We start from the raw sequence: 137,351 nt of genomic DNA, 5'->3' as shown, positions 1-137,351 counted from the left end.
GTTAGGCATGCTTCCACCAATTAAATATCCCAACTAGCCTGGAGTACAGACAGGAAGGCACACACATTTGCCCTAAGCCATTCAACCCAACAGCAAGGCTATGCTCACCATGCTTTTAAGCACCTGCTTTTCAAAGCAGCACCTCATCACCTGTACCCAGCTGCCACACAGCAATTTGCTCCAGGCCTGTGCCAGGGTTCCAGCCCCAGCATAATTAGCCAGGTGGGAAAACAGCTGCTTTTATTCATTCCCACATCCCAGCTCCACTCAGTTTTAAACACTTTGACTCACTGGAAGCAGGAGCTGGAAGCACTAGGGGCTACACCGCCTCATAAGCACTATCCTGTCCACACTAGACATATTCCACCAAGAAGCACAAAAGTCTCAAACTAAGTGCCTATTTGCCCCTTCCTTTAAGGCTCATAGTTTTTAACAAAGATGCCACAGGAAGGGTAAGAGAACATCCTCACCTGGCCCCAATAAACAAATCCTCTGTAAGGAAAGCAAGAGCCACCTCACACTGATTCTGTTGAGACTTTGAACCTGCCTCCTCACCTTTCAGCACCCTTGGGTGAAGGCAGAGAAGCAATAATTTACATTGCTCAGGTTACACCAAAACTGAACCTCAGCCAGACACACAGCTGGCCTGGGACCCTTTATTGGGAAAGCTACAAAAAAAATGTAAATGAAGCTCCCACAGAACTAAAACTGTGTGTGATTAAACCAGACAAGTACCCCCGAGATAACTAGAGCATACTCTACTCCCACCTCCACAGACGGTATCTCACTCCTCCCAAGGCCACTGCTGCTCCTATCTTACCCCTGCAGAAACCTGCCTCCTCCTCAGCCTGCTGGCACCACAGGCCAAACCCCAACACAAGACAAAGATGCCAAGACTCTGCTGAAGTGTGGGCCAGAGGCCTCACAGATCAACAGCTGGTGAGCAGGGAATGCCCCCCCTCTTTTTCAAGCACCTCAACTTCTGTGCCTGTAACAATTAGTGATTTGCAGATCAAGGCAACATCCCTGCGCAGGCCCAATCATGGTGCCAGCAGCAACAAGAAGCCCCCTCCCCTAGCTGGAGCTCTGTGAAGGTGTTTGTGTTCCTGTATTCAATCCAGACTGCCACAAGGTCAGGCAGGTAGAAAGCGCAAGGAACCTGTTACTGTTGCATCTCAGCAAGAACCAGAGAAGCAATGGCCATTTGCTCCAGGTCTGTCAAACAGATGCATTTCCTAAGGAGGGACACAGCAGCAACAGAAATTACAAATGCTCAGGTAAGTCTCAAGCCCAGAGATGCACCTACTTCATCATAAGCCCAGGACAGGGCAGGGCCATTCTGACAGTTCACACCCCAAGCACAAGGCAAGTACAGAAAAGCACAAAAACCTGTAACTTGAATGAATTCTAGTTAATCTGCTCCTGAACAGAGCTCATACCACAGTCAGGCTGTGCTGGAAAACCTGGTGCTTATACCCCCACCCCACAATGTTCCTACTACCTGGGTTCAGATTTGAGCTTCAGTCTAACACCAGCACTCTTCCATCCTCCTACCTTAATCTTGAAGTCCTACTAAAACTGAAGACAGACTCGAGTATCTGCATCTGACAAAATCTTGATTAGCACATATTCCATTCTGTTGCATTTTTATTAATTTTGGTATCTTCCAGACATAGAAGCCTCTGCGCAATCACAAAGGATGAAGGTCCACTCCACTACGGTGACATTTCTTGAGCTTTGCCTTATTCCCTCAGCCTGCTCTTGTACTCCAGTGCCACCAGCAGAAACTGTGCAAGGTCTGTCTGGAGAAAGTCAGTTGTCGTGCACTAGGATCAAGCTGTACTACTGACACTACAAAAACCTGGGACAAACATCTTGCTGCAACCTCTCCTGCAAGTCACCCTAAGAAACACACTGGATCAAAAGGCATCACCTAGAATGGGTTCAAATGAGTTTTATTTTAGACAATCTACATGACAGATGGTTGGATTTTTTTTTTTTAAAACAATGCCTCCACTCCAAATCAGGGTCAAAATAAGTGAATAAAGCTCAAGATGACATCAGTCCAGTTGTTAGACATTGCCAATTCCTGGTGTTGTGCCAATGAAGAAGAAACAGCAGCCAGCTATGAAGACAGGTGATCCAAAATCATACTGTTTGTTACTGAAACAAGAGTAACAAGTGTTAGTTCAAGGTCATAACAGTCAGGGTAAGTTTCTGCAATCTATTTGTGTATTCCCTAATTCAATCTGAGCTGCCACAGTCAGGCAGGCAGAAAGCGCAAGGAAGTTATTTTTGCATCTTAGTGCAAACCAGAGAGCAACAGGACAAGTGCTCATGGTCTATCAGAGGATGCTGAGCATTTCTACAATCAGAGCAATAGGCAACAGCTGCTGAGCAAGCCAGAGAAGCCACTCATTCACATCCTTTCTGACTGACACACCAAGTTTCAGATGTCCTCTCAAATAAGAGTATGACCTAAGCAAGTACTAAAACTTAAAAGGTACATGCTGTCTCTTAGAGGAGCTGTGCCAAGAAGCTCAAAGTTTTCTTACTCAGTGGAACACCTTGCTATTCTTTTACCCCATCTCTAAGAAGGTGGGGTTATCTACATTACACACCCAAAAGTTTGCCCCAAGTAGGGGAGATGCACACCAGCTTCTGCTCAGAAGTACCTTCCAGATCTCTTCTAGGGTCCAAGACAGACATCGCCCTCCCATCAAGCTGCAGGAGGTGGTGTGTCTGGGCCAATAAGAGTTCTTCTAGCTGGGCTGCTGCTCCACATTAGAAGCTGTTGCATCTTTACATGACTTACATACCAGAAAGCATGTAAAAGGCTCTACAGATAAATTTAGCTGGCTATAAATACGCTTCCTAGTCTAAAATGACTGAGCAAAGCAATTGGTGATCCCACACTACTAGTCTGCAGTAAATTCCACAGCACTGAGAACAAGCCAAAAAATGCAAGTGTTGGGATCCAAAGACTGTTTTGTTGCAGCCACATTTCAACTCAGCCTAAGTACCAAGAAAGCAGATCACAGCAGCTGCCTGAGCTCAGGCAGTTGGGAGATTCCAGCCAGAACAAGGTTAAGTACTCAGTCAAGTATTACCATGTTCCCAAATTTAGGGCAATACAACAGATGATTCTTGCATAACAAAATAAGGGCATCAGATTAAGTGAAAGATGGAACATGACCATGTAAGGTACTTCACAATTAACCCCCACAAGAGGGATGCAAAATAGAAATGCTCCATTGCAGAGGACAATCTTTAATCTCTTAGTTTAAAACCATTACCAATTATACACATCTGACCAAGGCAATTCCTACTGCATTTCTTAGCCATTAAGTCACCAATGAGTCATTGCAGTGAAGCTACGCCCCCTTTGAGTATGATTCAATAGTACACAAAGGAAGTTTCACGCACTTTATATAATACAAAGCAGCAATCAGGCTATACTTAAATGAATTTCAAGTTTTTAAACTGGCAGTTACTGCTCAACTTCAACAGGGAGATGACAGAACAAGCAATGCACTTAAAGAGCTGATCATGCAAGTTAAATGTGTTCATCCTATTCAGGTCAATACTTACACATTTCTCAATTTCTAAGCCGTCCTTAAAGAAAATCATATATGGGGTCACACCATCCTCACGGAAATCCAGGAGAGCCACCATACCATCTGGATTCATGTTCTCTCCTACAAAGAACTTCAGAGAAACATGTTTGAGACATTTAATGAGCTACAACAATAGGAAAGTGCTTTTTATACAAGCAAGCTATAACCTCTACTAGTTCAGTTTAAAGGTCCCCATGACCAGCTGCAAGGATTTTGCTTTGTGCATCTTCTCTATTTTAGTGCCCCATAATTTTACCACACTGCTACAAACAGCAGAGCAAGACACAGCAGGGGCCAAAATCATCCACCTTTCAGGTTTTTAACTCCACGGTTTCTAAGCGGCAGTAACTGCAAATGTAGTTAACAACAAATGTTGTAAGCTGAAATGACATCCCCAAACGTTTACGAGTCTCTTTGTTTCTCCTCCCTGACTTTCAAAGCCCCTAATACTCTCTGAGAAGGATAACTTAAATGTCCTCACAACAGGAGCCTCCAAAACTCTAAACAGGCTAGTCCAGCAGATGAACCAACTGCAGTTTGTATCACTGCAATACTGCTATATGAATACTTAAGTTTCCTTACCTGGTAGTTTTTGAAGTTGGCAAGGATGTGTTTGATTTGTTCTGCAGCCCCTGTCATGAAAGGCTTTACTCTCTCTGGCTTGTGTTCCTCAAGTCTGGCTTTAATTCTGGAAGGAAAAAAAAAGCTCTGAAAACACATTCTAGCCTAATAACTTTACCATGAAGCACCAAATCACAGCAGAAAGAGTTACAGGCAAACTGACTTTGCTGCTTTTCCCTCTCTCCCACGTGAAGACCCCAAATTTTAACCTTATTTTGCTAGCGAGTTAGCAGAATAGTGTCTGCCATTCATATCAAATTCATTTTACTCTTAGGCAAGCCACTTCCACAGCACCAAGAGCATCAGCACTTTAAAACTGATTTTTTCATCTTTAATGCCAACCCACTAAGCACCGAGCAACACAAATTATACCTTGAATTGACAGAAAGCTACACTCACACACATTATATTTGGACATTTAAACTATCACATCAGAAAAGCTTCCTGAAGCTTTCTTCACCACCCCACCCCCTTCCCCATAATGTCTGGCATACAGGAATACAAAAGAAAACAACAAGGTTACAAATATCCAAAGCACGTGATCAGGTCCTCTACCACAGCCAAGATAAACTTAGATACTCCAACATCAATTCTCTAGAGCTCCAGGTCTGCCAAGTATTAAGATGGTACTGAAGTTCACCACCAGTTTGGCACCTGTATCAGAACTAACACCTACTAGGAATAAAGTTCAACATTGTTTTTAAAATCTCAACGACCTAACAATCCTCCCATCTCATTTAAAGAAAAAGCCAACCAACACTTACGCTTTCATGTAGTCCTTGATGTACTTCTTGTAGGATTCTTTTGTAAAGCTGGTTTCCTGAAGATGGTGGTTTATTACTATATCAACACCAGTTATGACCGTGGCTTCTGTTCCATCTCCCTCAGGACCTTCAGCAGAGGCATTGCCACCAATTAGAGAGTCATCAATTTGACCCTCTGTCCTGGTGACCATCTAGATTTAGAGACATCAAAAATCTTAACTGTTCTGCAAAAATTTAATCGCTACTGCTCTCACACATCTATGACCTGACAGGAGGGCATGATTTCAGAGCCACAGTTCAGTGCAACGAATCAGACTGCAGCCCAAGCACAGATTTAAGCCAGGCTTTTCTCCCAACAGCTGACCAAAGCTTCATGACAGCAGCACCGCGTCCCGGCTTGGCTACCCCAGGCCCTCTCACACACCACCTGCAGCATCACCCGGCCCTGCCCCGGCCACAGGCACCAGACCATGGTGGGTGCCCCCTCCTCCAGGACCCCCCGCAGGGCAGCCAACCCCCTCTCCCCAAACCCTGCCCCCGCCAGCGGCCCGGCCCTGCGTTACCGCGGCAAGGCCCGCCTGCCTCCCCCCACCCTCCCCGGGGCAGGCAGGCCACTCACCTTCCCCTCCACTTCCAGGCACAGGCCGTTCGCCACCTCCCGGATCTTGTAGATGTCCGAGAACATCTCGTCCTCTGCAGGGGAACAGACACGCACAGGCGGGCACCGCCGCCTCAGCCTCCGCCTTCCGCCTCCCCGCGCCCGGCCCGCAGCCACCCTTCCCCGGCCGCCCTTGCGGGCCGCGCTCCGCTCCGGGTTCCCATCGCCGCCACCCTCGGGCCCGGCGCTCCGGCCCAGTCCCCGCAGCCTCTGCCCGGGCGGACCATGCCCCCCCCGCCCGCACTGCGCATGCGCGGCGCCTCCAGGCCCCGCGCCCGGGCCCAGGCCGCACCAGCTGCTTCCTTCGACCCAGCAACCGGCTCCCCGCGTCCCTCCTCTCCCCTCCCCTCCGCTCCGCTCCCCGCGCCGCACGCCCTTACGGCTGATGCAGTCCCGGTAGATGATCATGGCGGCGGCGGGGGGCGCGCGGCGGCGGCGCGGGTCTCTGCGCAGCGACCCGAGAGCGGGCGGGAGCGAGGCGGAAAGGGCCGAGTCAGCGCCGGCCCGAGCTCATATAGCGGGCACGTCCCGGCGCGTCATCGCGCACGCGCGCCCTCCTCCCCCCGCCCACCACGCCCCGCGTGGCGCCCCCGCGCGGCCATCGGGCAGGAGGCGGTTGGTGGCCGGGGGGGCGACACTTCCGAGGCCGTTGTGGCGGCGTTTGTGAGGTGGAGGAGGATTCTGCAGCGAAACCGGCTCCCCGCAGACGCCAGAAGGGTTCTGTTGGCAGGAGAGTGACGTGCTGACGAGGCCGGAGACGCTGCGGTCTAAGGCCAGTCCTCCCTCAGCCGGGCGTTAGGAAGGTCTGCCACTGTGGTGAGCCTCACTGTCTTTTAGAGTGGCAGATCGACTGACAGGCCCCAAACCTGAAGCCTTTCAGTACTCAAGAAGAGACTGGACAGCGCCCTCGGACACATGGTGTGAACTGTGGGGTTGTCTTATGCAGGGACAGGAGTTGGACTCGATGATCCTTGTGGGTCCCTTCCAATTCAGGACATTCTATGATTCTATAGTTCTATATAAAGTATGAAAAAAATGCTCCCCCAACCCTGAACTGGATAAAATACTTTTATTTATAAATCTGCCCAGCAGCTGGAGCCTTCTTCCTCTTGCTGTTTGGGTTTTTTTGGTTGTTGTTTTTTGTTTGTTTGCTTTTCACTGACCTGGGCATGAATCTCACGCCTCAGCTCTGGCACAAGCTCAGTTTTCAAGGAGAAATGCTCCCAAGCTTTCCCAAGCATGTCTAGGAAGTGCTGCTGCTCGTCTCACACCACGGTTGGGGGTGCCACCGTGTCATCTGCTGCGCTCACACTATTAACTGCCTGATAACGTGTGTATGGGCTGTCCTGACTGCTTCCAGCTGCTGCCTTCTCACCTGCAGGGTGTCTCGCTATGATCTCCATCATCTGTAATGACTGCTGCAATACTGGCTGTGCTTACCGCTGAGGAGCTCCTGACACCTTGTCAGGGCCCTGACATGTGTTGAACTGTACTCAGTGCTGTGCTTTCTCCAAATAAGTCATATTTTTTTTTAAATGGGCAAACAATTAAGAAGCTGACAGACTCTTCCTGTTATTACTGCCTCAGATAAATTGAGTTGGGTATGCTCACAAACACCACTTCTGTGCATGCAGAAGGACTGACTGAAGCAGGTACATGTTTTTCATTTTTTCAGGTATATTTTTCCACAGTTAAGTGAGATAAAGCCCAGCAGTCAGGGTCAAGATGAAAAGCAGAAGGACAGTGAGAACAGTAACATGTAGGCCTCTTTTTTTCCCCCTGGCACATAACATTTCTGTAGCAGCCTGTCACAGTTGAAATAAATGTAGACCTCCCATGAACCCTGATTCTTAGGGGGCACTGGCAAAATAGCTTCAAAAGACATCATGGGACCTAAAAAGCTTAATGCTGTTAATGATCCCGGACTTCACAGAGACACTAGGGCACAGGATACAATTCGCTGTCCCTCACCCTCCCCAGGCAGTAAATTACTCGTTGCTTTCTTTGTGTGTGCTAGAGGAGGTCACATTCTATCTCCTCCTCTGCTATCCCATCCTTTGCTCCAGTTATCAGTGCTCCCTTTTAATTTTTTTTTCAGATTGTCTAGCCGCTTATGTAATCTAATTAAATGTATAAGTTGTTTTCTGCTGGTTTTCTCTTTCAAGAGTACTGCTGGTATTTCAGGCCTGAAAAAGGGGCTCCCAAAAAGGGAGCTTATCTGTTTTTTCTCAGTGGCATCTGGCCTGATAAAAGATACCCCCTCCTTTTACAGACCACAGTGGAAAAAGAGCAACTTACATCTTTAGCAGTGAGTTGAGTGACAGGGGAACATTTGGCTCCTTCTCCGTAGTGTAATACGCAGCTAAAAACATCGGGGTAGTAGGTGTGCTTCAATTTGTTTTTATTTTGAAGAGATTGTTCTAGAAAAAGGAATATTTCTGTAGTAGTATTGAAACCTCTTAGAAATTCAATGGTTGCCTTAATTTACTGGAATCAGGGTAGAAACCCTTAGGCACAACTGCTGAGGGAGATGGACCTTCAGGTAGTATTGCCATAGAATGGCAGCTGTGAAATGGGAAATATTATTTTAAAATGTGTTGGTTAAATAGGTCAAGGCTCCTGTGTGAACACCAATTTGATGTAGAGTTAAGCTAAATCAAGAACAAGTTTTAAAAGCTTTAAATGAGTCTAGGAATGTTGGCATGACAAGATTTTGCATCCTTTTATCATCCTTAGTTGCTTTTAAGACTAATTTAAACTCAGAAAACCCTGAATAAGCCCCAGGATTAAGTTAGTGATGTTTTAGTTGGTGTAGGCTTTGCAAGAAGCACTTCACCAAGGTACCAGTGCTGAAAATTTCCTGTGATGCCATATAAATATTTTATTATGTCATGTGCTGATACTATGTGATGAACTAGATCACAAAATGCCTTTTTTTTTTAAGAAAACAGCATAGTTGAAAGAAAACCTTGGTGGTCCTCACTTGCTTTCCATGCAGGCAGCCCCTTCAAGCATTTCTCACATCCAGCCGGGGTTAATACATTCCAGAGTGGTAGGTTACAAAGGTGGCCCCTCCACAGCAGGGTCTTTTTAGGTGCTGACTGACATCTAAAATGATGTGACATGTTTTTCTGACAATGCACCTCATCTTTGAAGATATGTAAATCTCCAAGGACTGATGGAAATCCTGTATTTTTATAGATGATGCTTTTAATGTAATTTGATATGACTGTGGTCAACTAATTGTGTCTTGGATTAAAATGGCAGATACTTTGCTATTCTTTTTCTAAGTAAACAGTACATTTTCAGCCCATTGTGGCAACTCCCATTGAGCTGCTTGAAAAGGGAGGAGATCCTGCCCCCAGCAAAGTCTCCTGCCAAATGCAGTCAGTGGAAATAAAGGAGAGGTGGGGCTGAAGGAAGAGAGGTGAGGTGAGGTTGGGCTGTGAAGTAAGGGATGGGACCAGTGTGTTCTCCTAACCTTTAAGGAGGCTGTGAAAGTCACATAGTGATGATGTTTTACATAATTTACTGGATGTGGTGGAGAGAGTCCTAACTATATACTTCTCTCCTGGTAAAGAGAAACTGAAAAACTGAAGATTAAATGACTGAGCAAGACCTGACACCAGAAGCTTAGCAAGGCTGTCGGTGCCCTGTGCCCCCTTCCCCAGCACATCTCCTGGCATGGAGGCTGCTGCATTGGGAGAGAGGATGCGTGACAAGCATGTGATCTGCTTGTGTCTTCATAAACCTGCCTGGAATTTAGGACTGAAATGGGAGGTGTGACTTCGTAGCCCCTCATGCCGCCTACCCAGATGGAAACTGTACCTCTAACTGGTTTTGTTCAAGCTCCTTTTCCAGGGAGTTTCAGGACTGTAAAGATTTGATCTCTAGATGTTAAACCTTTTTACTCTTTAGGAAGTGACCTCAGGAAACCAGGCCATCAATTTGACTCTTTCAGGTGTTTAGGTTATGCAAAACATGCCAGCCTTTCAGTCCCTGGCAATCCTTGGAGACTTCTGCATCTCAAGCCAAAATTTGTCATTTAGATATCTACATTGGCAGTATACTAAGCCAATATCTCAGATCCCAAGATTGGCACTTGAAAGAGTCAAGCTTTGATCATCAGTGTAGCTGTTCAGATGTGATCTACTCACAAATAATAGAAGACGTTAGACTGGATTAAATAGATGAGGGTATCAGAGACACAGGAATCACTTTTGAGACTGCAAGAAAGTTCTTCAGTTTAGCAACAACCCCTGCTGCACTCAGAAGAAACATAGGTGTTGTTACCCAGGCATTTACAGTATTTAAAATTCTTCCCGTTGTGGTTGGGTCCCTGAAAATCCTCTGCTTCCTTGGCTGTACACCCACAGCTCTTTTGCTTGACGTCTGGCTGCACTTCTTCAAACAGACAGAGAACTCGCTGCACAGCAACAAAGAGCCTTTTTATCTGTGACTTCACATGCACTAGTTCAGCTCACCTAAAACCCCACTACTGCGGATGTGTGAGGGTGTCAGGCTGCAATGCAACTAGTGTGTTTTCAGGTGAAAAGAGAACTGGAATTGCCAAGATGAGAACTTTGAAGCAAGGTGCTGCCGAAAACTGCAGCCCTATTTTAGATTTAGTGACCCATTTGACTAAAAGAACTACAGTAGAAAGGCCTGCTCCTGTCTTGGGTCTGCTACTGTTCAGTGTTTCACTGACTGAGAGGGGTCAAGGACAGCAAAAAGAACTTTTTCAAATACATAGCAGATAAAACTAATACTAGAGGCAATGTAGACCCACTGATGAATGGGGTGGGTGCCCTTGTGGCAGAAGATACAGGGAAGGCAGAATTACTGAATGCCTTCTTTGTCTCTGTCTACTCTGCCGGAGGCTGTCCTGGGGAGCCCTGTACCCCTGAGACCCCGGATGAAGCCAGGTCAATGGAGGAGTTTGCTTTAGTTGATGAGGACTGGGTTAGGGAGCAATTAAATGGTCTGGACATCCATAAATCCATGGGTCCAGATGGGATGCATCCGCGGGTGCGGAGGGAGCTGGCTGAAGTCATTGCTGAACTGTGCTCCATCATCTTTGCCAAGTCTTGGGAAACGGGGGAGGTGCCCGAGGATTGGAGGAAAGCAAATGTCACTCCAGTCTTCAAAAAGGGCAAGAAGGAGGACCCGGGTAATTATAGACTGGTCAGCCTCACCTCTGCCCCTGGGAAAGTAATGGAACAGCTTATCCTTGGTGCCATCTCAAGGCATATCAAGGATAAGAGGGTTATTAGGGGCAGTCAGCATGGCTTTACCAAGGGTAAGTCATGCTTGACCAACCTCATAGCCTTTTATGAGAATGTAACAAGGTGGATGGATGATGGCAGAGCAGTGGATGTGGTCTACCTTGACTTCAGTAAAGCCTTTGACACAGTCTCCCACAGCATCCTCACAGCTAAGTTGAGGAGGTATGGTCTGGACAATAGAGTAGTGAGGTGGGTTGCAAACTGGCTTAAGGAGAGAAGCCAGAGAGTGGTAGTCAATGGTGCGGAGTCTAGTTGGAGGCCAGTATCTAGTGGAGTGCCTCAGGGCTCAGTACTGGGGCCAATATTATTCAATATATTCATTAACGATTTAGACGAGGGAATAGAGTGTACTATCTGCAGGTTTGCTGATGACACTAAGCTGGGAGGTGTGGCTGACACGCCAGAAGGCTGTGCTGCCATCCAGCGGGACCTGGACAGGCTGGAGAGTTGGGCGGGGAATAACCTGATGAAATTTAACAAGGGCAAGTGTAGAGTCCTGCATCTGGGCAGGAACAACCCCAGGTTCCAGTATAGGTTGGGAAATTACATATTAGAGAGCAGTGTAGGGGAAAGGGACCTGGGGGTCCTGGTGGACAACAGGATGACCATGAGCCAGCACTGTGCCCTTGTGGCCAGGAAGGCCAATGGCATCCTGGGGTGTATTACAAGGGGGGTGGTTAGTAGATTGAGAGAGGTTCTCCTTCCCCTCTACTCCGCCCTGGTGAGACCACATCTGGAATATTGTGTCCAGTTCTGGGCCCCTCAGTTCCAGAAGGACAGGGAACTGCTGGAGAGGGTCCAGCGTAGGGCAACAAAGATGATTAAGGGAGTGGAGCATCTCCCTTATGAAGAAAGGCTGAGGGAGCTGGGTCTCTTTAGTTTGGAGAAGAGGAGACTGAGGGGTGACCTTATTGATGTTTATAAATATATAAAGGGTGAGTGCCACGAGGATGGAGCCAGGCTCTTCTCGGTGGCAAACAATGATAGGACAAGGGGTAATGGGATCAAGCTGGAACACAAGAGGTTCCACTTAAATTTGAGAAAAATCTTCTTCTCAGTAAGGGTGCCAGAGCACTGGAACAGGCTGCCCAGGGAGGTTGTGGAGTCTCCTTCTCTGGAGACATTCAAAACCCGACTGGACATGTTCCTGTGCAACCTCACCTAGGCATTCCTGCTCCAGCAGCGGGATTGGACTAGATGATCTTTTGAGGTCCCTTCCAATCCCAGACATACTGTGTGATACTGTGCTACTGTGACGTGCTGAATGCTGGAGTTGAGGATGCATTCACTACAGCTGCAAACAAAAATTTAGTTGGGAAGGACCACAAATGTATTGGAGATTGAATTTAGAATTTAAAAATGATCTTGACATTTTGGACAAACTTAGGATTAAAAAATTATCTTGACACATTGGACAAACAGCCTGAATCATCAGAAGGCACTTGGATAAGGCCAGTGGGTCAATGAGCAGCCAAACAAATTTACTAAAGGAAAATCCATCCAGGGCTTTTAAAAACAAAGATGCAACACAAGGCTCAGGCAAGCTCTGAGCCACACAATGCTGGAAGCTGAGAGGGTATGTGCAGGAAGTGCTGCCTTCCACTGGCCCTCGTCCTCTGTTCTTCCTGAGGCTTCTGCTGCTGGCAAATGCCAGGGGACGCTGAGCTGATGCTGCACTCCATATGGCTGCTCTGATGTCGTGCTCTTGAGCGCAAAGCAAAAAAGGTCAGACTCAGGACAGAGAACTGGGCAGCAGTTCTACGGAAAAAGATCTGAGATACTGGTGGATCCAAAGCTGAACCAAAATCCTCTGTCTTTCTTGTTTTAGGAAAAGCCCACACCATTCTGGAATATATAAGTAGTGATGTTATATGTAAGAAAATCCTACTGTCTTTAAAATGTGAGGGGTTAATCTCTGCTCATTGCTGCTGATACTTCTCCTGGAGCACCAACTCCAGCTTTAGCAGCGCATTTTGAAAAGATATGGACTAATCAGCAAGGGTTCAGAAGAGCAGTGGGAATAAGGAGGGGTCTGAAAAACACAGCCTCTGAGTAGAAACAGAAATAATGATTTTGTTCCACCCAGAAGTAATATGTCACCAGAGATTTTAATTTCTTTCAGAGGAGAGGAGTAGTCTGTCCACCATGGTCAATTTATGCTAGGAGGAATACGAGTAGTTTATTTTGCTGCAAGGGTGTTTTAGATTAGGCATTGGAAATGCTTTCCAGTACTGTCAATAGAGAAGCAAGGAATAGGCTGTCTACCTAGTTCTCAGTCCCTGCAAGTTTTTGACAATAGGCTAGAAACCTGCTCAGGTGAGATCAGAAAGCATGTTGGATCTAACATGAATGATACAGATAGATAATAGCTGATGCTGCCCCACAACAGAGGGACAGAGTGCCTCTAGGTCCTTTCTAGCTCTATTCTCTGTCACCCAGTGATGCTTAGATGAACTATGTGCTGTCATTCATACCTGTTTAGACTGGTTACACAATTGGCTTAAAAACAGCATCCTTATATCCCTATGCAGAATGGACAAGAGGGCTTGGAAAAGGGATGTTGTTCAGAGAAGAATGTGTTTGTTGCCCTGCATGTCAAGATGAGTCCATGTGGAAATCACATGTGCACAGAAGGAGAAGCATTCAGATTCTGCAGTGCCTGGAGCTTTAGTTCTGGTAGGAGTCCCTACTTTAGTCCTATTGAAATACAAAGTTCTATAGTCCTTTGACTCAGAGAAAGGGCAGAAAGGGCAGAAAGGGCTCCTTCCATTCCAAACTTAAGGAAAAGGGGAGCAGAGATTTAACTACTTGTGCTCGCAATGATTGGACTCTGCTTAATCTGTGGACAGTGAGCCTGGATCTCTCTGGTTCCTCTTACAGCAGAGTGGAAGATTTATAAATTCATCCACAAAAACTAAACCAATGCACGTGTGACTGGTTCAATTGCTTTTCAGAGGATGAGGGTGGAATTCGTCCTGTTTAACCTCCACAGTAGAGCTGGCTCACCACTAGATCACGTTGTTAAGTGAGCTGAATCTGACTTCTTGTGGTGGAGCAGGACCTGCTACAAAAGGGAGGGGGAGCTGGGAAGGTGGGTGGTGATGAACAAGGCAGGGGTAGTGACCTTCCCGTCAAGGGAACAGTCCCCCCCCCACAGTGCCCCAGTGAAGCCATTGGAGTTGAACTAAGGTTCAAAGTCAAGCCAGGGCTACGACCAGAAAGATGCAGGGCCAGGCTCAGCATAGCTGCAGTCTGTAACGCAGGCAGGGAGCGAGGGAAGGGCCTGAGTGTAGATGCAGCTGCTGAGCCATGGGGGCAGAGGGTGTCAGCGAGGCCTCTCATGGCTCTGTCCCACACCGCAGCTGTTTTTCCTGCATCTTAAGCCAGGGTTACAACTTGCATATACAGACACTCCTCTCAAGTTGAACAGCTTTATTTTGAGGCCACCTCATCCCTCTGCTTACTTTTCTCCCGAAGACACTGAGCTGTGTCTTCAGTTAACTTAGTGAGCCCTATAAAGAAGACTCTAACAAGGCTTTCCCCCCACTGGATCTCTGTCTTTGCCCTTCAGATGCAAGAGTTTCTAGAATTCTTATTCGGGTGCCCATGACATACAGCGACACCCCACTAGATGGCGGGGCAGGAGCCCGTGAATGGCAGGGAAGGTTCTGTTCACCATAATAGCAGGCCAGAGCTTTCGCCACTGCTGTGGGTGTCACTCCCATGTCACCTGGAATGCCCCAGGGCCAGTGCATGAAGAATTTGATCATGGGCCTGTAACTGATACAACCTTTCTGGGCTCCTGGCCATTTGCATGCTGCACACAAATAACATTTTCTCCAGATAATTAGCAACTCCATGTGATGAGCTTGAGTCTGCTGAGTTTTTAACCATTAGAGGGGCTAATCCTGCTGTGCTAAACTCACTTGGTTGGCATTTTTCGAAATAGCATTTGCTTGGCAAATGTTTTGAAGCCTGAAATTGAGTTCTGCCATTTTAATTCATCGCTGCATGCTTTTTAGTTCACTGTTATGCAGTGCGAGCTCTCAGTTTTGTCAATAGAGAAATAATCAACAGAGCACGCAGCATGTTAATGGTGTTATTCCTGAAATTCTGGCACTGGATTTGCCAGCAGGTGATAAATAAATAACATAATCAGCCACATTGTAAAGCAAGCCTTGCTGCAGATGCTGCAGGGCAATGGCAGGAATAAAGGTGGCATTATAGAGAAATGGGTAGATCAAACTTTTGGTTTTAAAATACTGCAGAGGAAAGCAGGCAGCAGGGATAAATGCCTGCATTTTGGAAAACAGCTCCTAAATGGCAATCCAGTCACTTGAGTTCGTAACACTGTTCAGCTACAAATACAAACCTGCTATTATTTTCAAAGATCCCAAGATAGATTTGTTATTACTTTCTGATAAGAATTTTGTGTCTACTCTATTCCCTCCTGTAAAAATCAAAAAGGGACCTGAGCAACAAAGAGTATGTCAGAGGGCTAGCAGGTATCACCTAGCTTCTCTTCGGGTTCATATTGGTTTAGAAAGGTATAGTAGTACTGCACAAACCATTATGAAATGGGGAATTTTAATGGAAGAATGGTAGAGGAAGCTCTTTGCAAATTGTCACCCCCAAATGTGCTCAGACAAAATAAGGTCTGATCTGTTTACCTATCTGTGAAATGGCTCATAATCTTAGATACTTTAAGATTAGGGAAGGAAAGGACCTTGAGAGGTCCATCAGCCAGTCTCCTTGCATCAGAAGGATTAGTTAGATGTGCATTACTCTGGGGAGGTGTTTGTCTACCTTGTTTTTCAGATCTGATGATGGAGATTTCCAGCCTTCTCTACAGAACAAATATTTACTGGAAAGGGGGTCTGAGGGCTGGGTCCTTCCATTTTGCTGTGAGTGTTGCAAACATAGGATGGATCACAGCCTGCGTTAAGGTGGATTTAGGGATCTGTCTGCTGCTCAGGTCCTTATGGAGCTCAGCGTGACTCATTCTACATCGACATCTGGCTGCACATTTTCCATATTTATCTGAAAAATTGCTGTATTAGTTGTCAGTACTTTCACACTGGATAAACCAGGATGTCCCTCACTGTTTGGTTCCTTTGCTGAGCCAGTGGGCACATGGAAGTCTATCTGCAGGGCTGTGATACTGTAGGTAGAGAGGAGATATGGGAGAACCAGCCCATGTATTTCTACCAGGAAGCTTTACATATAAAAAGCAGTTTAGCTAATGAATACAATTCAGGGCAGAGTTGCCTGAAGTGATAATAAATACTTCTGTGAAAACATAAGAGCAGTTCTGAGTGCTGATAAGAAAACTAAACTGCTAACAAAATTTTAAGAAAGAAATAGAGACTAAAACCAGAAACATCTCTGCCGTATATAGGTCTGTACGCACACACCCACACACATATCTACGTATATATACATACACATTTTGTATATAACTATTGTATGCCCAAATGTCAAAAGCCATGTGCAGCTCTGGTCTCTCCATGTCAAAAGGGTATGATGAAAGTAGTAATGGTACTAAGAAGAGAGGCAAGGAGTGAAATAAGAAAATGGAATAGGACACATCACCTTTAAAACCAGATATCTGGGGTGGTGAGTATGAAGAGGGTCTTTGAAATTAGCAGGGGCACTGAGAAAGTTGAAAAGGTCAAGTATTTGCTGTCAGTCAGTGAATGTGGGAACATCAAGACAATGATGAGGTGACAGGTTCACAAGAGACAAAACAAGGTGGCTTTTAACATCCTGTGCATAGTTCTATTGTGGAACTTATTGCTGCAGGATGCTGTGGATGCCAAAAGTTTAGATTATTGTAAAAACAATTAGAAAGAGTCATGGAAAAAAATGCAGAAAGGTCTGTTAAGCACTTCTGGCTCAGGAAGAAGCCCTTCAGCCAAGAACTGCTGGAGGCCAGGAAGCGTAACATTGAAATGTTACCTTCCTCTGCATAGATTTGTAGGTTTTGCAGGACAAAGGGTTTGAAAGAAATGTCCTGTATTCTTTAATCCCCTTTATTAACTTATCAATCATGTGCAGCCTCAGGGAGGGACATTTCTAGAAAGGAAGAGCAAGCGATATGGCCACGTGGAGGATAGGGAATAATCTCTGGCGGTTTCTCCGTCCTGAAATAACCCTTGGTGAGTGGTGGGGCCGTGCTGAGGTGAGGCAGGACCGCTGCCCGCTCTGCCTCACTAGCTCCCAGCTATGCTAATTGCATTAGCTGCTACCCTGAGGATTCTTCCTGGTTTAATTTTGCTGCCTCATAGTTCTGACCTGATTTTGACATTTGAAAGAGCAAGTAAAACCCTCACATGTGTCAAGTGGTTTAGCTGCCATCATCTTCCTTACTGTTTAATGACTGTGCCCAAGTGCCCAGCCAAGGTGGTGTTGGATATCCCTGCGTAAGCAAAAGATTACGGAGGTGCTGTGAGGTCAGGCTGCTTTGTTTCAGCCGTGCCAAGAGATCACGTCCACCCGCCACAGTCTTGGGAGCAGCCGCAGGCTCCCTCTGTCTTATTTCTGAGTTGTTCTGCAATGTGGTCTAGACCTACATTCCTCTACGTGTGGCTCACCAGACATTAAATGATAGCAAATTTCCTATCTTGGACATCCTAACATATATGCACACCTCAATCCATGAGCATTTACATGTATACAAGCAAGAAACGTGTATCGGGAGATAGGAAGAACACATACGCACAGCCAAAATTGAGCATACGTATTTTTGTGTTGTAAATGAAAACCACTGTGGCCATAATCTGCACAGTGCCTGTTAGATTTGGTTTTGTTGTGTTTTTTCCTAAGAGGTTATGCTGTCCTTTACTCTTGAAAAGCTCAACAGCGTGGGCAGGAGCGTAGTCTGCACCTGGGAGGCAACAAAGAAAATCCTGTGTGCCAAAAGTGGTGTTTACAGCCACTCTTCGCTGTGGCAGCAGTGAGTGTATAACCCTCCTGTCTCAGATTCTCTAGGCGTGAAATTATGCTAGTTATGTTTATCTGCCTACTGTGAGGGCTGATAGAACAAATCATTATTTCTCTATGGGGATAGAAAACGAGGAAGAAATCCCATTGAAATAATTAATATATACAGGAGCAAGTGAATGCAGAGAAAAGAAGGCAGCTCGGGGGTGTATGCTCTTATAGCACAAAGCAAATGATTCTCCACTGAGAACAGCATGAATATGGAAACCATGCAACAGATGCACTATGCTGAACAACAAAAATATGTAAATTATTTTAGTTGTCTTTTTGCTGCATTTCCTCACCATTCTCCAATGGTTTGGTGCTGAACAGAAGTGAGAGAAGCTGTGGAGTTGACTTGTGTTATGGTTGTTGCAGACACATGCAGGGTGCGGTGACATGGTCAGCCCTTAAGGAGCGGGAGAGACGCTGGCTTCTGCTTTCAAACCCTTCTGTGGCAAAGCAAAAGCGGCAAGCCCCAGCCAGACACTTAAGAGCAACACCATGGAAATCGGGACAGTTTTTCTCTCTTTCTGTTGTTCTGAGTTTATTATCTACTGCTTTGGATTTCTGCGGGCAACCAGTGCTATTTAAAGACTTGGCTTTTATCCAAAGCCTGCACTCACATGCTTCATATAAGAAATAGAGACAGGAAAAAAAAAGGAAATTCTCCACTAGTTCATTTAACAGTTCTGCTGCTGCTGAACACAGAAGGCACCATTTCAGTTTCTCCATGCAGTTCTACCTTATAAGCAAGCTGCTTCTGGGAGTCAGCTGGCCAGAGGAGCAACCTGACCACTTGTAGGTGCAACATGTCTGTACTAATTGGAGTTTCCTCTGGGCAGACAGTGGCTCAGGGCAGTGATTTTTACTTGCAACTCTTTTTTTGAGGACTTCACGAGAAAAACAGAACCACAAAGACTGGATCTTCTGATTGTTGTGGGCCACTGAAAGGGCCAGAAAAATTCTTCTTATTAATTTCCTTGGTTTCTACTGATATTCTCCATTCCTGAAAACAGCCATGATGGCTGGTAGCTGTACTGACCAAATGTGTTTATTCATTAATCGCTTCTGTTTTGATTTAATGCAGTTGTGACATATTATTATGTATTTCTATATGCAGGGAAACAAAACTATAGAGACCATGGATATTCAAGAAGGATAGTAAGAACCTGAGATACTGACACAATAAAATATTTCAGTGGTGCTGCTGCAGGAGTTTGGTCTTCAGAGAGCTGCAGAGTTTGTTTTCACAGAGTGGCATTTGGTCTTAGACAATGTTAATGTGGAAAGAGAAATACAAAAAAGGGATGAGTTTTGGAGTGACAGATGGAAAATCCCATGTCCCAGCCCTGCTCTAGTGGTGCTGCTTTCTAGGGTGTTCAAGGATAAGCTTGTAAGTCTGTATTTAGGAATCAAAGTAATTTTCTTCTGATTCTCAGGGGAGGTAGCAGCTTCCTGTTGATGTTCCGGTCTTACTCTTGGCACTCGACTTGGGCTTCCACCTTTTGATTTCAGTCTCTTTGATCATAAAATGTGCATATGCACAGTAACTGAACCCACAAAAGTACCCCAAAGACTCATTACTATCAGCTCAGAAGTGCAGTGTATTGGATTTTTAAAGCCTTGAGGAATACGGGTGTGTATTACAAATCATGTAAAAATTGCACCCCTTTGCCTGTTTTCACTATCAGTGTTATTTCAGTTGTATTCAGAATTTGTTTGGCCTCTATTTGCCCTTTTATACCATTAATATGAAAGACCTACAAACTTAAAAACTGTACTAGAAATAGCTATGGGTTTCTCAGAAGGCACAAAGAAGAGAAAGACAGACATGCTATTCTCCCAATATTTCAACAATGCTGTTGTCATTCATATATCTACCTCAATGAATTAGAAGTTGTATTAATATACATGTGATGTTAACTGCTGTTAGCTCATATTTTTTTAAATATGAAAACTAGGAAAGCTACAGACTGCATACACTGCACACATGGACTTGTATATATAACTCATTGAGAATGTACAGGTGATCAGATAATTTAGTCTTTTAATGCAAATGTCCAGTAGAAATCTGAGAGGTAAAGACTGTTGAATATATGTGTGTTCAGGTTTTGTGTGGTGTGTGATACAGTAGTAATAATAAGATGACTGTAGTTGTTACGGTTTTTAATCATGTAGTTTTCAAGGCAAGAGCTGTGATTTACAATGCAATGTTTTATTTTCCATGCTCTGTCAAGTGACACCATGGCTTTATTTCAACTTAATTCAAACACAAATTCTTATGTTAATAGTGTATAGTAAGAGCAAATTAAGCCAAACAAAATGAGGATTTGCAAAATTTTAGGTACAATTCTTTTATGGTTTCCCACTTGTTTTTCGGTGCTTGCTCTGCAAAGAAGTGCATTTGAGCATGTTTAAACTAAGAAAGAGGATGGTCTGAATTATTACTGTGTATGGATACAGTTGGCATAATATTTTAGCTGATGCATCATCATTATTGTCACTGTTATTAATGAACATGTTTAATGTCTTGAACGTATGAAGGCATAGTAATTTGTATTCTGTAGACAAGGCTTATGTTAACAAATGCTTGTGATTAATTTACTGTTGACATAAAATATAGCACTATATTACCAAAAGACATGATGCATTTGCTACAGGATCTTATGCATTCTTTACAAATATATAAACAGCTTCCATGTGCACTACTCTTCCTAGTTTTCTCATGATCACACATTTATTTTGTAAGTACTGTATTTTTTCTCTTTGTATTGCTTGCAGTAACTCAGACATTAATCCATTAGTGCAACTACAGAAGCATAAAGCAGAAAGCAAGGGACTTATTTTTAACACACCAGTGCAGAGCGACCCCACAGTAAGGTCACACTGCTTGCACTGGCTCCTGTCTGGTCAGGAGAGGTCTCTTGGAGCTGGATTTGGAACCTGGCACAAACTCACTGTGTCATGTGTTACATAGGGAAAAGTTCAGATATTCAAATCTGGTCTCAAAACACAGGCAGAGCTGAGCTGCAGTTCTGAGAAAGGAGATTTATTAAATATTTTTACCTGTCCCACAGAGCTCCTGACTGCTCTGTTCACTGTACCTTTTAAAGTTCATGTTTGCAAGCACCTCTTCAAGTACGAAGTAAGGTTAGGTGGGGGTGGTGAGTGTCTGTATCTGGGTGCATGGTGTTCATTGATGGCAAACATTTCTAGTCTACACTTGAAAGGATTTTAAAATTGAGACATGTTGGAGCAAAGATGGACCAGCATGGTGCTATGAATAAAACCAGCCAGTCTCTGTCATCAAAATTTCAAAGTGACTGCTATTGCACCTTGCCACCTTTGACTCCTCACCCCAACAGCCACAATCAACTAGAATCAACAGAGCAAAGCCTGTATGAGCTCAGAGCAATGTTTGAATATACATCTCTGTATTTGCAGTGCAATACTTAACAACATGTCTTTAGGCTTAATGTACACTAAAGAGGATCATCTGCTCTATAAATTCAGCTGCACCTTTTGCAACATCACCTTAAGCACTAGTGAAACATTTTAACATCCGCATTTCTAGACTAATATTTGAAGATGTGAGGTTAGACCTTTGGTTTAGGATGAGCAGTTGTCAGCATCCTGACAAAAATCCAGGGGGCATATTTTGGTCAATTTTCATTCAAGACTTTTTTTTCCCTGTTTTTGCCTCCAAAACATATGCCCTGAGAACTTTGCAAAATAATAATCAGTCCTCCCACCACTGCTCTCCGATATAATCAAAGCTCTGTCTTTCCAAGCATTTTCACAGGACACTCCTCACAAGGTTAAGAGCAATCAGCTAAAACCTGGAGGCAAACCTAGGTCCATTTAATGAGCCTATAATTCATTAACATTTACATTTCCAGTTGTTCCAGTGCATTTTAAGTAAATAGAATGGGGAAAGTAAAGGAGAAGGAAGCAAATGTCAATGAGAAGCCTGATCCCATCGCCACTGGTCAGCAAACAGCAAATACTCCAAACGTGGCAAATGTACTCTGGAGTTGCTGAAACCATTGGGAGTGAGAGCACTGGATGAGAGGAAGAATGTTGTGACCTGTCTGGACAATTGTTTTCCAGAGAACTGATGTATTTTGTATTGGATTTAGAAGAACTAAGAAGAAAAAGAAAAAAAAAAATCTGTTCAGCTGAGCTTTCTGGGTAAGCTGATTTTGACTAAGAATGTTATTTATGAAAATGCAAAAATGCTCTCATTGTTTCTTATGTGAAACAGAAAAGTAAAAATTCTGTGGCACAGAGAGAACAGCTATGATTGTAAGAGTCCAAGTTCTGGTTTCTTCTGCTATAAGAAGTGCTGCACTTGTGATAACATGCCAGGTATTCCATTCCTAATGCTGTCTTCCTGCAACATGTAAAGGAAGTTTTGAAGGTCTCACTGCTGCTGCAGCTCTGTCTCCTGTTGCCATTGGTCGGGGACCACAGCACAGAGCAGAGCTGCTGCAGAGGCTATGTGGGCTGAAGTAAATTCTTGGAACCATTTCACTGGCAGAAGCCAGTGTCAGGCTAAGCTTAGAGGGCTTTTCAGACACAACTAATCTGATACTTGACATCCTTCAATTTAGGGGTGTAACATTTATATTGAAAAGACTCACGCACAGCTATGTGTTAGCATGGTCAGGTGAGAGGGCAGCTCACTTTGGGAGCTGTGTCATTCTGTAGTGGTGATGCAGGCAGTGGTTAAACTAAGATTTTTTTTTTGGCTGATTAGTGACTTGTTGAGCTAATTGTATGAGCTCTGTTCAGATAAGCTAGATGGAGCTGCAGGTGTCTGCACACCACTGTGATTTTTCCCCCCTAGGCTTTAACCACCATTTAAATGCCTGGACGATATGCCAGACAGTATGGAGAGAATAAGATCATCTATACTGTACACTTCATTGGTCACTCTTTGCACCTCTCCCACTTCTTTCTATTAATCAAAAGCCATCTTCTGGGGTTCCCATACTTCTGGAACTGCTTCTGCTCTCCAAGGTTTTAGAAATACAAAGCATCTTGTTTATAATCTCCAAAATTCAGTCTTACAATGGACTCTGCAGTGACAATCAACATCAGAAAAAGTGCTGTCCTTTCCATGTTGCTGAGAAGCATTTGAAAAAACGTTGTGTAGCCTCTGTAGTTACCGTGTTTTCATACACATACAATTGCATCCGTCATAGAAGCCTTTCAGTAGGGACTGTAGTTTAATATATAAAAATAATAAAAGCAGTGGATGTATGACTTTCGGAACCGTATAAAATGCAGGATGTGTCAGAACTACAAGAGCTGGGCTAGTTCCCATAAAATTTACAAATACTACTACCCCCCAATGTTTAACACCATCCAGGTGGAAGTATATAATCTATTGCTATGTCCTGCTCTCCAAGCAGCCTGAAGAATGGTCATGCTGGGTCTCCTGAGGTGTGACTGCATGGTGCTGTGGCCTTCCAAGGTCCCTCAAGACCGCCTCCAAGAAATTCAGCTCAACCTCCAGCCACTTTCTTTGGATCATTTTGGCTCTCAGACCGCTGAAGGTGTCAAGAGAAGTAACTTTCACCAGTAGCACTTTCCTCCAGAACAAACTACCTAAATGCCTTAATCCTCACGTCAGCTGTTACAGAACTGGCAGCTTATCTGTTTTCAAAAGATCCATTATTGTTTTCCCTTAGAAACCCCTTCTTCTTGTTTCAAACAGTCTAGCACTAGTAGAAGCTTCTTCACAATTTATACATGCCTGTTCTCCTCATGTCTCTTGTCTCAGCCTTCACTTGCACTATCTTCTCTTGTTCATCTATGTCACTCTTAATTGCTTTTTTGTTTCTCTTTTCCCTGTCTTCTTGGTGTCTTTGCATTTGAAAGGAAAAGCAATTAAATATGTAAGCTTGTTCTTTAATTCTGCAGGACTGGATTCCCCATGGTCTTAGAGCTGAAACAAAGCCAGCCCATGTCCTGCATGAATTACCTAGACTCTGGCTGCATTTTTAGCTGTACTTAGGAACCCATCTGAAGTCCTTAGATGAACTTTTATCTACGGTCCAGCTGGCAGCCTGCAGGCTGCAATACGGCTGTTCCTTGTTTGCAGTCTATGCTCTCTAACCTTGAAGAAGGTCAGAAAAAGTTGTTAGCGTGCTGTGTGATGTCTGGTGGTTAATGCCACCTCCTGCTCACACTGCAAGTCAGACAGGAGGTCAAAGGCATTAGGAGGTAGTGTCAAAGGCATTAGGAGGTGGCTTTAAAGGCAGGATGCATACTGCAACCCCTCAAACATTTTTGCTGTGCCAGGTACTTGTGGCTGGGTCCTGTGAGATGTTGAGCCATTCTAATAGTTTGATGCTTCCAAAAAGCTGAACCCGCTGCAAATCATGCACTCCTGCCACTTCTGTTACATTGGCACTGGTGCCGACGTGAAACCAGTTCAGTTCCATCAGCTGGCAAAAGACTGCTTTTGGATGGTACTTTCTGTAAACTTAGTGAGTTGAACCTGCTAGTGTGTCAGACAAGCACTGTCAACAGCATGAGCGAAGGGCCAGAACTGTGTCTGGGAAAGGGAGGGGGGTGCAGGAAAGTAAAGGAGCATCCTCTTTGTTGGCAGTGAGCTGCTACGTCAGTGCTGCCATGTTGCCAGCATCCACAGAACCCTGTGTAGGGGAGGACAATTATGGAAAATAGAGGAAGGTGTATGAACATCCAGAAGCCCAACATGTCTATCACTGCAGCCTGTGCCCGTTCAGCCCCTGGAAGACTACCACTTTCCCACTCTATCAGGCTTTGTTATTGGAAGAAAGTAGAGATGTGAGTTCCTACCTGTGGCTGCTGCTTTGCAGCATCGGCAAGGAATCCCACTGCATACTGGAGAACCTGAGTGATTTGCCCAAGATGTGTTTTTTGTGACAGATGACTACTGTAAGGACAAAATCCTACAGCTATTTTCCCCTTTCTGTGCAGAGTAACCTGTCTTGCTCAAGGTTAACAGCAATCAACTCATCTTGGCCAAACATGGTGTTAATTCTGGGACCCTGATGTTGTCGTGCTGTGAAGTCAGCAGGCCCGTGAAGCAAGAAATTACTTCTTCAGAAAGCATCCTGTCTTTTTAAAACCTTTTAATTTTAAAAAAAGTCTGATGTTACTTAAATGCTTAATTTTTCAAATTTTTTAAAGTACATTTTTAAATTTAAAAAGAAGGAAATGGTATTCAAACACTGATAGGAAAAGCTGGATTACCCAAAACTAGACTGTGGTAAACAGAATAAAAGCGGGATTAATTGGGTAATGATTTAATGCAAAGGCACTGTGGAAAAATAATCAAAACTTGGGAACTGGGAGAGAGAATAGTGAGGATCCTTTAAAAAGTAACAACAATGAAACTTTGAAATTTTCCTACACAGGTATTTCTGTGTTTTGATCAAACTAAATCCTGTGCTGTGAAGGACACAGCTCGGGGTCACTGCCACCACATCTCGCTGTCCTTTGTCTTGTGTGAGTCACATTTCTGTTTCTGTAGAACTACTTCAACTGCAACTCTGCTTTCACAGGATAGTCAAGTGCAAATATTTATTTTCCCCAGCAGATGCTTTCTACTCTCCCTGGATATTGTGTACTGCCAAAGTAAGGGGTGTACTGGAAGCGGTAGAAGACATACTGTATGTACCATGTTCTTTGGTGTCACACTGACCTGTCTGTCCTTCATTCAACACATTAAATCATGTCCTCTTGTGGAAAAGGTTAGGCCATATCTTACACCATGTGCTACCTGGTTTTTAGATGGGCATAGAGACATGCTTGCTTTTCTTTGTGTTGCATCTACTAGCATTCCAATTGGCATAATTTCTTCCAGATGTTACTTGTTTAGCTGCAGTGCCATGTTGGACAAATGCCTCTGTGAAGCAATTGTGACTTATCTCTATTTGGCAAGTGGTCAGAGGACAACAGCCTGCTTCGCAGATTGTCTGTTGAGGTTAGAAAGTATTGTATAGTAGTGAAAAGCCTTCTGTAGTGCCTTTCTATTTGAGAATCTTTAACAGCTTTTTATTTGCTCATTCAAATAACATCAAATCCAACACTGTGACACACATAGGAATTATTATCTCTGTAGGGAGTCTCAGAAATGAAGAAAAATCAATTTTCCAGGACCTGCTGGAAGATTGCAACACTTTCAGAAAATTTTGACTGGATTACAGGTTTACATTTACTAGAATTGCCTTGCTGGGAACTCATGCTGTATGACTCTCTTGTCCACTCAAAGCTCGGAACTGCCCTGTATTCCTTTACCCTTTATGCCTTGAAACCAAATACCACAGTCTTTTTATATGCACAAAACTAGGATATGATAAAGACCTTTGGCTCTTGCCAATGCCAGAGCCCAAATCAGGTTATAAAAAAAGTTTATTAACAAAAAGGCTACAAAATAACATTTACTGTTATTTCTGCTTTCACTTTCCTTTAGCTTCTTGTACTCTGCACAGCAGAGTCTGTTGCTAAGTTGGAAACTGTAAGATGTGTTGTCATTGTATGCCTAGATGACATCTACTAGATGCTGGAGCAGGAAATGTCATGGAATACTTACCAAAAAAGGGTCTGGAAAGATCCTTGGGAGTCCATCCTGGTGCTTGGGCTGGGTCATCCAGACTGAAACTACTCCTGAGAAACAGTTGCTTAACAGTTTTTAAAAGCTGGTGATGCCAAAGGCACTGCAAGCTCCTCAGTCAGTTTCATCTAGCACTGTCCATATCACTAGAAAGTCTGTTCTAATGGCTAATACAAGTGGTGGAGGAAAGATAATTCCTTTCCTCTGTACAGCCACTCTTCAGTCTTGAAGATTATGTTATCCTCAGTCTCTTCTTGAATAAACAAGTCTACTTCTTTCAATCTTTCCCTGCAGATTGTGTTTTGTAACCCTAGCCTTATTGTCCCAACTCCTCTCTATAGCCCTCTTGAAGTGCATCACACATACCTGGACGTGGTGCTTCAGCTGAGGCTTTGTCCCTGGCAAACACAATGGGACAACTATTTAATGTTTTATATTTTACACATATCAATAGCATGGTGAGTGTTTCTTTTTTCTTACGGTCATCCACTGTATGACTGAGGGTCAGATTAACTCCTCAGACAGAATGTGCAAACACTGAGGATGAGAGGTGGCTGTCCCAGGGCAGCCTTGCTTTCACCATGCAGCCAATAGGACTTGAACAAAGCTAATTATGTGTCTAACAATTACAAAAGTTTCCAAGGAACAAAGGAAACTCTCCAGTGGTTATAACTAGCAACAAAACAAGAAGGCAGTTTGAATAATGCCCATAACCATCTGAGTCATTTCACTAATCATTCATCCAAGCAGTAGGACACTAGGCAAAACTGTCTTCACCACTGCAGAGAATAGAAGAGAAACTATTTTCCACAGTAAGTAGCAGTAGAAACGTCAAAATAAGAATCAATGCACAAAAAGCAGAGTTCTCTGGTAGAATTGTTTGAGAGTGGCCCTCTTTTGTTTAAAAAAGAAACATAAAAAATGTGTGAGGAAACTCAGGAGCAGTAAGGTTCAGGGTCTGGGAACTAATTAATTAAACCTCAGCCCTACATAGGCCAGCAGGAAAGAACTGGCTTTTGGACAAAACTGTCATAAGACTGTGTGGCAGAATGCAACCCCCCTCCCTCCTTCAGTATGGCACATCTCCCCCTTTCTCTGCTACTTGAGGCTAACAGCTTCTTTTGTTTGGCCCAGAGCACCCTGGCTCCTGGGACATTAGAAGAAGGGAGTGCCAAGGCACACTGAGCCACGCCCAGTGTGGGGGATGTTTGGAGGCTTCAGGGGCACCCACAGCCAGTGTGGGGGGTGCAGAGAAGCTTCTAGAGTGCCTACAGTCAGATCTGATCAGATAACAAAAACGGGACTCTCGTCGAGACTCCGCCCATTGCCGCGGGTCTCTCGGAGCACGAGCAAGATGCTGCCGCCGAGAGCCCCCTCCCCGGGATGGGGACTCCGCTTGCCTTGCCACCACAGGTGTAAGTAAAACTTCTCGCAGGACTGCGAGTATATTTATACTTTTCGTGCACATATGCACATATAACTTTCCGTGCTCCATATGAGCGCGTGTAAAATTAATCCTCGCAGAATTGCGGGTGTATTTTCTTTCCGTGCACATCTGCACAAGTACTTTATTTCCTCGCACAATCGCGAGTGGCCGCCGAGAGCCCCTCGCACAATCGCGAGTATATTTTCCTCCCGTGCTTCCACGTAAACACGTGTAGGATTCCGTGCACATTTGCACGTGTAAGTAAAATAACTCTCGCAGGACTGCGAGCGTATTATAAATTTACTGTCGCGGAATCGCGAGTGCACACTTTCCGTACTCACTACGAGTACGTGTATCTCTTTAAAAATAATCCCGCACCGTGTTTAGGCAAGTGTGTACTCCTCCGGGACTCGGGGATGGCTCCGGCATTGTTTTGGTGAAGCCACGTGCATGCACTCTGTGGACCGCCTTTTGTATTAGTTGCTGTCTCAATAATTATCCTCAACTGATATCCGAACCTGTATTTAAGTCACTGTTGGAGTGCTAAAACCCTGTTTTTCACCGGTTCAATAAAAGTTGTTTTTGGACCTTGTTGTCCCTTAAATTGACCTGTGGGTTGCCTCCGTGACAGACTGTAACCGGTAGCATACCAATAGCACATGGATCATTCAGAGACATGTGAAAAGATGCTGAGCACCAAAGTCTACTGCTGATATGGTACTGATGTCAGGCTCAAGGCAGCTCGCCAAAAATAGTGTGCTGGCTGTTGATAAAAGCATTACTTATCATATGAATCAGGTTGAAAATGCAAGAAAAGAGGTTATTCAGAGGAGCCATCCAAAAGTCACTACAAGTAACAAAAGTTAGCCTAAATTCCTCTTTATTCAGAAGTCCACTGTTAAGTACTAACAGGCACTTAAGAAATTAGGTCAGGTGCAAGCTGTAATGTGTGAGCAGGAACTGGTTTGCATCAGATAATAAAAACCGGCTGCCTGCAGGAGGAGCTGGCCAAACTCCAGGAATAACTCAAGGTTAAACTGGAACTAAAGTCCTCCTTGAAAGGAGACAAATTTGGAAAGTCAGAAAACAGAAGTGCGTGTCCTGCAAAATGGCTCAGCATTTGAATAGGTCCAAATGATCTCTGTGCAAAAACAAAGGAATGAGCCATTCAAAGTTTACCTCAAATAAGATCCTCCTTCTCACTGTAGATATAAAACCTGGAAAGTATTAGACAAGTTACTAGGAGTTTCAGGAGGGAGTCTGAACATGAGTGCTAATTCTAAGGTGTGAGTTTGTACCTACCTTCCAAGAGACCCAAAGACAACTTTGCAACACTGTGACTGAACATGAACTCTGTGGGCTGCCCGAGCCATAACAACTGAAATGTAAAATTTGTGGGAGGTCTGCAGTGGACTTGGATGGTTGTAGAGAACTGTTTTCACTGTATGAAGCATTTATAGCACACTGGGACCCAAATTTTGAATTTGTTATATTTTATTGACAGATTCATGTAAGGCTATAGCCAGCTTCTTAATGGGAACTGAATGGGCATTACCCCCTTCCCCTACTACCTGGTAAGCTTAAATGGAGTTTCTCAGCTGCCAGCCTTGCCCTGAGATTAGTGAAGGAGGCAGCGCCGCAGGACATTTTGACCTTTCAGGGGTAAGGCATGCTGTCCATTTGCAAGGCACTGGAGTGACAGCGGCAGCAGGGCTGTACCACCGGGGCAGATCCTACAAGCACATGTGGGCAGGTCCTAAAGGCACGTCTGGTGGCTCTTCAGACAGGAAGTGCTGAGTTGTCAGAACAGGCTGCCTTTGGGCTAATTTCAGCGATTTTACATGGTGTCCTGGGCACTGAACCAAGAGAATGGACTTGTCATTCTTGTCTGGTCTTCGAGGGCTGGTCAGTGCCACCTGTACAGTGGATACATGGATACAGAGGAACATGGATAGTCCCAGTGTTTCTCCTCCGGCCAGGCAGCCTTGTGGTGGCCACAGCTGATGTCCTGTGCAGCACCCTGGAGGGGCTTGGGATACACATTTGCAAAGCAATGTAAAGCTTACATACTGAGTGTATCATTTCAGCATTGCTAATGCAAATAAACACAGAATTGTGCAAAACTGTGTAGTAATAATAATAATAAATCACTTGTGGAACTATTTAGTCAAAAATATTCAGCGGGGTATTTTAAAGTGCAACATAGCTTTTTGAACCCATCCTGCCACTTTCTGTTCCCCCACAGAGCAGATATCTAAGGTTCCTGTACCGATTTAAGGAAGCTTAACCCAGATGCTGCTGTTGCGTCTCTGGCAGCACAGGCTGTGTTCAACTGTAAACCGAGGGAGCAAATCAATGTGTCTATAGTTAATGATGAGGAGAAACCCCGAGGGGTGAGTGACCTGTTCATTAACCGAGGAGCACTGAAATACCTGACATACCGGTTCCAGTCTCCTGGGGCAGGACTGCTAATGGAAAATACCGCCCAAATCTCCCAAGGCCAGTGGGGAAGGGAGGCTTCTGACTGGAAGGACACGGCGGTTAATTTTTTTCCTTGTTTATTACAGGCCGGCTCGGCGACCCCCTCAAATCAAACCCCCCCTCACGGCCACGGCTCCCCGAGGCCCTTTCAATCCCCGCCCCCGCCACACACCGGCCTCCTCAGACGAGCCCGGCCAACGGGCGAAGCGAGGCGGGGCCCAACAACCACCCCGACGGCGGGGAGCGGGGCAGGCCTTTATAAGCGGCGGGGCGGAGGCGGGCTGCCCGCGGTCTGCAGGGAGGACGCGGGAACAGAAGAGGCCTTGGGGGTGAGTGGGAAGGTGGCGGGTGTTGGGTTCTCAGATTGCGGGAGATGTCATCACACACCCGGCCGGTGAGGTCCAAAAGGGCCGGCCCCTCGGCCCCCTCGCCGGTCGGGTGTTTTCCTGCTTTAATACCAAGTCTGAGCTGTTTGTCTTCAGTGTAATCCATGCAGTTAGAAATTACTGCTTAGAGAGCTATCTTATGCATGCTTCTATCACAGGTAATAACTATTTAGGACTAATAACTCAGTTAACACAAGCCTTCTGTAACATTTAAGAGTCAAATCCATTTTAACTAGTTAAGACTGCTGTAGCTAGAGTATACTGTGTACTTAGTATTCTAACAATATTGTTAACTCTTAAATAATTTGATATACGACTACTCAAGTCTGTTCTCGAACAGCGAAATATCTAAATATTTAAGTGATGCATTCTTTTATAGAACCTGGGCTTTTGTTTTTAGTTTAATCACACTGCCAATTAAAAGCAATCAAACCTGCTTCTGAGTATTTTTGCTGAGAGTGTGTGGATGAATTGCTGTATTAATGTAACTCAGTGTCCTTTAGGAGGGACAGTATCATTTCTGTCATCTTACTGATGTTCAGGGAACAAAATGTGTATTTGAGAATTATTTCTTTCTAGTAAGATTACAGACCTCAATTTATTCTACAATGAAGAATAAACTGTTTTTAAGTAGTTTGACTGTTGAATACTTCTAAGGAGATGCTTACTAATAAAAATAGTAAGTGTAGGGAGGAATTTTGGAGTAAAAAGCAAAACAAGAATTCAGAAAATGAGACAGCTGAGGGGAAAGGGCAAAGTTGCTTGCTGGTGTGGTTTTGTTTGTGTTTCTTTTTTATTTATTTATTTTTTTTTTAAGATAAGCTCTGGCATTCTACTTTAATTTTGTTCTGTAAGTGTGTAAAGCTAGAAGGAAGAGATGCAATGTAGAAACATGTGAAAAGATTCAGATGGTTAGTTTGGCCTAAATAGCAGGAAAGGAGACTTGTTAGCCTTTCAGAGGTACAAACTTTGATAGCGCTATGTAAGGCCTTCACCTTGGGCTGTGACAAAGGAACACTGTGCTATAAAATTTCTGCTTTATGGTATTCTATACATGTATCAAAACTTCAGCTAATATTACTAAATCTGTGTACAAAGTGAAAACTTTATTTGGCTGAGCTTGCATACTTCTACATTGTGTCAGTGCCCCAGAATTACACAGAAAAACTGAGTAGCCTTCATTGCCTCAGCAGACTGAAATACAAACCAAACAAAAGTCCAGATATATTTTAGTTTTATTGGTGTTGTATTATTTCTGATAGATGAAAACTTGGTTTAATGTGTTGAGGGGGAGAAAGTTTACTGTATTTTCAATTTTGACAAGTTTCTCAAAATGAAGATCATGTGTGTGGCTGATAGTGGGGAAACTGAGCTTGGCTTTCTCTCTATTAATTGAAAGATAGACCATTAATCATGGCAGGACAGGAATATGAGGAACTTGGAGATGGAAGTGACCTTCCTCTGGCACAGCGCCATAACCATGTGGCTTTGCTGCTTTTATATTGAAAAGCTGCCATAGTCTGCCTGTGGCTCCTGGTCTCTTCATGGCACAGTTTTTTGCAATATACTGGGTGGCCTTGCTTGCCTCTTCTTTGTGTGTAGTGTGTGGTTGGTTTGTTGGTTTTTTTGGTGTTGTTTTTTTGTTTTTTTTTTCCTTACATCAGTGATGTTCTATGCAGTGGCCTAAAGAGTAACATGGATTTCTGTGCACTTGGTTGTTGAGTATTTGAAATTATATGCTTTTTATTGTATTGAGTGTCAGGTAACCTAGGTATCTCTTCATGAAGTAAAGATGATAAAACGAAAACTAGGGCTGTGGTAACTATTCAGGCAAGCTCAGTGCCTGCAACTTCTGTTAACTTCATTTGGACACAGGATTATTGGCACTTCTAGAGGAAGTGACCAAAGAAGGCTCATCTTTACAAAAGGTGGTGCTAAGTAAATGGTGTATTTGCGATATTTTTTACAGTGGGGCAGTACAGGTGAACAAACAAGGTAATGAGGGATGGAAGTGTGAAAGGAAATAGTTTCAAGTACAATTATTCTGCGAAGTTAATTGGCAAAAGATAACTGTAGAATCCAATGTTGAGGAAGATACTGTAGAAAATGGGAAATGTATTATAGTATGAAAGTACATAATAATAATATATGATAATATATTATGGGGAAAGTATTTATATTATGAGGAAGGGGGAAAAAAAGCTGTGGAGACAGCTACTTGGTTTTGAGATGGGCAATCTTGTATCAGCTGGACTAGTCTGGTTTTGCAGTTCTTACAACTTGCCTAAAATAGGCAGGCATATGCCAATTATGATTTGCAGTCACTTTGTCAAGTTCACTTAACTGACCTCTAAGTATACCTTATGCACCTGATTACACTAGTTTCATAAAACCTTCACAGGAATATTGTGGCCACTGATGGTGGAAATAGGCCTTAATGGAAGCAAAATGTTGTATGCATCCCTGTTTTCTTTTCAAGTGTACCAGCTCATGTTAATGTTGATAGCAGGAGAAATGGAACAGAAGTTTAGTAATGATTGTCTTAAAGTTCTATTTGATTGCAGACTGTAATCCAGCTAATTCAGCTTGGTAAGAATCATTGGAAGTTATTCATTGCAGTGTTCCTAAAGATCATGCCTGGGAGACAAACTACTTTAGCCTTTTATGGTGAGGATAGTGGTGGCCCAAATATACAGCAGAGACATTGATTTGAACCCCAATGCCTTTGTGAAGTATTACTGACTTCTCATTATCAAAGGCATGAAATGTTTTTACCCTTAGCATATTTGGAAGGTCCATCTTAAATGGAAAAGCACAAAGTTTTATTAAATGTTAGCCTATATACTTACATAATGTATATTTACAGAAGCATTAAATCATTATCTTCTTTCACAGAAAGAAGCAATAATGTCAGCACTAAACTGGAAGCCCTTTATCTATGGAGGCTTAGCATCCATCACTGCAGAATGTGGTAAGCTGCTCCTTCAACTGTTTACATTATTTCCTTTACTCAGATAGTTCCTTTTAAAACAAGCTTGGTTACATGTTATCAGTGACACAGTAATACATGGTAGGTCTACAGCACAGGTGTTTTTTTTCTTAAATGCTACCTGAACGCTGTTACAATGTCAGAACACTTCTGTCTGTAAAGTTGTGTTCCCTGTGAGTCTTGTTTTTGTACAAACTTTACGTTTGCATTCTATTATTTGGTGTTTGATCTGTTCCTGGACAGCAGTCATAAGTATACACAGCTTTTGTTTTGCTAAAGTAGCTGCCAGCCTAGTGCTAAGTGTCTAAATAGCCAAACAGTTGTTTGCTCACCTTACCTTCTCTTAAGGGAAGCAGGGGAAAGAGAAGGACTGAGTCACAGGTTGAAACAGATTTAATAAAATAATAGTAGAAGGAAAATTATACAAAGCAAATACTTAGCCACTAGAACACATGCTCCCAGCAATAAACACCAGAAGGTGGATGCTGTGAGCACAGCAAGGTCAGTGAAGGTGTGGAGAGCAAGAGCAGGGCACAGGGAAGATGCTGGAACCGGGCCCCAGGACTCCCTCAGGGATGGCAGCCATTTGAAGGAAAAAAAAAGCCATTCCCAGCAACTTCTCACTTAAATATGGAACATGATGTTCATGGTATAGAATAGCTCTGTTGTCCAACTTAAGTCAGTGGTCCTAGATCTGCTCCTCCCCACATATACCTGCTCACTTGCAAAACATGAGAAACTAAGGGATGACCTTGGCTTCCTTACCAATAATTATCAACATCAGTGCATTCTTTCATGCTAAGTCCCAGACACTGGAGGGTTACTGGAGGAAAACATTAATTCTGTCCGAAGGTGTTATCTTGATGTTCTCAAACTACATACGAAACAAAGGACTATGCTAACTATCAACAAGGAAGTTAACTAACCTCATGGAGAATTAGCTTGGCTCAGCCAAACCAGCACAAGTTAAGCTATTAACTTGGAAAATTTTTCTCTTAGCTTTTCTGAGTACCCATGTTGCAGTTTACATTCCCTTTTCTTGAATGTGAGTGGCTGGTTAGATTTGAACACTTAAATTTGGTTAGTGTGCAACAGAATAACTGCTATAGTGAGGCAGTGCATCTTATATTTTAGTGTCAACTCTAAGGACAAACCTACAACATTAACATCCTTTTAAAGTCTTATCTGAAATGCATGTACGTGAAAATAAACAAAATACAGCTTTTCATAGTAGCAGAATAAAGTCTGACATATGGTGGGCTTGCATGTGAAGTTTAATTAAGGAGCTGTAATATAAAATTATAGTTCAACTACTATTTTTATTTTCCTTTTCCACCTTCTCTTATGAATCTTGTTCAAACTTGAGTTTGAAACCTCTCTTAGTTGACTTGACTGTGGCAAATAATGCCAAAAGCTTCATGAGTAAGACAAGCAGTTCATAAAAGCCTTGCTTGTCTGGTCAACTTTGTTAGAACAGATATAGTTAATTCCAACTCCTTTTAGTGTTTAGGTGAGTATTGAATGCTGGGGGATCCTTTTCCTAAAGATAATCTCTGGAGGAGTGTGTTTTCTAAATCCTTTCATAATGGGAGTATGGAAAATATGCACTTGACATAGCAGTAGGCCACAGGAAGGCAATAACAGAAATAGGTGCTGCTGCTATTGCTTTTTTGGATTCTAGGCTAGAATCTCTATAGCTTTTTGTGTGGAATTAATTTCTTTGCCTTTGGTGAAATGATCTTCCAAGATGTTGGTAAATAAGCATGCAAACTCTACTTGGTAGTGACAGCAAAGTTTGCCTGGTTTACAACCAGGCAAAACCATGTTGCCTGAAAACATAGTGAATGCAATACATAGACATAGGAAGTACGTAGGGCCTCTGACAAGCTTTTAAAAGCAACAAGGTGACATAAAATGAACTGCTTGTATAAAATAAAGTCTTGGTAAAAGAGACTTTTTCTCACTGGGAGTATTTTTGCACATTTTAATATATAACAAAGGCTGCTTTGTCTTACATAATGTTCTTTGTCTTTGGTTAGTAACTACTTGATTAATTTTCTCTGATTTTTTTTCTTTAAGGTACTTTCCCAATTGATCTTACCAAAACACGTCTGCAGGTTCAAGGTCAAGTTAATGATGCCAAATATAAAGAGATTCGTTACCGTGGAATGGTGCATGCACTAGTCAGAATATGCAGAGAAGAAGGATTGAAAGCCTTATACTCTGGGTAAAATTAACTGACTTATAGTAATGGTTTATGAACAGTATAGTAATGGTTTATGAAAGTGTAAGGCTGTAGTGTGCAAGTTCTTGGGTTTCAGACTTATTTGGTTAGCCTCAATTCATCTGGAATTTGAAAGCTTAAGCTTAGATTGCTTCAGTCTTTGCTCTCTGCAATAGTACTTCATTTTTAAAAAACCCAAACAAACCTACTTGAAAAAAAAAAAAAGCAAAGCATGAAGTTATTCTATGCAATGCTGCTATGGTTGTTGCATCTCTCAGAAGAAAAATTTAATTAACCTCTGTATATAAATGGTCATGCTTTTCTTCAAAACATGCAAGATGGTGGGGAAAAGACATAATCTGCAGATTGAATTTCAGACAAGCTTGCCAGCTATTTTATAGATCACAAGTTGAGGCATGCTCTGATAGTAGCCCTTCAACAGTTCATTCATGTTCTTTCAGGCTTTATTTGGGGGGTGGGGGAAGGAGAGACAAACACACCCCCCCTCCCCAAACAAACAAACAACAACAACAACAGCAACAAAAAAACCAAACCAACAAACAAAAAACCCCACAACATCACAAACAACAACAAAAAAAAACCCAAAGCCCCAACAAACCCAAACAAACAAAAAACCCAATAACTTTTCGATAGCAATTTTAACTTGTTGATTTGAATGAACAAACCTTTCTGTGGTAGATGTCTTGTGTTCAGTCTTTCCTGCTCTTAAAAGTATTTGCTAATCAGTCTTTTGCAATTTTGAGCATGAATATCATCACTGCATGTTTTTACAGGATTGCACCTGCAATGCTACGCCAAGCTTCATATGGAACTATAAAAATAGGCACTTACCAGAGCTTAAAAAGAATGTTTGTCGAGCATCCAGAAGGTGAGTGGGTTTTTTTTCCAATTTAATTGACGACTATTTTGCTTGAAGCTGGTTGTTTCCATTTGGTATCTTACTGTAGTGGTTTGAACTAGTCTACTAAGACATTCCCTGTACCAATTGCAATGAAGTGAGTCAGCAAGGAGAACTTGTCAGAGCAGTTTAAGCCTTCTGTAACTGGCATTCTCTCTGGTTACAGGAGGGGTGGCATCACCCTGCCCTGATGCATCTTAAGATTTGTAAATCTGCAGCTAAACTCTTTTTGTTTATGAAATAGATGAAACCCTGATGATAAATGTTCTCTGTGGCATTCTGTCGGGAGTAATTTCATCATCTATTGCCAACCCTACAGATGTCTTAAAGGTAATTATGTGTTATGTAGAGTTTGTCCTTAGTGTTTGTCCTCTCTTTGAGGAAATGCAGAATCTCCTGATGAATATGGTAATTTCTTGTTTTGTAATTCTATTTATTCTCATCTCTTAACCTTAAAAAAAAAAAAATCAGTAACATCCTGAATTCTTGAAACCACCTTCTGGTCCATAACAATTATTTGGACATATGGAGTGGGAAACTGATGGCTGGGGAGGTAATTGCATCCATGTAACTTTTTCTGGGAGTAAGGAGAGAATAATTTAAGAAATATTTTTGCTACAGTGTTTGTGTGGAAGGCACACTGTATTTCATCTAGACTTCTTGGTAACACTGTTATATTAGGATGTTTCTAGAGCTCAGAATAGATGAAGATCTATTGAGAAGCAAGAGTTGAGCAAGTGCTACTTGTACTGATTCTTTAATACTGTAGAAAGGCTTTGTAATCCAGTGTTCCATGGAAATAATGTTTCAGGATCAGTCATTTAAAGTGAACTGGTGAAACCATCACCTCTTTAAGAATCTGTTAGCTTAATTATAGTCAATGATCTCTCTTCCAGTTACTTAAGAGTTGATGTTATTTAACTTACAAAACTGTAGCATGTGACTTACATGGCTGCCTCTAACAAAAAATAAAAAATACTTTCTGTTCTTCTAAAACTACTAAAAACTTAATCCTTTGTAGGACTAGTGTGGTTGTATTTCAAATAGCTTCTATTTCAAGTGTTGCTTCAGTTAGTTGTTTCCCAAAATTATGTTCATGTACCAACTTGCTTGTCAGCAGACTTAGATTTGGTAGTTATCAGGGCAGGTTCCCAAGGATAGTCGCAGAAATCCATGAAGACGTTGGTTCTTGCTAGCTGAAACCTTAATCTTTTTAACCTTTCATTTTAACATGTTCCTGTGAGAACTCAAAGGACATCCTGCAGAACCCATCTGTCAGTCTAATCTAAATGAAGTAGTGTACAAGTACAGAAATAGAAGTGACTTAATGCAGTTAAAAACTATACCACATACTTGTTCAAAATTAGCAGCTGCATTTGGAGAGTTAAGGCATTCTATCATGTTTATGATAGTGTCAGCTGTTAATTTATATTCAAAGAGAAATTGACTTTACTATTTAAAATATTGTAATGTAAAATGTTGTTAAAACAATATTAAAGTTTTATCTGTTGTATGTTTGAAAAGTATGTATTTTCTAATTTTGTCTTCAAATGAACCTCAGATCAGAATGCAAGCCCAAGGTAGTGTGATTCAAGGAGGAATGATGGGCAACTTCATACAGATCTACCAAAAGGAAGGCACTAAAGGATTATGGAAGGCAAGTTTTTTGAATTATATCCTACACTTGAAGTACACTTTCTTGATTAACTGAATTTAATGTACTTGTAGAGCATTCTTAGCCAAAATATGGAGAAATCAGTAGCTAATATGTATGTAGTTTGTCATGACTATTTCACTGCTGGTGTCCTGGGACATTTTGACAAAGGGTTACTGCTGGTATTGTTCAAGAATTAGCCACCTCTTGAAAAAGGGGAGAGAGATGGTGGCTTAAATTAGGATGACTGGCTCTAGGACTAACTCAACAACCCTTGGCAAGAGACCCCTGTCTGTATGCTCTGTTCTTTTTAGAGCATATGCTAATGAACATTTGTAAGTAAATGTACTAATGAACATCTCCTCTAGCTCAGGAATTCTTGTACTAAGTATTGCTGATTGTCTTTTATGCCAATTAGTGACTGGATGACAACCAAGAATGGACAGTTGCTTTAAAACAGCTGTAAAATATAATGTTTTTCTGTTAGTGTGCTTTTCTCTGCAAAGCTTATTCATTCTCCATTTTTCTGTTCATCTTCTTTACTTAGTCAGTTTTTCAGCTAGCAGCAAGGGGAGCCGGTATCACATTGTTGAGAGTTTAGCTGACTGTTGATGTAAGGATTCTTAGCTTAAGCAGAGGTGGAGTAGCATAAAGGAACTGGAATTGCTGTTTAATGTAGAAAAGTGGTTTATCTGTTAACTTGAATATGCATTTTTGGAGCGCATACATCGAAAACTTGTATTGATTAGTAGCCTCATTTGAATTAACAATGTTCTTAATGCATTTATGGTGTATTCGTTTGTATTATAAAAGTGAGGATTTTCTAATGGTGCACAAAAGTTAATTTTAAACTTCAACTGTATCCATTCTTTTTCCAGGGAGTATCACTGACAGCACAGAGAGCTGCTATTGTTGTTGGTGTGGAGCTGCCAGTGTATGATCTTACCAAGAAGCATATAATTATGTCTGGGTTTATGGGAGACACAGTATATACTCACTTTCTGTAAGTATGTATAACTGCTTGCATAGCTCATCATTGGTTAGTTCTTGTTATGGGGATGAATCTTTTTTCCTGTCATCAGTCTGTATGTAAATATACTTCTGATGTGCTTATACTTTTTAATGCAATAGCATCCAAAATGGTAGCATGTAGCGTGGGACCTAATTTTATTTAGGATTTGGATTCAGTTTTCTTCTGAACATGGAATTTTGGTTTGTGTATTATCTGAATCATTCAGCTTTGCAAACTGAGAGGAGAGCTCCAAACAAACATTTGCTCTTCTCAGAGGCACAAATATCTGTATGTAAGGGCTGTATATCAAATACTGAAAATGATGCTTTAAAGTAAATGAAAATTATTTTTTAACATCTATTAACTGATGTAATTTTAACTAAAAGCATTGAGTACTCATTACTGCATGTTTTCTGGGAAGGGGAGATTCTTGTGCATCTTGAAATGTGGTAGGTCAGTTTTCATTAAACCTTTATTTTATCAGCTCAAGTTTTACTTGTGGGTTAGCTGGAGCCCTTGCATCCAACCCAATTGATGTTGTGAGAACACGCATGATGAATCAGAGAGGCCAACAACATGGGGGACACTCAAACTACAAGGGTACTTTGGATTGCTTGTTACAAGTAAGTAGTTGATGTATCAACATTAGTAGAAACTGGTGCCATCCAGCAACAATTTTGGTGTAGAACTCAAAATTTTTCTAAATTTCTCCAGAAATGAATTCAAGTAACTTCAATGTGCTTTTTGACCTAATGCTCAAGAGGGCTATACTACCAATAATGCACCTGATGTTAAAAGTGTCTGCTATTTTGACAGAAAGGCAGGCAGGAAGTTAGTATGCACCGCAGGCACCTAGTTCCTTTTGGTGCTTGGATGAGGAGATGAAGTCTCTTGGCATCTGTGTCTTATTGATAGGAAATGATCATTTCATAGGCCAGTACTTGAAGAACAACATCTTCGGTGGCAGATGGTTTTCTCTGTTGCTTACTGTGTGATAGAAAGCCTAGTACAGCCAAAGGCAATGTCAGTCTTTGATTTTTGATTATTTTGACCTGATTTCTTAAATCCTTAAATTGGATTATGAGGTATGAGCATAATGGCATTTACAGAGTGGACAGGAAACTACTGGTGCCCAAACAGTTGACTGAACAGTCCGGTTTGTGTAACAGTCCAAGTTACACTGTCCAGTGCAATTTTGAAGTCCATAAAGCAAACTGAAAAATTCCAAGGTGGTGCTTAATGTGAGCTGCAGGTTTACATGCAGCACTCTGCAAGGTTTTTTTGGGGGGAAAAAATAAGTCCAGGAATGCAATTTGGATGAAACTGGGATGGGTACTGAATGACTGCATCTTTACCTGTCAGGTAATGCTGCAGTCATTACTAATCTTGGTGTTGTCTAGTGAAATGTTTCCTTGTCCCATGATAAATCATGTTTAAGTCAAGCTTACAGCACTAAGCCATCCCCTTGTCTGGTACAGAATCCTGTTAGATTAGATGCTGTCTAGATTTTTCAGTAATAAATGCCCGCTGCCACACACACCACACAGCAAGAACACACTTAGATATTTAATTTTGTTTGTTTTTTTTTTCTACAGACATGGAAGAATGAAGGCTTTTTTGCTCTATATAAAGGGTTTTGGCCAAACTGGTTAAGACTTGGTCCTTGGAATATCATTGTATCCTTTTCAAAGGTGTGCAGATCTGCTAAGGTAGCCATACAATAGCAAGTATTGACAGTTTCACAGAATGCTCAGTGTGGAAAGTGGCATGTCAGCACAAATATTCCCGTTTTATGAATGGAAAGTTATGCAGTTGACCATTTTCTTAGTCAATCACTGCTGGTCAGATTGAATTATTGATTCACACAGAGTGAATATTAGAATGTGATCTTGCAAAATATTTTTCAGTTCCTCCAACTTCATACCTATCAATTTCTGTAGTTTGGAGCCTTGTTTTAATTAAATTTGACCAGATGGGTTAGGATTGGGAGCTATTTCCAGAACTGGGGAAACTATAGGCAGTTAGCCATGAAATCTTTGTTTATCTTAGTCTCACATGATTTTGGTTTTGTTTCAAGAGCCGGCTGATCAGAGCCCTGGGAAGTGGGTTGGTAGTGTTTTTTACTGTGAGCAAATGCTACTTTAGCCCGTCAAAGCTAAGTGAGTAAAGGTGCTAAGGGATTTCACAGTATTCTCCTGTCTCCTCAGTCTTGTGTTTAAGATTCTGAGGAATAGCAATGGGAATGTAATTGGCATAACCAGCTTAAAGCAAGTTTAATTGTTCTGCCTAGTACTGCACAACAAAAATGGCTAACCAGCAGCATGACACAGGAGGGAACAAACAGTGGAACAAAGTTTCACACAGATACAGCTGTACTTCATTGTGAGGTGAGAATTCTGCACATGAACAGGAAACAGTTTTCCTTAATCAGCTGCTCCAGTTCTTTCTGACATATGAACAGCTGAAGAAATTAGACTTATGACATGCTGAATTGTGTACTGAACTCTGTTAACATACTGTTTGAGTTTAGAGCAACTTGTAAGTTGTCTTGAGTATTTGCTCTTTATTGTCTGAGATATGCTGGCCAAAGGAAGAGGTCACTACAAGACTGTGAATGAGAACAACCTGGAAGTGACTTCATGGCAAACTGGCTCCTGTAACAATGGCTCGCTTGTGTCATTCAGTGGATGATGTGCAACGTTTTCTAGACTGAACCAAACACGGTGGAATACCTCTGTCAACTTGTTAGGTGTTATTAAGATCTGTAATGCAGCTTAATGCTGTTCATGCTCAGATGCACAGTGTTTGATAAGAGGCAAAGGACAATCTTTCTGTAAAGGAAGACAGGTAGTACTGAGGAGATGGGCTTTCCCTGTTTCCAGAAGTGTATCCAATTTGACTGCAATGGTTTATAGCTTCTCATTAACTGGGAAGTGTCACAAGACATCTTTGCAGGCTTTCAGTTCAGCAAAACAGCTGCTGCAATACAAAATCTGCTGGTTTTAGAGCTTTCCTGTGTTCTAATTCCATGGATGTCTGTATAATCTGCTGGAAATAATCCAGCTTCATTTGAAAGTGTGGTTGCTACAGTTGTCAGTTTTGCATAGCCTCTTTTTTTTTTTAATATTTTTTTTTCCCCTCAATGTATCATTCTTGATTTCTTTTTCAGCATAAATGATTCAAACAAGTCCATGCTCCTCTGCCTGTCGTGCAGAGAAACTTTCCATGCTTCCACTGTTGGAAAGAACTCCAACAGTGGTTACTGGCTGTTTTGTATCATCTGAAAGATGCAAGTTTTACACTTTACAGTTCAAGGTGTGTCATGTAGGTGCCTGTGTGAAAAGAACCAAAGCCCTCCAAAGGTAACCGCGTGCCTTGTTTAAAGAGATACCCAAACCCAGAACTACTGAGCACTTTCATGTAGCGAACAGGCACAAGTTGCTCTTACATGCGAGTAAACATTTTATGTAGAAATGAACCACAGTTTCCTTTAAAGCATCACCCTTGGACTTAAATGTGTATCAAAACTTCAGGGCCATTAACTAAACTGTTATGTCAAGGTTCTTACAGATGTTGCTGTTGAATTCCCAGACAGGAAACATGCGAGATGCAGGTCACACAGGGGTCCTGCTGTGTCCATAGACGGGCAAAGCTGGATGCAGAGCTTTGGATTTTTGTGGCATTGTGTTAATCTCTCAAATGCTTTTCCTCAATCATACATTCCACTTAAAGAAATTTCATTGCGATTTCAAAATTACTATAATCACTTAATTACTAATTTTGAATTCACAAATGGATTTTTAAATGCACAAGGCACTTTCTTTACCTAAGGCACAATGTTTTTCTTTGTATATGGGTGCGCATATGTGCACTGTTTGTTTCTATGCTTTAATAGAAATATTTGTAAAGATTTTTGTACTATGTAAAATAAGTATGTTTTACACTTCTAAGCTTATTAAAAGTTTTTAAATCAATCAGCTTAGTTTTGTGTAACAGCAAAAATGTGTTTATTACACTTGTAAGCAAAGTGGATTTCTGGAGTTCATGTGTAGTAACACAAATCTGATGAATGCAGTTCTGAGAGGATGAGGAAACTGCCACTTTGGAGTAACACTGCACCAGCTACTCTGTGGGGAAGCTGGAGAGGGACAGATAGGCAGGATGGCCTGAAATCACCATCAAAACAGCAGCCTGGGAGTTCAGGACCTCAGCTGAGGTGACTGCAGCAGTGAGTACCTCACACTGTTTCCAAGCTCAGACATGCCATAGTTAGGATTTATTTTAATATGTAAGGATAAAAGATTTAAGATAACAAAAACTATAAGAGTATTCTCAAAGTAAGGAGTGAATTCTGCAGCAGGTTCTGAGGCATGATGGAAAAAGCAGCTCTGATTAATAGGTGGTGCTGCAGAGAAAATTAAAACCAGTTTGCTAATGAGGAAGCTGGGTGATGAGATAGAAAAGGAACGGTCGCTCCGTGCCCTGCTTCAGGGTCAGCCAAGCGCCAGAGCTCACACACTAGGGAGGAGCAGAGACAAGGGGGACCAGGGTCCCCTCCAACGGGCTCAGGGTGGTTTGTCACCAGGATCGTGGCAGATGTGATGGCAACACGTGCTCCTGGACTTCACTTACCCGTGTCAGGAGGACGTCAGGTGTCACGTCGGGTTAAACTAGATCAAAAACACTGCTGCAAGAGTGGGGTTATTTTGTTATTGACACAAATGTTTTGCTGTGGTAGAGTTTGGGACAGAGCTGCAGCCCAGAGGGAGCAGGGCTGGCTGCGGGGCGGGAGGTGGCCCCGCGCCATCACCACGGTTGTCGTTGCAGTCCCTGCCTCCGCCGCCTCCGGAGGAGGCTTCGGGGAATGGCGGGGGCGAGCCCGCTGCCAGCCCCGCCTTTTCTCCAGGCTGCCCGGCGGCGTCCCCGGGCGCGGAGCGGGGGGGCGGCGGGGCCGGCTCTGTCCGGAGCATCCGCACGGTGGCCATGCCGCAGCCGCCCGCGCTCCTCCCCGCCGCATGGGGGCGCTATCCCAACCAGTCCCCGCTCTCCCCACTTCCGCTTCTCGCTGACGCACTTCTCCTCCCCACCAATGACGCTGCTGCCACGCGACGCGGGGCGGCTCGCGCTGTGCCTCCCCCGGAAGCGCCGCCGTGCTCTCCAGCGTTCCGTTCCGCCCCGCTCCCCCCGGCCCGGCCGCCGCTGCCCCAGCATGGCGGAGCCGCCGCCCGCCGAGCCGGCGGGCAGGGAGCTGCGGGACCGCCTCAGCCTGTGGGACCGCCGCCCGCAGCCCGCCGCGCCGCTCAGCGACCGCCAGACCGACTCCGTGCTGGAGCTGAAAGCGGCGGCCGAGAACCTGCCGGTGCCGCCCGAGGTGAGGCGGCGGCGCTGCCCGGGCCGCAGGGAGGGAGGGCGGGCGGGCGAGAGACAGGCGCCGCGGTGCCACGTCGCCGGGGGTGGCGGCCCGGCCCGGCCCGGCCGGCTGTGGCCTGCGGGGCCGCCGCCCTCCCGGTGCTCACAGGGTTTGCGCTCCAGAGGGGGCTCGGCCGGCTGCGCTCACAGCCGCCTGCCCAGCCCGGCGCCCCGTTTCGCCTCCCCCGAGAGGGCTCGCTTGTCCCTCAGCCTTGGCACCGCCCGTCCCGGCTGGCGGGGGTTTATGGGCAGCCGGGGCTGCTGCACTCTTGAAATCTGCTGGGCTTTCACCGGCTGTCCCTGCTACTTCTCTCAGTTCGTCGGAGTTTGTCCTATTAAAATTGAGAGTTGTAGTCGTGGAGCTACATGGTTTAGGTCCTCTTAATTCGATCCTGGTCAGCTCATAGCTGCTGGCACCAATGTTATTTCCTGGTACAACTCATAGATCATTCAGCGAGGTGTATGAAGCCAGAAATAGTGGTAAAAAGCCTAATAAACTGTCATTACCATGGAAGATGTGGTCTCCCATCCAGTTATAAGATATCAAACTCTTGACAAGATGATTATTTATGAATGCTTCCTTGTCTGCAAAGGGAAGGGGAACAAAAAGTTTGCATTCCATAACTGTGCTTTTCATGAGAGGTTTTGTATTTGAACAGAATGGTAGCGTGAGATATAGTGTCCTAAAAATCAAAAAAGTTCCTCTCAGCAAGCATCTGAAAGGTCAAAATAACAAAGGGGAGGGGATGAAGCAACTCCTTTCCGAAATGCACCTGTTGCATTTTGTGCTTCCTGATTTCTTTTTTTTTTGTGTGTGTAAGCTGTATGCCACTGTATTAAAGTAAATACTGGCAGGCATCCAAAATGATTGTAGAAGGAAGTGCTGCTATCGGAGGATCTTCCTATGGATCTAAACCAGCTTTGCAACAAGGCAGGTACCGTATTTGCCAGTCAGGACAATGGGGTTGCTGAGACATTGAGGACTTCAGCTGGTCGTGGCTCCTGCTGCCGTGGATTGGGACGATGACGACTCAGCTCTTCTGATCGACTCATCTTTTCCTCAGTAGTCATGAGAGGAAACCCTGATTCCCCAGCAAGGGCCCTGCCTGTTTTGGAAAGATATGTGGAAGTTGGAACAAAAAAGGTCAATCTGTGCTTTCTCAGATATCTGAGAGAACAGATACCAACAGTTCATTCTTTGCCAGACTAATATTGCAAGGCAATTAATATTGTACTGAGTGAGTAATTTTCTAGAGGGACACCAGTTTATTTTTAAGTAGTGTTTTCTGTTTTTATGGTACTGATATTCTTATCAATAGAAAATATACTGTGCTTATCAAGTGAATTAGAAAGGGTATTATGGTAATGAAGAGTATATAATAATATTTGTTTTCTTGAATTAATTTTTGTATAAGCTAATTAATATTCTCCAGTCATACTTGAGCACAACTTCTCTCAAGTTACTTTTTTCTGTGTTTTTGTTGCTTAAAAAAAATGTGGCCAGTAATTCCCATCCTTTTCTTCTAAAAAGGCCTTCCTTTTTAGCTTGACTTCTTCATTGAAAAGCATTTGAGAGAGTATGAAACACTATTTCCTGAATAAATTCTGGCAGTGTAAAGGCTTGAGTTTTCTCTAAATATCTTGCAAAAAAATCTGACAATTTCTGTGCAGTGGTGCTGCCGTGTAGTGTAGACAATACTGGTATTTATTTCTGCTTCTGCATGTGTTCTGAATTCTTATGTTCTCAGATAACTTTTCTAGTGCATTTCTCTGAGTACAGAACCAGTTAAATTGGAAATTAAATTATAGCTCGTCAGTATGTCAGGTACATGTACATTCAGTTTCCATTCTTACACAAATGTGTACTTATATAAAAAGTTGTATAATATTTTTTGATTCTAATAAAAAATAGGTGTTCCTTAATATATAGATGTGGTAGTTGTTGGTGTGTTATCATATTGATGGATAAAATGTCCATTGTATTTGTGTCTTCAAAAGTAGCCGCCTGTAATTTTCTCAGGTTGATGCTTTGGATTGTGTTATTGTAGTTGACTTGAATATACTAATTATTAGTAAGTTGTCTAACTAAAGTTTTGTGGGTTTTTTTGAGCAGCTGCCAATTGAAGATCTGTGCAGCCTAACGTCCCAGTCACTAAGTGTTATGCTGACAGCTGCGGTGCCAGAATCCACAGAGGACGTCCTCCTGAAAGGATTTGCCACCCTGGGGATGGAGGATGAAAGAATTGAAACAGCCCAGCAGGTAAGTGGCACCGAGTGAACTCCAAGTTGCAGTAATATTCTTCAGAGAATTCTGTGAGTTTCTGTGTCTTTTGCCTGGCTTTTGGTGAGTGCGTTAAAATTTTTGGGGCATTTTCCAGATGCGTGAAGAAACTTGGGGGAAAAAAAAATCATTGAAGTCTTAGCTCTTAAGTGACGGATCCTTTTCTCATTTTGGGTGGAGTCTTATGTGAGAGTAAGGCACCCCTTCAGTAAGGTGGCGTTGCTCATAATATAGAAGAATGTCATGCCTCCTCTCCCCCTTTTTAATGTGACAGCCTTGTTCTTGTGCAAATAAAAACAGATGAAATTCAGTCTTTCCCATTTTAATTTAGTGGAGGAATGGAATATTTCAGTTTGAAGGCACCTACAATGAGCAGCTATAGTTTGTTTCCTTGATTAATAATTTAGTTCTGAAACACCTCTTTTTAACAAAAGCTCATCTTAATTTCATAACCTGATTTCTTTTTTTTCTATTGATTGCATGTGATATCTGTGTTTTTCACACTATAAAATCTCTTGTAGTTCTTCTCCTGGTTTGCTCAGGTACAAACACAGATGGATCAAGATGAAGGTGCCAAGTACAGGTACGTGTTCTCCCTTGGTTCCTTTCACTGTAAGCATGCTAAACCTCGAAGGACTTCATCTTGTCCCTGTAATGTTATTGTGCATTTGTATTCAGCTAGTGGGGAATGGGGGCATGTGTCAGAACAGCTGCAGCTTTCTGGGGCAATGTGCCCCTCTCCCATCCCAAAGGCTATTGCACGTGTTGCAGGGCAGCTAAAAGGGACACAGATTTCATTCTGAACTGCAGAGTATAGTAAGAAAGATCTAATTAATTTTTGGCTTATAGACAGGGGTGTAGACAAAGGCAGTCTGAGAGTTTTTATATGCCTTTTCAACTGCTGCTGCTATTGAAATGGCATCCTCTGAGGGTGAGACTGTGTAAGCAGGTGTGGCTGCTGGTCATTTCTGCTGTCACCATTTGGCTCACCAGCGACTGCAGCTGTGACTTTGTATCCGCATTCCCTGCATTCCGGGACACTTTGCTCAGCTCCAGTTTGGAGACTTGTCATTCTCATCTATTTTTGTCTGACTTCTCCATCATGTCCAGGAGAACCCCTTCCCACTGCCTTTCCCAGTTACTCCTCAAGAGTCTGAAGTACAGCTGAATGGCTTAGCCAAATCTGCTGATGGCTTTTATGGAAACTGGCTTGTGTCTTGAGGCTTTACAAACTTGCCCTTGGCCACAGAGAGATGCTGCTGTATTCCCCTCTGCTGTTTTTCTCTGCTTTTCTTTGGTCTGCCTCTTCCCCTCTTGCTCTCACGTTTGCGGATTTGACAATTCTTAAAATGAGAGATTTAGGCATATACTAAGACCGTGCTCAGATCATTAAGAACCTAAGGAGAGCAGCATCTTGGCACTTTGTCAGCTGACATGTTCATAATAGCGCACACAGGTACTTAAGTGTGCCATGGATGCAGGGTGGTTTGTAGGGTGGCCAATGTGGAATTGATTGCAGGAGGCCAGAGGAGAAGGAGGAAAACTAGTAAGTTCTTTGCCTGTTGTACACAACTGCAGAGAATTATGATTTTACTTGCTGCTTTTTATGTGGTAAAGCAGAGCTCAGAAGTTTTAGTTGACATCCAAGAGTAATTGATTTTAAGTGATGTTTTAGTCAAGCTGAATGCTTGACATATGTTTAGTGATCATTTGTGAGCCTTAGAGAAACTGAATCTGTTGCATTTAAGCCTCTTAAAATACTCACAGTAAGTTTTGAATCCTCTGGATAATTTCAACTACTTTAAGAGAGTAAAAGTAATTTCTAAATGGAAGCTGAAAATCGTATGGAAGTGACCCAAATTAGCACCTCTGTTGGAATAAAGGCAGGTAGAATTTGGCTGCTAGCAGTAGCCTGCAGTAGTTGCCATGTTTGTGTTGTGCATTTAGACAGTATTAGCGTGCTCTAGACCATGGGTGTCAAACTCGTTTTCACCGCTGGCCATGTCAGCCTCACAGTTGCCTTCAAAGGGCCGAGTGTAATTTTAGGACTGTATAAATGTTGGAGTAGTTAGGAGTTAGTAGTTAGGAGTTAGTAGTTAGGAGTAGCCCCTGGTGAAAATGAGTTTGACACCCCAGCTCTGTGGTGCATGCTGCTGCTTTTTGGGTAGGCTTGCGATGAGGAATGTCGAGGAAGTGGAGTTACTGCAGTCACCATTCCAAACCCTTTAGTTGTTATTTCTGCGGGTCACAAGACATCTGTTTATCGTGCGCTCCTACTTGGTGCGAGTGGTCTTTTATTCCTGGAGAGGGAAAGGTGGTGGCAGTGTCCGTGCAGGCAGCCGAATTTGCAAATATGGAAAGTGAAATTTTACTTCTGTTATCTGTCGATTCTCTTTTTCTAGACAGATGAGGGATTACTTGTCTGGGTTTCAGGAGCAATGTGATGCTATCTTGAATGATGTGAATAGTGCCCTTCAACACCTGGAGTCACTGCAAAAACAGTATCTTTTTGTGTCCACGAAGACAGGAACGCTGCATGAGGCCTGTGAACAACTTTTGAAAGAGCAGGTAATCTTTAATAGGAGGATTACTGGAAATTCCTAAGGTGCCATAAATGAAAGTTTATTTTTATTAGGCTGGGAAAACCTGTGAGCTGTGGCGATGATCCCACCATTTACTTTGGGACCTCATTTTTGGTGTGTTCACTTGCAGTTAGGGTGTCAGGCTCTGCACAGTAAAATGTCTATTTTGTGTTGATGTGCACTTTCATCAGGATAGCTAGCTGAGCGGATCTTTTGAACACTTGCCTGACAAGTGCAACGTGTATTGAAATTAATAATTTATATCACTTACGGAAGTATTTTGAGCTGGTTATTGTAAAAAGAAAGATTTTTTTTTATAAGTGATGAGATTATTTCCCAGATACTTTCTTTCTCCTCATGAGCTGTTCCAACAGTGGCATAATGAACATGACTTTTTAGGATGACTGTATAAGGGAGAACTGTTAAAGGCTTCAACCCCCAAATACAGTATTTCTACAGTTCTCTGTAATACTGATGGCAGCACTGCTATTTGTGTGCAATAGTACCTGTGGAATGCTGACAAACCTGTAGAATATATGTTTTTAAGTAGACTACTGAGAGTAACGTGTCTTTTGCTGGTAAGAGAGCACTGCTGCATTTGCACCTTTTGTTGTACTTAGTTGCAAGTTATCTAGAGCTAGTTAACACCGGTGTGTGCTGAGAGCTGAAAGGGAGGCTGAATGATTTTGTGTGTGTGTGTGTGTATAAAAATATATATTTAAACTACTTGCTAGGTTGCTGATTTTCTTTTATTTATTGATTTTTAACAGTCAGAACTTGTTGACCTGGCTGAAAACATCCAGCAGAAACTTTCTTATTTTAACGAGCTGGAAAACATCAACACAGTAAGTATTATTTCAATAATAGTCTTAGAAAATGGAAGTATACCGATCTTTTGAACTCAGTTGCCAACGCTAAGTTACTCAGGTTCCTTATAATGATGCTTTGTCTTGTTTTCCAAAGAAATTGAATTCCCCAACACTATCTGTGAACAGTGAAGGATTCATTCCCATGCTGGCTAAGCTTGATGATTGTATTGCCTATATTTCATCTCATGTAAGTAATTCTGTGTTGTTTTTAGTGAAATCTTTATAGTTTCAAAACTATGTATTCACACTGGTTTTGTGGTGTGGTTTTTTTTTTCTATAAAATGTTCTTTGCCAAATACAGTAAGAAAGCAAAGATGAGAGTTTATAAACTTAAGAAACTCTCACTGAATATACTTAATATTCTGCTTAATTTTTATAGAATGCTTTTAGTTTGTGCTCACTAGCATTTCTAGCTAGTAAAAGAGTATTTTAAGTTTTGATAAATTTTCAACTCTCTTATTGTTCATATTTAAAATGGATTTTTTTATTTCTTTCAGCCAAATTTTAAAGACTATCCTGTATATTTGATTAAGTTTAAACAATGCCTTTCCAAAGCTATGCACCTTATCAAGACATACACTGTGAATACACTACAGAACCTCACAAGCCAGTTAATGAAAAGGGTAAGGTGAATCAGTGGTAACTTGAGCTGTACTGAAATGTCTGTTATAACAGTATTCAGTTTTCTTCTCTTTTTTTTGAAGGTGGGAGGTGTCAGGAGTTTTGTGTGAAAATAGGTCAGTCCTGTACTGTGGTGTTTGTGTAGATTGTCCAAGTTTCAGTCGAATCTGACAGAGTAGGGGATACTTGAAGAATGAATATGGGAGCTTTGTGTCGTAGGGAGAAAACTGTTAAAGCACAACAACTCTGAGTTCATGATGTGACTCTTTCAGTATTATATTCTAGGGAGTAGTTTTGAGTGTTCTTGCTCATCTAAATATTTCTTTTTGATAAATCTGCACTGCTTGGTGTAGCTGCAGAGAATAACTGTGGCAGGTTCCTACTGGTTTTGGCAGTATCTGTTGGTTAGTTTCAAAGTGTTGTCAGCAACGTTTGAGAGTCACAGGGAAGAGTTAGGTCTTCTACTCCTTCTCACTCTGGTGGGATTTAGGTATAAAGGTGAGTAGGGAGTTTTTCTGATCTCATTAAAATGTTAATAATCTTGTGCTGCAATATTTGGGCAGAGGAGAGGGGAATGTCTCTTTCTACCCATTTTCTTTCTCCAGTTAATTGTTGTATGCCTTGTGTTCAGTCTGTTTACAGTCACACTTGGTGTCATGAGAGATAACCAGTGAAATTGTCAGTTCTCAATTCTAGCATCTTTCAGATATCAAGAAATCTTGGTTAAGGATGATTGAACATTTTTTGTATTTGGTACAACAGTACTTTTTATTTTGAAAAAGTATTGTATCTTGTTTTGATGTCAATGGACTGCCATGACCGAGCTGAATTCAGACAGAATTGACCATCTCTGATGATAAACATGTCTACAGAAAGAAGTGAAACCTCATTTCTGGATTTGAATTGCAGCTTAGCAGTTTTAAGTCAGGTAGGGGACCTCTTTTAGGAGTCACATGGCATCCTTCTTTCCAGCTACATGGGGGGATTTATGGATGTTTTGCGTATTTTTCTGGAACATAAAATGTCTGTTTCTGCTAGAAGTGCAGTACTGGGCCAGTGGTCTTGTGATCGAGTGTTGAGATGTCCTATTGGAAGACAACAAGAGGTCTTATTAGGACTGGAAAGGGGCTCATGAGATCTGAATGTTCTTTGTTACTCCTCATGTGTGAGTGAGTGGGGATTTTGATCTGTGTTTGTAGGATGACCAGGTTGCTCACAGGGATGAAAGTAGGAGGTGTGGAAGGTGGAAGAGTTTTCCCGTCCCCGCCATGTTTCAAGGGAGGGCCATCTGCTTCTCTCTGTCATCACTAGGGATAAGCGTCAGGAAGCCTGATGGCTAAATTGTGTCTCCGCTCTGCTTTGTTAGTGCTATAATTTGTCTAAGTTCAAGTTGTCTGCCTGGCTAAGCTGGGGAGCTGTGGGGGGGACCACCTCAAAACATGACATTCCAGTTGAAGTTTGAATGAGAGCTGAAACTTGGCTTCTCCACCGTGGGACTGGCAGGTAAAAGAGAAATTTTGTTCCATATTAGTACTACAGATTAAGGAACAGCAATCAGTACTACTCTGGTGGATCCAGAGAAAATTGTTGTCTCTGCTGGAGAATGCCATGGTTATTGAAAATGTTACTTTTTGTGTAGAGACTGTTGGTTGAAACTTTTCTTTTGGGTTTCATTCTTCTGTCTGGCTTGTATCCAAGTTCTGAAACAAGTGTGCCTTTCTGGATGGAAAGTGGCAAAGAGCTGTTCCACTGGCAGTGTAAACATACAGAACCAATGCCCAATTTTAGAGCCTAATTATCTCAGCCATTTAATACTAGAAGCCAAATATAGTATTTTCCTTTGTACCTAATTACTCATCTCTTCTTTCAGGATCCTTCAGCTGTGCCAAATTCTGACAACGCCTTCACACTTTTTTATGTAAAATTCAGAGCAGCTGCTCCCAAAGTCAGAGTAAGTAGACTGATAACTAACTGTTAAAAAGGAAGCTATAAAATGGGGTTTGAATTTATTAGTAGTGTGAGTGCAAGGGTTGCATTTTGTGTGAATGTCCAAAGATTGCACATTGTGTCCATGGAAAAATACTGCAAACTGTTTTCCAATTATCAGAAAAAAAATCACTTCTGATAATACTTTTTTCTTTTTATTTGGTAGACTCTTATTGAACAAGTAGAGCAAAGATCTGAAAAAATGCCAGAGTGAGTACTTTTGCATAATTTATTTTTAATAATTTAAAGTTTTGATAAACTTTACTTTTGTTTAGATACTGTTTAACACATTAGTCATTTAAAATGTTTTAAAAATTGAAATTATGTATACTTGAAGAGGGTATTAGAATGAATTTTATGCTTACAAGAAAATGAGCTTCAGGAGGCATTTACTGTTTTTAATTTCTTGGCTAGGTATCAACAAGTTCTCAACGAAATCCATCAATGTTACCTCGACCAGAGGGAGCTTTTGCTTGGTCCAAGTATCGCTAGCACTGTTACAGAATTAACCAGTCAGAACAACAGGGATCATTGTGCTTTGGTATGTAATGGAGTCATGTGTTGTGGGGTTTTTGTTACATTTTGATTCTTCTTTCCCCAAGTAAAATGTGCTTATTTAATTCAGTTGTTTACATGCAGAGCTGTCACTTTTGTTTGTGGTTTTGAATCATTAAGATTTTACTAATATTTTTAAGTAATGCATATTTTGTGGAAAATTATTCTGTACAAACACTGGGTATTTGCAAAAGCATAAAACGTGGTTACTTAAATTTCACCAGAAACAAAAAGGGACGGAAGTTGCACAATGAGCTTTTATTTGGCTAGTAATGTCTTTTCAATCCTTAGTTTTATAGTTGATCTCAATAATAGTGAATTGCACAAAGCTTCAATTTAATTATAGCTGTAGTAGTAATGATAACAGCAACAACAATAATAATAATACAGTATATGATATAATGATATCTGTAATACCTCCTGTGGTACTGATGCAAGGGAAATAACCTAGTGTTTGTATTTCTGTGAATACAGGTACGAAGTGGCTGTGCCTTTATGGTCCATGTATGCCAGGATGAACACCAGCTTTACAATGAGTTCTTCACAAAACCAACACCAAAACTGGAGTAGGTGGTACATGCTGGTTTTGCTTTACTGCACGTTGTATTTTCCGTACTGTGATATAGCAGACATTGTTACATGGCAAATAATATTGAAGTGGTTGGTAAGAACCAGCAAGAAGAAAAACCCTTAATCACTTTGTGCCTCAGAATTGGTTGTTTTGTTTTCTTTTTTCTTCAAGCAAAGCTGATAGCTTACAGTCTCCATGAATAATCTGAGTAATGTAAGTGCTCTGTACATGGTTCGAAAGAGATAAAGACACAGAGTTGCTTTGGCAGTAGCTGTAGAGGTTTACACTGCTACAGCTCTCAGTACAGTTTTTGTACTGCCTCTACGCCAATAGTTTGCACAGTCAGTTGTAGAAGTCCTTTTCATTTACTTAAGTGTAAAATTAAGCTGATGTACTCCCACCATTCTTCATCACGGATTTAATGAGCTGCCCCATGTGCCAGTATGTGGGCTGAATGGAAGGCAGGGTAGTGGACACCTGACAGTGACCATATCTAGAAGAGGGACAGGTTGTTGTCTTCACATGGTAATTGCATTTTAAAGTATTGTGAGTTTTTTTACAACAGATATGTAATATTAGAGCAGTTGCTCCAAGTTGCTGGTATGTTTTAATAATGATATTTAATTTTGAAATTTGGGCAGGTCGTGTTGCCTTGCTATTAAGTTCATAAATAAAGTGTATTCCAATAAATATAACTGAGATGCTAGTTTCAGTGTTGTATTGTCTTAAAATCAAGTGCAGCTTGAGTTGAGTAAGTGTAACCTAGTAAAAATACTGCCCACTACCCTCCTGTCCTCTAAAGCTGAAGGGAAATAAGCACATAAAGCCTCACTAGAAATAAGCCATAGTGCCAGGGTAGTAGCAGTCTTTCACTTCTCTCAGAAATTGAGGTCTCATGTGGGACATGCTCAGGATTTGAGGTGACCTAACTAAATTGGTTTAAGAACCAATTTAGCTATCTTAATGCAAATCCTGAAGCAAACATCCCTGATGGAAATCAGTGTAAAATGTTGTTCAGACAGAAATATTGTCGCTATTGCTCTTTACACAAAGAATGAGAATAGACTTCTGATTATTTTTGAATCTTGATGGAAAGTAGTTACCTCCTTTTTTAAGAACTTGTTCCCATTTTTTGCCTACATCTAAATAAAATATTTTGAGGAAACTGTTTCAGATAGTAACTACTTTATTAGGTACATAATAAAATAGCCTCATTTTTTTCTGAAGTGCTGGGGTGCCATGAGGATACGAGGCAGGTGTCTATGTACAGATAAGAGTTTACCACAAATCTAGCAACGAGTAGAAATCTGAGGTTGAGTGTTGTATTTAATAGTAAGGCTGTTGAAACTTTCTCCTTTTTCTGCTTCTGACATTGAGAGTTACTGTTTTATCAAGTTGTTGCACAGTTGTAGAGTACAACAGAAGAGAAACATTGAAAATGTTATTGTGAGCTTTTTTTGTCCATACTCTTAAAGGAGCTGAAGTGCTCTTGTCAGCCATTCTTCTTGAATTAGAAAAAAAATACACAGTGCAATAAACTCAACAATCCTACCACACTGTAAATACTTAAATATTTTTAGTGTTTATTTTTCCAAGTCTAACTGGGGAATTACTTTATTTTTCCACTGCTGGCACAGCGTTAGTATCTAATCTGTGGTTAGTGAAGGGGGCATTGAGAATGGCAAAAATGTCTGGCATTAATGCTACTGGTGTCTTAACCAAGATATGCATCACTTTGAACAGGATGGAAAAAATAAATCAAAGGAGCATTTCTGATTTTGTGTATTGCACTGATATTTTAACTTCAGTTAGATGGGAAGGTGTGCCCTGCAACATTGGAAGTTGTTACAGAAAAGGTTGCCAAGCTTCTCCTCCTGTGTGCCTCTTTGTGTACTCCTGGTTCTAATGAACTATTGAGTATTTGGAATCAGATGAGTCTTTTCCCAAGGGGAAATTGAGGGTGTGATTCTGAGCTCAGCAGCAGCATTTCTTTACATAGAAGCCAGGTAAATTAGTTTGCACTACTTTCCCTTTGTCACAGGCTGAATTGTTGGCTGCTTTTTTTTTGTTGTTGTTGTTTGATTGGTTGGGTTTTTTTGTACTTAAAAAGATTTAATTCAAAACTGTACCACCATTCAAGCAGTTGGTACCCTACTTCTCTTAAAAGACTTTGCAGGAAATTAGGGGTTCATGTTTTAAACAGTTGTTTCTCAAGTCTTCTATGATACCATGTTGCATTATTTTCTCACTCTATTTCTAAAAATCTTTGTCGTAAAATAATCTATGTTTGTGATAAAAGTGTATTTTGGCATTTCAGGATCCTGAAAGTGTTTTGCTTTGCTTTATTTTTTTTCTTCATAGTGAACTCTTGGAGAAGCTGTGTCTTTCATTGTATGATGTCCTGAGGCCAATGATCATCCATGTCATTCACTTAGAGACCCTTTCTGAGCTCTGCGGGATTCTCAAAAATGAGATGCTTGAAGATCACGTACAGAACAATGGTAACTCATGGATGGAATGTGATAGTTTTTAACTGTCTTCTAAACTGGTAAAGGTATTAAATTGCGTAGACAAAATTCCTAGTGGTTTTTTTTCCTTTCTTTCTAATGGGTCTTGAACATGTCGAAGATGAGGTAAAGTTATTTTAAATAAATAATATTTTTTCACTTATAATAGAAAGGTCTGTATTTATGGGTCTGTGTATATCTTCATTTAAATTAATATACTGATGTTGTATAGTCCTATTTTCTCTAGCTTGTACAAATGCAAGCAGGCATCCACACAGTGTGTATACATGCGCCAGGATCGATTTAAATGAACTTTTAGAATGATTGAATTGCTTCATTTGGCACTCCTAGTGCATCATCCATGTAGAGCTTTCTGCGTACATGATGATAAAACAAAGGAATGCAAACATAATTTTTCTGTTCTCCTCAATATAGTGTTTCCCAGACTAGAAATTATAATTTCAGCAGAGGAGTTATGTAGCTGGTAGAGATTTTTGAGTTTTGGAATTGTTCAGAGCTCATAGTGTCATAGTAGTGAGCTGTCCCTCAGGAAGAAAACCCGGTATCTCATTTCTTTAGTATGACCAATGTGTAATGGAATAATTTCATAGTCTTAACTTTGCACCATGTGTTAAACAGAAGTCATACTAGGTAGCTGGTGGATAACACAGCATAATTCTTTGCCTCTGAAACTGGGCCAACATCATGAAGTATTACTCATTTTCCTGGAAGTAGAATTCTGACACTGTTGGAAATGAGGAAAAAAATGGTGACAACATCTTTTGGCTAATCTTAAGTGACTTTCTAATACTTAAACTCAGGCTGATACAAGAGTTCTTAAGTTGGCTGTGAACTGCTCTGGATCATCTCTTGTGGTAGGCAGGTAGATGAGTGAGCTTGTCAGATCCTGACAGTTTTACTGCGGGCATTGGCTGTGATAGAACCAAAGCATGTTGGTTTGGTGTCCGGGCAGAAACGCCACTCGACCTATCCAGGTCTCAAATGATCAGAGTGCTTAATTCTAATGTAGTGTTTGATGTTAGCGGTGTAAAATCTCATTTTCACAATCTAATGAGAATTTAGGGAGCTGAAGCAACTGCAATACACAGTTCAGTAATTCTTTGTTTGTCACAAATTTGCCTGCCCCTGTTCCAAAATGTGGTTTGACTTCATCTGCAGCAAGCCAGTTTTATGGTGGTTCTGTATGTGATCCTTCAAACTCTTGTGCTGTAAGCTTGTTTATAATTAAATCTGTGCTTTTTTTTTAATCTTTGTCAGCTGAACAACTGGGTGCATTTGCAGCTGGTGTCAAGCAGATGTTAGAAGATGTACAAGAACGTCTTGTCTATAGGACGCATATTTACATTCAGACTGATATCACAGGCTACAAGCCTGCTCCGGGCGATCTTGCGTATCCTGACAAGTTGGAAATGATGGAGGTATAGTGTCAGCTTTTTTATTGTCCTTGATTGCTTTTCTTTTTAAATGCAGCTTATACAGTTGTGCAGTATAGTGCTTGGCAGATGGGGTTTTCCAGTTCTTAGGTGCATTTAGTGTGACTGGCGCTATCAAATTGGTACCTGCTGGTCAAATTACGACCCTAAACTAGATGTCAGAGAACACTTTATGTCAAACTTTGTAAAATTGGCAATAGTTGTCACAGATAAAAGTTTTCTCAACTTGAAGCTTCTAAATTTTCTCTCCTGACAGTAGATTTTTATTTACTTTCGTAAGTAGTAGGTATTACCTATTGTGTTTTCTAGTTGAGCTGGAGTTGAAGAGAAGCTTTAGCCAGGCACACTTAGCTGCAAGTTTGTTTGCAGAATTACCCATCAACTAGTGTTTGGTACCCATATGTGTGCCATGCTCAGACAGTGTGAGGGGAGTCTTGCTTGTACTTTTAGATAATTTAATGTGTTGGCAGTGGTTTCCAGTAGCCTTTTTCAAGTTCTTGTCAGTATTAGCTGTTTTTGTAGTCATTCCAAGCCTTTTCAGTCAATGTTCCTGTTGAAAGGAATCAAACTAGTTCTACTTACTTTAAAGGTTAATACTATATTGATGAAAGATATCAGAATTAAAATATTCACAGGAATAAAAAAATGCCCCATGCCATGCCATTGCATGGAAGAGATTAAGCATAATAAAGACACCCCCCCCAAATAACTGTTGCCATTCACTTTATAATGAGAGGCTGAAGCAGTCAAAGGATTGAGTTGACTAAGAACTGAAATTCCAACATGGACTGTCAAGATCCAGATTTTATTGTTCTATTTTGCTTTCTGTCTATCTACTGGAATAGCTGGTGCTGCTTAGAAAATTGTAGGACTTATTTTCAGCCGACCAGTTGGTGGAGAAGCTGTTGTTTGACTTCAGAATTAGAGCATTACTTATATAAAATGCAGATGCTTTATAGGTATATAAATATATACATATGTTGCTGTGGGCTGGAAGAAATTAACATTGTATAACTGTACCTTATTGTGTTCAGTACTTGCCTGTAAACAGACAAAACACTGAGAGAAACTTCTTGGTACTGAACTCACATTGCTATAATCTCCTCTTTATACATGTCTAAAGTTTTTATTGTGTTACAGTTTATACTTTGATGATTATAAGGGACATTCACAGGTGTTTAGGAAAGCATTTACAAATCCTGAAGCTAGTGACTTTGTAGAATACTTGTCCTTCATACTGAAAGTTTAAGGACTAATAAGTTTTTGAAGGAAAAGCAAAAATAGTAATTGAGAAGCTCACCACACAACATGTAGCTAAATGGGATCCCTCCATTCAGAACAACTAGTGATCAGAAGTTTTACCAGTATAACTGTTAGGAGTTTGAGATTTTTTTTTTGATAAAATTGTGTGGATAGAACTGGATAAAACATTGATTGTAAGAACTTTTTAATGTTAGTTATAACTTCTATAGGCAAGCAATGCAGATACTTAGTCTATACAAGGCTTTATTTTTTGACTATGGCCATTCAGTTAGGAAGAAGGAGGGAGTTTTGCAGCTCATTCTAAATCAAGAAATTACGCTGCTCTTCATATGTCTTTGTAAGACTCTAGTTTTTGCCTGGTTTGGGATTCATTTTGCTACTCTATTGCTTTTAAAGCTCAAAACCTTGCTAGTTAGAGAGACATTCAGTCTGAGTAAATGAATTATTAAAATGTTAAAAGCACAGAACAGAAATATTTCTGGTGCTGTTCTGCTCAAATATTAATGCACTTCTTTACCCGTTCTTGCTGCCTCTTGTTGCTTTGGAGCTGACCGAGTAGTGAAAAAGGTTGAAATGTTGAGTAATGTTAGGGGAAAGCTTTTTGTTGAATGCCTGCAGGGAATAAACTAGAGAGGACTTTGGGGCCCTCTGCAAATATCATTTATAGGCATAAAGCCACCACAAAAATTATCTGTGTGAAATCCAAGTGAGTATTGAATTGGGTTTCCCTATTCTGAACTTATCTTTCTAGGTTGCTTCACTGGTTGGTGTTCAGAGATCAGTAAAAACAGGCAAAATGGGAAGAGTAGTGCTTTACACAGTTCTGGGTAACACTTGTGCATCTTAATTTGATACTGAAATGTTTCTGCTACTGTTTTGGAAACGTCTGTCTTTATTTCTTTTAATATCTTTGAAACACTGGACAACTGAGTGTAGCCGTGTCCTTTTGCAATGCTTTTCTCTATTGTAATCAAAACAACATAATGCTGCTCAGATTAAGGAAAACAAACAAAGAAAAAATTTGTGGTATATCTTCCCCTGCAGCAAATTGCACAGAGTTTAAAAGAGGAACAGAAGAAGCTGCCGTCTGAAGCTTCATTTTCAGATGTCCGGCTAGAAGATCCTGAGTCCTGCAACTTAGTTAAATCTGGTATGAAATATATCTCATGTTGTCCAATTGATGCATAAGGTTCATGGAAAATGAGCATTAACTTGAACCATCAGTGAGAAACTTTCATGCATCTTAAAGGATTATTTTTCTAGAGAAATTCATAAGAGATTTTGAGAGGTGAGCTTTGTCTTGGAGTTCTTAATAACTTTATTTTTTTAGAATGAGAAACACATAGATTTTGTTCTTTTTGCAGCGTTTCTTTGTGCTTGCAGTGCCATCCATTCTGCGAAGCAACTATTTTTGTAGCTGACAGCATCTATTGTACTTTGTATAAAATGGAGCTTGTGTATTCTCTACTGCAAAGTAGCCCTACTATCGAGATGTGTACTTGTGTTTGTTAACTGTGCTAAGATGAGAAGCGTGGTTTGGTGTGTCAGGCACATCTCTTAAATGAATACTCTGAGCTCCTAGGAGTGTCTTTGTGCGTGCCTTTACCTAAGAAAGCAACTTCTTCCTTTGAATGTGTTTCCACTTACTGAAACCAGTTAGTAATTTAAAGCTGTTTACAGTAATTCAGAATATAGCCCTTGACTTTTTAAATACGTGACCCATGTGCCTGTAAATTGCAGTGCACTGGAAGCAAATTCTATGAAATGTGACTCTTTTGATGATAGTCATTTGCCCTTCAAATTTTTGTCTAAGGTCCATGAAAAATTTCTCCTTTTATTTTATCATTGTTCATAATGGCACAGTGTTATTTTTCCCAGTGACACCTTTCCCAGCTCTTTGTTAGTTATTTCTTATATTCTTTCTCGCTACCTGGTACTTTTGTGTTTTTGACTTGCAAGGCCTGCAAAGGTCTCTCTGGCTGTTTCTAGCTGGACTCCACAAATCGCATTGAGAGTGGAGTTCGTCTTGCCTCAAGCCAGGTGTGTGGCATTCACAAGTCCTGTAAATCCCACTTGCATTCAGGAGATGGAATGAATCCATGTGGTGTAATTTGAAGATAAATGCCTGAGATAATTGGGATTATTGGCCCTTCCTAGGTGCCTCTCTCCGTTTCAGTGCCCCAGGAGTAGCTGAAGTGACTAACAAGTAGCCCAGGAACCTCAAACTGACAACTGAGATCTTACAGACCTTCTAATTACTGTGACAATAAATTTACTGTTGCAAAAAGCAGAAAGATATTGCTGAATTATTTTCAACGATTCCCACACTGATGACATAAGCATTTCACAAGTGCTTATTCCATCATTAGGTACAAATTTTAAAATTTCACTCTTTTGAATGGTCGCTAATTGGAATTAGAGTTCTGATGCTATTAAATCAGCTGTTTCCCAGTATTTAAGCACAAAATGTAAACAATATAGGACTTCTGTCTGTCAGGTGTTGTGAAAATATATTTGAGCATACAAAATTATTACAAAGGTTATCCAGGAGGACAGCTTTATGTTTACAACCCCCTCATGACAAAGTTGGTTTTGCCATTATTTTTGTCGTTATTAGCATGATCTTTAAACCCTACACATTCTGCAACTGTTTAACCCATGTAGGATTATGTTCTGCAGAAAGGAAAGCCTGAAGAGGTAAAATTGATGGGGTGGAGGTTTTTTGGGGGTTTTTTTTGAGCTTCTCCTGTAGTTCCATGATCACTGACCTTTTTTCCAGTAATTGTTTGACCATTTCGGCTGTTGAGTGTACTGTGTGTGGGGCTGTCACTGGAGACATGCCTTTAAAAAGAACTCATTAAAAGAGGTCGAGCTGGGCCATCACTGAAAGTGAATTCCTGTCTTTCACAGCCATGTGCTCTATACACATCAGAAATCTAATACTGACCTGCTTAGAAGGAAAAACCAAAACCCCAAAACAGCAAAACCCTAACCTGTTTGGGTGCGATAAAATACGTCTTGTTACTGTGGAGTCACTGTAAAGTGCAGTTGAATTGCAGTGTCCTTCTCCTCCGCTGAAAGGACAGATGGCCAAGTTTCTTATGAGCGTATTTTACTTTTAAACAGGTTCGGCAGAATCGCTTAATCCCAGGCACCAGACCACGATTTCACCAGCAGACCTGCACGGAATGTGGTATCCAACAGTCAGAAGGACTCTAGTGTGTCTCTCCAAACTCTACAGATGTATAGACGTATGCAAAAATTTCTTTATCTAATTTTTTAAAGTGAAGTTATGAAGTATGTAGCACAATGTCAAAATATTTAATGTAAATTAGGAATGGACAATTACTGGCCTCTGTTATCTCTTGGTCTCTGTGCTGCTACCGTTATGTAAAACAAGTGAACTGACAAATTTAGGTCATCTTTTCCAAGACAATTTTGTATTTGTAGAATTAGAAAAAAAGCACTGGTTTGTACATTTATTGCTTCTGCTATTGTCTGAAGCTCAAGATACTTATTGCACCAAAGTTGAGGAGTGAATAGGATAAGAAAGAATAGCAAGTCCTGGGTTGGTTATATAGAATGATCTTATTGTTGAAATTACTGGGTGAATGTGTTTCTTGCTGTGTGCTTTGCTTATATTAGACAAGGTGATGTTTCTGCTCTCGAAAATGGTGACTCTACTACTTCTACATTTTGGAAATGTTCTCAAAATCTTTTTTGTGGCACATCTTTTCACTTTCCAAAATGGAGGAGACATTTCCGAAGTTTAATGCAGTAGGAATCTTCATGTTTAACAGAAACAAAAGTGGTGCTTACTGCACAACTATTGTGAGACTTACCCTTTAGAATCTGATGTTTGGCAGTCACCTAGTAGCACAGAAGGCTAATAAGTCTCTGAGAAACGTAATGCAAGTGTGTTTGCTTTTTCTGTACATGTTGTATCTTTATTAGATACATTTAATGCATTTCAATATATGTTTGATAGGTGTTATGTGAAACTGCTACCAAGATACTATTTGCTTAAAAAGAAGCTGGAAAATATTAATACTTTATTGCTTAATATATCAATCTCATTAAAGATAAATGAATATTTGCCCTTGTTTTCAGCTAGACCTTTGGAGAAGAGGTCATTTTTGCGTTGTTTGCAAGGTTGATTTGTAGTGTTATCTGCCCAGTGATTGATTTATTTTTTCACCGAGGTATTCTAGCGGAACTGGTATGCTGTGCCTGCACCCTGTAGATAAAATAAATGAATGAGGTGGTACAGGCAAGTCTTGGAGCCGTCAGCACTGTCAGGTACTATGTTGGAGCGCTGGTGGAGGTGAGCTGTGTTCTTACAGCCAGCTCAGAGCTAGTTGCTGCGGCTTGGTGAGTTGCTCCGTGTCACCTGGGCCATGGCAGCTGTCACAGTTGTTAACCAACCTGGCACAAATGTGAGGTAATTTGAGTTTGCTTGAGGTTAAGCTCACTCGAATGATCTCACATCTATTGCAAGTAAGACTTGCACACAGGAATGGTTTCCCTGACACATGGAGTGTCTGGGCAGGTTACCCAGTCAGCATCATCCGTGCCATTAACTGTGGGTGCATCTGGTGTCACTGACCGTGTCACTACCTGGCTGCAGATTCAGAGCTGGAGGTGGATGGTGTGTGCTTGAGTGTAGATCTGTATCTAGTCTAACTTATACGAAGGCTCCATCCTGTCTGATTGCACTTAGGCAACCTGTTTGTAGCTAATTAATCTACAGTTTTATATGCCAGTAAGCACATCCTCACAATCTGCAACTCTGAAATTCTGCTTTAGCTTTGCTGACACCTCTTTTTTTTGTCTGATTTCCTCATCCTTGCAGAGGGCCGTGTTTCAGGGACTGTCACAAGAGGCTTTATCTGCCTGCATCCACTCGCTGCTGGGAGCTGCTGATTCTATCAGCAAAAACAAGGTCAGAATCTGTGCTTTGGGTATGATTTCTTTTTTTTCCCTCCCCTATTGTGTATATCTAAAGCCATGAAGCAGTTGTTCAGAAATCTGTTGGAATCTTAGTGAAAGCATGTTGCTCTGCCCCCAGAGACCTGATGGATTTGCTAGTTTTACTTACGGTTAATGTGTTATAAAGCAAAGATAGTGATTCACATACTAGTCTATCTGAAAAGGTGGAACACAAATCGTAGCAATTGTGTTTACAGGCTGCTCTAACTCATGTGAATTCAATAAAGTGATACCTAAAGGAAAATTCTGCTAGAAGCCTGTGCTCCCTGTATTTTTCATTTCTTGTTACTCTTTCTCCTTTTCTCTGCCTCCACTGTTTGAGTTTTCAGAAATCTTTTTGAGTATTAAATTCACTGGGAAGATTTGTTAAGTATTCTCTGCTCAGAACTGTCTATAACCAAAAGGTTTGATCTGATGTGTTGCTCAAAATTTGATGCAGTTTCATCACCATTTTAACCTTAAGTGTTACTTTAAGTAGTTGGAGGAGACATTTTTTTTCCTGTCACAGTTCCGTGAATACGAATTCTGTAGTAATTTGCTAATTCCTAACAGCCAGAAAGTGAATTAAAAAACAAAACAGAAGGAAAGCCTTAGCAGGGTAAAATTGTTGGATTTATATAAGCAGTAGATAGTAATGAAAAGAGTTTTAGTTGCTATGGGAAATGAAGAACTGTTTTGAAGTATTTATTTTGAGCGTCCTTTGAAAAATATCTGTTAAATGTGCTATCTTTAAAAAGAAATTCAAACTGATTTTCTTTCAAGCTTGAGCTCGAAGTATTGCAGAGAACGAAAGTGATCCTGCAGCGAGCCCTAGATGGGTTAGGCCTGGACTAGGATCTGTATCACTTTGTTCTTGATTCATGTTAAATTAACACTATCTGGTGAAATCATGCATAGAAGTCTGAAAAAAACCAACAACCACACAAAAAAAACCAAAAAGAAACAAACTCAAAGAAACTCTTCCACCACTTATCTTGGGCAAACATTTCTGTATGTTAAAACTGCAGATTTAAGTCTAATCTTTTCTTTACCGTTTTATGTAACATTATATCAAGGCAAGTTCCAGCTTGCAAAAGCAAATTTGAATTCTTGAGTCCTTCATTTACCTCAATGAGCCATGAACTTCTAAGAGTAAAAGCAGCGTGCGGTATAAAGCACACAGCTAAAATAAGCAGCAGTTCAAAATTGACAGTCTCAGTAGTGTGAACTTGGCCTTGTTTTGTTCTTTGTATCTGTACTGTACTGTTTAGAAATTAACTTTTCGTTTAATGACATGAGCAAAATGCCTCGTAAGACCTTTGCACAATAGCACAGCGAATGTTTCTGTAATAACCTTAGTTATCTGTCTGTTTGACTTCTTTTTAATCAGCATCATGATTAAAAAACTCTTTAGAACATCATGTTTTTCAACTTTAAAATATATGAATTATGTTAAATGATTCCTGGCTCTTATGAAGAATACATTTGTATCTTTCACATAATGGATACCTGTACCTAATGTGGACATTTAGAAATGTAGCTGTGCAATCTAATTCGTCTAAGAAATGTGAATAAGGTCTACTTCTGTAGTGCAATATGTTGGGAACAGTACAGATGTGGGATTTGTTGATCCCAGAGTGTAGTTAATGGCAGTACAGACTAACGGAAAAAAAAGCTTGTTAGTAATATTATTATTTTAGTATTATAGTATTAATATAGTATATAGTATTAATTATAGTATTAATTTTGTTAAAGGAAGTAACTAGTAGAAGTGGAGGTATTGAAACTTTGCTCTTCCATTAATTGTTTTTTTTCATGTAATGCATGTTCTCTCTCTTGTGCTGTAGACCCAGGTTGATGGACAGCTTTTCTTAATAAAACATCTTTTGATTCTTCGTGAACAAATTGCTCCTTTCCACACTGATTTCACCATTAAGGAAATTTCCCTGGACCTTAAGAAAACTAGAGGTACTAAACAGTTGCTGGCTACAGAATGGGAGGAGATTGTTCTCCCTTAATGTGCCAGCAAAAGTTCTGGGTTTATTTTATGTTCATTTGCAATGATCTGTATGCTTGTCCTAATCTTTCGCTTTGCTCTTATCTTCTCTGAAAAAACCCCAAACCATTCTCTTATTAAGCACGATTCAAGATGTATCTTAACACATTCTTTATTTTTGTATGAAATGTGTTTGACTGCTTTTTGCTGCTGACCTTACTTATTTATCCAGTCCTTTTTTAAGAACAGCTACGTAATCTACATTTCTGCTGCATAGAGATCTTTCCCCTTTTCTGACCCTTTAAAGGAATAACTTCTGTTACTGCTGTTTAGCAGGTGAATTTGAAAATACATAGTTGACTTGCCTAGAACAAATTAAGATTTTCCAGACCTTTCTGTGAGATTTTATTTAGGAAAGGATTTTTTATGTTGCAGGTTCAATAAGCAGTATCATTGAGTAGTTTTATGTGGCAGGCATGTCTGTTGTAAGAAGGGAAAATAGAGAGTAGTGGCCATGGTCATGATTTTTAAAATTGTACTATGGTACCTTTGTAAAAATGCAGAAAACCCCCTCTCAATACAAAAGTGAACAGTCATACACTTGTCAGGTTTATAAAGATAATGGGGAAAAATAATTTGAAGCATGTCAAGTTTCTCTTCTTCCCTTCCAGAAGAGAAAGCTGAAGAAATAACTTTTCTTTCCTGCCATCTAATAAGTTGCTGTTTTAACTCTGAAGCAAGCAGTTCTTACACTAACCATTTCACCTCTTGCATTTGAACATCAAGGAAACCTCCTACCTGTTGAGTAGTTTCTAGTTGACTGGAGGTTAAAGGGCAAATACATCCTTTTGGTGTCTTGTCCTGGCTGACACACAACTTTGTTCTCCGTCTTCATTTAATGGAATAAATTTTTGTGCCAGCCAGTGCTTTGCAGGTGGTAGTGGTAAGTAACTCAAAACACTTTCTTTATATTGGGTGGTGGCGGTTGTGTTGAAAAGATGGACGTTCTGCTTAGTTCTTAACATAGTGTAGCATAGGTCAGCGGGGCTTTTCTATTTGGGATGAGTTGCAGAAGAGAAATATCAGGGTTAATATGAGTTTTACTGTGTTCTAGACAATCACACATAGATTTAAGATTTGATTTGGGATTTATAGACAAAAGGACACTACTTAATGTTAAAGTCATGCTTCTGCTCATTTTTTCTTAAAGTAGTATAGTACTAAGTAACTGAAGTATACAGTGGGAAGAAGTGACTTTCACACTGACTAGCTCATAGGCTTCTCATCAAGAGCTTGGGCTCTTTTTGGAATCAGTGAAGTTTCTGGGAAGTAATTCAGAGAACAAAATGAAACTTTCTCTGCAGTCTCCTCTAACTTCAACAGAGTGCAGATTCTTAGTTCAGTGCGAAGCTTACATGCCCACGTACCTGGTATTTCATCTTTGTTTAATGCCTTCGACAGTACTTCTGTAACTCCTACGTCTTGTTTCCCTTTCATTGTTTTATACAGCAAGAGGGGTGCAGAGTTAGTTTTGAAATGAAAAAAAGCAGATGGGTGTGTGGGATGATAAGTGAATGACATTGGGGCAACAAGCCATACTGAAACTGTGGTGATGATTTTATTTTTCCCTAATCTGACTAGATTTCAGGTTGACAACATCCCCTTAATGCTATAGGAATAATTTAAGTATTGTGTGTTAATTGCAGGCATCATTACAACTTCTTGGGACTTCTACAGAGACCATAAACATGAGCTTATCTCAACCTTCGTGTTTTTGTTGTTTAATCCTAACTGAAATAATTAAGCACAGAGGAAAAGAGTGACAGTTCTGAGTTATTTCATTCAAATGTACTTGATTTTCCCAGGCAACATGGGTCTTTAGCTGCTTAATTAAATAGCCTATGTAGAAGTCTCTCATTTGTAGATACAGTTACGAAGGGAACAGAGCTCACACAATTTGTGTGCTGATAGCCCTGCAGCTAGGATCAGTCATTTGGTGGGTTGATGTAATGTATTTATCTATTTAGACTGTGCAACTCTCAGATTCAGGTTTACCAACTGAAAAATGGTGTATCAAGCCTTGCGTGTTTCTGAGCTTGTGCACTTGTGCATCTACACCCAGCAGCAGTGGAATCATTAATGTTATATTCCTAATCATGCTAGGCCATTTTTTATGGCTAAATTGGTGATTAATGTTCTTAATTCATGGAGCTGAATCCCATTGACTTACAGCGTGAGTGACTTTCTGATTTGCAGATGCAGCATTTAAGATCCTGAACCCTAAGACAGTTTCAAGATTTTTTAGACTAAACAGCAACAACGCCTTGATACAGTTCTTACTGGAGGTAATATGGGCTCTTACTTCATAAAGAAAAATTTGGTCATTTCAGTGGGTGGCGATGTCTGGCAAATAAAAAGGAGAGACTTCTTGTCTTCTGTTCAAGGGTACTCCAGAAATCAGAGAACATTATATCGACTCTAAGAAAGATGTAGATCGTCATCTGAAGTCGGCTTGTGAGCAGTTTATTCAGCAGCAAACCAAACAGTTCATAGAACAGCTGGAGGAGTTCACAACAAAGGTACAAACATGTTGTATGTTTGTTAACCTAACAAATACTGGTAAAACAAGGGAATTAGTATTTAAATTAAGTACAAGAGCAGTTGCTAGTTCTGTCTGATTAGCTGAAGATGATGACATTTCCCATTATAAGGTTGTACTTCCCTTTAAGTTCCGGCAACAATTTTCCAGGCATTTTTGAGATTGATGGATTAAACAAACATGACATAGTTTATTTTTAAAAGCAACCCTTATGGTCTTCAATGAAGAAGCTTTAATGTTTCATTGGGTCAAAACAGGTTGTGAAAGTTGGCAGGAGCTTTTCTGTTTGTGGGAAAACTCCTACCATGGCTGAATTTATAAGCCTTCGAAAATGATCTTGGGTCATGTGTGTTCTTGAGGGGATGTCTTAGACTGTAGTTGTGAAGTTCTGTCCTCAGCACATTTTACACTGGTGAGGTGCTGGCTGAGCAGAACTTTACTCCCATGTCCCGTTTGTGACAAGTTCCTTCTAAAAGTTGCTCAGCAAGATTAGGCGTCACGGGGGATGGGAACCAAAAGATGTCTTGTTACAATGCACTTTTTCTGGAACCTGCTCTAGAGCTCAGGATCTTGAGAACACCACTCAACAGGATCTATTACTTCTGGAAAATGAAGAGTGTGGTGTGGATCCTTGTGTACTGAGAATAGGTGGTTTTACAGCATGACATCTCAGAAACTGAGGCTACGGCATTGCATGGACTTCACAAATATCCCAGCTGCTGGGTCTTGAGACTTTAGGAGATTACAGTGTTACATTTACTGATGGTTGTCATGTTGGGGTGAGGTGCCAGTGGCAAGTCTGAAATATATGTGGGGAACCACTGAGATTGATAGATCATCCAAGTGATCCCAATGATCCATTGGGAATCTGGGGAGTTTGACTGACCTGCTTAAGTATAAATCTCTTTTGAAGTTTCTTTGCATCCTTAGTTGTCTAAGCATATTTGTAAATTTAATCTCATTTTGAATATTACTTTTCAGAAGTGATCACAATTGTAATTTTGAACTGCATTTCTGTCAGGCTGCTTCCCCTGTGTGTTGCTAAGTCAATGCACAGAAGAGAGAGCAGGGGAGATTCCGTACCCTGCAGTATTTAAGAGACCTGTGCAATTGTTACTCGGTCACTTTGTTGTCAGTTCAACTGAAAGAAACATAATTTTGTTGATTGTACTTGTTTTAGGTGGCTGCTTTAAAAACAATGGCCACTCAAGGAGGTCCCAAATACAGCCTTTCACAGCAGCCTTGGGCACAACCAGGTATTTGCTTTGTCTTGTATTCATGTTACTTCTGAGATGCTTGTGGGCCATGATAATTTATCACTTTGCGACTTCTTCTGGAAACTTCGTATCAAATGGGGAAAAAGACCCTTTCCCTTCACCATTTTTGGTAAAGCAAAATGAGCTGCGTTATATGGGGCTCGAGTATTTTGGAATGTCATTTGTCTATGTGCCTGATTTATAAAACGTAGGAATCTGAAAAGCTGGCCAGATAATTTTGGATGGTGAGATTGTGATTGACTTGGAAAAATTCTAAATACCTAAGAACTGTCCACCTTTTTCTTGAAAATTCTGGCTGCCTTTTTCACCTGTGTGCTAATTTAAATGTCTTAAGATACTTCTAAATCAAAACCTGACAAACTTGAGAATATGCACTTAATTGGTGCAGCAGATGAATGACTCGAGCACTTCTCAAGCTGTGACCGCTCTTGCATGAAAACAGCATTTCCGCAACTGCCTACAGAATGTGCTCAAGGAATTATTTGATTACATTAAGATAAAGCTTTTGCTTTTGTAGGGAAAAATAAATCTGCATTGAAGTTTTTATTTTCTGTACATTTTGTACTTACTTCCTTTTTGGTTTTCCTGTCACTATGCAAAAATGAAATCCAGCTTTGTTTCCATCTTCTTAAAAATTCAAATGTGAATGCTTCCTAGGAACATTTGGAGTAGTTTAGATGTTCCCTGTGTTGTTTCGCTCTTCACATTACAAAGTTGTGCTTCTGGGCGACACCAAGAAATCTGATTATTCCAGTTCATACATTGGAACGTTCTGTTACATCATGTTCTTAAAATGCAAACCCAGCCACGTTCATTCATAATTCAGTGCTGCTCCATGGGTCAGACATTCTCAAGGGCTAACATGAGCTTCTACTTAAAATCTGCTGCCTCTTCAGGAGTATTTTTAATGTTTGTTTGGAGATTATTACGTGTGTAGAGGCAGATCTAAGCATAGCTTCTGTTGTTTCTTGGAGTCATTTGTTTGCAAAGCAGGAATAGGTAGAAAATTTAGATACAGTAGAAATTGAAGAAAAAAATGTAACATAGTATTTTAACTTCTGTAATTTAAAGCTTTGAATGGATTTTTCCCCTGCCCTTTAAGCAAAGATCTTATAAAACCATTAAAATACTTACCAATAAAGAAAGGTGGTCTTGTCTGAGAGAGGATTCCTGTCTGGTTGATTCAAAACCCAGATGGCTGTGCATCCTGTCTTCTTACAGACATGGGTTGTGATCACTAAGGAGGATTTGTGCTGCACTGTTCTCTTTACTAGCACTGTTAATTCCCCAGCAGTTTTTTTCCAGGCTAGTTTTCTAGGAAGAACCATATATAGAACTTTATTGCTGTTGGAAATGTGTAACTTCAGGAACCTCAGGCAGGCGTTGCTTGCAGAAATGGTTTGGGTGCATTTTCTGCAGGGAAAGAGGGGCTGCTTTCTCGAGTGGGTCCCAAAAGAAAAGCCTTGTCTGGCATGTTGTGATGATGGGTGGATGCTGCACAGCCCAGTCACCCCCTCTTTCCCTTTTACACAGCCCTGTGGGTATGACCAGACCCAGTAAAGTCGAGGGGATAATCCTGGAGTGTGGATTTCATCCAGCAGAATGCCATTTTAGCCTAGTAAGCATGTTTTCTTTTACTTTCAGCAAAGATCAACGATCTGGTCTCTTCCACTTATAAGACGATAAAAACAAAGCTGCCATCAACGTTACGAAGCATGTCGTTATACTTGTCCAATAAAGATACAGAGTTAATTTTGTTTAAGCCGGTCAGGGTGAGTATCACTAGATGTACTTCTACATGTTTTCCTGTACGTGTGTGGCCTTCATTTAGTTAATGACTTTAAACACGTTCTGTGGGACCACTCACCTTGTATTTCTGTGTGTGTATGGATATAGGTATAATATGTCTATATAAATGTATGTATGCATATATTTTTAAGTGTGTATATACAGACATACATACATTTATCTGTATATCTGTAGAATTATTCTAGGCTACCAGTCCAGCCAGTAAACGTGAGACAAATATCACGCACATGTAACAATGAACAGACTGTTACAATCACTGTGGTGTCTCTGATCTGACAAACTTATTGGAAAGACCCATGAAATAAAAATAATTTAAAAAGCAATCGAATAATATGTTTTATAATGATATGTTTAACTTAACAAAAACCCAGACAACCCCAAAAGAAACCAAAAAAACGAAACCATCCTGCTCTCCATTGTACTCAGCCTATATAACACACACATATTACGGGGAACGGACTGGTTCTGTTCATTCTGAACATCTTCCACTTGGCAGTTCATGAGCTACTAAAAAGCAAATTAGCTCTGTCTCAGCCACAACCAGTACAGCTTGGTTGGTTACACATGAACAGAAGCACTGGAGGCAGAGAGGATGATACAGTTTTGACGGGAGACCCTCTGTAAACCCACCAGAGGGAACCAAGCTTGAGTTTTAAACTTCCAGATTAAGTCTGTAGGACTCAGTGTTTCAGCTTAGCACATCTCAGCAGAAGTTTTCAGCTCACAGCTGGATTCCTTGTGGCTGTTTTGGGGCTTGTTTTAGAAGAAAAGCTCTTAAAGCTCAACTGCTTCTCCCTACTTGGTCACATCAGTAGCTACTCTGGTTCATGTTTGAGATGGGTGTTGTCTCTTTTAATATTGAGTTTTTCCTTCTTTCCTTTAAAAGAATAACATTCAGCAAATGTTCCAGAAACTCCATACTTTGTTAAAGGAAGAATTTAGTGATGAAGATCTCCAGATCATTGCTTGTCCTTCAATGGAACAGGTATATGTTGAAGCTCCCTGTTTTATCAGTTGCTCTTTTGTGTGACTGGCTCTTTTAAACATTAATTTTTCATTTTTAGTATTTTCAGTGTTCAGAATCTGTATTTATTTATTACCCCCTTAATCCTGGATGATTAAACTCAGGGCTTTATCTGAACCCTAGCTCTCAGGTGAAACATGTTTGCTGGTTTTTGTTTTTTAATGAATATCCAATGGAGTTTTTAAACTGAAGGTGGTGATTGATGTTGCTGGGGATTGAGTTGTACAACATCATGGCAGAGCTTTGCCATTTCTGGGCATTGTCTTTTCAGAGAGATATCAAAGCTAGTGAATATGCTTTTTAGAAGCCTGTGCGTGTGAAGGCAGTCCTGCTTTTGACAAATACAAAAAGAAGCGACTTTTACATTTAGGAAGCATGAAAAAAGAATTACAAGGGTTCATTTGAAGGCAATTGCATTGGTAAAATGTGCAGATGTTTATGGAAATGTAAGCCTACATAATAAGGTCTTTAGTCTCAGAGATGATTTGGGTTAAGACTTCTCTGTATTAGGATGCTGTGACAGAAACCAAGCAGGTTTTTAAAAATCTGGCTTTGACATTAGTGGCCCAGGGAATGTGGATAGAATCATTATTATCCCAGGATGCCAATATATGGACAGATAATCTAGTTTGCAGATTAGAGGACATTTCCTGCAGTGAATGTGGCCACAGGGATGTGTGATAACCATCCTGGAGCACAGAGTGGGAGTTTTGCCATGAAAGAAGGTGGGGTTATCCTGGAGGAGACGGCTTCCTCTAGTTGTTTGTCTGTTAGTCCTTAGGATCACTTCTACAAACTGAAAAGTATGGGGATCCATATTGTAATCTGTGGGAAATAAGTATTGCAAAGGGTCCCAAATGTCTTTCATATATCTAAGATGAATGTTAATGTTTTTTGCCAGTGAGCTTATCTTTTTTTAAGTCCTTGACAATGCATGAAGTAATTTTAAAAACTTGGATGCAGTAGGTTGTGACTGTTGAAATAACTAGTCTGCATGGTCAAAAATCACGTTTTAAAAAGCCTGTGAATGGGCGTTTGACTGGAAATTTTGGCCAGTTGTTTTGTAGCTGTCTTCTCCTAACTCATCTAAGTCTTCATGTGGTTCCTAGGAATCCTGTTTAAAGGTTTAAATATAAGACATCAGTTCTGAAACTTAGCTGCTCTGTCTAATGTAGGCTTTCCTTTTGTCTTTCAGGTCAACTTACTTTTATCGATGTCCAAATAGCCCAACAGCGAGGCTGCTTGAAATAAGCTTCAGCTGAATGCCAGGCTGTGAAGGGAATGTGAAGACATTTGTTTGAAGTAAACGAGGGATCCCACTGTGCAGTCCAGTCTGCGGCAAAACTCTCCAGACTGCCTAACCCTCTTCTAGGAAAATCAAACAAACAAACAATCAAACAAAGAAAAGCAAGTTTTATTGATTTGTTAAAGGTCTTTCTACTCATCAGTTTGAGAAGTGGGGGGGAAGAGAACAAAACAAAATACCCTTTTGTGATCACTCTTTTGGAAGCTCAGTTACTGCCTTCTCCAGATGTTTGCAGAGGTGTTGTTTTTTTTAATGTGAAAACCTTTCTTGCTTTCCTTCAGTAAGCTGATGTATGCAGAGAAAAGCCACACTGTCAAAGTCATGCTGGAAATAAAGCACAGGGAATCAAATGGGAGCGGTAATAGGTATTTGCAATGTTTGGAGATAAGCACATTGGTGTGACAATTTGATGTTGGTATGACAATGCTCCAGTTTTTCCTTAACTCCCCTGAAAATCCTGGGATTCCATCACAGATACTCTTAGTTGGGAAAACTTTGTTTCCCTCATGTGAAGCATTTTTTGAAACACTGGATTTGCTGGTTTTCTTACGCTGTTCTGACTGGGAGCTGTAAGATCTGACCTGAAGTTTCATGCTTTAACCTTCCTTCATGTAAAAAAAATCTCAGTTTTTTGAGATTTGCCATGGAAAGCTGTGCAATATAATTTCTCTTCTTTCCGAGGGAACTACATATTTTCAGATGCTTTACTGCAAAACTTAGCATTGAGATTCTCAGGTACTTACTTTTAGGTCAGAGTTGGTTTTTGGCCTTACCCAAGATCAAACTGTTTAAAGTGAGGACTGGGACTTGAACAGCACTTGTGCTCTGGTGGTAAGTGCTAATAAGGGTGTAGGGGGATGCCAGAAATGGAATGTGCCAGCCTGTCAGATCAGCGTTGTAAACGGGATAGGTGCTTGGTAACTGGTCGACAATGCACGGTGTTCAGGACACATTAATTGGTCATTATTTCGGACAGCTGAATGCTGAACACTTGGCCATTCATGGAATGAAACACTACGAGCAGCTTCAGGGTGTCTCAGTGCTGGAAGCCTTTATTGTGCAGCACTGCAAAAGGAGAGTGTAGTGACTTATATAGCAGATTTTTAACTTATTTATAAATCCTGTTTTGTAGTTTGGGAAATGTAGAAATTTCCATGCATATCGGTGGTGTTCTGATCTCATAACTTTCCCATTATAAATGACGTGGTTGGAGACTGAGATGGTAGGATTTAAAACTACCACAAGGAGTGTTGCAGCAGTGGTGCTGAGGTACGTAAATGGTACTCATAGGACCTTATATGACTCTCTAAGAATTAACTAAAGGAACTAACAAAGAAGACAACTTGCCCTTTCTTTTTACTTATGCAGAAATACAGGCTGTAAAATAATGCCCAGTGCATTGTAATATATGTATATTTGTTTTTTATAAAGTTTTACAGGAGGGCTGCATGGTCGCTGTACAGAGTTACGACTGACTTAATGCAGACATTGTACAGAAAAGACGTGAAGGATGAACCGTTGCAATAGTCACTCTAGTGCTCGGGATCTTTTTCTCTCTTAGAGTTCCCAGACAGCTCTTGGACAGCTGGTTGAAAGACGAGAAGAGCAATCAGTTTATACAGCCTGTTTGCTAAATGAACATTTGTTTAAACATGTACAGTTTCAGATATTTACGTTTACAAATAGTGTAAATACTTTCAAAAGATTAATTTAAGATGCTTTATATTATCTGACTAGAAACTTGCTGTTTTTAATTTTTTTAAATAAAAATGTTGCCTCCTATTTTGGTCCAAGAGTAAAGCTTTATTCTGTATCCTGAGGCTTGTCTGTCAAGATAAATGTAATACAGAGACAATAAACATTCTGTAAGCACAGGCAGTATGTCGCTGAGAAGAAGTGTTCTTTTTTAGCAGTGAGAGAATTGACTTTATTTGGCACAGATGTATACCTGAGTGCTGAATGTACAGCTAATTGTTAAAGTAATGCCTCTTTATGGTTACAATAAAAGTAAATTTGTATTTTCTTTACTGACAAACAGTCTCTTTGATGGCAATTTTATTAGGGGAAAGAAACCACAACTAATCCAAGAACATATTTTAACTAGGTGGCTTTTACTAGGAGAAAACTTGGGAGCTGGTGGCAGAAACCACAAATATTGTATTTGATAGCTGTTCTTGTTGCCTGGTTACTGACAGACTCATCTACCTGTAGTTTCTCATTAGCACATACTGCTCCTCTGGGCCTTAGTATTGCAGAAGCACATCAAGCAGAGGTTTGTGGTTTGTTCCCTGTTAGATCCGCATGAAGCTTCCCTTCACCTCTGGTTTTGACAATGTCATTTGAATGAACGGACCTAAGGAAAAATGTTATTTCTTGCGGAATTCAGCTTCCATCTGACTGGTGTGGGGCAGCAATGTGTGACCACTACTTCCAAGGTGCTTGGAGCTGCCTAAAAGAGGTTTGGCCCTTTGGATTGTATCTCTTGAAAATGAAGTGAATGCCAAAGCAGCTGGTCTAGAACTCCCGCTTCTATTTGTACAACAACAATGCCAGCAGTATGGCTTATGCTGTGCTGGATGTTTCCCAAGCAAAAACCATAGTCCCTTCCTCAAACTGCATGTTTGATGTTGATAAAGTGATGCAGGTAGGAAAAAGGGGAAAATGTGCTGCTGAAGAAAGTCATGTGGTGACTGCAGGTAGATCCAGCCCTGTGTCTACATACCCTGTTTCCCTGAAAATAAGACAGGGTCTTGCATTAATTTTTGCTCCAAAACTTATTTTTTACATGTATAGCTGCCTGGACACTATTTAAATTGACTTTTTAAATGAACTGTAACTAGGGCTTGTTTTTGGGGTAGGGCTTGTATTTCAAGCACCCTCAAAAATCCTGAAAAATCGTGCTAGGGCTTGTTTCCAGGGTAGGTCTTGTTTTTGGGGAAACAGGGTGTGCTGCTTTCTCTTACCCTTGTGCATTTTTATCCTCACTGAACCCCAAAACCAAGCCAACGCTGTGGAACAAATCAGATCTTTGAAATAAAGGTGTCTGAATAGATCAAAAAAATACCAGTTGGCCCCTTTCAGTGGTGGCCAACCATGCCACTAAGCCACGGGGCTTAACCATCCACCACCAACTGGAGCACTGACGCTCACGAGATGCCTCATCTTCCCTCTCTCTTGGTTTGTTCCTGTATCCAAGCTGCTGTTCCTCAACACCTCTCCGCCAGCACAGGTGTCTCTGGCTGAGGGCCAAAGCAGGCTCGTTGGTCGTGCTTGCTTGGTATGACAAGCTCCCAAAGTCCAGTTCATCAGCTGCAGGAAGGAAACCATCTCCTCCTTCACAGTGCTGCACAGTGTATAACCCCACTGATCGTATCATGATCCATCAAGTGCTTTTAAATGAGTCAGGCTTGGTGTTACAAGGACTCGATGTACAGGAAGATATGCATTGTGAGCTTGAACAAAGAAGCTTTATTTTCATCACAAAGTGACTCTTACCACCTTGATGAAGGGAACATTGATATGAAATGCTGATGTAACTGCTTGCTGTGAGTCTTAATATCTTCATTTCAGTATTTCATGCAGATAGAAGATGATGAAACATGAGGAGTGATATCACTGAGAGAGGGGTTGCCCAATGTACTTCAACACTCTCTGTATTTTGGACAGCAGGTTCCTGAGTTGAAGTTTTTTAGACTGAAGGAAGAGCTCCTCTTTGCTTTCTGGCCACTTAAGTAGGTGACTTGTCTCTGGGTCTTTCAACTGCAAAGAGAGCCCATGCAAAGCAAAGAGAATTAATGCTGAACCCCTGTGAAGGGAGGTGGAGCAGGAGACCATCCCTTTTAACCCCATCTTTCGTGCTTACCCATGCAGCGTGTCCAGGCTGCCTGTTCCCTCCAGGCCCATGGAGCACGCTAACCCTACAACTCCCCTTTGGAGGTAATCCTCTTCCAATGCATGTCCAAGGGGACTGAGGAGCTAAACTCATGGGTCAAGCTTCCCTGGCTGGGAATGGGCTGCTCCAAAGCAGTGGGGTGAGGAAGATGATTTCCTTACCTAATGTAGTAATGGATCCTGAGAAGAAGTCTGAATTTTGGGGGTGGAAGAGCAGGTGCTAGTGCTTTATGGTTCCACATACTGACTTGGAGCTGTTGCCACCTTTCTGAATAGGTCCCCCAGATGTCTGTTTCCATTAGCAATACATCTTTGGCCACATACAGACTATTGCTATGCGGGCTGTCAACATTTGGTTTGTGCTGGCACCAGAGAAGACAACTCAAATCCTTCACCCTGAGAGCACATCCCCCAACTAAGCATAAGCTCCCGGTGCCATGTCACCTGCATTTCAGAGCTGACCAGTTGTGTTTGCATCCAGAGGAGGACAGGGATGCCCGCGAGTTGGCTGGGACAGTCACACCAGCACCAAACAGGACTGAGCCCTGGCCAGAACTACATTTCCACCTCCAAGAAAGAGTCAGAGGTAGAAAACCTGAGCAACAACAAATACCAAAGGATTTTAGTGCTACTCTCCGCAGATGCTTGTTTTAAGTTAAGTGAAATGCTGTTTAGATAAAATCAGGAGCTTTGTGTTTGTATCGACATTTAATATAAATGCTTTGAAAAGAAATAGTGTTTCAAAATGAATTTGTGAGATGTGCTGTTCTTAACTTTCAGTGACAGCATTTCAATCTTATCTAAATGCTTTCCTGAAAGGGAATTTCATTAAGATTCACACAGCAGGAAATTTGCTTTTGAATGGAACGGTGATTTTTCCACACAAAAATTTGTGACTAGTCTCATGCAGCAACCCCAAACTTGTCTCCACTGGGTGGTTTCCCTGCTGCTGCTCTCCCAGGAGCTGGTACGCAGGAACCAGCTGGGCAGGGCAGGGTGACCACAGCAAGTGCTCACCTTGAACCAGGACCCCACGTTGAATCGAATGCAATTGCTTTGGTTGGCAAATGATAAGTCAATTTGATGCTGAGCCAGGATTCTGATGGTGATGTGGTCATTCAGTTTCATTGTGATGGACTGGAAAGGAGGGCTGTGAGTGTGGTGGCTGAAGTCATGCCACCTCCAGTGCTTCTGGCTGGTCCCCATCTGGTCCAAGCAAATCCCAGTGCAGGGGTTCAGGGCGGCCCTGGGGACAAATGTGAAGCTGGGTGAATCCAGAGCAAATGGCTTTCTGGTCCCAAATGCCAAATGGATCAAACTTCTTGGTTTTGCCATCCAAGAGTCACTGCTGGGACCTGATGCATCAGGTCAGGGACTGTTTCATAGAACCATAGGATCACAGAATAGTTTGGGTTGGAAGGGACCTTCAAAGGTCATCTAGTCCAACCCCCCTGCAATGAGCAGGGGCATCTTCAACTAGATCAGTTTGCTCAGAACCCCGTCCAACCTGGCCTGGAATGTCAAGGATGAGGCACCCACCACCTCTCTGTGCAGCCTGTGCCAGTATTTTACCACCCTGATTGTAAACAAATTCTCCTTGTGTCTAGCCTGTTTAGCCTGTGTTTTAGTAACAGCTTTTGTTCTACACTAGAAACATGTCACAGAAGTTGCCTCAGCCCTGGGAGAGCAAGGAGTCCCTGAAGGGCAGAGAACGCCCTCAGGTGGATTGCGGGCTCCGTGTGTGTGTGTGTGTGTCTGTGTGTGTGTGTGTGTGTGTGTGTGTGTGTGTGTGTGTGTGTGTGTGTGTCTGTGTGTGTGTGTGTGTGTGTGTGTGTGTGTGTGTCTGTGTCTGTGTCTGTGTCTGTGTGTCTGTGTGTGTGTGTGTCTGTGTGTCTGTGTGTGTCTGTGTGTGTCTGTGCGTGTGTTGCACATCTATACCTCCCTGGACATGGTAACTTCTTTCAATTTGTCAGCCTTTATGCTAAAAACAGATCCTCTGTGCGTGCATATATGATCATGCACATGGCTGGGTTCTGGAAATGGCCTTGCAAAGCTATGAAGGAGAGAGAAATGCAGCATGTGGATGGAATCAGCCTGTATTTATGGTATACTGATACAAATTGGTACTGCCCATCCCCCGGCAGCTTGAGTATGGGACACTGGGTACTGTAGTATCATCCCCCAGCTGTAGCATGTGGGTTGTTTCTGTCATTCATGGAATATGTTACATTGAGTTTTTCCTGCCTAAGTGTGAAGAAGTTGATTCTCACTGGGCTGTGAGAGCAGCTCAGACTCCCTCAGCAATACCTTGTGCTGCAGCTCACAAAAAGCAGCAAAAAAAGCACAGGAAAAAACAATATGTAACTGTGCAGCTGTCATGTGCTACAGCGCTGGCCACAGACAAGCCTAAACCCATCCATATGCGGGACAGACAACCTACCCACAGCCTGTCAGTTTTCTGTTTTCCTCTCATCAAAGCTATTACATAATTTTTACAAATATCAGAGTGGTCACTTAGCGTTGCCCTCAATTTACAGCTGCTGGGGGAGGGTGGGTGGGTCACAGCAGCCCAGCCCAGCTTGGTGCTAAGCTGGCAGGCAGCACGTGGCTGATGCCGATGGGGAGTCTGTGGTCCAGCGGGGCCAGGAGAGCCCCACAGTGGGGCTGGCTATGGTTTAGTGCTGCTGGGATCACTTTGGTGCCAGGCCCTAGCAACCTGGCTGCTGCGTGATGGATGAAAGACCAGTGTGGCGAACGGTAGGACTTCAGGAGTCTGATGGAAGCATTATTGCAAAAGCTATTTAAAATTATTTGTAATAGCCAGTTAGATATTTAAGATGTCCATTAATTACTCTGAACACAGGGAGGGCTTGTAAAATAGAGATGGGATTTACTGATTCCTGCAGTTCCTAGTTTTCTGAAGGAAAACTTTGGAGGCTGGGGGGGTGGGGTATCTGAAATTAGTATTTGATCACTCGGACACCAGCAGTTTTTACTGAAAGCCATCCATTACCTCTGTCCAGAATCTGTTTCCTGTAGGCGTGAAATTGTAGCAGGACTTACCTCAAAATTGCCCACAATTAAACAGACATACTTGCAGGGGTTACACTGTAGAAACCATGTTTTGCGGTCAGGAAGAAGGTAAAGTATTTAAAGACGTCAAGAGATGGACCAGTTGGAGAAGGTCCAGAGGAGGCCACAAAAATGATCAGAGGGCTGGAACAGCTCTGCTGTGAGGACAGGCTGAGACAGTTGGGGTTGTTCAGCCTGGAGAAGAGAAGGCTCCAGGGAGATCTTATTGTGGCCTTTCAGTACTTAAAAGGGGCCTGTAAGAAAGATGGGGTCAGACTTTTTAGCAGGGCCTGTTGTGACAGGACAAGGGGTAACAGTTTTAAACTAAAAGAGGGGACATTTGAGCTAGACGTGAAGAAGAAATTTTTTACAATGCGGGTGGTAAAACACTGGCCCAGGTTGCCCAGACAGGTGGTAGATGCCCCACCTCTGGTGACATTCAAGGCCAGGCTGGACAGGGCTTCAAGCAATCTGACCTAGATGAAGATGTCCCTGCTCATTGCAGGGTGGTTGGACAAGGCGAGCTTTGAAAGCCCCTTCAGATCCAAACTATTCTATGAAATTGGTCACGTGAGTCATTGTTTAGTGAGGTACACTCACTGGACAGGAGAAACAAATCAAAAGCGATGTTGACCTCAAGCTAACCAACTCCAGATGTTGAAGTTTGCTCTTGTATGCAGATGATAAGCCCATGTTTTTCCAGCGAGGCCACCTGGGGCTCCATGAGAAGCAGGTAAAGATGATATGCCTTCATCCCTGTACTATAATGGGACCAAGCCATCTCCATGGTTGTGTGGTTAACCTTCACCAAAATCAATCCTCATGCCAGGGTGTCTGGACAGGTGTCACTGTCAAATGAGATGGTTTGATACCCGAGTGCCCTCTCTCCATACATGCTGCCAGCACCTGTTGCCTTGGTGTACAATGTGAGAAGCCACTGCTCTGGTGGGCTGCAGCACAGCCCTCCATCCTTTTAATGCATTTTCACGTAGGAAAAATCAAACTGGAACAAAAACTGAAGATGCTTTTGGAGTGACTTCAAGCCCTGGGGTACCACTGAGCCAGGACATGGTGTCACCTCTGGGCTTGCACTTACCAGAGATGGCCATCAGGGTAGGAACAGACCCCATGGCCGTGGCTCCCAAAGACAGCCCTGATCCTTGGGTATTTGCTGTCCTCCAGGATGTAATAGGTAAACAAGGCTTCCTCAGAGAACATGATGAGAATGGCCACGTTGCCTGATGGGTAGCTGAGAAACAGGTAAGGAAAGAAACAGAAAGCCCACAGAAAGCACGCTTCGAAAGAAAACAGTTGTGATTAGGTTATGGTCGGATTCGATGATCTTGAGGGTCTCTTCCAACCGGAATGATTCTATGATTCTAAAGAACAGTATCTGGGGGACATGACCCAAACCTCCACCACCCTTCACACAGCCAACCACCTCTGTAGACCTAATTTCTTTCTAAGAGTGGCCTGAGCTGCGTAGTTGGCCCAAGAGGCTGTGGCAGGTTACCCCCAGAAGGAAGGTGACAGTAACCCACCTGGAGGTAGGGTGCTCCTGCGGCTGCCCCCCCACCTGAGCACCATTGCTAGTGGATACTAAACCTGACCACTTCCATCTGGGAACAGGAGAAAAAACGTCTGTCCATCAGGATAACATCGTCTTGTGGGCTCCGAAGAACAGCAGTGCTGCAAGAGCAAAATCAAGGAGGTGAGAGGCAGACGGGAGCCTGGAGAAATACTGTGGGGATGCTTGTCCAGACACAGGAGATAGGGATGCTCTGCCACAGGTCTCCCTCTTCCCACATTGGTAAGAACCCCAGAGAACTGGCAAGCCACACTGCCACATGCTTTCCCCCTGGAATTGTTTTTGTTTGTTTGTTTGCTTACTTTTTTATTAAACCCTTTTAAATAACTGAGGAAAACTCATTCTCAGTTCTGTGTTTTTGCATTTCATGTACAAAGCTCAGCTCTTCTTATTTTATGTTATTAGCTGCTCTCTGATGATATAATTTGCTAAGAACCCTCTTTCCATCACACACACAATTTATCCTGCCATGTACTGACATGCAAAACAGAAACATTTCTTTGCTACGGGCTTTGCTCCCAGCATTACAAGGGAGCTGGGTTTTGTGCTTTCTAATAGGAATAAGCAGCATTACCACCTGCTTCTTGGGGAAGAACAGAGAGCTGGGAGCTGAGAACAGCTGGGAGAGGGGAAAGAGAGGAGACCTTGCTGTTGCTTTTTAACATCATCATTAAAAGCAGCAGCTAATTCTCATGTGCAGAAAGGGGCTGTGCTTGAGTTTTGTCCAACTAAAGGGACTTGTCCGCAGCAGCTCCCAGGTGGAGACATTTCATACATGTGAAGTGGTTGACTCTAGCTGTAACTGCAGCACTAATTTCTAACCTGAAGATGCAGGTTTTGGCTCTGCAGAATAGCTAAGAATTCCTTCCTGGCTGTGAGAGATGGAGGGGAACAAAAAAGCAACAAACCGACGATTCTGTTCCTGCTTCCATTTTTCAGGCTTTTTATGAGGCTAAAAAGACAGAGGGTCCCAGGCAGGAGGATTTGCTACCCTTATATTTCAGAAGGGAAGAGCAGTATAATGTGCTTCTATGTCGAAAATAAAAAAGCCAACAAAATCACTGATTGTGTGATAAATCACAGGTAATTTTCTTGCACACCTGCAGAAACTGCAGCGTTGTCTGGTTTGGGAAGAGAGAGGAGAGGCAGGGGAGGGAAGAGAGGAGCCATGCTGTGGGGGGCTGAGCTGGCAGGGACATTCCCATCCAGTCCCTGGCTGATGAAGCAGACCCCCAGTGTCTGTCCTCCCAGGGTCACCAAGGCTGGGACAACAGGCCCTGGGGAGCTCACGACAGCTGGGTTGGGGGAGACATCCCATCCCTTGCTGGACACAGCGGTGACATCCCTACTGTTGAAGTCAAGGCTGCCTGGACCCTGTAAAGCTTTGGCCTGTGCTGTTAAATTGTTGGATTGGGGCTTGGCCTGGGTCCAGGAGCCCTGCTCCAGTGATTCCTAGCTGAGAAGCTTGGATCTGACCCTGCCAGGCAGTTTGGGTAGGGCAGTCTGGTCTGGAGGGTGAGATGAGTGGTATGGAAGTGAGTAGAGCAGGGTCTGAGGCTCCAGTATGGGTGGGGATCACTGACTTACTTGGGGACCACAGCCTTCAAGCTGCATAGGATGCTGCGTAAGTAAAACCCTTTGTACACGCCCCATTAAAACCCCAGGGACACCAGGCTCAGCTTTCCACCTCAGCCATGAACACCTGACTAAGTCCATTGTCAAACAGCCACAAGTCGGTATGTCCCATCAGTTTAGTGCACTCACTGATAACAATTTTAACATTTTGCTGAATCAGGATCTTCTCTGTATCTCATAGGAGATATCAAAATGTGCTTGATTAGAATTGGGGGAGTCTCACAGGATATAAGCAGACCCAACACTATACAGCTCTTTACAGTCCCTGCCTGAAAAGCAACAAGAAGAGATCCCACCAGCTACCCCCACCTTTAAGTGCTCCACAATAAAATCACTGTCCAGCTCCAGGTGGTCTTCTGGAGATGCTGATGTTGGTCGGTGCTTTTTGAAAGGGGTGGTTTCTGGTCTGACAGTGCCTTCCTCTTGTTTTGAGAGTCTGAATGAGATGCTGTTCCCTTAAAAATGTTTAGAAGGTTGTTATTGAGGAAAAGACAATGCATCTCTGTTTCTCCAAGCCTCACATCATGGATTATTTGGAAAGGAGAGGGGATGGTGGGAGGTATTGAGGAGTTTTCATGTCCTTTGCTTTGTTTGAGTACGAATAACTGGAAAGGGAAAATTTAACCAATCTAAGATGGGGTAGGCTCTGTGATGCTGCAGGATGGCTTTCCTAAGAGATGTAAGGGATCTCCTTGCTCAAAACAATGGAACATCACGCCAATGAACAGCTAAGAATTACTTACAGTAATGGATAGACTAGACATGAACTAGCAAGTCTCTTCCATACAATCTTCTGCGCCTCTCAACCATAGGACATACGGCTTGGAGATGACAGGCCTTGTAGGCAGGCAGCAATGCAGATCCATGTTTTGAAAAATTATGAATGTCTCTGGCCAGTTGAAATAAGCATTATGGCACCTTTTAGTACACAAAATGCTGCTGCTCCTCTAGGTGCACTGCAGCTACCATGTGCTTCTGGCCCCAGATCAGGCCCAGCAATGACAACAACTCACCAGTGAAGGTACATACCAGTAACAAATTTCAGATACAGCCGAAGTATTTGCCTGTGGTTCTCAAAGCCTCCTTCATTCAAGCTAAGGTCAAAAAAAGGGAAGTTAGAAATAAAATCAGATTGTTGACTAATGACACTACCCATGTAATTTAAGGGAAAACAAGTGTCATGGGATGTTATATCAGGATTCGCCTGAAGCAATGCAGATGCCTGTGTATGAGATAGACACCACAGATGTCTTTCATAGCTAAAGAAGAGATACAGGAGATCCATCTCATTGCAGATCTGACAAATTGTGCTGTAGAAATGCCTCTTTCCTTGCCCTTTGGTCAAGGAGAGCTGAAGGTGATGGGGGAGGCATGGGTGTGTGCTTGCACAGGTGCGGTGAGTTCCCAGCCTTTGGGATGTCCTACTCACATCACTCATCACACAGGTGGCTGGGCACCTTGTCTTTTTCTACCTACATGTTGTGCACCTGACTGCCACTCTAGTCTCTCAGGGCAAAGCTCAGCTTGTGTGGCCGATAGGACCAAGCACTGCACCACATATGCTGCTGACACCTGCAGAGACAGAAGACAGACCCTACCCAAAATGTTCAGGCCATGTCCTACCTGAAGACCTGAGTGGCACTCAAACCTTGCACTGCTCCTCTGTACCCAAGGGAAATTTAAGTGTGGGCTGTTGCTCCCATGAAGATATGATGGCACTTACAAGTCACAATCCAAAGGACCAAAATGTTGCAAAAAAAAAAAAGGGGAAACAGAAAAAAACCCATGGATAACTCAACTTATGCAATCTGGTCTCTGCCCACCTTTGTGGGGCTAGTGTGCCCCAGCCATTGCCACTTGTGGTGTGCCCTGGGAAAGATAGGTCCCCGGGGGTGTAAAAGAGGAGTTAGACACTGAACAGCCTGGGAGGAGGCTGGGAAGGCACATCCATGTCCACCAAGGCTGCTGGGTGTGGAGACTGAAGCAGCTGCGATGGGAAGGTGTGAATCATAGAATCATAGAAACATTTTGGTTGGAAGAGACCCTTAAGACCATTGGGTCTTAAGATCATTGAGTGAAGGGGCTGTACAGCGGGAGGGGGGCCCTGAATGGGGACAGATGACCTCAGGGTCTTTTGGGAGAGAACAGTTACCTCAGATTTGACCAGGGAAAACCTTTTGCCATCTGAGAAAGCATGTGGCCCCAACCACATTGCTAGGGAGCTTCCTAATCTGCTAATGACAAACCTCCAATGCCAACATTGCAGAGATGGAGCAGCTGATGGCTGCTGAGACCTCAGTTCTAGGTGCTCCTCAACCAGCCTTTCAGTGCCTTCCTAAGGGCTCTACCATGAAGATGAGCTGCATGTGGACTCTCAGGCAAGTGTTGCCTTGGCAGCACTGGTCCAACATTTTTTCTGGCACCATTCAGCACTGTTGCCCGCTCAGCACATAGTACCTAGGGCAGGTGGTAGATCTTTCCTCCCAGTGATACCATCATAGGATTGACATGGAGATGCCTCAGTGCTTGTTGGTGCACATGGGCAACAGTACAATGCCATAAGTAGGTTCCAACCAGCGAAAGAAGAAACCTGGTGATGGGGCTTTTCTCCTCCCTCCAGGGCCTGGGGCTGGTTGCCCTCTGTCCCTTACTGTTGCAGCAGTTTCTCCTTGATGTTGCTCCTCAGCTCAGCTTGGGAAAAGTCAGCATATGGAGCGATGTCCAGCTCTTCCTCCACTTGATCTTCATTCGTCAGCTCTTTCTCCACTTCATTCATCAGCTCTTTCTCCACTTCTTCTTCCTTCATCAGCTCTTTCTCCACTTCATCTTCCTTCATCAGCTCTTCAATGACAGTCTCAAATTCTTCCTTGTATCTCCTGCAGCAAAAGAGCTGTGGGGTGCAATGCCCATTAGGAGCAGTCAGGATGGCATGGGACACCTCAGTAGACCATGGACCTTCTCACCCTCCAGCTCCTTCTGCCCACATGCCTCTCCCCTTCTTCTCTGCCTCTGCCGTGGGGTGATCGCCCCCCCTTTTTTTGCCAGGAAGAAACTTAAGTTACAGACATGCTTACATGATATGGGTAGACTCACATTTTTATGGGGTTGTTTCTTCAGATCCACCAGTGTTGGGATTGGCTTTTCAGGAGCGTTACAAAAGGTGCACTTTGCAGAGTCTTCCATACAGGTGGTTTCCTCAGAGGACAAAGGAAACACACCATCAGCATAATTAATTTTTTAAATGCTAAATTGGGCGAAAGTCTGTACTGTTCCCATAAAGGCAACCAAACCCACTGCATTTAGTGTAACACCAGAACTCATTTTCAGTATGTGTATATATACAATGTCAGGAAATGTAGTTTATATTTAATCATCTGTGCTCCAAAATTAATGCAGTTGGCATGTTTACACAACCTTCTTAAGAGCTCAATGGAAAGTTATGGATGTTTTTCATATGAAAACGTGAACAACATTTTGATATGTCCTTCCTTTAACATACTGTGAAACACCAAGAAAGTGGAAAAAAAGAGCAAAAAAAAAGCTCCTGTTTCTTCTTTAGAAACAAATCTCTGAGAATCCCCTTTTAAAACCAAATGCACTCTGTTTTTAAGACAATCTTGATACAGAGAAACTTCAAGGAAATGAGGACTTTTGCATTTTGGAAAGGAAAAAAACCCTGCAATTGTAAAGCATTTGTGATAGAAGCATTTGTGATTAGCTCTCCTTCCTGATGAAAGCTTAAAAGTGGCTTAAGTCTGGTTTAGATTTTAATGCCTTTTTGCTCTTTGTAGTTGTTATAATAGCCATCCTGATGCCTTCTACTGTGATCAGTCAAGTCACCTAAAGCCATCCTGTCTTGCACCAGGTTGCGTTACAGGTAGGTTTTCTTCTTCCATCAGCCATCTGTGATGCAGGGGTTGGGTGGGCTGGCCAGAAGCACAAACCCTGGTGCCACCAGGGCCAATAAATGGCACCCGTACATTTTGGTGGCTTTGTGTTTGAGGTGGCTGGAGCACTTTCCTCACTGAGATGAGGTGGGAGTTGATGGCTGCAATATCAGTGCATCTGCCACTGGCCTTCTCTTGAATTCCTGTTTTGCTTTGTGGATCTGTGAAACCAGTGGATTTTGCTTCCACATGCAAGCATTTTTTTTTCTTTCCAGGAGACACAAACTCAGGAGACACTTTGTAACTGGTGCCTGCTCTTTTCCTGTGTCATCAAGTGGTTTTCTGGTGTTCAAGCTTAAGTCTCTTCAAGGGGAGAGCCTCTGCCCTCTGGACAAATTTTTGCTCCATTATCAGAGAAGAGACACTATCTTCTTTTCTCCTTTTGCAGCTGCAGGACCATCAAGCTGCTTCTGCAGATCATTTTCCTGGAAGCCATGTGCCTTTTTTGGAAGGCATCTTGCCAGAGAGCTGGCAAATCCTGCACTGCCTTGCTCTAAATGAAGCAACAAAAACTTACTGCGATCAGGGAGGAGAGGGAAACAAGCTCCATGTGACCCCACAGCTCTGAGGTGCACCACACACAAGGATAAGGAACCCTCCACCAAAGTTGTTAACTTTCTCACCTCTTTTTCCTTTATTTGAATTAATTTTGTGCTCACCTTCAGCTCTGGAATGTTGTTCAGCCTATAAATAGCAGTGGCAACTCTCCAGCCTCAACCCCCAAACAAGGACGACCCCCCGCAGAAAGAAGTGCCCTTGTTGTTGCTGCCCCCCACTGAATCCCAGCTGGCACTGCTGCAAGGTGCAATGAAAAAAACACCGCTGGAAAAGTTCTCATCAATGCTTATTTCTGGTTTCTCTTGCCAACTGAATGGCTGGGTCTCACCTCATCTGGGCACAGGTCAGTTGCCGTCTCATCATCCTCATGCTTTTCTCCCGTGGACAGTGGCTCGTCTGACTCTGACCTTGGACTCCCTTGGGAAAGCTCGACAGGCTCCCCTGTGTCTTTTTGCAAGGAAGAGTTGTCAGTTAGCTCCTGTTCATTCAAAGTGACCTCTCACAATTTTGTGTGCAGAGGTTTTCTCAGAGAAAGGTTTTGCCATCCATTGCTCCCCCTCTGCCCCAGGACTTCTGCACACAGCTTCAGCAGGAGAAAGGGCCACCACAGGGCCTCTCGCTGGCCCTGTCCAGTGTGGTGGAGAGGGCAGACACACATCCCAGCGAGCAGCACTACCCTTCCCCACCCCCCAATCTCTTTGTGCAAGGGGAGGGGGAGATGCGTTGGCTCAGCACAACATCACCCATCTCCAGGAGCACCAATTGATGAGCTTGGGAAGCCATATTTATTGCCTCTCCTTGGGACCTGGCACTTCAAATTTGAGAGGGAAAGCTGCTAAATTAGCCTAAGCACAGTCCCATGCTTTTGAAATACTAATAAATAATCTCAAAATAGCAGTAAGCAGGAAGAGAAGTTTGCAGATGATACTCAGGGTGGTTGAGGCAAAAGGCTGACTGTGAAGAGTTGCAGAAAGACCCTTGTGGCACTGAATAAAAGGGTAATAAAATCACAGATGAAATCTGATATAGATAAATGTAAAGTGATGTGCATAGGAAAAGACAATCTTAGCTTTACATACGAAATAATGGGCTCTGAGCTGCCTGTTTCCACTTGGCTGTGAAGTGTTCAGGTTATAATAGATAGCTCTATGCAAATGTCAGCCTGACACTCAGTAGCAATCAAAAAAGCAAACAGAAAGCTAGGAATTATTAGGAAAGGAGGAGAGAGCAAAACAGAGGAAATCATTATGCTACTGTATAAATCCGTGGGCTCCCATCTCTTGAATACTATTGTGCAGTCCTGATTCACCAATCTCAAATATGATACAGAAGAAATAGAAAAGTTACAGAGGCAGGCAATTGAAGATGATCAAAAGCATAAAAAGGCCTCCATTCAGGGAGTGACTGAATAGATTAAGACTTTTTATCTCAGAAGAAAAAAATGATTGAAGAAGAAATATGACTGAGTTTTGTGATGGGATGAGTGGTGTGACTGGGGAACAGCTGTTCACATTATTCAGTGCTCTTCAAAGGGAGAGAGTGATCATCAAAGAAAACTATCAAGTGACAAGTTCAAAATAAACAAAAGAGATTTTTAGCTGTGGGCACCCCTTGCCATGGGGTACACTGGATGTTTAAAGTTTATGTTGGTTCAATAGGGTGTAAACTAATTGATAGAAGAAGAATCCATCAAGGGCTATTAAATGCAGAGGTGGTGTCTACAGCCCAGGAGGTTCCTGAGTCACAAAGCACTGTGAAGTGGAGGTGGAGAATATTCTGGGAAGAATAAACAAGTGTTTGCTCTATTTTTGTATTGCTTCCTGAGCATCTGCTGGCTCTCGTCCAGGGCAGGATGCTGCGCCAGATGTACTTTGAGGATTGACCCTTTGTGGTCATCTCTATGTCCTGCTTTTCACACCAGGCCCTGTCTCCTACTAAGGCGAAGCAGCTTAAATGTAGCCTGTTACCGCTTCTGACAAAGCCCCCTGCATCACAGAGATACAGCAGCTTGGTGGCTTTTCAGCCTGCACACAGCAGGCATGATTTTCAGCTTAAAAACTCTTCCACCAAGACCAGCAGGCAGGTGTATCCCCTTTTAGTTTAGCTCCCAAAGCAAAAGTCTCTATAAGCCAACCACTTTCAGAACATGGACCCCTTCTCATGGGATACCCCAACTGTGGAAGACAAAACTGTGACCCCTGTGGCCGTTGGTGGGAACCCTGAAGCAGATCTTAGTGACCAAGGGAAAGCGTGAAGCCACCTGAGTGCTCATTGTCCCCAACAGGCACGCTGATATAAAGCGAAAAGGCACACGCTGCAAAAACCTGGCTCACATCATCTCCTCCCATCACCAGGTTGGGGACCTGAGGAAGCTTGTCCAGTCCATCTTCTCCTGCATGGATAAGTCTTCTCTACAAGTCCTCAGTTGGGGGTCAAGTCATTCTGAGACACAGCTGATAAGCAAAAGATGTGACTCGTGCTCCATGCAGACCTCTGATGTGCAACTCACTGTGTGGTGGAAATGTGATCTGGAGGTGACTGTGTCTCATAACAAGGTTATTTCATGGCAGTCAGCTCACATTCCCCCAGCCAGTGCTGGATCATCTTGGATTTTATCGTTCCAAGTCATCACTGAAAGAGAATGCCTGGTTGTGAATGATAGGAGTTTGAAAAAAGGAAAATGTGCAGCAGTGGCTCAGTCAGTCCAAATCGGAGTTGTTCACTCAAGTTTTCCTCCAGTAAATATAAAACAGACACTTGGATGCTCCACTGCCACAAGATTTTAAGTGCCTCTTCTGGCTGACAACTCACTACCTTAATGACGGGGACATTTGTGTCCCTGTGCACTTTTCCAAGGTTGTATTAAAAGCCATGCCTTGGCTGTTTTCCAACTGGTGGATGCAAAGTAGGAGCCTCGCTTTTCACTGCCTTTCCAGCTAGAAATGAGGATGAGGAATAGTGGCTATTACAAGGTAATCACACCCTGGGGGAAATTCCTGAGCTCAGGTATCTCTGTTCCCCAGATCAGGGTAATCTCCTTGCACTTGGCTAGCCCTTGGCAAAGCTTGTCAAGCCAGGCTGTCACTCTCAGGCTTAAGAGCCTGCCCTATTTCTGGAGGCCGATGCCTCCCCTAAGCAGTGTTGTGTTGACATTACATGCTTGGTAATCTGCAGGTGAAACTTATTTTCTGAAAAACTACACTTTTCATCTATAAGGCCTAATTTAAAGGAAATGTAAGGCCAAATTCTACTTGTATTGACACCTGTGCCATTTTGTAGCAGCTCCAAAGGAGCAGTGATGCTCTAAGTTGAAACAGGAGGACAGTTAGAGGTCTGTCCAGTCGATTGATCTGCAGGAGAGGGAGTACAAAAAGCTCCATTACACACTCTGAAGAAAACAACTGGATAGTGACTGTTATGGGAAAAAATCCCCACCCACATTTCTTGCCTCTGTATGTCCATTAGGACCGAGTCCCTGCCATGTTTGGCTCTGTAGGACAGAGAGGAAGATGAGAGTCTTCAATGTAGAACATGAACTGCAAGTGGGCAAGGGTGGGAAACCCCAGCCCTTGGCTGCAACCTGGGCAAGTGGGGTGGCTTCCTTTTCCTCTTCCTCTTCCACTGGAGCTGGAGGGAATTTTTAGACAGAGAAAGGCAGACCTGGCACCCCACAGCCACACGCCTCATTCATGGGCTGCCGGTGTGGCATTGCTGGTGCAGGCTCCTCATGCCTGCAATGGCCTTATTTTAATATATTTGCACTGAATAATACATATTTCTTGTGAAGAAAGGCGGGTATTTCTGTGCAGGGGGAGCTTGGCAGCTCCGAATACTGAGCAGCCATTTCCTCAAAACAGTAGGATTCAATCTGGTAATCAACCCTATTAGCATTAAAAAGAACTGTCTAAATGTCAAGCCATGTCCAATAAATAAGCACTAACACATTTAGAAATGGCTTAGAAAGGGGAATTAAAAGTTTTGCTGCTAATTATGCTTCTTATTTTAGATTTTCTGTCAATTCTGGCTCTTCCATTCAAATGAGAAAATCATTTGCTGCCAAGATGAAGGAAATGAGATGGACTGAAAGCTGAGAGTAGGCAAAGTTGTTCATACCTAATAGAGAGCTAATGGGGACCTCAGCGTCTCTTGCAAGCCCCTGGACTCACTGAAAGGATGGGGTCAGCAGACCTTGCAGTTGGGTACCTTCCAGCCTCCTGTTACAGTGGGTCTCAGATCCTTTGATACCTCTTGATTCCACTGGAATTGGGATACACCAGGAGACAAAGGAGAGGAGGGCAGGCTCCTCTGACTGTCTGAAGGCACGCAGCCCAACGAGCAGAAGCAGGAAGCACAGCTTGCTGGAGGCACATTTCATAAGCAGCTTTAGAAATCAGTGCTGGTTTTACCAACCAGCCCTACTCCTCCAGACCCAGCCACCTCCAATGCTGCCTGAATGGAAGTGGCTCACCCACGTCTGGTGCTTTGATGTGGTAATGACATATAACTGATACTGATGGCAAAGGCTAATCCACTCTGCCCCGTAATGTACCCAGTCAATCATGCAATATTCTGTTATTGGAAAAACTCATTTTGGGCCCTCCGATGGTAATCAGTGTATACCCTGAAGCACAAGGCTTGATAGCCTGTGTAATTTGCAACCTAGCTAAGTGTAACTGCAGATGTTAATCCTATTTATACAAACGCCTGACAAGCAAAAGTAGGGATGGAGGAACAAGCTGCAGGGTGGGGGAAGGCGTAGAGATGGGTTTCCAGGAATTCATCCTCCTGCAGATTTCAAGCTTCTGCACCCCAGGGATGGGAGACTGAGAGTTTTGGGGTGGACAAAGGGAGATAGCACAAAGGGAGATAGTAACTCTGCAATTGTGCCCCTCCTTTTCCGGATATATATTTCAGAGAATGCTGGAGCAGACCTCACCATGGAGCATGTCCCCTGCTCCAGGCAACCCCTTTCTACATAGCAAATGTGTGACAAAGCTTATTGTAAAGGTAAAAACTAAAAAAACACGAAAAAAAAGAACAAAAGAAAAGCAATAATATATTTTTTCTGCCCTTTCCTCTTTTCTATCCAGAAACAGAAAGGAAGTGCTTTGCAGTCCCAGGTCTTTCTTTCACAGCCTGATTTGCAGTTTTCGTTCTGCAAATTTGCTAAATTACTCCTCCTCTAAGTTTTGCTTCTAATTTATATCCACCTCCCCTTTCTATATCCCACTTTCTATTTTTCCACCATCCGCCCTGCTTTGCCTCTCTTCTGATCTCTATTCTTGTTTTTCTCTCCACCCCAGAGTCCGTCCTCCCTAGTTTTTCATTCATATCCCCACAACTACTGATATATTTTCCTTCTCTAATATCAGATTTCTTGCTGTCTTTCTAAGATTCCCAGTTTTCCTTCTTTCATCCCCTTTCCTAATTGTTCTTTCTCCAAACCACATATTTCTGTTGGGTCCTGTGGTCTCTGACACCCCATGTCCCACCCAGCTGAGATGTGGTAGAACTGAAACCCACTGAAATTGAGGAGAAAAACAATGGAAGGAAGAGGGCTGTGAGCCTTCAGTTTAAGGCTAGTACTCCCAGTCATCCGCTTGGCCTTTTCCTAAAGGCTAACTCTAGTATTCTGACAAAAATGCTCCAATTCACATTTCCCTCCTCATTTTTATTATGGCCCTGCATGAATAGACAGGATGACTTGTCCTCCACAGCCACCCAACAGTGCTCATCCCTGACACACAGCAGCAAAAGGAGGACTTCAAATACTTCAGTGATTCTTACAAACAAAATGTTTTTTGTTTAGCCTGGGATTTTCAAAGTATGGCAGACACCTAGAAAACTCAGATTTATCTTACAGTGACAATGATTATTCCAAATATCCCACTGTACCTTGCTCACACAGTCCTGCTTGGTTATTCTCCTCTCCATCCTCGGCTGCTGCCTCTTCCTTGTTCTCTCCAGGCTCAGGGTTCACCTCAGTGTCCCCGGAGAGCATCTCCATGGCTGGACAGAAGAGTACAATTTCACCCCCACGTGAGGACAAAGGAGCAAAACTGCTTCTGCACCATCATAGCCTCTCAGAGGTGCCAGGCAGGGTGGCAGAGTTTCTCTATTTGTCTGCTCAGTACTGAAAATACCCTCCTATAATAATTGCCTGGTGCAGGACTAAACTGTCGAGGAAGGGCTACGTATTCAGTGAGGCACCAAATCTTGAGTGGGCACTCAAAACACACTTGCACTGGTGACGGGTACCTGTACCTGAAATATCACACTACACCTATTTCATGAGGAGAAGGAGGAAGGGAAGTCACTGCTTTGCAACTGCAAGAAAGCCTGAATTTCTAGAAATTTGCACCTTTGGGTGAAATCTCACCAAATAATCTCTCAAGCCCCACAAAATGGAAAGTTTTAGTAGCAGCAAGCCTGGGCTTTGCAGGAGCCGTGACCGGTCGATGACAATGGTCCCAGCAGGAGAGGAGGGATCCAACATCAGTGTTTTCAGCTGTGGATTTGCCTGGTGCTGCTTCTGTCCCAACAGCCCTGCAACACCCACCACCTGCACCCCGATGTGTTACTGCTGGAATGTTCCTTTGTCCTGCAGGATCAATGAAATAGCAGCATTTCCCTGGTCTTATTTAATATTTAGTTAACCTAAGCCAAACACCAAAAATCCCCCAAACCCAAACCAGGGAAACCCATCTCCATGACTATTTAAGTAAGGATACCTCTAGAAAACATAGTTTTAGACTACACTGAATTTGTTGTGCTTTCTTTTCCTGCTGTTCATCTCTAAGGATGTCTCCCACTTGGGCAAGAAACATCAGATATGCTAAGAGCATACACTGGTGGATGCACCCAGAGCTTTGCCTTACCAACACATCTGCTCTGCCTGGTTACACTGAGTTTTATTTGCTTTTTAGAGCAAGACTGTGACAGCTTGGTCCTGCCTAACGTTTCCATGCTGCAGGAACCCCAGCTGCAGACAAGAGCCCCCACTTGCAGTGATTCCAGCTGCAGGGTCTAAGCAGAGCAGTGAGGATGCGCTGGCAAGGGATGGCTATAGCTTTAATTGTATCCATTAATATAGACAGTAAAGAATAGAGGAGCATTTGGGCACATCTGCTGCTTTCTTTCAGACCTGAGCAAGAGTTGGTACAGCCAAGAACACATTTTACACCCCAACTGTATACTACAATTGGCCTAATAAAAATGTATTTCATTTGCCTACAGAAATCACTGTTCTGGGCACTTTACAGCTGTAAAGCATGCTGTTTTCTCTTCCTGTCTTCCTTTAATAGGCCACGTATTGCTGCTTAGGTTAGTGAATGCATCAGATACATGGTACAGCCAAGTGAGCGCTGCCATACGAGTCTCCACGTTATAGTTTTGTAGGCTTAATTCTCCATGCACTTTAATTGATTTTACACTCATGGTGCTCCAGGGACACCCAGGCAGCTGCTTCAGGTTTTTGCCAGTTTAAGTAAGATTTGTATCAGGCTCAAGAGCTTGTGGACCTTGCAACAGCCTTTTTGTTGCAGGCACTTTTACCTCGGTGAGCTCACGCCTGTGTTTCCAGAGAACAAAGAGTAGGAATGGGATCCACAACTGGGATTCATGCAAAACTGATTGTTAACTGTGGAAATGGGCAAGCAAACACAGATGAAAACAGGTAAAACTGGCTTAGGATCTGTTTGTGATGCCAGCAAGTAGCATTTGGTCATTTTGGCATCCCTGAGACCATGTGCAGAGGACGATTTGGTTAAAAAAGATGTATTAAACCCAGAACCTTAGTGCCACTCACCTTGGTCTTCTGTGGCCTTAAAGCTACTCCTACCACCCACAGCCTCTGAGCTCTTCTCCTCCTCTCCTATTACTGAAACAGCTTAAACATCATGTTTTAGTTATAAAGTGAGTTTAGTGGATGGAAGGGTGGGAGGGGAAGGGGGATTAAATTTACTGCTTCAGTGACTACAGATCTGAAATAAATCTCCTATTCAATGATAGATCAATAACACCAAGATTGGGTTTAAATTATTAATAAACTATGAGAAATGAGGATAATTATTCTATGAGTCACAGCTCTCTAATGCACTGCACATTTTTTCCCCAAGACATCTGCATTGAAGCACGACCTGCCTATCTTTTGGCAGAAAGCTGTAGCCAAGAAGTTAATGCTTTTTGTTTTGCTAGCTAAGCATTTCATAAACCCTTGGGGGCTGAGGCAGCCTAGTGACAACATTGTGCTTCTCTCACAGAGAAACCCTTAGGCCAGGATCCCCTAAAACATTTAGGTGTCTAATGTGCCCCTGGAAATCAATGTCATTTATTTCAATCACGTTTGTGAATGGTTCAGAAGGCCCTCAGATGTCTTCCTGAACTGGGATGGTTGGAGATGGAGGAGTTGTGTTAGCCTACAAGGAGATGCTGGCATTGAAAAGTGACCCTGGATGGTTGTAGAGGCCCATCTTGCTGGTGGCTAGAAGGTTGGACCACCTCAGGACTGCAGGAGGCAAGGAGAGGAGGAACAGCTTTTGCCCATAGACTACAATGACAGCATTATCAAAACACTCATGAACTTCAGGTGAAGTTCACTTCACTCCCCCTATTAGGGCAAAAAGAGAGGGATCCATCAGCCTGAGGAGGCCTATTAAAATAAAGAAGCTGAAAATTATAATATTCCTCCATTCTGGTTCATGATCATCTCTGTTGACTGAGACAACCCACACTGACACATCATGGGCTGGAGATGCTGAGCACCTCTGGGCATCCTCCCACCTAAGCAGGTGTCACCCGTCATCTCCAGTGTCATGGCTTAGAGTGGTGATGGAGAAAAAGTCCAGTTTCAAGGGACTGCAAAATCAGTTTATCTCTGCTCTTCAACATAACAGGCTGGGGTTATACAGGCTCAGAGCACTTTTGGTGCTCATCAGCTGCTGTGCTATCAGGTGAGGTGCTCAGTGTTGCCCTGGCTTTACCAGGAGAGTACCTTACTTAATAGGAGAGGAACAGAACTCAGGATATTGGTAACAAGAGGCATTTATCCTTGTCAAAGTGCTTCAAGCAAATCAAAATTTCTGCCAAATAAAGCCTACTTTGTGACTAATTTTTATTTTTTTTTTTTTTTAGTAAACAGATGTCAAAAAGTTCCCTTTAAAAAGAAACCTATGATTCTGGATACTGGGGCTATTGGACAGGGCTGCTTCAAATGAACTTACCATCCTCCCTGGAAGATAGGGACTCATCTGAATAGCTCCACTCTGTCTGGGTCATCTCATCCTCCATGTTGTGTCTTCTGCTGTAGCAGGAGGCAGGACAGCCGTCTACACACTGTCTGCAAAGAGGTGACACCAGGTGGGATGCTCATGGGTGGTTCCTGGCCAGCAGGGAAGAGGGCTGTGTGGTTTAGGAGCAGGCAAGCCCTTCCAGCAGCTTCCAGTGACTCTTGGTGGCATTAATCTGGGCAGGGAGCACCAGTGACCTTAAACTATTCCTGCCTCAGAAGTTGTGAAAGTTAGAGCTCTGCAACATGCGGAAGGGAGAAGCATGCTTGCAAAACCAAGGGCAACAGAGAGGAGAGGGGTAAGTGCCAGCACCCCAGAACAGGCAAGGAATTTCAGCAGTCGCTGTTCACAGAGTAGACTTACTGCTTTCCTTGCCTCCAGTTCACTGGATGAAACAAGGTTGTATCAGTCAGACACTGGAACAGGCTGCCCAGGGAAGTGGTGGAGTCACCACCCCTGGAGGTGTTTAAAAGATGCGTACATGAGGTTCTTAGGGACATGGTTTAGTGCCAGAATTAGGTTAATTGTTCGACTTGATGATCTTGAAGGTCTTTTCCAACCAAAATGATTCTATGATTCTAAAATCGCTTTCCTGCTTATCTCAGCTTACACAGTTCTACAAATGGCATTAGGTGACCCCACCTGCTCTGCCAGGTGATACAGCATCTCCTTGTACCCCACGGCTCCCTTATCACAGCATCAAATGGAGCTTTCTATACCCCCTCCCACTCTTTGCTTTCACCTGAAGTTGTCTGGCAGGGTATGAAATTGTTCCAAGACTAAAACATGGAGCTATCAAAGCGTCCAGCTGCTTCTATCTGTGTAACACAGGGAGAATTTTTATATTGCCTCTGTGATATACTAATTTAAAGATGAATGTGACCTTGGCAAATGAAAAAAAAAAAGATGCTGAACCAAACTTTGGCTGGGTCCTGACTTGATCTGATTCAAAGGAGGGAGTGAAGGGCTTCTGATTTTTTTTTTTTTTAAATTTATCTGCATTAGTAATTCAGCAAGGCCTTTACACATCACTGCTTTTTTATTAGTTACCTACAAATTGTAAAGAATTCTGGGCACAGTGCACACCAATTAATGCATCGGTGGATGAAAACTCAAGGAGTAGGGAGAACAGTGATGCTCTAGTGCTTCCGTCACGTTTGCTCTCCCAGCTCTGCTGGGGTAGCAAAATGTCATAATCTCCACCTTACACATGAGGAGCAGAGCCCAGTAAATGGCCATGTGCAGGTTAACTGGAATGAGTATCAAACCCAGATATCATGGGATTTGGGGGTTGGTGGGTGACTCGTGCTGTTCCACAGGTCAAGCTGGTGTTTGCTTGAGAACAAGATATGGTCAGACCGAGCAACCTGCCCAAGAGGGCTGGGAGTGCAGCCCCTGGTGACAGGTGGGTTGCATCTACCTCAAATCACAGGTAGTCCCTTAAGGACAGCCCGGGCCAGCTACCACAGCAGCAGCATCTCTGCACCTCACATGAAGACACAAAACTCCCAGATGGGTTGGAAATCTCATTTTTCTTGCATTTGCGTAGTGACTTTCTGTTAGCCTGGAAATCATAAGACAGATTTCTCTTGATACCAACAATGGAAGTTTTACCTTAGACCATAACATTTTCATAATCTGGGGAAGAAATAGAGCCTGCACTCTTTCGGGCTGCAAGTTATGAATTTATAGCCCTATAACAAAAATAACACCTTGCTGCATGTTCATGTAGCAATACAACAGCCTTCCCTTAAACAGCCCCTTAAACCCATTTCCCTTTGTGCCAAGTGCATGTTCTAAAAATCTAAGGAAAAAAGCCAAAACATCCTTCAGATATTCATAGAAGGAACGTTATCAATGAACTGGGTGCCATTTAAAGTACACTGCAGAAGAATTTGGTCTTTATTTGTCTCTTGACAAGCGTCTGCACTCAATTCCTCTTCTCTCCCCTTCTCTCTGTCTGGAAGGAAGATTAGATACGTCTAACATTTATATTCGACAGCCAAAAGGAGTGAGCTACATCCCCGGCCAATGTAAAACCACGTTGCTGCAGCAGCATCGGTGGCGTGAAGGGTGATATTACACTGATTTACCGTGGCTAGGGAATCAGACCTCCCTTTCCTCCCCAGCTGGAAGAGCAGCCTGCAAAATAAAAAATCACACATTGCAGCTGCTTTGGGAGATGCTGCACAGAATTTATCTAGCTAACAAAAAAAGAAAAAAAGAACCACCTCTGCAGAGGCTGGCGAGCATCCCTTTTAATACAGCAAATGCTGAGGGGCCCAGAGACAACCACTTGGACAGATATAACTTCCAGTTTATTAATAACAGGGGGACAGCAGTGGCTGCCAGGCTGTGGATGTCTCAGGCATACTGTAAATCTCCTGTTGTTAGGTGTTCCTGCTGCTCACCCCCATATGGCATAAATACAGCCTAATGTGACTGAATTAGATAGAAAAATGTTACCAATTACTCTCCTTACTTGGATTCCTTCGGCTTAGAGCCAGTGGGCTGAGCTGATGGGGAATCTGTCGCCGATGCTGGAGGGGAGAGAAAAAGCTTTATTTAAAAAAAGACGACCTCCTCTTTTTGTGTAGAACAGCAGGGTTTTTTTCTTGCCTTGAGATTTCTTGCCATTTCATTACTTTGTAGTTCAGATAAAACCTTCCCACCTTAATGAGGAACATTTTCCCCCATCTGTTTAAATGTTATAATAAATTGCAGTAGAGTGAAGGAAAGCTCCCAAAAATGAGCTGTAAAAAAAAGTTGCTGGAAACTGAGGGCAGGCTTTGCAGAGAAAGAGACAAGAGTTACAACCCAATTTATTTTGCCTTTCTGTTCAGGTTTCAGCTTTGGTCTCTTTACTTTACTGACTCTTTGGAAGGGCATATTCCCTTGGGTGTTTTACCTTCCCGGTTTGTGCTGGTGTGGCCGCACAAGGACAATGGGGCAGAGCAGACAGGGGCTGCCCTACTGTGGGAAGGTGTCGATGCTACAAGAATGGGGAAGAAACTGGGAATTTTGGCCCAAACACCTTGTACAGGGAGGTGAAGTGCCCTGGGGGTTTTCTGTCAGGGCAGCACTCTTCTCCTCCAGATTTGCATCGTTTCAGTGGCCACAGGCTGCATGTTTCCCTCTGCATGCAGAGCACAGCAGACCCGGGGTTTGTTGCAGCCCCCAGCTACGAGGTTAATGGTAAAGCTCAGCTCAAATGCTCTATCAGATAAACCAGCAATTAGACAACCTACTTCAGTGCAAACATCCCAAGTGGAGTTATTTCCAAGAATTTCCTTAGAATTACAGCTGGCGAGAGGGGTCAAGGACAGCAAAAAGAACTTTTTCAAATACATAGCAGATAAAACTAATACCAGAGGCAATGTAGGCCCACTGATGAATGAGGTGGGTGCCCTGGTGGCAGAAGATACAGAAAAGGCAGAATTACTGAATGCCTTCTTTGTCTCTGTCTACTCTGCTGGAGGCTGTCCTGGGGAGCCCCGTACCCCTGAGACCCCAGATGAAACCAGGTCAATGGAGGAGTTTGCTTTAGTTGATGAGGACTGGGTTAGGGAGCAATTAAGTAGTCTGGACATCCATAAATCCATGGGTCCAGATGGGATGCATCCGCGGGTGCGGAGGGAGCTGGCTGAAGTCATTGCTGGACCGCTCTCCATCATCTTTGCCAAGTCTTGGGAAACGGGAGAAGTGCCCGAGGATTGGAGGAAAGCAAATGTCACTGCAGTCTTCAAACAGGGCAAGAAGGAGAACCCGGGTAATTATAGACCGGTCAGCCTCACCTCTGTCCCTGGGAAAGTAATGGAACAGCTTATCCTTGGTGCCATCTCAAGGCATATCAAGGATAAGAGGGTTATTAGGGGCAGTCAGCATGGCTTTACCAAGGGTAAGTCATGCTTGACCAACCTCATAGCCTTTTATGAGAATATAACAAGGTGGATGGATAATGGCAGAGCGGTGGCTGTGGTCTACCTTGACTTCAGTAAAGCATTTGACACAGTCTCCCACAGCATCCTCACAGCTAAGTTGAGGAGGTGTGGTCTGGACAATAGAGTAGTGAGGTGGGTCACAAACTGGCTTAAGGAGAGAAGCCAGAGAGTGGTAGTCAATGGTGCGGTGTCTAGTTGGAGGGCAGTATCTAGTGGAGTGCCTCAGTACTGGGGCCAATATTATTCAATATATTCATTAATGATTTGGATGAGGGAACTGAGTGTACTATCAGCAAGTTTGCTGATGACACTAAGGTGGGAGGAGTGGCTGACACGCCAGAAGGCTGTGCTGCCATCCAGTGGGACCTGGACAGGCTGGAGAGTTGGGCAAGGAGTAACCTGATGAAATTTAACAAGGGAAAGTGTAGAGTCCTGCATCTGGGCAGGAACAACCCCAGGTTCCAGTATAGGTTGGGAAATTACATATTAGAGAACAGTGTAGGGGAAAGGGACCTGGGGGTGCTGGTGGACAACAGGATGACCATGAGCCAGCACTGTGCCCTTGTGGCCAGGAAGGCCAATGGCATCCTGGGGTGTATTACAAGGGGAGTGGTTAGTAGATTGAGAGGGGTTCTCCTTCCCCTCTACTCCGCCCTGGTGAGACCACATGTGGAATATTGTGTCCAGTTCTGGGCCCCTCAGTTCAAGAAGGACAGGGAACTGCTGGAAAGGGTCCAGCGCAGGGCAACAAAGATGATTAAGGGAGTGGAGCACCTCCCTCATGAGGAAAGGCTTAGGGAGCTGGGTCTCTTTAGTTTGGAGGAGACTGAGGGGTGACTTTATTAATGTTTATAAATATATAAAGGGTGAGTGCCACAAGGATGAAGCCAGGCTCTTCTCGGTGGCAAACAATGATAGGACAAGGGGTAATGGGATCAAGCTGGAACACAAGAGGTTCCATTTAAATTTGAGAAAAAACTTCTTCTCAGTTAGGGTGTCAGAGCACTGGAACAGGCTGCCCAGGGAGGTTGTGGAGTCTCCTTCTCCGGACACATTCAAAACCCATGTGGACATGTTCCTGTGCGACCTCACCTAGGCGTTCCTGCTCCAGCAGAGGGATTGGACTAGATGATCTTTTGAGGTCCCTTCCAATCCCAAACATACTGTGATACTGTGTGATACTGTGAAATCAGTGGGCACTGAGGGAGAGATTTAGGACAGGTGGATGCAGAAGGTCATGAGAGTGATGAGAGTCACCCATTGGCATTCAGAGGTCTGGGGAAAGAGCATGGAGATGGAGGCATTTGGGGAGGACAGTAGGGTGGCAGGGGAGGTGGTGGAAAAGAAAATATGGAAGAATAAGAGACATAAAAAAAAAAGAGAGGCATAGCAGTGGCAGGAAGCCAGAAAAAAACATTGAAATGAAGGTTACTGTTCAGATTACATAAGCCACTCTTATGAAAGACAAAAAACAGTGAAAAGATATTGAAAAAGGCCCAAGAAGCCCCATGATTCACTGTACTGTACAAATTCTTGAAGACATATTGAATGTTCACTCTAGGTCCCTAATGAAGCATTCCCATATTTGATTTTCCTTGTGCCTAAATACTAGCAGTCTACTGAAACAGGCTGAAAGAAACTTCATATTTCATCTGAATTTAGAATTGTGATGTGGGAATCCGACAAGCAATTTCCTAGGATAACACTGAGCAAGGTTTCTGCATGCATTTGATTCCAGTCCGTTGTGGCTGTTTCAGAACCTCAGCCTCTTGTTGGAGCAGATTTTTCCTCAAGGATGCAGCTCACGTGTATGCCTGCCAAGAATAGTTGATTTCCACATGGAAAGCTCTTCAAAAATAAACCTTATGTCTGCAAACATTTCTCGTTCTTGGGAGCTGCCAAATTTGCATCGAGAAAAATGCAAAAGTGAGCACAAAACACTACTGTGGCCAGCCCCCAAGGAGGACCAATGCCTGAATTCTCTATGAAACAGGCAACCTTTTACTTCAAGGATTAGCCTGGCTCGCTCATGCCAGCTGTGCATTTCTGGCTGTGCCAAAGCAGGCTGTGCTAGGGGCTCTTGTATAGCAGGTGGAATGCATGTTCATAGCGTATTCAAATGAGAAATACGTAAAAAGTCCAATCTTACCTCTAAACCCCTTATTTATACTGTCACCCTGTCCTACATACAGTCACTTGTAAGCAGAGGGTATGGGCTGTGTCACCACAGGCAGCCAGAACTGAAATGGGGTAAGTTCTTGCCATTCTTTAAAAAGTTTTTCCTTGTAATTTAGAAGGTTTCCCTTTCCATGGATTAACTACATTATTGTCCCTGCTATCTGCCTCTGGACATTGGCTGGATTGCTTAACAAGCTGTATAATATTATTAAAAGCAGGGTATATATGTAGATATAAATAAAAGTAAATATAACTTGAGATATCTAATAAGAAATAGAATTGTCTAATGTTAATTTGCTACCATTTACATGCAACAGAACAACTCTGCTCCAGACAAAACTAATCACAGTGTTTGGACTCTGAACATCTTAGAAATTCAGAAGTGCTGCCTAAAATGCATGTGTGGGTTTTCTGGTCACGCTCTGTCCTGGCTTCATTCTGCTCCTGTTTAAATTACTGGTGAAATCCCATTTTTTCCATCCAGGGCACTTAGACTAGCACCTTGCATTTGTGATGAGCTCTCCGCTTGGGATTCAGGTTTGGGTGCTGGTTCTCCTTACCATGCTCTCACAGCTCAAAATCTTTGCCCCAAACATGGTACAAAACAGCCCAGTGTTCCACACAACTTCAGCCCTCACTGGCAGGCAGGAAAGGGCAGGCACGTGTTGGTCCTCAAAATCCATCACCATTTTAGGTGCCCATGCACGGCACTCGTATTTACCATATGCAAACAGAAACGTAGAAAAGATAAAGGTCAGCTGTCTTATTCTGCCTCCTTCTCTCTAGCTGATTGCTGAAGAATACCTGTTATTAGCTTATCTTTCCTTGAAATTTCTTCAGAGGTCTTCCTGCAAAATACTTTGGTATTTTTGCTCTGCTTTGTGGGAAAGGATGAGGACGCTCCTTCAGGCTCTGCATCCTGGACAAGCTCTGTGCTGTTTTTCCTGGTTGTCTCTTTGCTGAAGCGAGCAAGATCAGTCTGCTTAATATAATCTTCAATTCTTTGCTTATTGAAAGATTCTTTAGAAGTCTTGTACTTCTTTTCCAGCCTTTTCACATTCTCCACTGTGAGAGCAGAGCCTGAATCTGATGGACCGGTCCCAAGGGGAAATATTTTTGGTTGGGACTGGTTACTGCCAGACTCTGACAGCTTGCGTGCATTAGACATATCTGCAATGCATTAAGGAGATGAGAATCCTCAGCAACAGGCAAAGTCAATTCATCATTCTGGTAACAAAGAAGGAAAGAAAAGAGAAATCCCATTAGTCATTTAGTCCTGACGGGCATATTGATTGATGTAGTTAAAATGTTCACACTAAGATAACCTTATTAGACTGAAAATCACTTTCTTTTTGAGAGGATCTACTAGGCTCCAATTCAACAAAGCACTTAAACAAATACCCGATATTAAGGATATGCCCAAGTCCCACTCGTAGGATTCTCTTAAATAGGTTTCACCTAACACTTAAACGCCAAAGCTTAAGACAGCTAAAAAACCCTGCATAATGCCTATCTGCACTCAGATAGGCCCAAAGCTGAGCAGCCAAATACCTTGCACAGTAACACACAATGGGACCCTCATCCCCACTAAGGCTGTAAAGATTGTATCACTGATTTCATTATTAACCCAGTTTGCTCTGGCTGTAAAACACTGTAGAGATGAAACTTAGCGTATGCAGGTTGAAACAGAGTGCACTTCGTATTCATTACTAGTACTCAGACAAATGATTTTGGACATTTGTGGTGCACGCTGATGAAGAAAAAAATGAAAATGTACAGTGGAATCTATTGAATCTGTTTAACTGGACCTGCTTGATGGCCATCTGACCATGTCAATTAAATAAAGACAAACAAAAGCAGCTCTCAAAGGACTTGCAGTGAATAAAACCAGGGTAAATACCATATGATTTTTGTTATTGCATTAATCTGTATAGTTGTGTGTCTAAAACATAAAATAGCCATAAAAAGCCACTCGCCCTCCTGTTTGCAGTATCTGGTTAATTGCGTCTGCATCTTCCCTTCCTCCACTCAGTCTGTTTAATGTCAAAAGAGAAAGGAGGGAAAAATAATAAGGTTAGTTTGGCAGAACTAGTGCTTCACAACCTCCTCTTACGCTGACAGTTCCTATTGGGCAAGATGCTCTTCTGCTCTGATTGACTGCAAAATGAGACAGTTGATTCCAGATGTTTTACTGATGCAAGAGGCCCCAAATCTTCTTGACACCCACCATGGGTGTCAGCTTGGGTGCACTCATAGATTGTGTCCAGACTACACGGTCCTCTCTGTCCACACAGGCAGAGTGGTCCCTGTCAGTTGTGGGAGCCCACAGACACAAACATACACGGGCACTGCAGATGCACAGGGGACCTAGGGCTACAAAGATTATGAGGGGTCTGGAGCATCTTTCTTATGAGGAAAGACTGAGAGAGCTGGGTCTGTTTAGCCTGGAGAAGGCTGAGAGGGAATCCTATCAATGCTTATAAATATCTGAAGGGCTGGTGTCAAGAGGATGGGACCAGAATCTTTTCAGGGGTGCCCAAGGATAGGGTGAGGGGCAATGGGCACAGACTGAAGCACAGGAGGTTCCATCTGAATATGAGGAGAAACTTCTTTACTTTGAGGGTGCCAGAGCACTGGAACAGGCTGCCCAGACAGGTTGTGGAATCTCCTCTGGAGACATTAAAAACCCACCTGGACGCATTCCTGTGTGATCTGCTCTGGTGAACTTGCTTTAGCGGGTGGGTTGGACTAGGTGATCTCCAGAGGTCCCTTACAACCCCAGCCAGTCTGTGAAGTCCTCTCAGTGGGACATGCTCATTGCCTCTAGGTTGGACTTCTCTGGTGGGACAATTACTGAGAACAGAGTAGGCAAACGCCAAGCAGGAGTGGCACAGCACTATCCATGGTGTAGATACTGAGCAGGCAAGGTCCCAGCTGGCACTGTTTCTGTGGTACTCAGGTAGTGGTCATCCACTACAACTTGTTGGGTTCTAAAGACCATAGGTCTGAGACCTGGTGGTTAGTGCATTTTAATCCACAAAGCTGATCTACTTTAGTTTCTCAATACAAATGCCTGGCAAAACCAACTCAAGGACTATAGAGAAGCACACATATAGGGTATCAGTACTTTTATCTTTGTCAATTTAATTTATAAATCTCACTAAAAGAAATCACTGAGCAGGTCTGGCAAAAGTTGTATTCCCTAATTCTATATCGATTCACTTTAAGGACTATCTTTAATGCTCTCTTTATCCTTCTCCCAGGACAATATTTTTCAGTTCTTTGAAACCTTTCTTCTGATCCAGGACTTGTGAAAACCAATACCAGTGTCCCAGAGAAACCCCAAATGTTTCTCTTTTACTACTGTTTAGTCTGGGCTAGCTGTCTACATCTGATTTTAAAGCATCTAGGCCCCTCCTCAAAGCAAATGAACTAGATCAGGGGCCTTGGGCTCTTGCCCAGTCAAATTTTAAATATCTCCAAAGACTGAGATCCTACAGCCTTTCTGGCCCAAGTATTTAGCTACCCTGATACTGAATTTTTTTTTGGCAATATTTAATTAGTTTTTCTCATTTGTGTCCAATGTGTGTCCATTGTCCCTTTTACAGCTGCAACAGCTTTGAGAAGGGTCTGACTACCTTCTCTTGACCCTCTCATTTGTCATCTATCGGCAGCAATGAGTTGTCCCTGAGCCTTTTTTCCTCCAGGCTGAACAGTTCCAGATCTCTCAGCCTCCTTTTATGCAGATAAGCTCCAGACTCTACATGTCTTGTTGACCCTTTGCTCCTGTATATCCATGTCTCTTGTACTGGGGAGCCCCAAACTGGACATAGCACTCCAGATGTGCCTCACCAGTGCCAAGCAGAGGGTAATAATCATATCCCTCCACCCATGGTTTGGAAGTCCAGTCTCACTTGGCCGTTTTGGTTGCTGCTTCCTCCAACCCAGTGTCTCCTTCTTGCCCTGCTCTCACTACCTGCAACCCTGGATTTTAGTAGGGCTAACTTGGGCCTTTTCAAGCAATTGCTGGGGGAAATCCCATGGGCAAGACTGCTTGAAGGAAAAGGGGCCCAAGATAGCTGGATTGCATTCAGAGATTGCTTCTTCCACGCTCAGGATCAGAGCATCCCCACACGTAGGAAGTCAAGGAGGGGAGCCAGGAGGCCTGCGTGGTTGAATAGGGATCTGTTGGGTATGCTCAAGCAGAAGAGGAGAGTTTACAGGTCATGGAAGCAGGGGCTGGCCACTTGGGAAGAATATAAGGCTGCTGTTAGAGGATGTAGGAAGGCAGCTAGGATAGCCAAGGCCTCCTTAGAATTACAGCTGGCGAGGGAGGTCAAGGACAGCAAAAAGAACTTTTTCAAATACATAGCGGATAAAACTAATACCAGAGGCAATGTAGGCCCACTGATGAATGGGGTGGGTGCCCTGGTGGCAGAAGATACAGGGAAGGCAGAATTACTGAATGCCTTCTTTGTCTTTGTCTACTCTGCTGGAGGCTGTCCTGGGGAGTCCTGTATCCCTGAGACCCCGGATGAAGCCAGGTCAACGGAGGAGTTTGCTTGAGTCGATGAGGACTGGGTTAGGGAGCAATTAAATACTCTAGACATCCATAAATCCATGGGTCCAGATGGGATGCATCCGCGGGTGCGGAGGGAGCTGGCTGAAGTCATTGCTGGACCACTCTCCATCATCTTTGCCAAGTCTTGGGAAACGGGGGTGGTGCCCGAGGATTGGAGGAAAGCAAATGTCACTGCAGTCTTCAAAAAGGGCAAGAAGGAGGACCCGGGTAATTATAGACCAGTCAGCTTCACCTCTGTCCCTTGGAAAGTAATGGAACAGCTTATCCTTGGTGCCATCTCAAGACATATCAAGGATGAGAGGGTTATTAGGGGCAGTCAGCATGGCTTTACCAAGGGTAAGTCATGCTTGACCAACCTCATAGCCTTTTATGAGAATGTAACAAGGTGGACAGATGATGGCAGAGCGGTGGATGTGGTCTACCTTGACTTCAGTAAAGCCTTTGACACAGTCTCCCACAGCATCCTCACAGCTAAGTTGAGGAGGTGTGGTCTGGACAATAGAGTAGTGAGGTGGGTCACAAACTGGCTTAAGGAGAGAAGCCAGAGAGTGGTAGTCAATGGTGCGGAGTCTAGTTGGAGGGCAGTATCTAGTGGAGTGCCTCAGGGGCCAGTACTGGGGCCAATATTATTCAATATATTCATTAATGATTTAGATGAGTGAATAGAGTGTACTATCAGCAAGTTTGCTGATGACACCAAGCTGGGAGGAGTGGCTGACACGCCAGAAGGCTGTGCTGCCATCCAGTGGGACCTGGACAGGCTGGAGAGTTGGGCGGGGAATAACCTAATGAAGTTTAACAAGGGAAAGTGTAGAGTCCTGCATCTGGGCAGGAACAACCCCAGGTTCCAGTATAGGTTGGGAAATTACATATTAGAGAGCAGTGTTGGGGAAAGGGACCTGTGGGTCCTGGTGGACAACAGGATGACCATGAGCCAGCACTGTGCCCTTGTGGCCAGGAAGGCCAATGGTGTCCTTGGGTCTATTACAAGGGGAGTGGTTAGTAGATCGAGAGAGGTTCTCCTTCCCCTCTACTCCGCCCTGGTGAGACCACATGTGGAATATTATGTCCAGTTCTGGGCCTCTCAGTTCAAGAAGAACAGGGAACTGCTGGAGAGGATCCAGCGTAGGGCAACGAAGATGATTAAGGGAGTGGAGCATCTCCCTTATGAGGAAAGGCTTAGGGAGCTGGGTCTCTTTAGTTTGGAGAAGAGGAGACTGAGGGGTGACCTTATTAATGTTTATAAATATATAAAGGGTGAGTGCCACGAGGATGGAGCCAGGCTCTTCTCGGTGGCAAACAATGATAGGACAAGGGGTAATGGGATCAAGCTGGAACACAAGAGGTTCCACTTAAATTTGAGAAAAAACTTCTTCTCAGTGAGGGTGCCAGAGCACTGGAACAGGCTGCCCAGGGAGGTTGTGGAGTCTCCTTCTCTGGAGACATTCAAAACCCGCCTGGACATGTTCCTGTGCGACCTCACCTAGGCGTTCCTGCTCCAGCAGAGGGATTGGACTAGATGATCTTTTGAGGTCCCTTCCAATCCCAAACATACTGTGATACTGTGATACCTATAATTGGCATTTGACTTGGATTGCAAAGCTCAGAGACTACTCTGGGGAAAGCCAGTCCCATTTTCACAATATCTGCATGGCAGGGGCTGTTCTGGCCCTGTGTCCATGTACGGTGCTTCTCTTCACCTTTGGCCAGATGCCACGTTTCTCCTAGGTATGTGCCCATGCACAGTCACTTCTTAAAACTGGCTGCCATGCTTGAACTCTTCCTGCTTCATGAATGTTTTAAAAGATATTTTATAGTGTGCTCTTAACAAGGTTTTCTAAAAATTTTCTCTTGCAACCTTGAAAATGGGAAATTTGAACTAATAGAAACACAACTGAAAAGAGTACTTTTCAAACCCAGGGGAAGTGCGGGAGCCATGGACACGCAGGCTTAGCTCACCTACCTGGCTCCACACTGCAGCAATGTTTCGTGACAGGATCTCATCCTTAATGTAGATCTTCTCTGTGTTGCCTTGTCATTCTTGTTTTCCTGACTTCCCCCCTAAAACAGAAGAGAAACATCAGCTTATACACCAAGTGGTGGAAAGTATTTTCAAATGGACTTTCCTGTTCTCCTTCTGCTGCTCCACACAAAACCATATAGCTGACCTAATGGGAATCATATATGAAGAGAGTAAAGCCTTCAGGACTGACAGCCTCTGGCTCTGTGCTCATACTGCACCTGTCAGCCTGAGCTTTGATGCTCATCAGGATGATCCTACTGAGTCATATGAATCACAGTAACTTTTAGAGGACCCTCTCCTTGCACTTGGCACATCAAAGCTGCACAACTAACGGATCTGCAGTTTCTCACAATTTGAATAAACACAGTACTTGAATGTTCATGTTGAACTTTTCCAGGAAACTGAAGAGGATCAAATTAAGCGTTTTATTGAATTCTAAATAGGGTGGGATTTTTTTTTTGTTTGCATGCTTGCTTTCATCAAAAGAAATGTTCAAAACAAAAAGCCCATGGCAAATTAGAGGGATGAAGTGCCATATTTTGAAAGTGCCAAAATTAAAGATTTCTGCTTTGGAAGTTTGCCTTCCCCTCCCCATCACGAGCCATTCTAGGATTTTGATACCAAACCATCACATTTTTCACTTGACCTGACATGTACTTTTGTTACAAAGCCCAATCTTTTTAGCAAAACGTGAATAAACGTTTTGCTAATCTGGCCAGATAGGGTTGCCACAGAAAGAAGAGTGCTCTTGCTTTTGTAAGCTCATAGATCATGGGTACAAGTATTAAACAGAAAAATCAGCCATATGAAATGACAGGCTTAAAAATCTGATAGACAATGGTGAACTACCCATTATAATGTCGCAGGAGATTGCCCAGTAAGTATTCAAAGACATCTGCAGCACAGCAACACATCTTCTCCAATGCCATATCTCTCCCTGACATCAGAGCTCACCATAAAAAGCAAGTGAAATCAAAGCAACATTTATTGGCTATTTCCTCTGTGAAGCTTCACTTTCTCTATAGCTCTTCTGTTCTCATAATAATATGCTGAAATCTCGTCAGAATATTTGAATCTTAGAGAAACAAAACACAGCTGAAGGAGCTGGAAGGCGAAGGGCTCGCAGAGGCAATTTCCTCTGATTCACTGGGAGACAAAGGCAGAGTGATGACTGTGTTCATGTTAATAACAGTGGAATTGCCTCCCTGGTGCCATTACCTCCATTTTTCTTTGGCTCTTGCTGTCATGGCTCATCTCTCAGCTGCCCACTCCTCCACTCTCAGCCACAGCTGGGCTGGACGTGTCCATGGGAGGTCACGGCAGGACCTCCTGCTGTCCCCATCTTGGGTCACTGCCCTGAGATCAGTGAAACCGGTGAGCTGAGCTTTCCGAACCCATGTGTGTATTCCCATCACAGTTGCCTGCTTCTCCATCAAAACCTTGTTTTCCTTACTCTGAGCTCTCCCATCATTCCCCATTAAAAATCGAGCTGAATTCACCATTTCCATGACCATGTCACTTGTGTTGAGGTCCCCCACTGGATGCAAGGATGGCCAGGAAAACATGGGCAAGCTCTTTCATTGAGAGTGGCTGGTGGCACCCAGCATCCCCAGCAACTCCCCTGGGTGCTGCAAACACAGGGTCAGAGAGGGCACCTTCCCCATGGGATTGTCCCAGGAGAAATGGTAATATTTGCACAGTTGTAACTCCCTAGGCGGCAGCAGAAGTCAGAGTGCAATGCATCAAATGAGGACTAAACTACACACCGTACTGCAAAATGTCAGCTAAATTAATTCCAGCTGTAAGCTCCCTGCACATATCCCAAAAGGTAGAATAGTGCTATGTACACAAAGCTAGAGAGACTTGCCTACACAGACATTGCAGGGGAATTTCCACACCGCAATGGGTCTGAAGAGAATCCTACATAAACATGAGTTTAGTCAGCCTCCACTTTCCTTTGTTATCTTCAAAGTATTTGTGCTTGTAGAGGGAATCTGTCCCTCTAAGCAACCCTTGCATGATCCTGCGGGATTTATAATCTCCTGCTCTGTAGTCCACTGCAATAAAAAGCATCTGATAGTGCTTCTGCTTTGTTTAGATGTGACTTTGCAGTGGGACCTTACAATGCAATATCTGATCTCAGGAGCCTTCAGACCCACAGCCCAGGAGGGACTGAGGCCCCAGTGAAGCACGCCTGTCACTGTTTTGTTGGAGCAGATGGGTCTACTGACACCACGGGTGCTGTGATGCACAGATCTACAGCTTAATACCACTCACTAAGGGCAGCGAGGGCTGGTGGGAGCCTACCTTTCCTTAAATGCTAAAGAAGCAGCTATATGCGTGTTTAGATGCAGATACATATACGTATCTATTTACACCTCCAAGGAGAGTAGTTGACTACTTTCCTAACAGTGTGACCATTATGCGCACTACTATGTTATACGTATTATATATATAACATAATATTTTATATATATACATATATATATATATATAAGATTTATGGGCTTTAATTGCAGAGGAAGCCCATTCAAAACAAGCAGGATGTTTCCCCTATTTCTGCCACTGCAGCTGTGTCCAGGCTAGGTCTCCAAATTTCAAGTTGTAACCACTACTCTTGTAGAGAAAAAAATCTAAAAAATCTCCTAAAATAACTCTGTTTCTGCACTTTGCACTTTCAAAGACATTTGGAGAACAATTGGTCATTATAAATCACACAGAAGACTCTTGAGTGGTGTCCTGCTGTGCAGCCCTTATACTTATCACATCCCACCAGCCCCACAAACACCAGCAGAGTCAGTAATACTCATCTCAGCAGCACCCTCCAGTTTGAAGCACTCCATCTGAAAGCCTGGATCTCACCAAAGCAGCAATATCAACTCTGACTGAGTGGCTGCCTCCCTCTCTATGGCCCTTAACACACATACAGGAAATACAGAAGAATATGGCAAATATATAGTGATCCAAGTCCTGATGAGTTCACTCAGCCTCAAGGTTATAAAGACTATGCTGTGTCTGCAGGTGTATGGATGAGAACCAGCTGCCTCTGCTTGCGGCCGCTGACACCTGCAAATTAAGAGTTAAAAACATTTATTCTGGTAAATCAGAAAAGTTACTTCTCTTCCCCTGCATTTGTAATATGCTGGCATAAGATGCATGCTTAGGAGTGACATGCAGAACCAAACATCAACATCTAGTGCTGGGATTTTAAAATTAACCTGGTTTTAGCAGATCTCATTGTCTGGGCCATGGAGCAGACAGGAAACATGCCCTACTCACAGCTACAGTCCATAAATATTCTTCAGAAAGCCTGGCTCTTCAACAGTATAGCAATTACATGACACAGTAAACCAAAGCTGTTCAAGCTGTAAATCACAGTTATCAGCATGTGTTCTGGGATTTGTGTCATGAGAGAGAAGAAATAAACTGAAGTTAGATTGTCTGAAAACACAGAAACTCCGATTAACTCTGCCAGTGGTTCTGGCTCTTCCCTGCTCTGGAAGTGGAAAGGACTCATCCGATGGTGCTGCTGGAGCTTTACTGTGTTTGGCTGTGGGTAACACAGAGCTGAAGTCACTGCTGGATGCGATTTTGATTTCTGACAATGCAGCAAGCTGCAGGTGGAAACACTTTGTGCTCGTTTCAGCATGCAGGACCTGATCCTCTCATCCGTGCAAAGGTCCCTCAGCCGGACAGTCCCTCCTGCTTCATGCCCAGCAGTGCAAGAAGGAAGCCCAGGCACTGCTGCCTTTCACCCTGCGCTCTGCAGAAGCCAAATATTTTCGTAGAGATCAAAACAGCTTTTCTTACACGTGGCAAATAATGCATAACTAATCCATTAGCCACTAAACACAGAGCTAAAGGTTGTTGTCTTGATACACCCAGTGAAATGCCAGTGGTGTAAATTTGCAGCAGTACTGAGTAACTACCGTTACTGTAGGTTTAGAGCACAATAAATCACAGAATCATGGGCAGTCACACTGAGAAAGAGCTAGGAAGCTCTCCCATGTCCCTTCCTTCCTCTGAAGGAATAAACTGTACTTCTGTTCAGCTGACCCTCTTTTTCTGTGCTGCTCCCTCTAAAGCATGCATCCAGAAATGAAAATATTATGGCAAATCCCAGGAAAAAATACATATATTCGTGGAGATGTCTATCAGAACTCCAAGTTCTGAAGTAGGAATTTATGACAGCATAATCAGAAAAAAAAAATAAAAAGAAAAAGAGATAAACAAATGTGAACATTATTTATGAATGGAAAACAGAGAGTGACTAAAGAAGCCAAGAGGTAATGCTGTCAGCACTGACCCTGCTGAGGTGCTGTCCTACCAAATGCCCTTAAAACCACTCTCCTGCCTGCTATCCATAGACAACTCATCAAGAAGTCGCCTTCAAGACTGTACTGACTCCATATGCCATTTGTAGGGTCTGCCAACCCCAGGGTCTGCACCAGTGCCCTGGGACAGGGGCAGAGGGGGACAGTGACTCCAGCTCATACCAGGATCAGCTCAACAGATTTTGGAGAAAGAAAGGTGTGGGGTTTTTTGTTTGTTTGTTTGCTTCTTAGTTAAGGTATGCTATAATATGGTCTGGCCAACTATTACTCCTACCTTTCCGGGAAGTCTGACTTCAGGGAGGGCTGAGGGGTGGGAGTGTTGACTCCATATCTCTCCCTGTCTCATCACTCACCCTTGTGTTTCCACCCCTGTCTGCTGCAGTGAAGGAGACAACCCTCATTACACCCTGCAGCTTTCTCTTCTTCCCTCCATAAGCCCCTTAAAGTGCTGGGGTTTTACATGCAGGCATTTAGTTTTCATCTCCCAGGTGAAAGGGAAAATGGGGGAGGAGAGCAACAAAAATGGGAGCAACAAGTAAACACAGAAAAAGTTGTAAAGCAGCATCTGACAGCTACAATGTGTTTCTAAAAATGGTCCCCCACCAATAAAACTCCAGACAGGCATCCTGGGACAGGCTTACCTCTCTCCAGGAGAGTGGGGGAGGAAATTAACCTTCCGAGCCCCACTGCTTAGGACACCCTCTTGGTGTTCAGTGGTCCTGAGGGCTGATGGACCTCGTCCCCTTGTCCCATTGTCTCCTCGTTCTGTCTGTCCACTGGTGTCATGGTTCCCAGGGCCGTAGCAACAGGGCAGGCAGGGAGATGGGGGCTCCTGCCAGCTTGCAACCCTCCCTGAAAATTTCATCAGGGCTGCAGGAACCTGGCACAGGGACGGGGGATGGAGGGGACTGGGACTTGCTGTGGTAGAGGTTGTGTGAGACCATGTCCAGAGGGGCTGCCCAGCTGTCTGGAAGTGAGATGCTGACCTGCGAGCTTGTTAAAACGAAAGATCATTACCACCATCACCTAAGACATCTTGCCCCAGGCAAGCCCTGAGAGGAGGCAGATGAATTGCTTTTGTGTGTTTCTCCATCAGAAGAGCCCGGGCAACTCATGCTTGGACCCATCCATCTCAGTCACGGTGGACCCTTTCCACCTGAGGGCTCCCTCACTGGTGTTTTTCTGCCCTGTGCTGCATCCTGAGCCCCTCTCTGGCACCAGCTGTACTCACCATCCCCACACACCATCATCCTTGTCCCATCCAGCTACTAGTGCCAGGGCACAGGGTGAATTTGTGACCCTTGCTGTCCTCAAAAAGGGGTCTCCAGCTTGGTGGGTTTTAGGTCTTTTATAGATATGCCTTTCTCTCCTCCCATCCAGAGGTGAAATAAAATTTCTTGTTATTCTGGCAGCTGAGTGTCTGAGCTGAAAGTACTTGGGATCCTGGAGAAGTTGCAAAGGCAAATGACTCAGACAAAAACTTCTTGTTCATTTCTTACAGAGATTTCTTGAAAGCAAGGTCAGGTTTAAAGGGAGGGCTTGCTAAAGTCCAGCTGTGAGGTGTACCCATATCATCAGGAAGTTTGTGGCCCCATCTCTGCTCCCTCCAGCTTTGTTTTACCCTTTGCAACCAGTTCCTTTGAACCCCTCCACCAGACTCTGCGAGATGTTTTCCTCACCAGCGGCTGTTCTTGTGGTGGGCCCAGGGGATGACTTTATAAAACGCACAGAGATGAATTTGCTTTATGCTTGGTGGTGTCTTGGTGTTTTTTTTTTTTGTTTGTTTGTTTTAAGGGAACAAATGACAACAGGTGAAACAAACCAAAACATGACCAGGTCAGCAGCTGTGCAGCTGGGCTGCCTGCAGAGCTCTCTGCTTTATGTGCCCTTCAGCTCTATGCTGCAGTTTTGTTTTCCTCTTTTGCAGAACCAGTAGTAAAAATTGAACCAAAATGTCAGTGAGTTTGACCTTTGCATACGGGCCAAGGAGTTACAACTGATAAGTCAACAGCTGGAGGGCCGGTAAGGCTGGAGGAACTTTCGTCCTCCCAGCTCCTGCTGCAAATGGTGGGAAGAAAGCACCAAATGATGTTTAAAACGACAGTGTCTGGGGCCAGGAGCAGTACTCCTCCCTTCTGGACAGCTGTGATTGAGATTTTCACCTTGTGTCCCCAGCATTTCCCTAGGGGCACCCAGATGTGGAAGTTTCTCACATGATGGTGCTGTCAGACAGAGGCTGGGGCTCAGCTTCCCATTGCAGAGTGTTTTTGTGGTGGCAGGGGGCTTTCCCTAATATACGGTAATTTAAAACAAATCATGTATTGTACAGTACATACCCCTAATATACTATAGATTTTATAACTGACTCAAATTTCTCACAAGGAAAAAGTCAATTCCTGCATGGCAGGGCAGCCAGAGGAAAGAATGCTTTAGTCTGCTGAGCAAACAGGGACCTATTTTTAATCCAAAGGCCCTCCGTTAGTTCTTACCTATTTAATGTAAAAGCAGGATTTACTACACATACAACTTAATCCTCTTTTTATATTTGCGCAGAGATCCCAGAGCATGTGTATGAACAGTTTTTGAGATAAGAGAGGGAAGGCCTCAGGAGTCAAAGTCATTATTTTTGCATGAAGTATTTAATGCTAAACATAAATATTGAGAGGACTGAATTCCCATAGACTTGTAGACTTCAGTCTTGTGCTCCTGAGGATTTTTTGTTTTACATCCAATTATTAAGAGCATGTTTGTAAGTGCATGAAAAAAAAATTACAGGAAGCCTTTATGGCATAGACATTTAGCAGGCTTCGTTTTCCAGTTAAAAGGAGACAGGTTACAGACAAAACAGAAGCAAAGGTGGGATCCTTCTCATCTCCCCCAGAAGAGAGTGGCTTAGGATGGTTGTGCCAGGCAGTAGAAACCCAGGAAAAGACTTTCTCCAGTGATGACCTCGAAGGGAATTGAAGCTGGAGTTCCTGTGGTGCACATTCATCAACCCTGCTCATTGTAATTCACATGATTTATGTTCTTACAATCATGATTAGCTGGTGAAAAAAAATGATCTACATGCGGGTTGACTTCAGAAAGCGACATTCTTTGTCCAAATCCAATCAAGCCCCGCGGCAGGCAATCCTTTTGATTTAACATTAATTTTAATATGTGTGGCTCTGAAAATTACCCTTCTGGCTTTGGAAACCTCAGAGATAAAAAGACTACTGGGTAAGTGCTGGGCAGAAGATTATCTCTGAGACCTGTCATTCCTTCCTCCAGAGGCAGTCTTGCTGGAGTGAAGAACAGGATGCTGTACTGGCATGAAAATAATTAAAAAAATGTAGACAAAGGCGACTTGGTGGGTAAATTTACTTCTCCAGATGTACAAATGGGTCAACAGGAACTCCACCAGAATGGCTCATGGAGTTGTGGGCTTGACAGTATGATGCAGTGAAGAGCAGATTTTGCCTTACTGGAGGAAACGTAATTGGATTAATTTTTGCTCTTTTCTTCTAATGGTTGTAATAAGACTGACAAAATGCTTTTACCTTTGTATGCAAAATCTCTGACTCGACGTCTTTTGTGAGCTCAATGGGCCAAGATTTTATACTGAAGCCTCCTGCTGCTGCTACTCAAAGCTTTCCAAGACGGTCAAATAACAATCTCATTCTTGCCTGCCGACAGCTGGGCTCTTCATTGCATGTCAAAGAACAGAAATGGGCAAACTGCATGGGTATAAGTCTGATTTTTGCTCCTAAACTGGGGAAAAATGGGAGGGTAGAAACCCAGGCAGCATCTCTCCATTGAGTCTTTCCACATTGCCTTGCTGTCTCAAACTTCAGAAGCAAATCTTTACAAGCACTAACGAGCAAGAACAGTCTGTGGCCAGCCATTCAGTCAAATACAGGGGAGGAGGAAATCAGAAGAAATGTGTAACTTAACTACTGCAGGCTGAAAGAAGGAGTCTGAACCTAAAACTTGAGTTGGGTTGAATCAGACAGACAAATGAACAAGAGCTTTTTTATTAGCACGCTACATGTTGAAATTAAAGAACTGTTCTCTCCTAATAATTTTTTTGAAGCCATTAACCAGTCACACTACGCCAGTGACAGCTCTTTCCTATACTCTTGAGTGGTTCTCCTGCCCTACAATTTTTCTCCTATGAACAGAAATCTATAGTGCTGATTGCAAAGGACAGATACCTAATTATAGGGCTTGTTATTAGTAGAGTCTGGGAAATAAAAATTCTGCAGTTCATATAGTGTAGAGAATGACGAAGCATCTCAAATTGCTAATGTGACTTAATACGGGGTCTGTTGGAATTTGCACATTTTTCCCCCATTAAATCTGTGGGAAAGCCTATTTGCAGCAATATTTGGAAGGCTTTGCAGTTGTTTTTCTTGACTTTTGTCAAAACTAAACTTCGAATGTTCTCTTAATGTCTTAATCCCATCAATCTGTCAGTCAGGTTCACAATGCCCTTCATGCAAACCTATCAGTGTGTTCTATAATCCAGTGTTTAATAGATGTCTTGAAGGAAGACAATGTTTGACAACACCTCAAAGGCTTGAGATCCTGCTGCAGTCAGGCACACCCTGGCAAGTTTCTGGGACACATCGCCCCTTTGCTACCCTCGGTGCATGCTTGTGGCTCTTCAGAACATTGCAAGCTCATTGTCCTCATGTGTGGCTAAAGGGGAATGTCCTTGGGAAGGGACAGGAGTGGGGCTGTTTCCAGTCAGCACACACTTCTGTCCCTGCTAGCAGCCTGCTTTATAGTTGCATTCAAACCAGATATATTGTTTAGACTAAAATGAGGAGAGAGATGGAGAGAGAAAAGAAAACGTCCAACAGTAAAGATGTGAAGTGAGGGGAAACAGGCACTTCCTTCTATGTTACTGAAGGCTTCGGAAAGATAACAAGCCATTAAACTTTATGACCGAGGTCTCAGGGTAGTGCTGGTTTGTTTTTTTATGCTGCAGTTGTCTACACAAGTTTTGGTCTGCTTTTGAACCCTCTCCTCCCTTCCTGCATTATCCTCCCTCCCCTCCGCCCATTTCTGTGAGATATTTAGTCCTTTGAATAAACTGCACCTATTCATTTCTCATGGGCTTGTTGTCAAGTCCAGCTCCTGTATCTTATGGACAATCCATTAGACTGAGATAACCTCATTTGGTGACTGTGTAAAGCAGATCTGGGTTTGTTTATTCTCAGTGGATTTTCCTAGAAATTTTTCCTAGAAATTTTTCCTAGAAATTTTCTGTGCTGGTACTGGGTTAATGAGTGCTGTGTCTTTATGGCCCAAAATACCCAACTCCACAGTCCCTGTTACATGGCACATGGTATGCATGGAGGTAAGACTTTGGATTTCTCCACATTTTTAATCTAGTCAAAAATATAGAGGAAGGGGTCATTTCTAATTCCAGGCTTCTTAATTTTCACAAAAAAAAAAATAGATGCTCCAACCCTTCTTCCTTCTCACATCCTCGTTTGGGACTATTATATCATAGGCTAGTTCTAAATGTTGACAAAACCCCAGAAGACAGACAATGCATAACCAGCAAATTATAGCTTGCCAGACACAGAGGTATCAAATGCAAAAGGAAAAAAAAACCAAAAAAAAACCAAAAAAAAAGAAAAGAAAGAAAGAAGAATGGTACAAAATTATGTTTCAAGGATTCTGATTCTCCATGAAATAACATGTCAAAAGCTGGCAATATCCAGGCATGGGTTGTAAACAGCTTTGACAATCTGATTGATGTAGGCATTAACTGAAGTTATGACATAAAATATATGATCCTGCAAATGCTTGTTTTTCCCATGAAAATGATTACCACAGGCACTTTATGCAGTGACATGTATGTGAACTTGTACCTGTGGTTTCTCAGACACACTAAGATGTCAGTGTAATAAAGCGTCTCTATCTCTATAATTTATTTTATATGTATATGCAGGAGATGAGGCATTTAAAACAAGTATCTTTTTAATAAACTTAATGGCCAGACCACATTTTAGTTCAACTCTTGTTACCACATCTGCTTTTTTTTTTACTTAAGTTTTCAGTGTTTTTGTCATTTGGGAAAAAAAAGGTTGTGTGATGCTTCTTCTCAGGTATTGATGTTTTATACACATAATTTGGAGAAAATGCTGCTTCATATTTCTGTAAGTGTCTGTACTTTCAGTGTTATGTAATTTTCCTCCATAAGAACACAGGTATCCCACACAAGTACACAATTTCACTCAATATTAACATTCTACTGTGTCCCTGAAGCAGTGTCATTAGCAGACCTCCCAGGACATGTGCAGCGCAGCCCAAGCCATCACCCAAGTGTTGCCTGTGTTGTGGCAGCAGTTGTGGATCAGAAATGACATGGTTGAACAATGTGGCAAGCAATTTCTGATCTCATTTGCTCAAATACGTTTATTACATGCAAATTTTGGCCTATAAACAGTACTACCTGGGGCTTCCTCAAAAGAGGAAATGTGGGGGTTGTGTGTAAAGGGAGATGGTTGGGGATGGTTTCTAAGGGCTCAGTGGTTGGTGGGTGGTGCAAAGAGAAAGAAATGGAGATACTAGCAGGTAACAGAGCTGATAGGACTGTAAGGGCTGATAATAATCCTTCTGGCCAGAGGAGCTGGAGGTAGCTAGCTGTCTAGTTGCATGCCTGCTTTTCTCTTCTGAAGCAGAGTTTCATGAAATAAAGCTCGTAGTGTGGTTTTTTGTTCTCTCTGCAACAAGAGAGCACATTCTGTGAAGAAAACCATGGAGCAAAAGTAAATACAACAAACAAAGACAAATAATTAGGCAGATGTCTCATTATTTGTAAAAGAGCATCAGCTGTCATCAGAAAGAAAGTAGCTTTCTGTCTCCCAGGGGTGAGAAGGAAATTTGACCTCCATAAAGATTCAGAATCCAGATGTCAAATAAAAAGAATACTTTCAAAAAATTATTTATTTTTAACTGTCTTTATTTTTAACAAGTTTTATGATTGCTGAATGCTTGGGGTTAGCAAGGCTGAGCCTAGTCAATGAGACTGTAGGGTACAACAGAGAAAGATATCTTTGATCAATCAAGCAAAGCAGATAAAGATGCACTGAAAAAAATTGGCCTGAGAACCACAGAAATATCTTTCTCTGTCATTCATCAGTTCTTGGAATGAGACTTGTAGAAATTAATCAGCATTGGGGTGGAAGGTGAGGGAGATATGAGCTGATGACATGTACCTTGTCTGTAAGCTTATGGCAGGCTTTGGTTCAGTCATTTCAGATGAGGCTTCCCAGGTCACTGGTGTGCCCCTTTCTGCCTTGAAAAGGTGATGCCAGGATGCTGTCTTCTTATTAGTGTCAGGTAGAAATCTTTGCTAGAAATAGGAGGACAGTCTCCAGGTGCCTTGTTAGATACAGAAGATGTGACAATCACAGCAGCAAATAAAGCAAAGCATTTCATGGCTCAGGAAAGGTTTTGCAGGGTTTGCAGAGATTCTGCAGCCAGGACAACTGTTCTTTTCTGTGTAGTTCAAACTTGTGAATAAACATGCAAGCAGGCACAGTTTTCCACAAGCTACAGACTAATGACAACTTGGCTTTAGATGGGAACTACCGACCCATTATTGTTTTTCTATTATGAGTAGGGAAAGCAATGTCCTTGGTGTTTGTCCATTCAAGAATGAGCACCATGGTACTTGGTCTGTGATACCTGCAATGCACTGTCAAGTACAAACAGTAAATCATATTCCTGATATTCTGTCTATGCAGAAGACGACTTTGGTAAGATGGGAAGAATAACATCAGTACAATGTGTGACCTCAGTGTTTTCATTATGCAAAACAGTGTTTCAGTTAATGGGCTGACTGCTACATACTGTATGTTCATCTTGTACAGAAAATCTGGGTGGGTTATCGTTTCTACCACAATGCTCAGGTCAAATACCGTGTGAAATATTTTAATGAGCACCACGTATCTCTGCCACCTCATCCCTGCTTACAGTTGGAGATAGATGAGTTGTCTTTTCCCCAAGCAGAAGAGGCTTGTCTTTGTTTCTTGCACAGCCAGCCCCACTCAGACCACAAGTGATGCGTGGTGGTGTCTCTGCTGGCTGTCACCTCAGCCATATAATACAGTTTGTGTTGTAGGAGACACCTTGCAGAAGAGACAGTGTCCCTTACACTGTAAATCAGAGGTCCAAAGCTTGTGTATACATAAGTGAGCTGTTAGACAGTGCACATTAGGGTGTTCTGTAACCCGGGGTCACCATATCAAAAACCTTGCACAAGGGACGGTTGCCATCACTTGGGTGCACTGGAGAAGAGCTGGTTTAAAAGGAACACTGGAGAGGAACCAAGGACATGCACAAGCTAGTGGCACACAGCTAATGTGCCACTGCATGGTCACAGAGCCTTACACTTGGCCCCAGAAAGTAGGGTCACATCCAATACTCTTCCCATCAGTAGCAGTAGAAATCTGACTGCAGTTCACATTTAGCAATGCAGGACAAGGTTACAGCTGTGTTTGAGAAGTGTCTCCCCCCAACCCTATTTCACACCTTGCCCTGCCTAAGCCTTTTTCTGAGACATTGCTCACTGAATCACTGACGTTACAGTAATATGAACATCTCCAGGGAATTCGTTCCTACATCCAGCTGAGATCTGTGCTTTTACTGAGATCTGCACTTTTACTGAGATCTGCGGATTTTTTACTTTCTGAATGCTTAAGAGTGAAATTGCTACACCAAATAAGGAACAATAGTAATAAAAAAGTAGTGTTGTGTTTTATAAAGCCCCGCAACTCCATACTTGCTCCTGCTGGGATACACCTTACTATGAAGCTTATGCCACTGATGGGACTGTTCATTTGAGTGAGGCAAAGCAGCAGGGACATTATAATTAATAATACTTAGCAAGAAAGAAGTTACTGTACCTGGGGCTAGAAGGGAGAGAACTGTTCTCTATTATTTTTTGAGGAGCTAATTGATGGTAGGCAAAGATTTGCTGTATTGAGCCAGCAGGTGCTGCTTTATGACTACATTAATGTCAATTATACCCTCCAGACACATATGAAGACAGTTTAACCTATTTCTTTCTCATTGCATTTCTCTGTGTGGATGTGTGTTCTGGTTCCAGTTATTTTTTGAGTTCTGCTACAGAGAATTTGGACAGATAGCGACCCCAAATTTGCACAGATGTTTCCAGGTAGTTTTATCAGAACAGTAACTTCTGTAACCTCCAATCACCCCAGGACAGACTTTGCAGATTAAAATATGAGGAAAATAGATAAAAAGGGCTGCTTCTCTGACATAAAATCATTCCTAGGGGTTGCATAACATTTCCAAAATTGCCCATTTAACTGTGCTTAGGTGCGCTTAACAATAGTACCTGGGATTGAACTGTTTATTCTCTTTTATCAGTGAAACCTCTCTTCTTATGGCATACCATTATAAAGGTACTCTGGCAGCAATTTAAACCCAGGGATGAACAGGTATTAAAATTGTGTTCCTCTAAGCAAAGAGTGCCATGGTCCATCAAAGCATGATACATGCTACGAAAGGTAATCCAGTGGCTTCACAGAGCTTGAAATGGTCTCGTTTCAGTGAGCTCCATGTTTGAAGTTTCGTTTTGAGCCTGTATTCTCTTTTTTTTTCTCTTCTGTGCTTTTTGAATATCTAATTTGGCAAGCCTACACTGTCCAGCAATAGGCTTCAGAGCTATTTATATTTTTCATAAAACGCTTGTTTTGCACAATCCCTTCAGCTCTAGTCAAAATCAGGGTGCAACTAGAGCAAGCAAAAATGCTGTGGGAAGACAGTCCTTGGAGCTGCATGTGGAGCTCTTTGTAAAATCCAGGTGACAAAGCTACTATTAGAGAAACACACCACACAGAGATTGTTTCTGAAAGCCAAACCTGATTTTTAATAAGGTTTCCAGATGGGTCCTGTGCCCTGTTAGAAGTCTACCCCTTAGATCTAGTGATAACAAAATGGGAGAACAAATCTTGCACACCTGTGAAGACCGGAAGAGTTGCACACAGTAGGGTTTGCCCATTAGAGCATGTGTGCAGCTCCAAGTAAGCTATTTCATAATTTCTTGAAGGATGAAACATGAATAATGAGGAAGGGAGGGAAGAACCTTTATAAAATCATAGGAGGGAGAGGAGGACCCTGCATACTCGTAATTTTTGCTCAGTTTTTTGGGAAATGGCACCTCTAGAATGCAATGTTGTTTCATGAGCTAGAGGAATAGGAGAACGAGACCAAGACCAGCAATGGCTGGGAAAGGCAGAGAAGAGGTACAGAGTAGCTGATGGAGCTGGGCTGTGGCGAAGTGCTACTAGGAAACCCTGTCCATCCCACAGATCCAAACCTAGTGTTTTGGAGTCTCCAGGTTTCTTGGTAGTCAGCACATACCTGTGAAACCCATTGACAGTACAGCTATCTCTTTGTGGCACACATATGTCTCTATAGAGTGGCTCTGTGTACAAAATTATGACTTATTATTGCTATTGCAAATACACCCTGTTTAATTCAAATTGTGGAGATTATACCAGTCCTGCTGGTGACATGTGTGGAGATCAATGTGGTTGTATATAATCAAATTTTCTCAGTGCATGTCTTTAAAAATGTCAGAAAATACACATGCACAAACACGTCAATTGAACAGTAAAGCTGTAAAGTTAGGCAAGAGACAGGAAACACCTGAGCTTGCCAGTGTTTCTAAATGAGACATGTCTTTCTTCCCTGGTGGGTTTCCATCATACTCTGCAATTTAATCGTCTGGGTTAGCATCTGAATGGACTTTTTACGTTGCTTTCAAGATTCTTCAGGTACCATTGCTTACAGTATAGCGTCTAGTAAATCCTAATGCCATACTAATTTTTTAAGATCTTAAATTACTCTTCCTTACAGCTTTTAAAATAAAATGAAACTGTTAGATTTCAGTTAAATAGATCCTTATTAAAACATGAGCTAGTCTGATAATTACTTAAATTGGTGCTACGTGGCCATCACATGTTGTTTGATAAGCATTCCATTATAATTAAGAAGTGGATAATAGACAATTAATATACAGGGTTATACACTTAGCTAATCAGATGATTTTTTTTTTGTTAAATTAAAATGTACAGGACCCCATAAATCACTATTAGGGACCATTTAACAAGCCTGAACCCTCAATTTTCTCCCTGTCAATCAGGAATGGAGCCGCTGACTTCTCCTCTCACCCAGTGAGACTTGTCACGTGGAAGAACCGCTGCGTTCAAAATGAGCTGGAACTCCCTCAACTCCCAAACCTTGCACCTGCTCTCAGAACACCACAGCTTGAGTCCGTGCTCTCCAGGTCTGCTCCACTCATCAATATTCTCAGCTCCTGCTGTTGCACATGAAATAGGATGTTCCTAAGCATTCCCCCAATCCCCACACCTTTTGCGGTCTCTTGCTTGCTGTGTGTGAGGGACAGGGATTTTGCACATGGCTTTTTGTAACCCCCAGGAAGAGGGTACTTATTTTTAACATGAGTGTCTCAGTTCTGCAAAGCTGACCCCATTTATATGTGCCAGGCCGTGCAGCACTCCTTGACTTGGCAGCACCTTCCCTTGCAGGGGGCATGTGTGAGACAAACTGAGCTGGAACACTCTGGTAGGGTGTGAGTCTCCATTTTAAGCACATAATTGAGGAGGTTAACCACTGCAGATTCCTCTGCAGTCAGTGCACAGAGAGACATCTACATCTTTAGGAGGTGGCACACCATGTCCATCAATGCTGCAGGCCAGGAAGGATTCACCTCCAAAGTGTAGACACCTATTTTGAGATGTCTACATGTGCCTACAGGACAGTTTATAAATATCTAAAGGGTGGGTGTCAAGAGGATGGGACCAGACTCCTTATTGTTGGTGTCCAACAATAAGATGAGGGGCAATGGGCACAGACTGAAGCACAAGAGGTTCCATCTGAATATGAGAATAAACTTCTTTACCTTGAGGGTGCCAGAGCACCAGAACAGGCTGCCCAGAGAGGCTGTGGAGTCTCCTTCTCTAGAGACATTCAAAACCCACCTGGACACATTCCTGTGTGATCTGCTCTGGTGAACCTGCTTTAGCAGGTTGGTTGGACTAGGTGATCTCCAGAGGTCCCTTCCAGCCCCAGCCAGTCTGTGATTCTGTAAGCTCTCTTGCAGTCATGAGAGATCTAACCAGTGCAGTAATGGGGGCTGGACCACCACTTAACTGATGAGCCACCAGGGGCTCAAGACTGGTGCCTGTTGCTGTTTGGGGTTTGTGAGTATCAGAGATCAGGGCCAGCAGGTTTGTCACAGCCTGGTGGCAGGCTTGCCTCTCAGAGTGGCCCTGGAGTCCATGTGTGATACCCCATGGTCACACACGGCATGTTGGGCTAACTGTTTCCATCCAATATGTCCCAGGGGAGGGGAAGACCAAAGAGCTCCTTTGGATGCAATGTCAGCTCTGGACCTCCATCATCCTTGTTGAGCATGCCTCTGCCCTCTCAATAAAAACAAGTGCGCCTGTGGTTACTGCTGCTAGTACTTAACAACGAACAGCTAATGGGCTTTTTCAGCAACACAAAGTGTACTGTAAAGTTTTGTCAGACAGAAGTAGGAGGGTGATACAGTCATGGAGTATTTTTTGGCAAGGCTCACAAGCAGTATGTAATGGAGACACAGCACAAAGGAATGGCATTGACTGGCAATGGCTCAGAGTTGACCAAGAGACTGTACATGGTTTCGGTATGTTTTTAAAAATATTCATAGCTGAAGTAGAGTGAAAGCAAGGTGGAAATGAGATCTAAGGTGGAACACAAAGCCTGACATCCCTGTAAGATGACATTTACTAGCAAAATTCAAATGTTTTGCTTCAGCCTGTTAACACTGTGTGTATTACAATTGTTGGGGTAAATAAGAGTGCTGTATAGGGCTTCTTTACTGTAGTGCCCTTCATGTTCAAAGCCCTTTACAAATAAGTATTAACTTCTCTTGACAGCTTGCGTGAGAAAGTCAGTATCCCAAACTCACTGAGAACCCGAGGAAATGGGGGTATGGAAACAGATGACTTGCCCAATGCCTAAAATGAAATTAAGACCAGAGGCAAAGTACAGAAGCAGATATTTCCAGCTCTCAGCTGACCCAGCCATCCTGACTACTGTTGACATGAGTGTGCGGAGCTTGGTGTTTTGCACACATTGCATGTGTGAGGCTTACACCAAGGCACACTAGCAGTGACACTGTGACGCTGACCCTGGAAGGACAATCAGTCCAAATGGAAGGTGACATAGGTGTGACCCTGAAGCCATCTACCTGTCTGAAAAAAATCCTGCTCTGGAGGTCTTCATTACTGATTTTCACACTGCTGACCAAGTGCACTCATCTCTTCCTGGGCAGAATACAACACTGAGATGTCACCACCTCTCCCTCCAGACCCTTCACTGCCTCAAAAACTGAGAAAACATTGTTTTTCCTCCCTATCCAGTTATTGAGGTCAGGAGACCATTCAAGATCACTCAAATATGCAAGAATCTTTTAGTGACTCCATGGCATTTGCATCTAGGTTTAATGCCCTGGAGAACAGTGAATGAGTGTGCAGTGAGACCAGCCTGCACTGACATGGACAGAGGCTGACATTTCAGAAGCACAAGTGTGTCCGGGGTGGTAGAAAGTGACAGGGGATGTCTTTGGTTTTATCAAATAAAGATTTGGGTATATAACACACTTACAAAAATAGAAAAAGAAGATGCTCCAAATTCAAATAAATGTTATGCCTTTACTAAAAAGAAAAAAAAAATGTTTCTTTTGATTCCAGGCATTTTATCAGGTCTTTTAAACCCAAAAACGAAGGAAGGAAAAGGCTGGACTTTACTGTAGGTAGATGTCACCACTCCCGACGGGAAGGAGGCTGGAATAGGGTATCCAGGGTCCTTCCTGTAAGATCTTCATGGCAGCAGCTCAGACCTTGCACTGCCCCCCTCTTCCAACCCATCGCTGGATGGGGACCTCTTGCAGCCCAGCATGGAGCTGAGTTTCCAAATTGGAGAATATTTTTTGAGTGTGTGTGAGATCATCCACTCTCTGCCATTGGACCTTTTCCAGAAATCTCAGTGAAAAAGGACAAAAAGGTCAGCTGAACAGCCTGGTGTAAGGTATGCAGGATGGATGGGGAATGTGGCTTTGGTGCCAATTAATAATTCTTCATATAGTGGAACAGCTTCACCTGGAGAAATTGAGTAGTCTGAAGATATGGGCAAAGCACTCAGCTGGGAAGTCACTTCAAACCCTTCTTACAGAGCAGGGGTTACTTGTCTCTTGGCAGGGAGGGGAACACACTCAGCATTATTTCTGCCTTTGTAATCTTGTGAATGACATCTAAGTCCTTTTGAGAGTCCAGCTCAAAAATCAGTGTAGCTGCTATAAAAAAATCCACGGTGAGCTGTTGCAGCATTTCTAATTCTGATGTAAGCATATGATGATATGTAAGCCTCTGATGATATTCACTAAATTTGACCTAAATACATCGGCATTTGAAGTCATAATTTTCAGCAAAAAAGTGACTTGCCAGAAGAGCTTTATCCATCTTTAAGGAAAACAGTGCATGAGAAAAGGCAAAGTTCTCAACGGGTCTGGATCATGCAGGCTTTGTCTGCTGATCAGTCCTGTGCTGCACTTATCTCTGTTAACTCAGTTTTCAGCAGGCTCTTAGACCTTAAAATGTTTATCAAAGGTTTGTTTCAGTGGCCTACAGGCTCGGTTCTTCAAAAGTTTGGACTGGCCATTTCAGTGATCTCTTCTGAAAACTTGCTGCACCTGGGTAGCATCCTCAAATTCCCATCTGATGGCAGGCCAAGCAACCCATGATAATATCTTCTTCTTTCTCTTTTGAAGACATTTTCCTGCTTTCCTTTTACAGGATCCTGGAGCTTGAATAGAAGAGAATGCTCCCTGGGGAGTTGCCATAGTAACCTGTGATTTTTTTTTTTGTTGTCTAGGGTTAAATATAAGCAAAGAAGAAATTACAGAGAAGAATTTTATAACTGAGTTTATCATCTTTGCATAACACCAAAGCTGAACTGTACCTCCAGCTTCCGAAAGCAATAGCAGTCACCCTGAGCCTCATATCAAGTTGGTAATTTTCACTAGAAAAGAAATTAATTGCTGTATTTATTATTCAAGAACCTTGATTAGAAAAAAAAAAATCCACATCTGAAAGATGTAGCAAATAAGAAAGAGAATGAGATCATTAGAAATTTAAAGACATGCAAGTAGAAATAGCTGTTACAAATAATATCTAAACTTGCAATGCATGAATGTCCTTTATATTGTATCTTCCTAATAAGGTTTAGTGGTAGTCTGCCCTTAAACTCATAGTTGAAGGAAAGCTCCAAACCCATGTTGTCCTTGGAAAATAAATTCAGGCCTCATAGTGCATAAAGGGAAGTGATTTTTGAACGTATTACTATCAGTTCAGCAACAAACAGGATTTGAAGATTTGGAATAAAACCAAAATTTGTTTTAGGACAGTGTGGTGGAGAAAGAATCCACTCAAACTACTCTCAGTTATGAGCATCAAAGGCAGACTGGGAAGTCTGGGATCAGGAAAGGGCATGAGAGCTGAGCTACCAGAAAGGTCATTTCCATGAGAAATAACCCCAAAGCGCAACGCTGGGAAAAATCAAAGACAGAAGTGGATTGTGAGAGGAGGGTGTGCAGGAGCTCCCAGACCCCAGGGTGGGACAGGACTGATTCTGGGGCGAGGTTCCGCCCAGTGCTTGCGTCACAGTTGGTTTCCCCTGCCCCCTGCTGTGTGTCCCTGTTGCCCCTGGACACCCCGGCAGCAGCAGAACCTCAGTCCGAGCTGCCTGTCAGGGGTGAAAGGAGAGGGACGACCACCCATCCCGGAGAGCAGGTGAGCACGTGTAATTTAGCGAGTGAGTGTAATTTAGCGCTGCTGAATTATCCATCCTGGCTTAATTTCGTTTGGGATCCCCCAGCCGCTGCCCTGGGTGCCCACCCTGGCTGCCCAGCATTTCCCAGGATTATTTCATTCAGAGATGAGGGGAAATGACACAGGAGGAGAAAGAAGTTGAAACACCTCTCTGAAACCTAGGTCGATGTCTCCTCTGCAGTGTGAAAGAGCTGACAGAGACACTGTCAAGTTTAATTGTCCCCCAGATAATGTCCTTCGGTGCTGTATATATTATATATTTCTGTTCACCCTGAAAACATTCCGTATAACCACTTAAATTTAAGTGACTTTAACAACTCTAGCTGCCTGCCTGTGATACACAGTGGCAGGTGGGTCTGGGCTTATGATGCTGGATGTTTTCTGCTTTTCATCAGGATATTTAGGGGTCAGTGGATGATTTGCCTCCCCATCCTGGGGCTGATGGTGGGATGGATTGGGAAGGCTATGAGGGAAAAGGCGCAAGGACGGGAGCAATATACAGCTCTGAATACGGCATAAGTGGAAACAAAAAACTCCCAAACTGGGTGTTTTGAGGGAAATCTCTTTTAGCAGAGGAACGATATTATGGAAACAGGAGACTGATGAGAGATAAACCAGATGGTGATGCAGAAGACAACTCTGAAAGTTGTAGGAGACTCTATTGCAATAAAATCAAGTGTTACTGCAAACAGATATGTATTACAATAGCCCTCTTCTGCATTAAGGGATTTGGGATTTTGAATCCGACTGATAATTCTCTGAGCTTTTGGACAAGCTCGGGAAGGAGACAAAGGAAGCATCTGTGGATGTTGGCTCTCAGAAGTAACCTGGGGGAGACCAAAGATGCAGTGCTGTGTGTTGGAGATGGCAGTGAAAGCGGGGAGCAGCAGGTTTTGGAAAGGATATGGATAAAAAAGGACAAGGCATGCACAATTTGATGGCAGAGCTGGAAGGTATGAGGAACTTGTACATGGTTGTCACCCGACTGATGTTTGGGGCAAAGACAGAACAAAATTTGTGAAGTTAAAGCTCTCCACACTGACAGAAAGGCAGAACTGAGTTTCACAAGGGGAAAAAGACGTAAATTGGGGTTAAATCTGATAGCCAAGTGTGGTGTGGTGTGTTTTTTTTTTTTGTTGTTTTGTTTTGTTTTTTCTTAAGTAGAGAAAGGCACATTTGTGCTGTTAGAAACACTGCACAGAAACCCTAAGAATTCCAACAATTTGGTTGTAAAAATAGTTCAACGTCAGTTCAAATGACTTCATCTTGAAAATCACAAAAAATTAATTTTGCTAAAGACTGCAGAAAATTATACTTTCTTTGGCATAAACCACTTTGTGTGTGTGTGTGTGCACTTTTTCTTTTGTTCATGTAAAAAGACTGAAATCTTTAATTTGCTCAGGCTTACTTATGACTAGAAGGTGATTTAAGCAGCAATATTTTGGACAGGAGGGAAAGAGTGTTGAGCAGATAAATCTGAAGTTGTTGTGACTGAAATGAGAAGCATTGGAGGTCCAGTCTAGCAATATGGATTTTAAAGAGATGGGTTTTCTGGTGATGTGAAAGAGAAGCAGACAGATTGTAGGAAAGAGAAGAGCAATCACTATTGCAATGTTAGAAAGCACAAAAAACTAATGGAGCTATCAAAGAATTTAAAGAAAAGAGTGACAGGAGAAATGAGAAGGAAAGATGGAGAATTATCCATGGACTGTGACAGGTTTTGGACTATGGTGATGGTAACTTGTCAGAAAAACATGCAAAGAGCAATAGACCTCTCCTGGTCCCAATGTTCTGGGACTGTAGTTTGGATTTTTAATTATTTGTGCATATTGTATCATTCACTGCTCTACCTATTCACAGGTCTGTGGGTTTTAAGATTGAAAAGCACAACTACCACCACACTGTTTTGGTGTCCTGTTAACACAGGCTACTGAGCACCAAAAAGAAAAAGCCTCTCTTGAGGCCAGATTTTCACTGTCTTCCTTTAAAAAAAAATTCTTTTGGAAAGGTGGTTTCAGCCTCAAAAAATTTGTCGTTCATTTGCCTGTCATTCAGTCAGCAGTGGGCTGTTTTGAGATGCAAGATACTCTTACATCTTACCCTCTTACATGTCTATAAAAAATGATGTAGAGAGAGAGGAAGGAGAGTCCGTGTGTTTATATCAAAGCTTTTGGTGTTGCCATAGATCTGCTTTATCTGCCAATGCCAATTTTCTCAGCTTCTATAAACTTTGTTTCTGGTATGTTCCTTACCTTCCAGAGTCAAAGGAGCAACACAGTCAACTGTGGAAACCGACTTGGTTTCTCATTCCCCTCATCCAATGGACTTTAATTCTGACCTTTAATTTTGGCACTAACTCTGTGCACTTGTGCTTCCTGTTGTTTCAGTCCTGATCAAGATTCTCCAGCCCCGCTGTGTCACCTAATTGCAGCAGACAGTGGCATCTTGCAGAAGTCCTGGAAGAAATCTTTTCACTCAGTCCTTCTCAATTTACTAAAGAACATCCATGTCTGCTTTTGATCTGAAGAATGAGAGCATGCAGTCTACAGAGCCTGAGATAGAATATATCACCCCACGGATGAAATGTAGGGATGAGATGTTTACCTTTGTTGATGGCAGAGGAGTGAATGAAATCTACTGCCAGCCACCCTTTGCTTCCCACCGGAAATTCTTTAGCAAGAAGACACAGGATGACTGGAGCATCTGGGAGGAGAACAGAGCCCTCTGGGAGGAAAACCAAGTCCTTCGGATTGAGAACAGGATGCTCTGGGAAGAAAACAGCACTCTTCAATGTTTCCAGCCACAGAACAGAGCTGTCCAGGTTATTTACACCGATGCCATTCAGCAAAGTCTCCAGAAGGAAAATAAGCCGTTCCCATTCTTCCAAGAGAGGAACATAGGCTTTCAGGTTAGCCCGGGCAACAAAGTTCTCCAGGTGGTCCAAGAAAAGCGTAGGGTCTTAGAGGATTTCCAGAAGGAGAATAAAACAGTCCCCATCATCTGGAAAGACCAAGAATCCATCACAGTCCATGAAGAGAGCAAAGATGCTATCTCAGATCTTCAGAAGGATACTGATGACACCGTAGCTGTCGAAAAAGATAACCCTGACCCAGCCTCCAAGCAGGAACATGAAGCTAAAAGTAAGAGCACCACTCCATCTCAGAATACAATCAAGTCTTGCTCAAGCATGCAGAGTGAATCTGAAGTCCTCCAGGCTCTCCAGGACTTATATGAACTGCTCCACATCTTTCTGAAGGTGAATCCTCTCCTTGGGGAGAAACAGGGCCATTGCAATCACTATGATGTCAAAAGATCCTTCCAAGAAGATTACAATAAACTGAAGATGCAGCTGAATGCTGTGAAAAATGCTGTGGCAGATATTAGAGCTCAAATGCAAATACTGGAAAAGGAACTCATTAACATCACTTCTGCATTGTATGAATAAGCAGGACAGAAGCTGGCAACTGGGCATCACCTTGGAGAAACATGAAGCTTGGCGCTAAGACCTGTTAGTTCAATGTCCTGGAAAGCTGCTCTCCTTGTTTCAGGGAACCTAATAAAATCGCAGTAGAGCCTGAAGACATCTGGGGAGCATTGTGTTATTCTGAAACTTTCTTACATTTCTTGGATGTATTTCACCTTCTGATTATACAGTGTGGGTGACTGTCATGAGTTCACCTAGTGTCAGAAAAACTTGTTTTTCAACATTTTTCATGTTTAAAGTTTTTGATAACAAGGCCTAGAATTTCAAAAGGTAATTAATTCCTTTCACACTTAATTTGGGGTACCTTATATTTGTCACACTTTTCAGAGGGATGGACACTCCCTGAAAATGAGGATGTCAACTGTGAGCTGAAAGTGAATCCCTGATGGTCCCTTTCTTTCTTATAGCTGCCCAAGTTTGGTGGCTGAACTGTGTTTTCTGCCATGTACCAGCCTTTCCTCTCTCACATAGAGGAAGTAGCGGGTCATGGAAAATGTAGCCTCCCAGAGGAGGCAGGCCTGTGAAAGACAATGGGGCTCAGAAAAACATGCTATATGTGCCGTATGGATACAGTCTTGTTTTATTTTCTTAGTCCCACATTCCCACTTACGTTGTTTTTTCCCTTGTTTAAAGCTCTTCCTTGGAAAATAATCCATCTCTTGCCTCTGAGTATAACAGGACCATAAAGCAAATGTTGCCCACCAGAACAGCACATCCCTTTCTGCTTGGTTATTTGTAAATTACCTTCATTGTTTTGTACTTTAATTAGGCTTAATTGTTCTCAAATTGCCTTGTTTTCATACACTTGAATAATCCTACTGATTTCAAGTGAAACTATTATTTGCTGATAAATGTTTAGGCTGCAGTGTTTGTAGGAAAGACTGCATAATGTCTTATTCATAGCTCACTGCTAACAGAAAATTCCTGTAGACTTGGTGGTCTTTTTGGACCAGCTCTTCTTTGTAGCCAGAAATTAAGCGTGTCTTTGTCTGCAAGCTATCACATGTAGTTACGGAGCTGACAGCTCTCCAGCCTGGAGGAGCACTGATGTTTCTAGTGGTATCACAGGGCGAGGACAATGCCCTGCCCCTAGGCAGCAGAAACCCCTGGGCAGCTTTGTGCGTCTAAGCTCTCTGGAATCTGTCGAGGGTTAAGATTGCAGGGTGACAATAAAACCCTGGCAGATGTATTGTTAACCCCCTCTCCCCCCGCCACTTCCTCCTCCCTCTCCCCCCTTTCCACTAAGGAGAGGCGATTGGGAGGAAAAGAAGGACAGAGAGAAGAGAGTTGGAAAAAATTAAAGATGTTTTACTAATGCTACTAATAAGAATAGAGAAAATAATACAAAATATACAAAACCAATCTTGAAAGTCTCAGCAACTGCAGAGCCGGCAACCAAAGTCCTGGATTAGACTCTGCAGCCAATCGGAGCTGGATTCAGTCTCACACTAGGCCTCAGTTCGCAGGGACGACTAGCAAGGTCCTCTTCTAATGTCGGCCATAAGCAGAAGGGAAAAAAGGGCAAAAGGGACGAGATCCTCGTGATCTCCCACTTTATATGAAGTATTCACGTGAATGGAATGTTATACACAGTTGGTCAGTTTCTTGGTCATAGGTTTCTCGTCACCCCTCTCGCGAGATGTCCATCCGTGCTTATCAATAAGTTTGCATTCCATTGCTAGGTTTACCAAAACATGTGTCTGGTTCTCCAGGAAAATGCAGTTAATATGAAGGCTTTAGCTGACAGGCAAATTCACTAAAAGAGAAACTTGTTTTTAGCAAAACCAGGACATTCCACCCCTTATAATATGCCATTCACTGAATGCTTAAACCTTATCAATACAATCTATCAATACAATCTAATTAATCACTACTACTATATGTATATATACATATGTACATATATACACAGGAGTAATTAATCAGTGGACCATCCTTTAAAAAGTTCATTAAGTTCATTTTGTCACAACAGTCTCCCAGGGCAGGAAAAATGGTACAAGTGCATCTCATGACCACTTTTTGTGGGTTAAAGACATCAACTTCGAAGAAGTTGTCAGACGCCACTCGAAGAAGCTAGCTGTGGTTTCATCATCACTGTCTTGATCTGAAAGACACTTATTAAATACTGTTAGTATGGCAATTCACATCCTGCAGTTCAGTATTGAATATTTTCACCTAAACTCAAATCCCCTTGGGG

The 137,351-nt window shown here is 42.8% G+C and overlaps 5 protein-coding genes and 2 non-coding genes across 9 annotated transcripts; 3 read left to right on the top strand and 4 right to left on the bottom strand.

Moving 5' to 3' along the window:
- Positions 1 to 1,096: 1,096 nt before the first annotated feature.
- Positions 1,097 to 1,232, bottom strand: LOC135578360 (small nucleolar RNA SNORA31). The gene has a single exon (XR_010469874.1). It is a non-coding gene; the product is annotated as a small nucleolar RNA SNORA31 (small nucleolar RNA).
- A 707-nt stretch (positions 1,233 to 1,939) lies between these two features.
- TPT1 (tumor protein, translationally-controlled 1) lies at positions 1,940 to 8,930 on the bottom strand. Its single transcript, XM_065054263.1, has 6 exons — positions 6,041 to 8,930; positions 5,622 to 5,695; positions 5,003 to 5,193; positions 4,200 to 4,305; positions 3,592 to 3,708; positions 1,940 to 2,163 (listed from the first exon to the last, which is right to left on the bottom strand). The coding sequence occupies exons 1-6, from the start codon at positions 6,066 to 6,068 to the stop codon at positions 2,161 to 2,163; spliced, it is 519 nt and encodes a 172-aa protein (XP_064910335.1). The 5' UTR covers positions 6,069 to 8,930; the 3' UTR covers positions 1,940 to 2,160.
- Positions 2,229 to 2,358, bottom strand: LOC135578359 (small nucleolar RNA SNORA31). The gene has a single exon (XR_010469873.1). It is a non-coding gene; the product is annotated as a small nucleolar RNA SNORA31 (small nucleolar RNA).
- A 21,572-nt stretch (positions 8,931 to 30,502) lies between the features above and the next one.
- On the top strand, positions 30,503 to 43,605 carry SLC25A30 (solute carrier family 25 member 30). 2 transcript variants are annotated; one of them, XM_065054207.1, is made up of 10 exons: positions 30,503 to 30,776; positions 33,729 to 33,804; positions 35,902 to 36,049; positions 36,841 to 36,935; positions 37,210 to 37,295; positions 38,527 to 38,626; positions 39,502 to 39,622; positions 40,116 to 40,254; positions 41,227 to 41,307; positions 42,072 to 43,605. In XM_065054207.1, exons 2-10 carry the CDS (start codon positions 33,741 to 33,743, stop codon positions 42,111 to 42,113), a joined length of 876 nt encoding a protein of 291 aa, XP_064910279.1. In that variant the 5' UTR covers positions 30,503 to 30,776; positions 33,729 to 33,740; the 3' UTR covers positions 42,114 to 43,605. The 2 variants fall into 2 exon arrangements, with proteins under 2 accessions (XP_064910279.1, XP_005501866.2); XM_005501809.3 differs by having other exon boundaries at positions 30,587 to 30,776; positions 38,527 to 38,622; positions 39,498 to 39,622.
- An 875-nt stretch (positions 43,606 to 44,480) lies between these two features.
- Positions 44,481 to 76,743, top strand: COG3 (component of oligomeric golgi complex 3). Its single transcript, XM_065054176.1, has 23 exons — positions 44,481 to 45,002; positions 47,154 to 47,300; positions 47,843 to 47,904; positions 49,724 to 49,889; positions 50,674 to 50,748; positions 50,867 to 50,959; positions 51,270 to 51,395; positions 53,264 to 53,344; positions 53,546 to 53,589; positions 53,794 to 53,920; positions 54,409 to 54,500; positions 56,867 to 57,006; positions 58,291 to 58,451; positions 60,774 to 60,879; positions 62,856 to 62,980; positions 64,582 to 64,671; positions 66,545 to 66,665; positions 68,950 to 69,038; positions 69,138 to 69,272; positions 70,473 to 70,548; positions 72,214 to 72,341; positions 73,265 to 73,363; positions 74,598 to 76,743. The coding sequence occupies exons 1-23, from the start codon at positions 44,496 to 44,498 to the stop codon at positions 74,625 to 74,627; spliced, it is 2,820 nt and encodes a 939-aa protein (XP_064910248.1). The 5' UTR covers positions 44,481 to 44,495; the 3' UTR covers positions 74,628 to 76,743.
- A 1,432-nt stretch (positions 76,744 to 78,175) lies between these two features.
- On the bottom strand, positions 78,176 to 117,013 carry ERICH6B (glutamate rich 6B). Its single transcript, XM_021286794.2, has 16 exons — positions 116,386 to 117,013; positions 111,351 to 111,448; positions 105,610 to 106,032; positions 101,169 to 101,226; positions 98,621 to 98,736; positions 97,207 to 97,287; positions 95,295 to 95,408; positions 89,728 to 89,846; positions 87,988 to 88,089; positions 87,546 to 87,784; positions 85,924 to 85,988; positions 85,204 to 85,349; positions 83,272 to 83,360; positions 82,768 to 82,920; positions 79,617 to 79,845; positions 78,176 to 78,467 (listed from the first exon to the last, which is right to left on the bottom strand). The coding sequence occupies exons 3-16, from the start codon at positions 105,971 to 105,973 to the stop codon at positions 78,321 to 78,323; spliced, it is 2,022 nt and encodes a 673-aa protein (XP_021142469.2). The 5' UTR covers positions 105,974 to 106,032; positions 111,351 to 111,448; positions 116,386 to 117,013; the 3' UTR covers positions 78,176 to 78,320.
- Positions 117,014 to 131,466: 14,453 nt separating this feature from the next.
- On the top strand, positions 131,467 to 135,253 carry CBY2 (chibby family member 2). Of its 2 annotated transcripts, none has more exons than XM_065054165.1 (2): positions 131,467 to 131,631; positions 133,930 to 135,253. In XM_065054165.1, exon 2 carries the CDS (start codon positions 134,177 to 134,179, stop codon positions 135,113 to 135,115), a length of 939 nt encoding a protein of 312 aa, XP_064910237.1. In that variant the 5' UTR covers positions 131,467 to 131,631; positions 133,930 to 134,176; the 3' UTR covers positions 135,116 to 135,253. The 2 variants fall into 2 exon arrangements, with proteins under 2 accessions (XP_064910237.1, XP_005516013.2); XM_005515956.4 differs by having other exon boundaries at positions 131,513 to 131,631; positions 134,058 to 135,253.
- Positions 135,254 to 137,351: the final 2,098 nt, after the last annotated feature.

This window comes from Columba livia, chromosome 1 (assembly GCF_036013475.1).
Source record: "Columba livia isolate bColLiv1 breed racing homer chromosome 1, bColLiv1.pat.W.v2, whole genome shotgun sequence".
Lineage (NCBI taxonomy): Eukaryota > Metazoa > Chordata > Aves > Columbiformes > Columbidae > Columba > Columba livia.
This window is presented reverse-complemented; position numbering and strand designations above follow the sequence as displayed.

What these genes read in the sequence shown, in the direction of transcription:
- ERICH6B (XM_021286794.2), bottom strand. Translation starts at nt 105,973, where the DNA reads ATGTCTAATGCACGCAAGCTGTCAGAGTCTGGCAGTAACCAGTCCCAA. An exon ending in CCTATCTTCCAGGGAGGATG is followed by an intron (nt 97,288 to 98,620) that starts GTAAGTTCATTT and finishes ATGATGTTTAAG; the next exon opens with CTGTTTCAGTAATAGGAGAG. An exon ending in TAAGGCCACAGAAGACCAAG is followed by an intron (nt 95,409 to 97,206) that starts GTGAGTGGCACT and finishes TCTTCTGTCCAG; the next exon opens with CCATGGAGATGCTCTCCGGG.
- COG3 (XM_065054176.1), top strand. Translation starts at nt 44,496, where the DNA reads ATGGCGGGGGCGAGCCCGCTGCCAGCCCCGCCTTTTCTCCAGGCTGCC. An exon ending in GATGAAGGTGCCAAGTACAG is followed by an intron (nt 47,905 to 49,723) that starts GTACGTGTTCTC and finishes CTCTTTTTCTAG; the next exon opens with ACAGATGAGGGATTACTTGT. An exon ending in CTTGTCCTTCAATGGAACAG is followed by an intron (nt 73,364 to 74,597) that starts GTATATGTTGAA and finishes TTTGTCTTTCAG; the next exon opens with GTCAACTTACTTTTATCGAT.
- TPT1 (XM_065054263.1), bottom strand. Translation starts at nt 6,068, where the DNA reads ATGATCATCTACCGGGACTGCATCAGCC. An exon ending in GCCTGGAAGTGGAGGGGAAG is followed by an intron (nt 5,194 to 5,621) that starts GTGAGTGGCCTG and finishes CTCTAAATCTAG; the next exon opens with ATGGTCACCAGGACAGAGGG. An exon ending in CCAACTTCAAAAACTACCAG is followed by an intron (nt 3,709 to 4,199) that starts GTAAGGAAACTT and finishes GTTTCTCTGAAG; the next exon opens with TTCTTTGTAGGAGAGAACAT.
- CBY2 (XM_065054165.1), top strand. Translation starts at nt 134,177, where the DNA reads ATGTCTGCTTTTGATCTGAAGAATGAGAGCATGCAGTCTACAGAGCCT.
- SLC25A30 (XM_065054207.1), top strand. Translation starts at nt 33,741, where the DNA reads ATGTCAGCACTAAACTGGAAGCCCTTTATCTATGGAGGCTTAGCATCC. An exon ending in ATCCATCACTGCAGAATGTG is followed by an intron (nt 33,805 to 35,901) that starts GTAAGCTGCTCC and finishes TTTTTCTTTAAG; the next exon opens with GTACTTTCCCAATTGATCTT. An exon ending in GTTTGTCGAGCATCCAGAAG is followed by an intron (nt 36,936 to 37,209) that starts GTGAGTGGGTTT and finishes TTTATGAAATAG; the next exon opens with ATGAAACCCTGATGATAAAT.